Source organism: Cupressus sempervirens, chromosome 7 (genome assembly GCF_028749045.1).
Source record: "Cupressus sempervirens isolate cs-2001-9-10 chromosome 7, ASM2874904v1, whole genome shotgun sequence".
NCBI lineage: Eukaryota > Viridiplantae > Streptophyta > Pinopsida > Cupressales > Cupressaceae > Cupressus > Cupressus sempervirens.
Window position 1 is genome coordinate 845,198,564 of NC_143124.1, and position 144,179 is coordinate 845,342,742.

The 144,179-nt window shown below is 33.5% G+C and overlaps 1 protein-coding gene across 1 annotated transcript; it reads left to right on the forward strand.

Annotated features, from left to right (window-relative positions):
* Positions 1-74,526: 74,526 nt before the first annotated feature.
* On the forward strand, positions 74,527-76,530 carry LOC149550055 (uncharacterized). Its single transcript, XM_089793205.1, has 4 exons — positions 74,527-74,721; positions 75,345-75,487; positions 75,692-75,899; positions 75,990-76,530. Exons 1-4 carry the CDS (start codon positions 74,649-74,651, stop codon positions 76,115-76,117), a joined length of 552 nt encoding a protein of 183 aa, XP_089649331.1. The 5' UTR covers positions 74,527-74,648; the 3' UTR covers positions 76,118-76,530.
* Positions 76,531-144,179: the final 67,649 nt, after the last annotated feature.

Below are 144,179 nucleotides of genomic sequence, written 5' to 3' on the forward strand. Positions count from 1 at the left end.
CAAGATAATTGTCTTAAAACAAGATAAAAAGGATCTCAAAATAATGGCCTTTTAGAGGCTCATCACTTATCATCTAGAATCGTAAAATAATCCTTATGTCAGCTCAAAAATAGTTTACATAGTAGTTTATGCCATTACAAACCACCATGTCCAACATTGTATACTCAACACTTGGAGTGTCTGATGCTTGACATTCACTGACTCTTTAATGTTGTAACTTGGCCTCTAAATGACTCAAGATCTACTAATCACTCAACATCTAAATGACTCATCACTTGAGTGAATCAACACTTACTAGTCACTTGGCATGTACTATATATCTCTTGCTTGGCATATACTATTTGACAACTTATGCTTGACATACATTGTTTGGCATGAACTAAGTAAATGATTTAAGTATATTGTCACTCATATGTCAAAACCAATCTAAGATTAACAAATCCAATGACTTCTTTGTTCATAATATTGTTCTTCTCTAGTAGGCCTACTATTGTTGCATTAATTTCACTGAAATTCCCATTGTCAAGCAGTCCTTTGGTATCTTCTTCTTGGTAATGTGTATTACTTTGTTGAATGGCCATATCTTTCCCTATCTTTAAGGATTTCCTTATCTCTTCTCATGTTGCTTCAAGTGACTATAGTATGATCTAGATGTCAATCACCCGATTCTTAATAGTCTTTCTCAATTTGTAAGCCTCCATTTCCAAGATTTGAACTCTCAAGTTGTTGAACTTCTTTTCAGAGAATTAGTGCTCTAATACCAATTGTTGGAAATCTTATTGGGAAGAAAGATAATGAGAGGGGGTGAATTGGGATCTATGAAAATTTTAATTCTTGAACAAAAAATTTATTAAGTGCATTCACTCCTAATCCATCGCATATCTTAAATCATAGACCATATAATAATGTACTATAAAATTGAAATAAATCTAACCATACATCACATCCATCAATATGAAAATGTAAACACATATGAAAAAGATTTTGGCTACCCAGAAACCCTCCAAGGTGAAGGCAAGGTGAAGGTAAAACTGGGGTGGGGATGACACCCATAAATCTCCACTATTGTAGTAATATATTTCACCTGTCAAGGCTACAATGTTGATCACTTCTAATGATCTACCTTGTGAGAGTTATACTCATTTAAAAGTATTACAAAATTTTTAAGTCTACCTTGATTAAAGTATTTAAGCTAATAATGAAGCAAGCACTATGTCAGGAGATTTTACTAGGTATGTTAAAACCACTATGTTAAACAGCTTTCTTTGATACGTTGTTTATAATGTCTAAATACCTAATCCTTTGGTCTTCTCTTATGAAGTCGATTACAAGTCTTCTCTGTACTTTGTCTGAATTTGATCTCCTTATCTAATTTTCTCTATTCTTCCTTTCACTGCTAGGTTTCTCTATCTAGTCACTTTATCAAACTTATCCTTCATCTCTCTATCCTTCATCATTTGGTGCATTCACAATTTTTCTTCACACAATGATTTAGGGTTTGGTCCCTTCTTAAATTGACAATCCTTGAGGGGTCAAAATTATAATAAATGATCCATAATTAACCCATTTTGTCTCTTAGTCCTAATTTTTAAATTGGTTACTCTTCCTTTCTATGGGCTGATATCCTTCAAAAAATGTGTCATTAGCTCCTCAGTTGTCTCTATAACCCATAAATATCACATAGAAGTCAGCAAAACTGATTTACATAAGTGTTTGTGCCATTACAAACATATATGCCAAAACTAGTTTACTTGGCAATTGAATGTCCTGACACTTGGTCATAACTAACATTCATGTTGGCTCTTAGCTTCTATATGCATGATAGATAATGACTCACATGTCATAAACTAACTTCCCATTTCTTGCCTTCCTTATCTTTTACTCAGCATGTATTGTGACTCCATCTATATTCGGGTGCTTGACAACCTTTGACTTGCTTGACATGTAGTGAAAATATAAATAATTTGATGTAGATCATCCTTCATTATATTTTTCAATGGTAGTAATGAGTTACCAACATTTCCTTGAAAATGACTAAGTTGGACACTAATAGGAAACAAGGCTTAGAGATCAACAATTACACCAACAAAAAAAAACTAGAACCAACTAAAAATAACTAAAAATTGAAGATAATAAACTAAGAACTATGAACAAGGTTGGGAGAAAATTTTATTCCTTCCTTCATAGATAGAGAAAAATTAATTTGGGATAAAAATACTTGGGGAAATTTTAGTGTGAGGTCAGCCTACTATAACATTACTGGCATGGAATGTTCCTCTAAACACTGGATGTATGTTTGAAATTATCACTTTCTCGTTATGATTAAATTTTTTTTGGTGGTTAGTGATACAAAATAATATCCTCTTAGTTAATAACATCCAAAGATGTGGTTTTTAGTTAGTTAAATGGTGTATTCTATGTAATTGTGAGGAAAAAACTATCCCTAACCTTTTAATCCACTCCTCCTATAAATGTGATGATTGGTCAAATCTCTTGAACTAGATGGGGATAACTTGGGTCTTTAACATTGATACCCAATAATTTATTTTCAACTATAACTGCCCCTCCCACCATCCTCTTAATAAAATGCTATGGAAATCCACCCCCAACATAATTAGTTGGAAAATATGGAAAGAACATAATAATTTATTTTTTAGAGAGAAATTTTCCCCTTTGAGGTTGTCACCCACGTAACTATGGCTCTTCTTATAGAATGCAATCTCAACTTGAAGTGGAAACCTTCCCCCTACCTTTTTTGCCTCTTGAAAAGAGATGGCTAGAGGTTTGGAATATGTCTCATTTAGTTGAGAAAATGAATAATATTAAGGCTCTTCAAAGGAAGGGTATGAAATGGTAGTCACCCTCCCCAACGTCAATTGGTGTAAACTTAATTTTGATTCATTTGAGATGAAGGATATTATGACTATTAAGTGTTTCATTTGGGATGATTGTGGAAAATGTATTAAAAGATATGTTGATAAATGTAGTAATATTTCAAGCAATGAGGCAGAGGCTATGGGCCTCCTTTGGGGTTTCGAGACCACTATTAACTTGGGCATTCCAAAATTGGCAAGTTAGGCCATCTCTCTTCTTTCCATTGAGGCTATTAAAGGAGAATGAAGGATGAGTTGGAATATACCATGATGATAATTAGAGATGCTCAGATTTCTCTAAATAGATTTATTGACACCATTATCCAACATGTGTACTGTGAGGCTAACCAAGTGGCTAATATTTTGACTATGTACATGCATGGTGTCATAAATAAGTATGTTTAGGAAAGGGATAATTATCTTTATATGTTTATTTTATCACTTATGTGAAAAGAAAAATACTTACTTCCATGACCGCCTTTCAAAATTGTGGTATTTGGATGACAAGGTTGAGTTGGCACATTTCATGGAAGATGGTTATATTATGATGATCTTAAAATGGGGTATCTTTTTAATAAGTACTTTAACTATACTTCATTATGATAAGTACATGCCCAAAATCAAATACAACATATAGAGTCATTTTTTACAATTCCAAAGGATGAGACTTTCTTTTCAATACCTTTTAGCATCATTTATTGTACAACTACAAAAGGGATATCAAGTGGAATTTGGAGGATATAATTTATTTCCTTTTCAATCATGATAAAATTAAGTGTTACCATAGTATTAAGGCCTTTAATATCATTGCAATCCATTGTCTATTGAGAAAAGGTGATCTTCTTGAAGTGTTTATTTCCCTTTCCTCTAGTGTTTTTGGTCGTTTAGTTGTGGTATGTCAGTAATTTTGGAAGATTTGGTGGTTGAGCTTGGAGACAACAAAACAATGGATTTTAAAATGATGTATCTTTTCAATAAGTACTTTAACTATACTTCATTGTGATAAGCGCATGTCCAAAATTGAAGGCAAGATACACATTCATGTTTTACCATCCCAAAGGATGAGACTTTCTTTTCAATACCTTTAAGCATCATTTATTGTACAACTACAGAAGGGATATCAAGTGGAATTTGGAGAATATAATTTATTACTTTTTCAGTCGTGATAAAATTAAGTGTTACCATAGTATTAAGGCCTTTAATATTGTTGTGATTCATTTTCTATTGAGAAAAGGTTATCTTCTCAAAGTGTTTTTTCCATTTCATCTAGTTTTTCTAGTTTTTTAGTTGTGGTATGTCATAAGTTTTGAAAGATTTGTGGTTGATCTTGGAGACAACACAACCATGAATTTTTAAATGGGGTATCTTTTCAATAAGTACTTTAGCTATACTTCATTGTGATAAGCGCATGTCCAAAATCAAAGGCAAGATACACAGTCATGTTTTACAATCCCATAGGATAAGACTTTCTTTTCAGTACCTTTAAGCATCATTTATTGTATAACTGTAGAAGGGATATCAAGTGGAATTTGGAGAATATAATTTATTGCTTTTCCAGTTGTGATAAAACTAAATGTTACCACAGTATTAAGGCCTTTAATATCATTGTGATTCATCGTCTATTCAGAAAAGGTTATCTTCTCAAAGTGTTTTTTCCATTTCCTCTAGTTTTTCTAGTTGTTTAGTTGTGGTATATCAAAAATTTTGGAAGATTTGTGGTTGAGCTTGGAGACAACACAACCATGAATTTTAAAATGGGGTATTTTTTCAATAAGTACTTTAACTATACTTCATTGTGATAAGCACATGTCCAAAATCAAAGGCAAGATGAAAAATCATTTTTTACAATCCCAAAGGATGATACTTTCTTTTCAATACCTTTAAGCATAATTTATTGTACAACTACGGAAGGGATAGGAAAGGAAAGGAAAGGTGGTTTTATAGTCCATGACACTATGCCATAGTTTTTTGGGTTTACATATGGTGATAGTGATATGGGGTCTTACCTCGTACTCTTTTTTGAGAGGTGCTTGGCACTACAAACGAGGCATACATACCCTACCCCCCAGTGGGATTTGAACTTGTGACCTCTCTTTCAAGAGTACAAGTTCTCCACCACTAGGCCAACAAGTGGAATTTGGAGAATACAATTTATTCCTTTTCTTAGTCATGATAAAATTAAATGTTACCATGTAGTATTAATGCCTTTAATATCATTCTGATTCATTGTCTATTGAGAAAAGGTGATCTTATTGAAGTGTTTTTTCCATTTCCTCTAGTTTTTCTAGTTGTTTAGTTGTGGGTATGTTAGAAATTTTGGAAGATTTTGTGGTTGAGCTTGGAGACAACACAACCATGGAGAGAAACAATGGTCATATTGAGCCACCAATAATTAATAAATCCATTACAAAGGATAAAAAATCATTGACTTATATGCTTGAAGGGGGTTTGGTTCCTTTAATGGAAGCATAGAGGGTCATGATGAATGGGTCTCTAAGCATTTCATTGATTTTTTGGAGGACCAATGGGTGACTATTAATGCACTCTCATTTGAATTCAATGAGAAATCCATTATGAGTTCCATTGGTCATTTTGTAGAAGGAGAATAATGGGAGAAAACAAGTGAGGGTCACAAATGAAGCAATCTTGAGGAAATTTGTTTGACTAGATGAGGCACCTAAATGCTTCTATAATGGTTTTTCACATGAAAAACTTCTAGAGACTTGGGACATGATCTTCTTTGTTATTAGGAGGTAATTATATAAAATTATCACTTTCTCATCCCCAATCACTTTAGGAATAGGGTTATTCTATCTTTTTCTTACCTATTGTTACACTTCATGGAAGATTATGTATGGAAAGTGCATAAGAAAAGATATGATCGAAAGACCTATACCATTTGCCACCAATTCCTAATGTTTTGCCTCTTTAAATTGTATAAGGGCCTTAACCTTCAAGTGTAAATCCTAGCCCCCTCCCATCTTAATAATTTATCTATTGTCCAAAATTCTTCCCTTTTAGGTTAAATACCATGGATGATAAAGGTCTCACTTCCATAGTTAAGAAGATTAAGTTGGAAAATATTGAGGTCCTTGATGTGGATAGTGCTTGAGCTACAAGTAAGAATAAAATCCCTAGGGCTACCAAGAGACTAAGAGAAAAGAATCCCTCTACCCCTTCAAGCTATGAGAGGTCAATTAGCTCAAACTCTACTAAGGATAATGAGAAGGAAAGTCATACTATACCTAAAAGAAAAGAGACTAGGCAAAATTATGGGGAACAACGGGATGAGGAGATGGCTAGTGAAGACAAAGTTCAAGACACCCTTGCTAGTTTTTAGGATAGCCCTATGTCATCCCATGTGTCAAAAAAAATTTAAACTAAAGATAATACCCTTGAGTCTAAGGTGGTGGGATGCTACTAGGGATCATGCGATGGTCACCTCTCTAATTAGAAACCTGAACATGGACACTCAAAATTTGTGGACAATGAAAAATGTGGAGACTCAGCTTAAGGAACCGATGGGAGGAGAAATCAAGAACAAGGATAATATTTCCACCAATGAAGGATGATCTTTCCTTGTTGGAGGAAATTATCATTTCCTTAATCAAGAAGAATGAGTATGTAGAGAACAAATTAGATAAGGTGGAAACTTTATCAGTTTATTTCATGCACTTTGTAGCCACTACCCTCCATCTTCTTCAAGATGGTGAGGAGGAACTTGATGATTCTTATGACAAGGAAACTGCTCACTTTCTCTATACCTTCCTAGTGGGTGACTGGGTATGGCTCTTTCTCAAGAACCTAAATAAACATAAGAAGGAAAGTTAGCTCCTAGTTCCTTGTCTTTTTTTTTTTTTGTGTTTATCTTTATAGTTTACAATTTTCCCCATGGGTCTATTTTTATTAAAAATTAATGAACTTCATTTATGCCTAAAAACTTGAATTGAGCTAGGTTTATATGTAATAATGAGAATCTATTAACTTCAAATTGTAGTAGTTTTAGATATATAGAAATATATTAGATTGGGAATTTTTTTATATTAAGGAAGGGGGTAGGTTAATCTTATGGTAATGACTTACAACTGAGCTTCAGGTGAGTTTTTTAAAAATATTTGGGTTAGCCTCCATTTTGGGTTATTTTTAATATAAAAAACTAATACCCTGCACCATGAACAAAATAAATTTGTGTGTTTCTCAATGTTTGTATATGTATTTATGTATGTCTATGTGTATATGATTATATATGTATATAGATCTATGTATACATATAAATGTGTATGTGTGTGTATGAACACACACACACACATATATACACATATGTAAATGTATACATGTATGAATATATGTATGTATGTATGTACACATACATACGCGTGCGTGCACACACACACACACACACGCACGCATGCACGCACACGCACACGCACACGCACACACACACGTACGCACGCACGCGCGCGCACACACACACACACACACACACACACACACACACACACACACACACACACACACACACACACACACACACACACACACACAGAGAGAGAGAGAGAGAGAGAGAGAGAGAGAGAGAACTCAAATTAATAAAATTGTAACATACATATATAATAATATCATTCTACAATTATGCACCAAAAAATATATATAATAGATCCATAGAACATAAAATCATATAAAATGTACAATTTAATAAATCCTTTGGGTTCCTACAAATACAATATTTTAGTGCTACAAAGTTTAAACAATCCATTTTACATTCTATAAAGATTATTTTCGCTTATTATTAATTAAAATAATCCATGACATCAAAACGAAGGGAGACAAAATTGCCAAATCTTGAGATTTTTAACATTGTTCTCATTAATTTTATCTTTTCTTGAAACATATATTCAATAACTTATCATATTAGATTTGTATATATACAATTCTCCATTTAGGCTCTCAAAAAAACTACATTGCTAAGTCTTATGTGGCATGCTTTTGGGTTAAAATGGCTAAAGATAGGGGGTTTAGAAAACATTGGCTAGTGAGTGATTCTCTCAAAATTATCAACTATCTTATAGGAATATTGAACCATATTTGGGAACTTAAAAATATTAGTAAAGATAACATATAATTAATGGTAGACAATTTCAATTAGAATTAGGTCAGCCATGTGTACCATGAGGGTAATGATGTTTTAGACAATGTGGAAAATATTTGGGTTCATTATAACAATATTATCAATTCAAGAATTAATGGCTAATAACTTTCACAAATGATTATGGTGATTTCTAAACTAAATAGTGATTTCTAAATTGTAATGGAGATTTGATGTGGCTCTCTTTTATTACCCTATGTCATCCTATCCTAATGATTTTGTGACTAGTTTTGAGTATGAGGTGTTATTTTTCTATCATTTTGGGACATTCACATAGAAATTGTAGAATAGGAGTGATAAAAATAGGCTTGAGCCCATTTTTATGATAACTAGTTGAACAACCACTTAGATTGGAGGGAGATCTATAGTATAGGTTTTAATGGTTATGTGGAAAGGCTCCATGCCACATATTTTTGAGGTGACTAAGACTTTGTTGAAGATGAAAATGAAGATTTTTTAAGATCTATAGTTTAGAGCTCAAAATTAATGAGGACTTAATTTACACAGTTGTCAATATGTTTCTAGACAGAAGATAAACTTATACAGATGGCGAATTTGTGAATGTAGTGGAAATTTTATTCCATCCTTGAGGGAGGGAAAGTTTAAAGGAAAAAATATGGGGGATAGGATATATCATTCCTTAAATATCTATTGGCTAATGTAAACAAGGTGATTATGCATTATGTAATCCCTAATGGAAAGTTTTGAAGTTTCTTTAGTTGTCAATTTTTTTATTCTTAATCACTTCAAGCATAATAAACGCATCTTTATTCCCTTGTATGTTCTTTTTTCTTTCTATTATAGTATTCAAGACCATGCTAAAAGTGTTGTTTCACTATAAATTCACGAGGGACTGAATTTACTAATGAGGGAAAGTGGTAATCCTATGTGTATTGAGAGAATACTTCTCCAAATGATCATTAAAATAATAATAATAATAGGGTTCATTTTAGGGATTCCTCTTTGAACCAAGAAGAAGATTATTATAATGATGGGGTGTTTCAATTGTATAATTGAAAGAACCCTTCAGCTACCTCCTCTACACATAAAAAAAATATTCTCACTGATTATGAGGACTCAAACTATATGTCATAAGATACTTTTGTACCTAATGCTTCAGATTTTAATGTTGGTGACGAAGAGAAAAGTAAAGAAAAAATATTTGTGGCTTCTACAAATAAAGGAAATTTTTATTTTGGATCCCCTTTTGCAAGGGGTACGAGGAAACCTTCTAATACTAAAAAATATAAATTGAATCCCTAACATTACCTGACCCTCATTTCTCATATATCCCAACTTTTGAGTAAGGTTGGTTTATATGAGGATCCATGTTGATATTCAAATTGATGTAGGGGAGGATATGTTGATTGAGAAAGATTCAATTTTTCAAGAGTTATTAAACATAAATAAAACTGTTAAAGATATTATTGATATCTAGAAATCTCTATTCTTGTTGATTGGTGTACAAATTAATGAATTGAAAGATAAAGCTACTTTGTGTCTCTCAAGACAAAGTTTGGCTAATATCATAGGTAGTACTTAGGATCTATCTAAAAAAGTCAAAGATCTTAAGGAAGATGGTGTGATTTGCATTAATATATTAGTGGATATCATGAACTTGATTTAGGACAAGTTGAGAGCTATTATTGTTGTGAGTAAATTGACCATGAACAATAATTATAACGGCCTCAAGAAGCTATATGAATAAAAAACAATTACATGTTATATCAAAGAGTACCTTGACATTTTGTTCTATATGCATCAAATCAACCATTAAAGCTTAAGTTGAGGATAAAGATGTAGAAAATAAGGAAAAACCTCTTAGTACAAAGGGAGGTACAACTGTGAAGGAGAAAGTGATGATTTCTATGCCTAGACTTATGACTAGATTAAAGAGTAAACATAAGGGGGTCACCTTAATGGACAATATGGTAAATAAGGTCCATAAAATTAATGAATAAATAATACAAAAAAAAAAAAAAAATTCTATTAATGGGTCTATAATTTTTCGGAGATTTTGTTTCTCTATACTTTTTGGTTTTTTATTAATTGTTGTTTAGTGAGTATTAGTGTCTAGATGTTTTAGGTATTTTTAAAATTGTGTGATTGGGTTTTTGGTCCCTTGAAAACCATTTTTCCTTTAACAAAAAACATCTCATCAACAATATCTAAATTATAAATACACTACAACTATTAGGTAATAGATTTTAATTTACTAGAATAGGAAATTTATTATAAAATTATCTATAACTTATTCCACGTAAGGGGGATACACTAGAATTTTGGAAAGAGAAATAAAACTTGATACTATCTATCATAGTAGGCATTATAAACTTATTATAATCAATGAAATATATATGTTTTACTTTGTCTTTATTCTTAACAATAAGAATAGAAAACCAATTTTAGATAAAAAAAATATTATAATTATTTTCTAAAATTAATCCTTTTAAGTATCGCCAATGTCAATTAATGAAATATTTAAATTTTATATTTTTAAAAGATAAATAAATTTAAAAAATATTCATGCTTTTCAATTCCATTTTTTCTTTTTTCTTTTTTATCAATAAGAGGCCGAAGCCAAGATTAGTTATTATTAGTTATTAAGTTCAAGTAGATTCGAACCCAAGACCTCCCGCATAAGAGGCTCGCAATTTACCATTGTGTTGTAGGCTCTTGCCTTAATTCCATTTAATTTTATTTCATATTGTAACTACCTTTTTCTTCTAATTTTATTAATAAAATTTAATATATTCATTTAAACAAAGTATTATAGTTGATCAATAATCAAAGTGCTAAATTATTCTTAAAGTAAATTTTGAAATAATATATCATTCAACATTATTTTGAACAAAAACAACCTACTCTTATAAAACAATAAGAATCCTTACTTAAAAGAAAAATTAACTAGTTTTGTGTGTGTGTGTGTGTGTGTTTGTTATTCATCTTTATGCATATGTTGTATATTAGTGTCCAAACACTTAATCATTTACTAGAAAGAATGTAAGGTAATCACTATGACTGAGTCATCTGGTAAAGGTAGAGTACATGAGGACTTGTTTATTTTGCATTACATGTTGAGCAAGTCAAAGATTTTTGAGCACTCTAGCTGAGACTAAGTAAACTATAAGATGGTTTTTATTGAGTAAACATAAAACATCAAGTATGAAAAAGTCAAGTTCTAGCATAAATGTTAGTAATGACTGAGCCTCAAAACATTTAGATGCCTAGAAAACCATTTTTATAATATGAGTTTGCAATCACACAAACACCTATGTAAACTATTTTTGACTGACTTCTATATAATATTTAATGATTATAGAGATAGTTAAGATGGAATTTACACATATTTATAGGAGGTATTAATCCTAAGGAAAGAAAATCAACCAATCAAAATATTCAAAGGGAAATGGAAAAAGATATGAATTGTGAACTGCTAATTATGCTCAAGAGCTTTCAAAGATTGTCTATTTAAAGAGGGTTCTAACCTTAGGATCATGAAAGTGTGAATGCATGTATGAATGAATGTGTAAATACATGATTAAAAGAGAGAACATGGATAGAACAAATCAAGAAAGGTTAAGTCTGAAAGGAGATCACGCAGAGAAATCCAATTTGTGAAGGATAGAATAGAGATATTAGATTAAGACATCATATTGAGACATTGAATAGAGGAGATCCAAAATTAGTTTATAAAGAAAATTGAGGGTCAAGTACATAATTAGTTCTAATAGATTGAGTCAAGGAAAAGCTCTTAACCAAGTGATCTTAATAGGTCTATGTAAATCTCCTAATAGAGTCCTTACTTGATTGTAAGTGTAAAATCATTTAATATGGTAAAACCTAGTAGTCTTAAAGCTTTTAACATGGAAGTCCCCTCATAGGTTAGATCATATATTATGATGAAACATTGTAACCCTAACATGTTAACTTTACTATTGTAATAGTAAAGATTTCTGGATTTCATCCCCACCCCATTTTTACCTTCATATTGAAGTGTTTCTAGGTAACCAAATCATTTGTGTTATGTGTTGAATTTTTTTATGGATCTGATGTTTTAATTTATAATTCAACATTATAGTTTTGATGTTAGATCTAAGATATGAGACGAATTAGGTGTGAAATTAGTAGTTTGGTTTTGTAAGTAAAATTTTAAGATCCTAAATTCTAATTCACACCACCCCCGCCCCCCTCTTCCCCCTCAACCCACCAGTATCTTGTTTCCCATTAAATCCATTCAAAAATTGGTATCAGAGCTTCAATTATCTTGGAAGAAGTCTAACAACATTAGAAGATCATATTTTGGAGATGGAAGAATACCTAATGGGAAAACTAATTGAAAACCAAATGTTTGAAATCCATAACATATTGCGACAACTTGAAGGAGCAAGAGAAGAGTAAAGAAAATCCTTTACAAAAAGGAAAGAGTTGGAAATTCAATGAAATGACACACAATACCAGGAAGTTGACACAAAAGGAATATTTGACAATGTAAAGACTAGTGATAGAAATGCAACAATAGAAAAATTACTAGAGAGGAAGAACATTATGAGAAAAGAAGTAAAATAATTCAAGAGAGAACAAGAAACCCAATTAGTAAGATTATGTGAAGAGATAGAACAAAAGTAGAGAGATGAAGAAGAAAAAATCATGGTTAATGAAGATATAAGATAGATAGCAACTAGACTTGAAGAAAGATCATTTCAACTAAAATAGCTTACAAATAATTAGTTAGATATGATGAATCAGTTCATAATTGCTGCATAGGAAGAAAATTGAAAGGACTTGGAGATCAAAAATTTAAAGTCACGGAATTAGTAGTTAAGAAATGAATTGAGGACTAAAAAGGAATGTTTGGAAAGAATGAACAAACCAACTAAAGTTATCAAATACTTTGAAGAACTAATGAGATCACCTAGATAAACTAGATATACTTTTGGACTAGGAAACAAAAAACACATTTCATCAATTAAAGAAGGAGAATCGTCAAAGAGTGGAGAACAAGGAAATACAAAATCTAAAGGTAAACCTACATGTTAACATTGTGGTAAACTTGGACACACAACAAAAATTTGCAAAAGTGAGAATGGTATGCAAACTTTTGAACCGAAGTTTATTGGTAGTTGTTTTAATTGCAAGGTAGGACACCAAGATTATGAATGCATATCTAAGAAAAGTGTTTCATTCACTACATCTATATTTGACGAACATTATTATAACTATCAAAAATATGGACATAGAACTCATGAGTTTAGAAATAAGACACGATCTAATTGTACATTTGAAAAAAAAGCACCAAGAAAATTCAATAATAGCAATTGGGACTACAATACATGGTACAATTTTCATTATTGTGGAGAATATTGCATTAAGACACATTTAAGGGGAAACCAAAAAATTTGATTAAATGGAGAACTAGTTTGTTTCAATTGTCTCAAAGTTGGACATGTTAGTAGAAACTACATAACTAGAGTACCAATGCTAAACAATGCAAAGGAAAAAGGTAAAGAAAAGGTTGAAGTAAAGAAGACATGGAAAGAAATAGTTGAAGCTAGAAGTAGTGGATCAATAAAAGTTCAGATCACCCAATCCAATGGATAAGGTGATCACACAACAACTAACTAAGAGTATAAGGTATGTAGGAACTATATATTCAATGATATATCTTATGTCAGTTCCTAACATAGCTGTGCTAAAATTTAATATGTTCATAAGAAAAGATGCATCATGAATAGATCCATATAGAAGAAAGTGAAGGAGAATCATTTACTATATAAAGTACTGAGCACCAATGTTATAGGATATATTGACCCATCATTGTGGTATAGACTAAGTTATTTACTTAAGTGGTGTGTTGATTGAATGCATTAGTATTGGTCAAGTAAGGTAATGACAATCGAGTGTTTTAAGGTGAGTATGAAGAACAAGCCAGCTATCATACACCTACCAAGTACAAAGACATTTATTGTAGAACTAAAATGGAAAATTGATGGTATTTATCAAATTTAGACATACATTTCTATTTACCAAGTGATTTTAGAGCTCACAACTAATTCAAAGGAGATTAAGGAGAATTTAGCAAAAAAGCAAGTAAGTCATACTGAAGCATTGGCAAATTTGATAAAGTCAATAAGTGTTACTTTCACTATTGAGTTAATTATTTTCTAGAGTTATCATAGAAGAATTTTTTTCCAGAACCCTAGATAGTAATGGCATCACCAAGTGATATATTTCAAGTAAGAAACACTCAAACCATGAGGAACGACTAGGGTCCCCCAAAAATTTTTAGTAATAGTATAAATTTTGAGGAGACTGAAGGTGATATTGGCTCCCAATTGTCAATTCCACCTAGAGTTTTGAGTGTATAGGATGTATGATCTTATTATATGTGTAAACTAGGAGAAATTGGAGATTTTGACATAAGAGAAGCTATACAAAAATGGCATTCTAAAACATGAATGTTGGTAATAGATTGAAGAAGCTAATCAAAGAGGGAGATTGTAAGGGAGATTGTTGAGAAGATACAAGAATGACCAATATACTTCAATCATTTTTTGTCATTAATGGCAAACCTACTATTTTCTAGTAAGAAAACTACTTATATGAATTAAGTACAATCACTTATTTGATTGATGAAGAGGATTTGATCAAAAGATGTAATAGTAACACCTAGAGGAAAGGTCAAGTTATGATTATGTAAAGGATTACAAGAATCAGTTAAGTCACTGATAACATGATGTATTAATAATCTACTTAAGTTTAGAAAGGCTGGTTACACTAAGGAAGTTTAGAAGAACAAGTTATACAAAGTTTGTTTTCCAAGCTTGATTGAGTGGATAGTAGGTGCCGAGCAAAGTAAGTGCAAGCCAAGTAGAAAATCAGTTAGAGCTAAGTAAATGTTCATTTTAGTGTATGCTAGGAAGAAAAATGGATGTTGAGTAAATTTTAGATGATGTTGATTACCAATAAAATTTAGTTCATGCTAAGTAATTTCATATAGTATGTCGAGCAATGTAGTATGTGCCATGTCTCAAAAGCTTGACAATGACAATTATTTAAAAGATCGTTAATTCAATAGATATGATCCAAAATGTTTATTTTATTAGATTGTGTGAGCTAGGTTGAACATAAGATTGATGAGTTCGTGGCATAGAATTTAAGGTAAATCATTTTTAGGTGAATCCAAAGAGATTTCAAGGAGAAGTTTCTAGAAGAGATATGAAATGTGGGATAGATTCATTATATCCTACCTAATCCATCCTAACCCTAAATTGGATGATGGAGAATGATTGGAAAATGATCTTAATTTCCTATTTATAGTAATGGTAGGTCAAAACCAAAGGTAGTTATGTACAAGAACCCAAGGAAGACAATGAGTCAAGGGTTTTGCTTCATCAAGTGACCTGAGAGATGAGTCGGCAATGACATGTTAGGCAAGAAAGCTTAAGGATATGAGTTCTTGAAGGGTGGACAAGCTACTAGAGATAGAATGTATGAAGGCCAAGAAGAATAGGGGACTAAATAGTGATCTATAATCTACAAATGAGGTTGCAAGTTGTTATCAGATCAAGCCTTATTGTTACTCTCTAACAATGTATCAATCTAGGGTAAATGCTTTGGATCAAGGTTGACCTAACAATCATTTGTAAATCCTTTAACTAGGTGACATTCCATGTGAATTGTATAAAGTCCTCTAACAAGGCTCACTCATAATAGGGTGATTGAAATCCTTGAACAGGGTCACATTTAATAGTGTCTATTGTAACCTTTAACAAGGGTGGCCTTTCATAAGGCATCACTTCAAAAGAGTGAAAATAGTATCATATTACTAGTGGTTTTTTGCCAAATTTGGTTTCTATGCAATCATTATGGAAAATTTATTGATGAATATGTTACATTTCATGTTTTATATTTTTACAAGTTGATTTGATAGTAACCTACAATTTTTAAGTGATTGCATAATCTTATAGATGCATACATGATGAATAGTGTTTTATGGGTTCACTAAGCTATGAAAAGTTTTATTTATACATTTGGACCTTGGATAACTAATTCACCCCACTCTTAATTATTCTAAAGTATTCCAACAATTGGTATCAAAGCTGTCTTCTTAAGAGGACTAGTTTGAAGGTACTAGAAGCACAAAGATAAAGATGTCAAAAAGAGAAGTACCCAAGCTTAATAGAGATAACTTTCCTGTATGGAAATTTTTGATGAAGCTACACCTTGGAGGACTTGGAGATCATGCACAATCTACCATTTATGTTGATCATGTTGATCTTGCTAGAGCCCCAACTAGTGAGGATATGAAAAAGAAGAAAGAACATAACCAGGAAATGTTGGAGATTGCCACTACCCTAAGCTATGTTGAATTTGATGCTATCAAAAGTCTTGAATTTTTTTTTAAAATGTGGGATTCCCTAACTAGTATCTATGGAGGAGATGCAAATTTTCTAAGAGCCAAATTTTAAAGTCTCAGAGGTAAGTTTGATGATATGAGAATGGAAGTAGGTGAAAATATTGCTTAATATGTTGAAAGGATAAGAGAAGTTGTTAATGTAATAAGAGGAGCTATGTGTAATATAGATGATGATAATTGTTGGAAATATTCAAGATATGATATGTTACTGAGAGGGGAGGGGTGAATCAATAAGTTCAAAACTTTTAAAACAATTGAACACTTTAACCATATATATTATTACCAATTCATTCATCTAATCTACTACATATATGAGAGAGAAAACATTTATAACACATGTACACAGTGATTTGGTGACCTAGAAACCTTCCAAATAGAAAGTAAAACTGGGGTGGGGATGATACCCAAAAAAATTTGTTACTACAGTATGAAGTTGGCTTGTTAAGGCTTACATTGACCACTTTTGGTGATCTTCCCTGTTAGGAGCAAAAAGGACTACTAGGTCCACCTTGTTAGAGGATTTACAAACAAACACTAAAGTATGCACTCTGTTAGGAGATTTATACAAAGACTGTTAAGTCTACCTTGTTAAAGGATTTATAGAACTGATTCACCTGTTAGGATCAAATAGTGGATCTACTTACAAACTTGATTTTCTGATTAGATCCTTGAAGTATAGATCACATCTTGTGATTGATGAATCTTTACTTCTCCTTCTAGACCTTGCTGAATATTATGCTCTTCTGATGATTCGTATTTACACTTCAAAACATTGCATGCCTCTCTTAGTATTCTCATCCATATACCATACATCTTGCAAATGATATAATACATTACATTTATACCATTCCAATAATTAGAATTGTAAGGTAAGCCATAACACAAGTGAACAAAACATTACTGAGTCAGCCCAATAGTAAATAACTTGGGTTCACTGAACTAACTCGGTGACCTTCTGATACTCGATGTCCACTACATTACTTGGCATCGTCATGCGCTTGGTAGAAGTGAAGGGTTAGTCCATACTAATCACTTGACATAGTTCTGAACTCGATAACCGCAGGTGACTCGGTAGATGTAGTGTCACTCGGTAAAAATGGGATCCTTTGTTTACCTTGATTTCACTTGGTAAACACTACACTTTCATTACTCGGTAAATGTTGCACTTCCATCACTCGATAAACATTACACTTTCATCACTCAGTAAACATTGCACTTCCATCACTCGATAAATGTTACACTTCCATGACATAGTCAGACTGCTCGGTAGATACTGAGATGCCCGGTGTAAACTGTGAAGCTCGATAGATACTACTAGGCTGCACACCCACTCTGTAGCTTCACGAATGCTCGGTATGAACTACTTATGTGATGAACCTACAAGGTAACCACTGAATGCTAGGCATGCATTGTAGACTGTGTGATGCACTCGGTAATCATTCAAAATTGAGTAAGTGTTGTTACTAATGGCAATAATAACTTAATGCCAACAATCTCCCCCTTTGGAATTAGTGACAAAACAATTATGAGCCAAAACATATGTACATTACCTGACTCAATGAATTTTGGTTTTTCAAAATTGATCTTTGTAGAATTGCTACATATACATTTCTATATACCTTCTTGATGACTAATAATGTATATGCAAAGATACTTATGTACACATGCTAACTCTAATGAGTGCTAACTCTCCCTATCACTTATAGTGATAACTCTCCTCATTTATTATGCTGAATCTTAGAATCTCTGAATTTCTCCCTCTTTTTGACAATAATGCCAAAGGACTGCATATATACAATTTATATGGCTACACCAAAGTGAGATAGAAATTCTTGATGTACCTTAAGGATGGTTGCAAAAGTACTATCCCAAGTCTGCTACAAAATTTGACAGGTGGAGAGAGCAATTTGAACTTCTACTGATAATTGGATCAAGTGATCAACCACTAAGAAGTTCTGATCTTGGACCAATGTTTTGCAATGAACAAGATGTTTTTGAATTGTGTCCATGATAGGAAGGATCATGTTCTAGATGTCTATGAGTGTAGACTGGATCCTAGCTTCCTCTCTCAACAGTTCTGCTTGTGCATCTGCCAAATATTTGATCTTGGTGTGATGGGAGGTTGTGGAGGAGGAGTCCACCTTCAACTTGGATGCACTTGATTGCATACCAATGTCAATCTTATTTAACTTATCCTTTATTTCTTTGGTAAAACTAGAAACATCACAAAGTTTAGCAAAAATTGATGCTGCATTATTAAAAGAATTTTCAAAATTTCCCAAAAATGTTGACAATTCAACTTGCTTTATTGCTATCTTTTGAGCAATATGCTCTAGCACCTTATTATCAAATTTCTTTTCAGCTTTTTCAATAAGTTTTTCTTGTTCGAAAGAATCTTCATTAAATTTTTGTACAACCTCTTCTAACTGAATCAAAATGTGTTAAGCAGAATCTACTTTAACACCTATGGCATCTATAATTATATTCTTGGCATTTTTAGTTATTCTATATTCCTTATCCCTTTCTGATATTAATTATTTTTTCATAGCTTTCATCTCTATGAGTTGACTAGCTAACCTCATCTCTTCAATGGTAGCATTGTCATAATCAATCTTTGGAATCACTATCTCTATGTCTAAGTCAATATCTTCTGCAATTTCCTTTCCACTAATCAAAAGTTTTAATGGACACTTTTGTTTGACTTCTATGATGACTAGTTTGACCTTAGGAACAAACACAATAGTGGAGATAGAAGGGCTAGCAGTGAGAACTAGGATAGGACTTGAGGATTGAATTCTAATAGAAGTATTAACCAGATCAAAAACACTTCCCAAAAATGGTATCATACTCAGTAAAGTACCCATAGTAGTATCTAAACTGATTGGAATCGAGGTGGACGCAAATGATACTAACAAAAACAAAACTATAGAACTTACTGGAATTGATGGAGACAAAATTGTAGAACTTAGTGTTACTCTCACTGATGATGAAAGAACTTAGGAGGTTGACTCAATGGCTGAAGAAGTGATAGATAGCTTAGTAGATGAAGTGCTTGGCACCTCTATTTCAGATACTTGGAGCTAGGAGGAGGTTGGTGAAGATTGAGCAATTGATGTAACTATTGTGCTCACAATTTCACTTGCAGAAGCTATCTCCATAGTGGATGTAATAGTCTTTGGTGAAGAGTGAGGAAAGGATGCAATCACTTCTACTACAATTTTAACTGGATCCTCTTCATCTTTATCTTCCTCATGTGCTTCCTCCTCCTTGTCTTCTTCTTCTTTTTCTTCCATTAGTGTATGCAACTCTCCTAAAGTAACTATGATGGGTGGAGTGCTATCAAAACCATCATCACTACTACCATCATCCTTGATTTCAACTGGATCTTCACTGGGCTTTTGTAGATGATAGATGTTCTTCCACATATTTGTTGCATCATTTACGACATGCTCAATGTCCTTAATTAAAATCAAACATGTGTGAAATCTAATCATCATTTTACCTTCATGTTTCTTCATAGCTTCCTTACTGTCTGGTCTAGTGAGACTCAATAGAAGATTCCTTAGGGATTGCTCATATATGTCTTTAGCCATTTGCGTGGCTGACTCCCATCTCGGTTGCAATCTCTCCAACAGTTCTTTGGAGATTTGAGAGGTGAGCTGGTCTGGGGAGTATTTCCATTTACCCATCTTATTGAGTACTAGTTCCTCAATCTGCATTTTCTCAACATCAGTTCTTGTTTCAAATTTCAATGCCTTGAAATTTGTGATGCCAGCTCCCTCTTCCAATTTTTTAAGTTTTTTCTCGAATGTGAGTGGAGGCCTAACCAATATAGGTTCCTGCTTGCCTTTTCTAGTTCTTCTAGAGAATACTGCAGTAGGCTTCTTCTTAGGTTTGGTAATAATTGCCTTACCTTTCTCCTTTGGCGGTTCCTCCTTAGATTCATGTTCTTCTCTTTCTTCACCTCCTTCTTCTTCATCAACTTCTTCATCCTCATATTTTCCTTCTGTAAGCATAAGAGGGTCAGTAGCAGTTTTCAACTTAGCTATCTTTCTCTTGCCTTTGTTTATGGCCTAGGGTAGCTTGATTTCAAGCTCAATTATAGCCTTTACATCATCATATGTTTCAAAAATTGGTTGCTTTGGGTCTACTGGCTCATTCACCAGTGCTTCAATAATATCCCTAGCCTCATCAGTATTAACCTCATAAGGAAAAGTTTTCACCCATGCAACTCAGGGTCTGACTGCCTGAATGTATACTTTATCACAATCAACCATAAAGCACACATCATCTTTGTAATCTTAACCAATTTTGGTGGAATTTAGAACATATGATTCATCCTTTCCTTGAAACCTTCAAAATAATTATCCATGATGCTATCAAAATTTTCACCCATTTCTGCTACAAACTCATTTATTTGATAAATAATGGGAATATCTTTTCTCCATACTACAGTTCCTTTTGATGTAAAGAATTTTTGAACATAGAAGAATAAAAAATTCAACAGAGAACCAAATTTATAGGGATTATTCTTTGAAGTCCTTATACTATCCATGTTCTTGTTTAATTGTTTCAATAGTAATTTCAATAGGTCAAATTCAAGGTTCTTCTTTACAATTTTGAAGGCCAAATCCATAGCCTCACAAGGTACACTATTTAGTTGACTAGAGCTATAGATTTTGTTGACAATGACATGAGTGCCAAATCTTAGTTCGACATCAAATACAGTGCTAACCTTCAAAACTCTACCATTCCACTCAACTAGGGTTATGTTTTGCAACTCACCCTGTCCTAGGGTTTTGGTAACCTTCACTTTGTTGAGCATAGGGAGACCTGTGATTTTGTGAATCATCTTCTTTGTGATTAACACTGGCTTCTCTAAACATAGTTGCCCATTGTGCACATGACTCAGAATATACCTAATCCATTTGGTTTGGAAGCTTCTTGGCATATGCAAGATATGATTCAAGCCTTTGGTTTCAAGATGCTTATGTTCAGGTTTCAAAGAGCCATCAACACTCATTTCTCCTAGGGCATTATCCATCTCTTGGTTTCCAATCTCTTGAATAGAAAATTTAAAATGTGTACAAATATCATTTATAAGGAGTACCTTTGCTAGAATTTGAGATTGAGCACCATTAGGGTCAAGTGATTCTACAACGGCTAGAACAATTTTGAAGTTGGGTGCTTTCCATTCTGTACCCTTTACCAGCATCTTTGAACCTCATTTTTCCTTGGTGCTATTGCTACTCCTGAATGTCATTGATGCTCGATAAAAGATAGAAATTTTTCAAAAAAAATCTTTTTCTAGAAAATCTCTTGGAATCACTCAGAAATGCTTGAATTTCACCTGAAAATTTCTTAGCTCTGAAATCACGATGAAGAATGAAATTGAATTCTACCCTTTTGATGAAAATTTTGTCATTAATGCTTGGTATGAAGGTAGTTGAGATGACATAGTGCTTGATAGCCTATCATTGACTTGCTTGGTAGAAGCTTGGAACTCCATGATTGAACAAAACTTTTGTTACTCCTGACCTAGCTCAGTAAGCTCTTCAACTGACTTTCCTTGGTAGATGCAACTCGGAAAAAGATATACTTTCTTTGATCTTTGTGTATTTGGAATATTGATTTGATCATTTTCCTTTCTTTTATTTTGGAACTGCTTGAGATATTACTAGAAGATGCAATTCCATATCCTCCTTTATGAATCTATTTTGAAATGGTGGAGTCATCCACTTCTTGAGTGACATTGCCATCATTTGAACTATCTTGCTTGGTAGATTTTGGAATCCACTATTGCCTCATTTGCTTTCGAATTTTTTCAACTTTAGCTTTCTTTTCATCTTCAACTCTTCCTATATTCATGTAGTTTTTAGCTATATGATTGAGTTTTGTACATGTATAACATCTTACTATTGTATCTCTTTTTCTCAAGTGATGCCTTAAGTAGTCTTTGCCAATGTGTCCATATTCTCCACAATAATGACATCTGCACCAAGTATTGTAGTCCCATCCAAAGATTACCTTAACAAGTTGTTCAACTGGATTGAATGATTTAGATTTGCATTGGAATGCCTTGTGACCAAGCTTCTTGCATTTGTGACAATTGCCTTCAAATTTTGGTTTCTCCTTGCATTCATTAGCTTTATGACCATGCTCACTACAATTTTAACATTTACCATTGAATTTACCTTTTCTATTGCTCCAAAACTTGTTTAATGTGTGTCCTAGCTTACCACAGTGATTGCAAGTAGTTCTTTGATTCCTTTGGGCACCTTGTTTGGAGGTTTCACCTTCTTCCTTGTAACCAAGTCTAGCTTTACCCTTTTTTCTATGAAGATTCTACTCACTTTGTTGATTTAATTGAGTCATGTCTGTTTGAGATTTCATCATTCTCTCATTGATTTGCTTTTCAGTGATCAAGTCATTTTCCAAAATTTCATTGATTTTTCTTTTAGATCTCAAGTCATTTTTTAAGCTTTCATTGATTTGTCTTTTAGTGATTAAATCATTCCTCAGGCTTTCATTCTCAGATCTCAGATTCATAATTTCTTCATTTGCATTAGATAGTTGATCTACAAGATCTTCATGCTAAAGGGATTGATTATTTCTTACCTCTAAGTCTTCGTTTTCCTTGTCTCTCTGTTCCAAAACTTCACATAGCTTGATTGATTGGATTTCTTGTTCTCTTTTAAGCTTTCTTACTTCTTCCTGTAGAGAACCATTCTTTGTTAGGAGTTCCTTGATAGCCTCATTAGCTTCATCTGAACTACTTGATGGTAAAAGGTCTTCTATCTATTCTTCAAAATACTAATGATCATCCATTTGTCCTGCAAGTTCCTTCCTTCTCTTTAGGGATTGAGAAAGATGCTCCTTTGCTTCTTTGAGTTGAGCCATGGCCATTTCTAGATCTATCTTTTCATTTTCAATAGCTTTGTCAAGTCTCAATATCTCCATTTTCCTTGATCTTTTCTCAAGCTATCAAACTTTATCCTGAGAACCACAAAGCTCTGATACCAATTGTTGGAAATATTCAAGATATGATATGTTACTAAGATGGGAGGGGTGAATCAGTAACTTCAAAACTTTTAAAACAATTCAACACTTTAACCATATATACTATTCTCAATTCATTCATCTAATCTACTGCATATATGAGAGAACAAACATTTATAAGACATGTACATAGTGATTTGGTGACCTAGAAACCTTCCAAATAGAAAGTAAAATTGCGTGGGGATGATACCCACAAAACTTTTTTACTGCAATATGAAGTTGGCCTATTAAGGCTTACATTGACCACTTCTAGTGATTTTCCCTATTAGGAGCAAAATGGACTACTAGGTCCACCTTGTTAGAGGATTTACAAACATACATTGAAGTATGCACTTTGTTAGGAGATTCCTACAAAGATTATAAAGTCTGCCATGTTAAAGGATTTACAAAACTAATTCACCTGTTAGGATGAAATAATGGATCTAATTACAAACTTGATTTACTGATTAGATCCTTGAAGTATAGATCACCTCTTGTGACTGATGAATCTTTACTACTCCTTCTAGACCTTGCTAAATATTCTGCTCTTCTGCTGATTCATATTTACACTTCAAAACATTACATGCCTCTCTTAGTATTCTCATCCATATACCATACATCTTTCAAATGATATAATACATTACCTATATACCGTTCCAATAATTACAATTGCAAGGTCAGCCATAACACAAGTGAACAAAACATTACTGAGTCGGCCCAATAGTAAATAACTCGAGTCCACTGAATTGACTCAATGACCTTCCGATACTCGGCATCCATGGCAATTACTCGACATCATCATGCACTTGGTAGAAGTGAAGGCTTGGTCCATACTAATCACTCAACATAGTTCTGAACTCAGTAACCACAGGTGACTCGGTAGATGTAGTGTCACTCGATAAAAATTGGATCCTTCATTTACCTTGATTTCACTTGATAAACACTACACTTCCATTACTTGGTAAATGTTGCACTTCCATCACTTGGTCAACATTACACTTCCATCACTCGATAAACATTGCACTACCATCACTCGATAAACATTACACTTCCATGACATAGTCAAACTACTCGGTAGATATTGAGATGCTTAGTCTAAATTGTGAAGCTCGGTAGATACTGTTGGGCTGCACACCCACTCGGTAGCTTCATGAATGCTCAGTATGAACTACTTAAGTGATGAACCTACAAGGTAACCACTAAATGCTTGGTATACACTATAGACTGTGTGATGCACTTGGTAATCATTCAAAATTAAGTGTTGTCACTAATGGCAATAATAACTTAATGCCAACAAATAATGTACTAAGAAAAGTTTTAAGGACATTTTAACCTATATATGTTATTAGACTCACTGCTTTTGAGCTATCTAACTTTGATAATTACAAACTTGAGAAGATTGAATCTACTTTCAAAGATAAGGTATCATTGAGGGAAATTTATGAAAAGAAAAGAAGAAGTATGTGTCTAGTGATAGTAATACAGATGAGGAGGATGTAGAACAGCTTGAAGCACTATTGGCAAGAAGATTCCACAAAAGTTAAGTCAAGTTCAAAGGTAAGGTACCTATCATTTGTTTTAATTGTAATGAAGTTGGTCATATTGTTGCTAGATATCTAAAGAAGAAGAACTACAAAGGTGGTGACAAATACAAAATTAGAAGAAATGAAGAAAACAAGGACTACAAAGAAAAAGGAAAAAAGTCATGCTACATTGTTGAAGAGGAAACAAAGGATGATTCTAATGAACATAATGATGAAGTGGTGTATGTTGCAATGAAGGACAAATCTGATAAAGATGAGGCAACTACACTTGTAATTTTTGTGAACAAGAATGACACATGGATCATTAATATTGGGTGTTCACATGACATGTTTGGAAACAAAATTAAATTCATTACTCTAAAGTGTTATGATGGAAATAGTGTAAGATTTGGTAATGATGCACCATGTTTGATAAAAGGAAAAGGTTCTATCAAACTCATATATAAGATTTTGTGTGACAATGCTTACTATGTTGAAGGACTTAACTATAATTTTTTTGAGTGTGTCACAATTGAATAATTTAGGATGCAAGATTGAGTTTGAAAACAAGATTGCTAATATATATGATATAGACGGAAAACTAATTGGAAAGGGTGATCAAAGTCAAACTAATCTATTATATCTTGATATATAGGATGCAAATTTTCTTATTGTAAAATTTAATGATGTATGGATATGTCACAAGAGGTTATGTCATTTTAATTTTGATAGCTTGGTTAGTATCAGTAACATGAAGAAAGATAGAGGTTTTCCTAAGTTGAAGAAGCCTAATAATGTAATATGCAAACGATGTGTGTTAGCCAAAATGATAATGTCAAGTTTTAAGAGTAAAACTCATTCCTCTAAAGGAATACTAGAGATTGTTCATACTAAATTGTGTGGACCAATTAATGTTCAAAGCTACAAAGGAGATAAGTACATTATACTATTTGTTGATGACTATTCTAGGATGATGACAGTTATATTTTTGGAAAAAAAAAAATCTAATGCTATCCAAATGTTTAACTGGTACTACGCAAGAGTTGAGAAGAAATAGGTAAAAGTCTGAAGTACTTGAGATCTAATAGAGGAGAATAATTCACATCAAATAATTTTGAGATGTTTGCAATGATAAAGGAATCAAAAGATAGACATCTACCCCTAGAACACCTCCACAAAATGAAATTTCTGAAAGGAGGAATAGATCTATAATGGATTATACTAGAACACTCATGATGGAGAAGAATGTTGCTTTGAAATATTGGAGAGAAGCTATAAGTACAACTATCTATACCTTGAATTATGTACAAGTCAAGAAAGGTATTCATTCAACAAATTTTGAACTATGGTATGGATACTCATCCAATGTAAAATACTTTAAGGTATTTGGAAGAAAATGTTACATTCTTAAAGATTTTCAGAATGGTAAACTTGATGCAAAAATTGAAGAAGATATATTCTTAGAATATTCCACAATAAGTAAAGCTTATAATTGTTTGAATACTAACACTCACAAAGTTGTTAAAAGTATAAATGTGAATTTTGATGAATATATAGAAGTGAAAGAGGACGAACCTATGAAAGAAATAGAAGAATACAAATCATTTGTATAATTTTATGGAGGTATGCCTACTAAAGAAGATGTTGCAAATCAAGCTACAAATCAACAAGTTTCAATAGCTATAGAGTCACACACTATGAATGTTGAGTTGCACTCAAGAACTAAGCTACATTCAGATGCCAAGTTATAGAATGCAGTTGAAAAAATTCTAATTCTAAGATTAGTGTACATGAATGAGATTTTGAGTTACCTGATAGAGATGCACACAATTATTCAGAAGCTAAAAGAAAGAATGAAGAAGAAAAGTTGAATCAAGATTGTTTGAATGTGTTAAAAGACATCATCTTGCTACAAAAATCATTGGAGACAAAGATGCATGACCGATGAAAAGAAATAGATTGAGAAATGACACATGTTTTTTGAGCATGAAGGAACCCAAATCAGTGAGAGATGCTTTAGAAGATGTGGAGTGGAGGAAAGCCATACAAGAAGAGATTGAATAAATAGAGAAAAGAAAAACATGGACTCTAGTTCCTAAACTAGAAGACAAAAATGTGATTGGTAGCAAGTGGGTATTCAAAATCAACCTAGATGAATATGGTGAAGTCACAAGGAATAATGCAAGATTATTATACAAAGGATATGCACAAGAAGAAGAAATTGACTATGGAGAGACATTTTCTCCTATTGCTAGACTGGAAGGAGTAAAAACTTTACTTTCTTATTTTGCATATAAAGGTTTTAGAGTTTATCAAATGTTTTGGAATTACAAGGGGAAAGAGAGTAAACTTATAAGGGGGGTGAATTAGGAGTTTAAATTTGGACCCATAAAACTTCCACCATTCATTCATCGCATTTATTAATATACTAAAATAACATGTAAAGCATATGAATCAAAACCATGTAAACATGTAATCAATCACACACATAACACCATATATGATTACCCAAAAACCCTCCAAGTTAGTAGCTAAAACTAGGGTAGGGATGACACCCACAAATTTTCACTACTACAATAATAAAGTGTATCTAATAAAGGATACAATGATTTGACCTTGAATCATTGTCTACCATGCGAAAGGTCTACCCTATTAAAGGTTTACAAAGATAGTTAGGTCTCACCTTGTTAGAAGATTTCAACGCCCTATTAGAAGTGTGCCTAGTTAGAGGACTTCAACTTACAATTAAGTAAGAACCTTTTTAAAGGATTTTTAGAAACTTGTTAGGACTACTTTGTTAAGATATTTAACTGAAATCACTTGTTAAAATGTCTTAGCATCGATCCTACGATTAGCACTTGCTTGCCTGATGATAGATTACCTCTACACAATGTCTAATTGATCCTTCATGATATGATGTATCAATGTTGTATCCTTCTCTCTATCATTTTTTCTTCTCTAACTAATTATGTAATTCACTCTTTGTCCTAAGTCACCTTAAATGCTCTACATGCAAACTATCTTGTTCACTCCTCGAATTTGATCACTCACCCATCAATCGTTAAGAGTTTAGGGCTTTTTCCTCCTTAAGAAGAATTAGGTGGCTTAGGGTTAGGTATGAATCTATGGATGAGATTCATCAATTTTAATGCTTAAACATTCTCATTTTATGATTGGATGAATGTAATTGCATAGGGAATCCAAATACAAATTTGTCCTTATCTCCAAAAGATCATAATCTATCCTTAACTTGGCTTATAAAAGGTTTACATAGTTTTTTGTGTCATTACAAAAATATATATCAAAATTGTATCACTCGACATATGAAGTCACTTATGCTTACGATGCACTATATTTTTATCTCTGAATCGACACCTATAGTACTTGGCATCCACTATTTACTTAAGTCCTAAATCACTTGGCATGGTCTATCTTCTCAGCACTTAGGTGACTATGGGCTCATTATAACTTGGCATGGTCTAATATTTTTGTGTTTTGCTTGGCATGTATTACTAGTTTGACATGAATTGAGTAAATGGCTTAAGTGTGTTGACACTCAGTTGTCAAAACCAATCTAGATCAACAATCTCCTCCTTTGACATGAGTGTCAAAAACATTTGACTATACACAACCAACCTTATTTTTCTCAAGCATTACATATCCATGAGTCAGCTTATATACAAAACTTTCAAATTTTAAAAATTCTGCAATAACTTATATAATTCGAAATTGATAACTCCCCCATGAGTTATTGTGTCTATTTTGTATCCAAAATATGTGTTCTCCTCTAACTTCAATACGTTGTATCTAATACTCTTTCATCTAATATGCTCTATCTTTGCTAGATATCTATATTTGTTTGTTGCTTTCATAAAAAATGAATCTCCCCCATTCTTCCTCTGTTTCTATCTCCTCTTTATTCTCCCCCATTTATTGTTATATCTCCCCCTTTCTTTATTCTTATGTCAAATGGGCTATACATGTATAGTGTTTTTTTCCAAAAAAATATTTATGGACATCCACTATGATCTTGAGGGCTGCATCCTAGTTATCACATGCAACATCCAATGACTTGATTTGGATTGAAAGCTCTATAGCAATGTGCACTAGGTCATGTAGAGTAGAAAGATTGGGGTCTTTCTTCAATAGAGTCTCAACATAACCCAGATCCTTACACAATATCTCCATGTGTGGGGTAAGGGATGCCTATATATTTGCTAGTTTGGCTCTTATGCTAGCCTCATCTATTGTTAGTGCAACTAATTAACTTTGTGTTTGAAGCAATGTTCTAAAATGCTTCTCACTTTGAGTTGGTTTTTGAGGTAGCTTAGTACTTGATATGTTTAGTTTCTCTCCAGACTCAAAATATGACTCTTGGTCTCTTGTGTGAAGAGTGTAGGATCACATAGCTTTGTGTACAATGAGAATTTCTATTCTCAAGTACCTCCTTCACCTCTTCAACCTTAGTTGCCAATGCAACTTGAGTTAGTTCTATTTCACTTGATATTTTCTCATTAACCTTTCCTTGAAACTTTTTCTCAAACCACTTTAAATTTTTTGGAGTTGTATCAAGGTCTTCATTACTAACCTTTTCTACTATATTTTTCAGTTTTTCTATTAGTGGCTTGGTCTCTTCAAGAGTTGGCTGGCTGAATGCATCCAAAAAGATGTCTTTGATATCTTTGAGTCCTTGTTTCTGCCTATGTTCTCTCCTGAGCATTTCTTGATGCTTTTTCTTCTCTAAGGCTTGTTGTAATATGTCTATTTTCTCTATTGTCATAGTGTCATAGTCAATTTTTTGAATCACAATTTCTTCATCAAGGCTTATGTCTCCATAGTGAATTACCTTATCAACCTTTGATGAATTGGGGCTTGACACTGAGATTTACAATGGAATAGCTTCTATGCTTGGCTTCTGAAGAACTTGTGTAGGAGTGCCAAATTTTGGTAGAGTTACTAGTGTTTGAATGTGATCTGATTAGGATCTAGGACTATTACAGAGGAATGTTTAACATTATTTCATAAAGTAAAATTTCAAACCGTTAATTAGCAAATGAACACAACTTAAATGCTGAAATGAACAAAGCATAAAAAGGTAATGACTAAAAGAAAGAGAGTAAAGAGACATAAGACAAAACACGATTGATAATAGAGTTCATTCGCGAGTTAGACTACATCTCCGGGTCCTGCTCCAATAGAGGGACCGATCCGATTTTCTCCAAAATCAATTACAAGTGTTCAAGATCTTCCCTTCAAGCACAATTCTAGCATTACTCTCCAATGTGCAAGAATAATCATCAAGTCTCCAAGATCATAATCTCCTTCTCATCACCTGGATGCTTTTCCAAAGCCTACTACCCCCATTTTATACATCAAATTTAGCCAAAAATGGGCTAAAACAATTAACCAACATAATCTCCCATTTTGATTACATATTTCGAATTTTCCCCTTTTACCATTATTTTTTTATGATCTCACAACAAAATTAAGGGTTTGTTTTCAACAAATGCCCTTATTTAAATAAGATTGGGTGGATTTGTTATGGATAGATAACAACTCTTCTCTTAATAGTCTATATACCATAAATAGCCCATTGGTTGGCCTTAATTTTAGGAGGCCAATGGTTAGGAGTTCAACTCTCATTATCTCATTACTTTAATTCGAATTAAATAGCTATTTTAATTCAAATTTGAATGTTTTCCCTCTCTTTATGATTTTGTGATGTCATGCTGACATCATCAAAATCCATACTTTTGGTTGAATTTGAAACCATCATAACTTTTATATCCAATCTTTGTTCTTGATGAAATGAACACCATTGGAAAGATTTTGACGAGCTCTTTCATTTGGAATCCATTGTCAAATACTTTTGAGATGATTATTTTTTCACCCTTTTATGACCTTTGGTTCCAGTTTGACCATTTTGACCAGTCATAATTTTTGCACTTGAACTCCAATTTTGATCATTTGAGTTATGTTGGAGTCAAAATTGTGAACACTTGTAATGATGTTGATTCTTGAAGCATTGGGGACATTTTACTTTTCAGTAATTTTTATCCCCTGGATCAGAATGGCTTCTTGTTCCTTAACCTTAGGTGTTAACTCATGCTCTTTAGGCTTTCTCTAATCTATCAGTATGACTTGAATAGCACCTTATTCTTGTGCTTTAGGTACAAATAAGTATATCTATCCTATTTTATGTTGTCCTGCAATATTTGTTTCTTCTACTTGCTTCTTCTCAATATTATCATTTTTAACACTTGTATTAACTTTGGTAGATGCATCTACAAATTTTTGAACTTAACTAAAGGGATGATAGAAAGTGGTTCTTGTGTATTCACCTTTTCCCTTTTGACCTCAGTTACTTCTGTTTGCAATTCTTCTTCATAGAGTTTAGCATGGAGTGTAGATTCATCTAGAATCTTCTTTAGGTCTTCTGTAGTAAGTGGATTGATGTTCTGAGCTGAAGCATCAAAAACATCCTTAATAGTTATGGTCTCAATTTTCACACTTGTGTCATGAGGGGGATTGACACTTGGCACTTATGTGTCCTACACACTCTATTCATCTTGCTATTTTTTAGTTGTTATCTTGTCATCATCTTGCTTTTCTATTTCCTCCCCAATTGTATTATCTTTATCATCATCTTTGTTGTTATCATGTTTACCCTTTGAAGGGTTAGCTTCTCCTTGTTTCATAGTGGTCAACCAATAGAAAATTTTCCATATTTAGGTTGATTTCCTAACCACATATTTAATGTTATTTTGAAGAATGCTAAAGGCAACCTTAGAAATTTGTCACTATGTTAGCTCTAGCATCACTTGAGCTAATGTTGTTTCTCTGATCTATTTTTCCAAATTTAGATAGTAATGCCATTTTTTCTCAACAATATTATATAAACCTTTTGGTATTGTGTTGGAAAATTCTAGTGGACTGTTCTTAAACTTTGACATCATGGCATATAATGCCTCTTCCACTTGATTTTTCTCTTCTTTTCCAAGTTTATCAAAATCAATATGCTTTAAACCAAATAAATTTGCATTGCTTTTGATATTTTCATTTAAATTTTCAAGGCCAGATAGGGGATTGTGACTTACCACTTCAAATTGGTTATTTTCATCTGATTATGTCCTTTCTTCATCTAAATCTAGCTATGCCACATATTTTCTTCTCTATCTTTTTTGTATTGGCCACCTTGCTTTGTTTTCTTAGTCTATTTCTTGGCCTTCTAAGTTGTAGCATGTGTACTTGCTCTAGTGGTAGGAGCTATGGGCTTGGCTAGGCTAGATTTGACAAATTTCTTTGCTTTTGCCACTAGTTGTGCTTTATCCTTCCTCTTCTTCCTCACCATCTTCAAATTCCTCCTCTTCCTTGTCTTCTCCCATGCCTTGGATCAATGCTAGACATTCTTGTGTTTTATCTTCCTCTTCTTCTTCTTCATCTTCTTCATCTACACATTCTCCAAATTTTGCTTTCAACTTCTTAACTAGCAGATCTTTCTTCTTGAGTGTGGAGGCAATTTTCAACTCCATGGCAATCTTTCATTTCCCCATCTCATAATTGCTAAATATCTTTTCACTTTTATCTATTTCCTCTTCCAGTAGTGTTGTGATGACTTCTGAGGCTTCATCAACATTAATTTCATATCCGAGTGGCCTTAACCATCTTACCCTTAGTGTGGCAACTTGTACGAAATTATAATCAGTGTCGAAAAGAAAACATATATCATTATAATTTTGTTCAACCAAGGAAACTAGTATCCTCATTCTTTCTTTCATTGATTTCTTAAAATCTTCAAAGTAACTTGTCATCAAGGTTTCAAAATTTTCTCCCATCTGCTCAATGAACTCATTGATTTGCACTACAATTGATCTATTGGTCTTCCATCTTATAGTACCAAAAGAGGAAATGTATTTTGTACATAAAAGAATATGCAAAGTAGAATTGAATCAAATTTTCATTGTACACTCTTTGTTTTCATGATAGCTCCAAGATTTTCCATCCTTTTTTGTAGTTGTAGCTTTGCCAAATCATATGTATGATCTTTCTTTATAATCTTGTAGCCAACATCCATAGCTATGTAGAGTACACTATTCAATCTACTAGATTGATAGAATTTATGAGAGATTACCCTTACAGTAAAGTTTAGCAGTGGATCAGTGATGGTATCTATAGTCATAACTCTATTATTCCATCTATTATTCCAAACTACTCCAGTGTTCTTCTCAATTACTTCCTTGGAGTAACTTATGAGTTTCTTTAGCTAATCTAGGGTTGGGTAGCTAATTACCCTATAAATTATTTTCTTGGTGATCTTGATAGGTCCTCCCTCTAGCCATAAAGAACCATCATGAATTCAACTTAGTACAATTCTTAACCACTCAATTTTAAACACATTTGGAAAATCTAGGGCTCGTGTCAAACCCTTTTTCTCAACAATTTTGTATTCCTCTTTCAAAAAACCATTCTCACACAATCTGTTATATGCATCTCTAATTTGCATGTCTCCTATACATCCTATTTTGCAATTGTAACACTTCCTCACATCTTGCACCATAATTACATTTGGTGGAATCATTGACAATGTGCCAGAAGGATCTTATTTATAGGAAATGTCAGGAATAGGTTTAAATATGGGTTGTTTAACTTCATTACTGACAAGCTAGACATTCAAAATCTCCTACCCTTCTACATTTTTTGAACTAGATGTCATTCTATCAAACTAGGGTTTAAGAAAAATTAAACTGTGTAGCTTGGCTTATGATAAATACCTTGTGAAATCTGATAAACTAATCTGAGATCACTGCTAGATTCTTTGCAAATGCTTTGGAAAGGTTTCTAAACTGACCTTTACTTTTCTTACTCTTGCTTGAATTCAAAATGATGAATAATGAGCATAAATCAATCATATACCCTTTGAAAAAAACTTGGATTTAATGCTTAGTGCTTACATAGTTGTAAGCTTGGCATCAACCAATTTTTTGGTTCACTTGTCATCTATTGCTATTTCCATTACTCTATAGCTACTATGAGTTTGATATCAACTAGATAGTCTAATAGCTTGACATCAACTAGCATTCCACTCGACATACATTAGAAAATTTTCATATTTGACAACAACATGAAAATCTTAAAGTTTTAACTTAAATTTTAAACATCTTGTATCTTTATTTATGCTAATGTAGTTTTTTTAGTACTATCTTATTTGGAATTGATGTATGATAGAACACTTGAATATTAGTCCCACACACCTCTTGATTGTCTAGTTTGATGAGGTGTGATCACCTGACCAATTGGGTGAATTGATCTCTTCTCCATTTGATGTGTTGCAATTATCCTTCCTTTTCCATGTCTTGTTCATCTCATTTTTGATGTGTTCAATATACATCTTGTCTTTTCCTTTATCAAATTCACAACTTGGTGCCTTTGACCTAATTGGAAAATGCTTACTAGTGTGACCAGTCTTCAAATAGCTAAAACATGTAGTTTGACTCAACCACCTTTTGTAGTTACCACTGAAGTGTGTCCTAATAAAATTCTTAGGAATACGTCCATATTCTTGACAATAGTGATAGCTATATCTTGTATTATAATCCCAATAACAAAAATTTCCATTGTTTCTTACCTTTGTTGGCTTGTTTGATGACCACATGAATTTGGATCTACATTCAAAGGCTTTGTGTCCATACTTCAAATAGTTGTAGAAATATCTTTCAAATATTTTTTTAGGCATGGTCCTAGTTCGACATTGATCTGCCTAATGACCTTGCATGTTACACTTATGACAATGAGTCATGTTCGTAGGCTTGACATTCTAATTTTTATTTTTGCTCCTACACATATTAGTAGTATGCCCTTTCTTACCACAAGTATGATAAGTAGGTTTTGAGTTCATACCTTAAATGTGCTTTTCTTCAGTAAATTTGGATGATTCTCCTTCTTCACTGCTTGTGTAGCCTAGCCTTGATGTATCATTGTTGTATCTAGCGAATCTCTGTAATTCCTCAAAGTACTTAATGGCTTCATTTGTCTTGTTGAGACTTTTAGCAAATTCCTTTTCTCTTTTTAGGTCACTTTGCACTTATTCACTCTGTAACTTCAATGTAGCTATCTCAATATCCTTGAAATTCAATTTATAGTTGGTATTCATCATTTTACTTAAAGTATCCAATTGCATGTTGGAGATCTTGGTTAACTTTTTTGACTTCTCTTCCAATCTGTTTGCCATAATTCTTTTGCCTTCTTCAATCATGACTTTATCTTCCATGGCTTTCTTCTTTTGTTTAGTCACCTCACATAGTAGTATAGCTTGTGATTCTTACTTTACCTTGAGATTTCTAATTTCCTCAGCTTGGATCTTATTCTTTTCCATTAGATCTACAACTATTGCATCAAATTCATTGGATTCACCATCTATAAATAGCTTGGTAGTGTCTACCTCTTTGTATAGTGTGTCATTCTCTGCAATAGCAATCTCTTTCCATCTCTTCAAGGATTTCTTTACTTCCTCTCTTGCCTCATTTAGTTGATGTAGGATGAGATGTATTTCAATATCCTAGTTTTTGATATTCCTTTCCAACTTGTAGACTTTCATTTCAAGAACTTTTCTCAAAGTTGCAAAGCCTCTCTTTCAAAGAACAAGGCTCTAATGCTAATTGTTGGAATTAAAAGGGGAAAGAAAGTAAACTTTTGGGGGGGGGGGGGGTGAATTAGGAGTTTAAACTTGGACCCATAAAAATTTCACCATTCATTCATCACATGCATTAATATACTGAAATAACATGTAAAATATATGAATCTAGATCATGTAAACATGTAATCAATCACACACATAACACCAACTATGATTATCCAGAAACCCTCCAAGTGAGAAGGTAAATTGGGGGTGGGGATGGCATGAAAAAATATTCACTACTATAGTAATAAAGTGTATCCAATGAAGGTTACAATAATTTGACCATGAATCGCGGTCTACCCTGTGAAAAGTTTTCCTTGTTAAAGGCTTACAAAGACTACTAGGTCTCACCTTTTTAGAGAATTTCAACACCCTGTTAGAAAAGTACTTGGTTAAAGGAATTCAACTTAAAATTAAGTAAGAACCCTTTTAAAGGATTTTATATAGCCTATTAGGACTACTCTGTTAAGAGATTTAACTAAAATCACCTATTAAAATGTCTCAGCATGGATTCTATGATTGTCACTTGCTTTCCTAATGACAGATCACCTCTACAAAATGTCTAATTGATCATTCATTAGCTAATGTCCCAATGTTGTATCCTTCTCTCTATCCTTTGTTCTTCCCTAACAAATTCTATAATTCACTTTTTTTTCTAAGTCACCTTGAATGCTTTGCATGCAAATTATCTTGTTCACTCCTCCAATTCAATGACTCGCCCATTCATCATTAAGAGTTTAGGGCTTCATTTCCCTTAAGAAGATTTAGGTTGCTTAGGGTTAGGTATGAATCTACTACTGAGATTCATCCATTTTTCTACTTAAAACTTCTCATTTTTTGATTGTGTGCATGTAATTGCATAGGGAATCCCAATACAGATTTGTTCTTATATCCAAAATATCATAATTTATCCTTAAGTTGGCTTTAAAATTGTTTACATAGTTACTTGTGCCATTACAAATTTTTTTATCAAAACTATGTCACTCATCATATGAATTCATTGATGCTTGGCATGCACTATATTTCTACTTCTGATGCAACATCTACATTACTTAGCATCCACTATTTACTCAGCTCATGAAACACTTAGCATGGTCTATTTTCTCAATACTTGAGTGACTCAACACTCATTGTAACTTGGCATGGTCTAATATTTATGTGTTGTACTCAACATGTATTACTAGTTTGGCATGAATTGAGTAAATAGCTTAAGTGTGTTGACACTCACTTGTCAAAACCAATCTCAGATCAACAAGATGGATATTAAATCTGCATTTTTGAATGGCATATTAGAGGAAGAAGTTTACATAGAACAGCCATAAGGTTTTATTGATGTTAACAATAAGAACATGGTATGTAGACTAGAAAAATCTCTATATGGTTTGAAACAAGCAACAAGAGCATGGTATGAGAGACTTTATAATTATCTTGTGAAGAATGGTTCTGAAATAACTGATGATAACAACAATTTGTACATGAAGATAGAGAAAGGGAAAGGTATTTTGTTATTTTAAATATTTGTTGATGATATCATATTTGGAGGTCAAGATGCTTTATGTAAAGATTTTGCAAATCAAATGAAGCAATAATTTGAAATGTCTATGTTTGAAGGGATCAAATTCTTTAAGGATTTGCAAGTATATTAGATGAAATATAGTCTATACATTACTCAGTCAAAGTATGTCAAAGAAATATTGAAGACTTTTAGATTGAAGGATTCCAAACTAGTAAGTACACCTATGGTGATAGGACACAAGTTCTCAAATAATGATGATTCAGTTGAGGTGAATTAGGCATTGTATAGGTCTATGATTGAAAAATTGCAATATGTAGTACATAGCAGACTTGATATTGCATTGTTTGTAGGGATAGTTGCAAGATTCTCTACTAATCCTAGGGAGAATCATTTGATGTCTATAAAGAGAATTATGAGATATCTAAAAGGAATAGAATATTTTGGTCTATACTATAAGAAAAATGAATAATTTGAATTAAGATCCTATATTGATGCTGATTGGGGTAAAAACATTGATGATAGAAAAAACACTAGTGGAGGAGCAATTTTCTTAGGCAAGAGGCTGGTTACATGGAGTAAAAAGAAACAAAACTGCACCTTATGATCGACTACTAAAGTTGAATATGTTGCTACTATTATAAATTGTAAAAACATTGTATGGGTCAAATAGCTACTCAAAGGTATGGAGGAAGAGATTGCAGAAATAGTGATACTTTATTGTGATAATACAAGTGGTATCAATATACCAAAGAATCCAGTGATGTGCACAAAGACTATGCACATTGCAATCAAGTATCATTACTTGAGAGAGTTAGTTCAAGATAAAGAGGTGAAAATGGAATATGTCAACATAAAAGAGAAAATTGTTGATATCATCACAAAAGCATTACCTAAGGATGCTCATGAGTATCTAAGACGTAAACTAGTGGTGATACCCATATCAAATATTAGCTAAGTAACATGAGGAATGCCCTACATCAAACAACCTAAATTTCATATGTTAAAAATTGGTGCAGTAGATCTTACTTTAGTAGATGCCTAAAGTAATCAAAGAGCTAAAACTTTAAATCAATCACAAGAAAGGTGATAGAGAAAGAAATTGAAGAAATTGAAAAAACTTATATCTGCATGTTAGAGATGACAAGTCTTTGGCATTGTTGTTAAAGAGGGAGATAATTATTGATCAATCTAGTATAATTAATGAGAGAAACTTACTAATCAAAGGTAGATAAGATGGATCTTAGAGGGAGAAAATTGCTAATGACAATTGATAATCCAAGGAAAATATAAGTACAATACAAGGAATTTTTTTTGTTATTTTGTTGGTCTTACTATTTCAACCTAGTCAGTTTGGTTGAACAAGATGCTTACCATTTGGTTGATTAGTTTAGTTTTCCATCAATACCAAAGAGGGAGATTGGTGATAATATATTGAAGAAGCTAATCAAAGAGGCAGATTGTAAAGGGATATTGTTGAGAATATACAAGTATGACCAATATACTTCAATCATTATTTTCTCACTGATGTCAAACCTACTATTTGTTGGTAAGACAACTACTTATGATTTAAGTACTATCACTTATTTGATTGATAAGGAGGATTTGATCAAAAGATGTAACAATAGAACCTAGAGGAAAGGTTGAGTTATGATTATGTAAAGGAGTACAAGAATCAATTAAGATAGTGATAACATAATGTATTGATAATCTACTTAAGATTACAAAGGTTTGTTACACTAACAAAGTTTAGAAGAACAAGTTATACAAAGATTGTCTATCAAGCTTGACTGAGTGGATAGTAGGTGGGTAGAAGCACAAACCTGTGTCACCCTTTTGTAAATGAAAAGACTAACAAATGTATGACAATTTACCTTCAATAATATAAAACTAGCATTATTATATTGAAGTTGAAAATGAAGTAAATGAATGAATGTGTAGAAATGGATGAAGTTTATGATTATAATTTTTAATAATTATATGGAGTAAGAATTGATATATTTTCTTAATTTTTATAGATAAATTTTTAGCCACTGAAAAATATTGAAAATTAAGGGTCTAGTTCCCACCAGAAAATTATATGGAAATAAACTTACTTCCCTTTGATTTCAGACTATGTTATAGATAACATATATACCTAGAACAATCAAGAATAAAAAATTTCTTTAGACCTATATTTTCTCTTTTATAATGATTCAAATTTTAACTCACCTAAAATCGATAGTTTTCATCCACCAACACATTTTTCAAAACAAATCTATGCTAATGAGAAGAAAAATACTATATTTTGGAAGAGGATTCTCTCCTCTAGAATGCTATATAATTTTTAATTTATTTTTATATGATTTAATATTTTTTTCTTTCTCAAAATTGCCATATTTTTTAGTGTTAAAATACAAGCTTGTAGAATTTATTAATTAAATAATACTATATGTAATTAAAACACTATAAACTCTATGAAGAATATTCTTGACTTTGTACTCTATAAAAGGGTGTTTACATGTTTTTGATAAGAAAAATAGGCTTTGAAGGGACCCTGAAACCTTTTACAAAATAAAAATTTTCAATGAAGCCCAAACCAAACAAAACTACAGTCCTAAGGAAGAATAGGGCACAAAATAGAAGTGATCAGAGTGGCATCACAAATAAAATAGTACAAATCATCCACACAACCAGGTTTCGAAGGGTGCCTGAAACCCTATATGAGTCAACAAAGGAGAAATAAGTCACCAAACAAAAGGTGACCATAGTGGAAAAACATAAAACAAGACAATAAAAGCCACAAAAATATTTTTTTATCGAGCTCCTAAAACCCCAAAAAGAAACACACTGCCAAGAGCAAAAGGCCAAAAGAGCCAAGGGACAATTGGCCAAAAGCTAGGAGAGTTAGACTTTCCCTTCTGAGCCCTTCTTGTTAGACCTCAGTGCCATGTCAAAAGAGGTAGTGGCTGGCTTTACCTTTTTTCCTTTTACCGTAGTCCATCTGTCCTCCACCAAACCAGTAGCTTTTACCACTAAAAATTAGCACCATTATAGCCATAACCTAAAACCCCATAGGTCAGGGAAAAGGATGAAGAAGAGGAAGTGACAGCAGAGACCTGAGATAAAATAGTGGCACCCAGCAAAGGTACCATAGGAGGAACTACCTTGGAAACACTAGAAGAAAGACCAACAACCACAACTGAAATAAAATAAAGGGTGTTTATATGTTAGTAAAATAATATCATAAAAAATAGTAAGAGTTATTCAAATGCTCCTTTTTTGAAATAATTTGATTTTTTTAGTAATTAAGCATGAAACATGAATTTAACTAGCATTTCCAACTAGAAAAGTGTGAGACCATATATTTTTTTAGCTACAATGAATTTACCTAGATCATATCTTTGAACAAAATAGATTTTTAGATAGAAATACTTAAATTCACTCATTTTAATAAGTTACCCTAAAAAGTGACACAATTTTGTACTTTTACCTAGGTGCTAAGGAAAGTTAGTGTGGGCCAAGAAAAAAATTAGTTAGATCCAAGTAAAAAATTATTCTAGTGTATATCGAGTAGAATAGTGGATGTCGAGTAAAGTTTAGTTGATGCCGAGCACTAGTATACTTTAGTTCATGCCGATTAATTTCATATAGGATGTTGAGCAATGTAGTATGTGCCAAACATCAAAAGCTTGATAATTTCAAGCTACTTCATTATTTAAAAGATCATGAATTCGATGGATCTAAGCTGACAAGTTTTTTTCTTGGATTGTGTGAAGCAGGAGAAAGATAAGGTTGATGAGTTGGTGGCATAGAATTCAAGGTAAACTATTTTTAGGTGAATCCAAAATGGATTCAAGGAAAATTTTGTAGAAGAGATATAGAATGTGGGATAGATTCATTGTATCCTACCTCATCCATCCTAACCCTAAATTGGATGATGGAGAATGAGTGGTAAAAGATCTTAATTTCCTATTTTATAAGAATGGTTGGTTTTTATGTGCAAGAACCCAAGGAAGACAAAGAGTTAAGGGTTTTTCTTCATCAAGTTACCTAAGAGAAGAGTTTGCAATGGCATGTTAAGCAAGAAGGCTTAAGGATATGAATTCTTGAAGGGTGAACAAGCTATCACAGTTGCAATGTATGAAGGCCAAGTAGAATGGAGGACTGAATAGTGATCTATAATCTACAAAAGATCAAACCTTACTATTACTCTCTAACAATTGTATCAGTCTAGGATAAATCCTTTGGATTAAGGTTGACCCAACAGTCATTTGTAAATCCTTTGACTGGGTGACATTCCAAGTGAATAGTTTGACCTAATAGTCATTTGTAAATCCTTTAACTGGGTGACATTCCAAGTGAATAGTCTAAAGTCATTTAGCAAGGCTCACTCCTAATAGGGTGATTGAAACCCTTTAATAGGGTTACATTCAATAGTGTGTGTTGTAATCTTTCATAGTGTGAGCCTTTTATAGGGCATCACTTCAAAGGAGTGAAAAGAGTAGCATGTTACTGATGGTTTTTTCCAAATTGGGTTTCCACATAAATCATTGTGTCAAATGTGTTGATGAATCTGCTATGTTTTATGTTTTACATTTCTGCAAGTTGATTTGATAGTAACTTACAAGTTTTAAGTGATTGCATAATCTTATGAATGCATGCATGATGAATAATATTTTATGGGTTCACTAAGCTATGAAAAGTTTTATTTATACATTTGGACCTTGGATAAATGATTCATCCCCCATCTCAATTATTCTAAAATATTCTAACAATCAATACAAGATCATAGTTGAGAAAGGTTTTACCCATGCCCTAGGCTTTCCTAAAGTTTTTAAGTTTGAGTGGATAAATATTGTCCTAAGTCATATTCGTGATATGAAGATATGGTTGGAAGAAGGACCCATCAAAATTAACAAGGCCATAATATGTCAAGTTACTAGATACCTTACCTTCGATAGTCCAAAAGCATAAGAATCATAGCATGGAATGAAATTTGAAAATATACCAAGGCAAAGTGGAATAGTTGAGGGATGTCAATTGATGGGATTGATGATCTTGTGATTGAATTTGTAGTACATGTGGTAGCAAACAAATTTTACCAATCCAATAGATTGAACAATGTTCCCTACATTTTAGTGGACCTAGGATACAAATTTATAAAAAGCGATCATACATATGATCTTGTCAAGCTACAAATAGAACAAGTGAAGGAGAATTTGGGAGCAATTAGAAAAGAAAAGAGTACATCTTGTAAGTTTGGATCTTTTTTAGTCTATTTTTATGTACATTATTCTTTTCCTATTATTGGTACTATAGTGTGGTATAGGAACAAGACAGAAATGGAACAGATAAATTACTTGATAAGTTAGCTCAAAGAGAATTTTGAAGCAATCATGGATAACTACTTTGAGGAAGTCAAAAGAAAAATGAAAAATTGAATGAGGATTCCTTAATCTATTGTAGATAGATATTTTGATGAGATATGTTTTATGGTAGACACATCTTTTGTTTATGCATGGGAAGTGTTACCGAGAATTTCATTGTTAAGGCCTATGTCTTATGAAGTAAATTTTGTTGAAGTCACAAGAGTAGTAACTTCACTCTTATTAGAAGATGTTAATGCAAATGTTGAGCCATTCAGAATATATGATATAGTAAACAATTGAATAGATGTGGAGGAAAGTGAGACCAAGACAGAAAAGAAAAGGAAGAAGAAAAGTCTTGAGGACAAGGATGAAGATGAAGAAGGATCATAACACATAGCTGAAGTTGAGGAAGGAAAAGGAAAAGAGATAGATGTTGTCAAGCCTATGGCAAGTGAGCAATAGAAAGTGATAATTGTTGATCCTAAAATTAAAGATGATCTTAGGAAAGGTATTGAGAAGGTTTCTACACCTTAGGAGCCTAAAGAAAAAAATATAACAAGATAAAAGAAAGCCCATAACCCAAATATCAAAACTAAAGCAAGTCAAGAAAAGAGGAAACAAGCTAGTTCACCCAAGAAAAAAATTCCTAAGAGGCCAAAGAGAAAATTAATTCTAGCTAAGAAGGAGCAAGATGATAAAGAGGCTGAGTCTCATGACCTAAATAAATTGCAAAATTGGTCAAGACCACCTCCCTCAAATTTTGATAAGGTATATCAAGAAATCATTGAACTTGTCATCTTGATAGGAATCAAAGATATTGATTTTGATTCCTTGAATAAAGATCAGGAAAAAATATAATAATCCTTGATAGAGATGATGATACAATTTAAGACTACACCTATAGAGATGGGAGAATGAATTATAGAAAATTTATAAGATAAGGTTGATGTTAAGTGGAAGTTGTCATTATCAACTAAGAGATAGATTAGGGAGACTGCCTTAGCATAGATAATGTTAGATTTAGAAAAGAAACACATGTCTATCACCCTAAAAGATTTTATAAATAAATTCATGCCAAAGGAAAGGCCATATAAAATTTTGATGAATAAATCTTGTGAAGTTAAACAAGAGAGTATCAATGTATGGAGAGAAGCATTTGAATTGCTTAATCCATTAGTAAATAAAGTAAATGAATAGGTAAAGAAAGAAGGTGAAGAAGTTAGAGATGAAGAGGATGATGTAGAAGAGGTTGCAAAACTTGTAGAAGAAATCAGCCAACTTGTGCAAGAGTGTGAACAAAAAGAAGTTGTCACTATTGAAGACATTCCTTATTCATCGATGCATAATCATAATGTGTTAATAGAAGAAGACTTGAAAAATATTGAAGCTGATACATCTCTACCTAGCACCAATATGCTATTGTTACAAGTGATAGATTATCCAAGGATAATGCAAAGATTGATAGTTTTGAGGTTACATTAGCTACTAAGGATACAAGTGCCAAGCAGTAAGGCAAGGAAATAATTGTGTTTCCACAATTCACTTGTATTCCTATACTTCAAACTAAAGTTAAAAATGTATAGGTTAAGTACACAAAGTCATCAAAAGAGGATAAGACATCAAAAGAGAAAGAAACCACATGAGCTCTCATATAGTTTCTAAGTGCAAATTCATCCAAAACATTAAATGGAACAACTAAGCAGTAGGTGAAACCTACTCAATAGGAGCAACAACAGGTATCTAGATTGATTGACAATGGTAAACAATTATAGTGATCACTTCCAAGTGATACAACACCATGATCTTAGATTATGACTCATTCAAAAGAGATGATAGATGAGTTAGTAAGTCTAGATGAGGTAATTACATTACTATGTATGACTTAAACAATTTGACATTGGACCACATATAGGAGTTATAAAATTTGTTGAGCCACAAGGAAAATCAAGAATAGCTAAGAAGAGAGCACAAAAAGAAACAAGTATTATATACTATTAAAGATGTTTTTGCAGATGTTTTTAGCATTAATGCCTTGAACAATCAGCTTAAAATTTTGGATTAGTTAGTATACATAATTGACAAGGTTTAATTAGAAGATATAGAGCACAATGATAAATTGATGCAATGGTTTGAAAAGAAAGTTTGAGCACAAAGGTTTGGAGAAAGTCTCTCAAAAACTTGTAAATATGTGAGCAAAGCTTTTTAATTTAGTCACACAACTAGAAGCAATTTTGAAGAATATTCATACCTTTTATATAAAGCTTTGTGATGTTGATTTCTTCACATTGGAGAATCAATAGTGTATTGATTTAATAAATGCTGATATGAGAGCATGTATAGATTCATTGAGAAAGAATGAAAGTTCAAGCTCACCTTCATATAACAAGTTAACATTGGACAATGGAAGTTAGCCAAGCTCATAGCTCAAATTAGTGAGATAAGAACTAAACTAATATTAATCTAATTCTAGTTGCTACCACATTTGGAAATTATTCAAAAGGAAGTGTCTATAGCACAGGATATCATGAAGAAAGACACCCATTTCTTAAATATTGAATATCTAATTGATCTAGCTAGTGAGCTAGAAATTTATATTCAAGTTTTGAAGAAAGTAAAGGAGCAATGGAATATAGGCTTTCCCAAAGTTTTACCAAGTCATAAATCATTTTTTGAGAAATATAAGATAGTCCCAGTAAACCCTAATCCATAAGTATCAAAAACAAGGGGGAAATTAGTCATATTAACAAAAATAGGGAAATGAAAGTCTAATAAAGGGAAAGTATCATAAGGGGAAAATAAGAAGAAATCAGAGTCAAAGGCATTAGATGGAATAGTATCAAAAAATCAAGATTGTAGATCCAAATTATAGTCTCAGGGGGTTTAGTTTTGAATAAAATGATAATTCATGACAAAATGTTTTTGCCACTAATTTCAAAGGGGGAGATTGTTGATCTCTATGCCTTTGTTTTCTATTAGTGTCCAAACACTTAGTAATTTACTAGGATATGATGGAAATTCATTAGTGTGACTAAGTCATTTGGTAAAGGTTGAGTACACGAGGACTTGTTCATTTTGCATTACATGCCGAGAAAGTCAAAAATTGTCAAGCACCCTAGTTGAGATCGAGTACATATATAAGTCAAGGTATTATAGTTTAGACCAAGTAAACTGTAAGATGGTTTTGCTAAGTAAACAAAAAAAATCAAGCATATAGAAGTTGTGTGCTAGCATGAATGTAAGGAATAACTAAGTGTCACAACATTCAAATGCCAAACAAACCAGTTTTGTCATATGAATTTGTAATTGCACAAACACATATGTAAACCATTTTTTGTTGACTTATATATAATATTTAATAATTGTAGAGACAGTTAAGATGGATTTTACGCATCTATAAAGGAGGTATTAATCTTCAGGAAAGAAAATCAAATAATCATAAAATTAGAAGGGAAATGACAAAAGATATGAATTGTGAACCACTGATTATGATCTAGAACTTTTAAAGATTGTCGAAATAAAGAGGGTTCTAACCCTAGGATCATGAAAATGTGCATGTGTGTGTGTGAATGAATTTTTGAATGTGCAAGTTAAGTAGTGAACAAGGATAGAACAAAGCAAGAAAGGCTAAGTTTGAAAGGAGATCATATAGAGAAATCCAAGTAGTAAAGGATAGAATAGAGATATAAGATTAAGAGATCATATTGAGAAATTGAAAAGAGGAGATCTGAAATCATCTTCTAGAGAAAATTGAGGGTCAGGTAGTGAATTAGTTCTAATAGATTGACTTAGGGAAAATGTCTTAACTAAGTGATCCTAACAAGTCTATGTAAATCTCCTAATAGATTGCTTACTTGATTGTATGTGTAAAATCCCTTAACAGGGTAAGACCTAGCAGTCTTATAGCTTTTAATGTGGTAGACCCCTCATAGGGTAGATCATATATTATGGTCAAACATTGTAAGAAAAATATAAATTCCTATCTAGGAGTCTAGGTGTGTTAAGAAAGAAAAGAAATGGAGCATCAATTGGTGTAATAGGTCATGTAGAAGGGGATATTTGTGAGAGATCCTCTTGGAAATAGGGTCAAGTGGTAATCCTATAGGTTTGGAAGAATCCTTCAAGATTTTGGGTATTGAGACCTAAACTAGGAGCTTTGGATCTAGCTACATCAAATTGGTATTAGAGCATTAGAAAGGTCCAGGATAAGGCATTGTATATGTCTAGGAGAAACCATCATGGTGATAAATGTTGAGTTGGAAAAAGAAGTGATAGAAAAAAAAGGATAAGAATAGACTCCTAGCGGAAGCCTTAGAGGCTATGAAGGGTAGACTTTATGAAGTGGTAGAAATAGTTGACAAGATGAAGGAAAATTTTGAAATTGGTGAAGACAAGGGAAAAGAAGTTGTCGAAGAAGATGTAGGACCTTCACCCAACCCTCCAATCCAAGAAGAACCTTATCTTAAAGCCATTAAATCTTTAAGTGTCAAGTCTCTTGAAGGAGTATCCTTGTTCATGGGTAAGATGGATCCTAATCTAGTGATGGAATGGATAAAGGGCTTGGAGAATCACTTTCATTGTGAAGGGGTTATTGAAGGACACAAGGTGAAGGATGAAAAATCTAGGTTAAGGGGACCATCCCTAACCTGGTGGAAGTTTCTACAAGATGAAAGGGAGAAAGAAAACAATAAACATATAACTAATTGGAAAGAAATGGTGAGAAATTTCAAGGAGAGCTATCTATTAGAGGATTATGAAATCTAAGTGCACAAGAAGAGGCAAAGCCTAAAACAAAAGGATGTGGATATGACCCCTTATACTGAGGAATTTCAAAAACTATGCCTAAGATCCAAGATCCAAAATGATGAGGCACTAAAAGTGGCTAGGTATATAAGAGGATTGAGATGGGGTATCCAAGAAGAGAATTATCTATAGACCCCCACTACTATACAAAGTTGCTTCCAACTAGGTCTCACGGTGGAAGAGAGGAATAAAAAGAAACAAGATTCTCACACTAAAGTCAAAGGCAAAGGTACAGATGCTAGAAGCACTTATAGATGTTGATATAGAGGCAGAACAAGTGATAGTAGATCAAATGGGGATACAAAATCTATTGAACCAAGTAATGATAGTAGTAATTGGGGTACTTATGGGAAAGGAGGAAGTTATGATGACAGAGGTAGAGGTATATCAAGTACTTGCAATTAAGGTTCACATTTTTCTAGCATGAAATGTTATAACTATAGGAAAGTAGGGAATCCTACTTATAGATAAATTGAGAGAGAATTGTATTCAAAAGGTGAAAGGAAGGTCAACTATGTTCAAGAGGACCACAATAGTAGCATTAATCAATAAGTTATTGTTACCTCTGGTTTTACTGCCAAAAGATTTAAATTCAAATCCGCGACCTATTCAATAGTTAGCCAAAAAATTGTTATTTTAATGCCCCGACTTGCCAAGGTTCTGTGACCATCAGATTTTAGACAGATCAACGGTCGGCGCGATCTCATCATCAAAAGTTGCACGGGAGATAGTATCGACGACATCGCGCTCGAACGACACGTGTTTGGTGGGCCCTGCGGGTGGGTCACAACGGAGGGCGGTCGAAAAGTTTTCTGGCACTGCAGGCGCTATGGTGCTATCGCACGCCAACCGAAAAATCTCCATGGTGACATAGCGCCCAGCGGAGATGCTCACGACAGCGGATGGGTCACGTTGCCAAAAAAATGTTGCGACGATCGGGTAAAGTTTGGAGGGCTGGAGAAAATAAACGGTGAGAACTTCAGACAAATATTGGGCCCCATTGCGTACCTCATCTGCCCAATTGGCGGAGCCCGTGTCACGACAGTGAATCAAAAAGAACCATGCACAGATAGGGACACGTCATCGGTTGGGCGCTATGGCGCTATGGAAATTTAACCTCAATTTTCCCATAGCGACATGGCGCCTGGTCGACACGTGGTCACCCTGTGAGGCCAAGTCGTAAGATTTCCTAGTGATGTTTCGATGGGCCAGTGAGGAACCGCCGCGTGTAACCAGGCTGGAGTCTCTATCAGTACGATTCGCACAGTCAAGGTTTGCGATCTCCACCGTCAGATTTGATTGCATCAACGGATGGCGCCATCTCGCTATGGCGGAGATGCGCAGATATTATCATGGCGACATAGCGCCCATCCGTCGCGTGGCCATTCTATGGATCAAGTCTCGGGTTCACCAACCGGATGATGCCATGCATATATGTCAGGACACGACAACCATGGGCCCAGTAGTTTTCAGGAGGGATGGCGAGTGAAGTACAAGGTCGCTCTGATCATCAGATCTGTAAGATCTTCGGCTGGCGCTATTTCACCATCAGGAGCTGCCCGGACTTTAGCATCAGCGACATAGCGCCCGTGCGCCAGGTGTCCTGGCGGGGCTGCGTTTCATTCTGTCAGAAGCAGATAGGGTGGGGTGACTGATGAACCAACAGGGGGATGCCACATGTTGGCGGGCCTAGCGAGTCAATAGGAACAGAGGGTTACAGAAGGTTAGGTTCTCCGCTGTCAGATTTGAAGAGATCAACGGTAGGCGCCATGTCGCCTTAGTGAAGCTGCGAGATTTTTACCATGGCGACATCGCGCCCGACTGACACGTGTCGGTGGGGTCAGGTCTTGTCCGATGCATCATTGAGGTGGCACCAATTCAGATGGGGCCCAGTCACAGGAAAGAGAGTCCACGGTGAATCAAAAACAACCACGTGTGCTGAGTCAGAACACAGATATGTCGAGAGGCCAAATTTCTTGATACGACCAGCGCATTAAGGGGTGGATTCTCCACCATCAGATCTGCAGGAATCTAGGGTTGACGCTATCTCGCCATGGAGGAACTACGTGGATTTTACAATAGCAAGTTAGCACTCAAAAGACACGTGTCCTCGCATTTCGATTTTTGACGTGGCAATTAGCTGAAGGCTAGCGGTTAGGTGATAAGGTGATGCAGTTAGTTCGATGAAGGCAGTCAACTGCGGAAGGGGCTCTCCAAGTGGCAAAACAAAGGATTACGATTGGCCCACGTGGCCCAGTCGGCATATAAAAAATCGGGTCAGCTAATAGGCCAGTTTGATTCATGAACCAAGATGCAGAGGCGATCGACGTATCTTGCGATCTGATTTTTGCGATCATTTCAGACCTACCAGGAATGAATGTAGGACATAAGGACACTCCACCCATCTGGTCGATCCATCTACCATGTCAGGGAATGTTGTGGCACCGTTTCTATCTTCTCCAGGCTCTTCTCAGAAGAAATGAGATTTCTCGATATGCAGGCTAGGATTTCAATCCAGATTCCCGATTGGATTCTCAAGACAGGAAGTTAATGCCAGTAGGTAAGAAGTGAATGTAACGCGGAAATCTTCAGTTGTGCCCGATCTATAAGGGAAATTTCATGATCTATTTTGAGGGTCGATTCTTCCTAATTTTCTCTGCTACTGCTTGCAGACTTATAGTGTAAAACCCCCTTTATCTTTGAGCCATGTAATAGCCTGTATCATCTCTTTTGGCCACCAGTGTGAATGTGCATCACTTTGCCTCCCATTGGTGTATTGTTGAGATCAACGATCTGCATACTGTATCTATCTTTGGCCTATCGAATAATACATAAGTGAAATCTCCTTTTCCTAGTGTCATTCGGTTGGTTTCTTCTGATCTGTATGTGATTACTGATTGATATAAGTCTGGATGTATATGACTTTTGTATTTTATTCTGGTTTTGTAGTATATATATGGGCAAGAATGAATCTGCACACTCTGTCTTGGTGCATCACCGCCTTAGATTAGACTAGGTAGATTTTCTTTGACGCTCTCTCTCTCCCTTTCCCTTTTGAGAATAGATAGGTGCGCCCTGATAGTAAGAGGAAGCCGGCCTTCTCCGGAGACTCAACCTCATAGTTCAAGTCCCACAACTTGGAGGTTGTTTCCATGTTTCACTAGGTTGTCCTCGTGCATAGGCCTTGGACAAGGGTGCAAACCTAAGTGACAATAGTTATTCTTGATTCAAAGAAAGGGGAAAACTTTCTGTTCAAGAGAGTTTTTCTTAAAGAGCCAAGCAAAGAAGAGCCCAAACAAAGGAGATCACTTTTCTAAGTTACATTCAAGATGCAAGGAAATTTTTGTAAAGTCATTGTGGATTCAAGGTCAATTGATCATTAATATCATATCAAAGGAAGATACTAAAAAACTTTAATTGGTAACAATTCCACATGCTCATCCTTATAGAGTTACATTTTTGAATAAAGGCCATAATGTTTTGGTATATGAACAAGTTTGGGTAGACTTTTCAATAGGAGGATATCAAGACAAAATACTTTGTGATGTGTTACCCATGGATTCTTTTCATCTACTTCTAGGTAGACCATAGAAATATGACAAGGATACGATCTATCATGGGATAAAGATTTTTTATACCTTCAAGAAGGATGGAGTGACATATAAGATTCAATCACTTGTTGAAGAAGGTATGGATATAACCACTAATCAAAACCTCCTACTTATGAGAGGGAAAGTTGTTTTAAATGATTTCAAAGAGGAACAAGAAGATGGAATTTCTATTTTACTGAAACCTATGGAGGAAGAGGTGAAGAAACAAGCCTCCTTACCAAGGGAAGTGTGAGCATTGTTAGATAAGTTCAAGGACATCATTGGTGATGGTACTGTTAGTTTGTGGTGACAAATTAGGGAAGTATTGTACATACTTCATAAATTCTTTTGGGTTCAAGGCATTGCCCCAAAAAAAAAATTGGGTCGTGGCCAATGTATGGCCGACATATGGGTGACATGTTGTAACCATAAAGTGGCATAAAATTAGTTGTATAAAAGGGCTTATGGTTAGGCATTTTCATTAAGTTGTGATGTGAAAATTGGTTCTTGTGGTGGTATTGACTTGTAAGGGATTACGGATTTTAATCAAGTTTTAATCACTAGATCTTAATAATATTGAACTTTATGTTTAGTGGATGTAGCCTATGGATTGGGTGAACCACGTTAAATATTGGTGTCTTGTGCTCTTTTCTATGTGATCTATTATTTTATATTATTGGTTATATTTGCATGTAATTGTTATTTCTGTCTATGGTTTAATCCTAACAAGTGGTATTAGAGTGAGGTTCTTTTTCAATTATCCTCTATAAGAAAGTCTCACAGTTGAGTGGGAGTTTCACGGTTGAGTGGGAGTGATGGCATATGAGGGTAAGCCAAGGGTTGATAAGATTAATGGGAAAAACTTTCAGTTATGGAAGATGCAAATGGAAAACTATCTTTATTAAAAGGATTTATGGAAGTTGTTGGAAGGCAAAACCAAGAATTAGGGATCTTTATCAAATGATGAATGGGATCTTTTAGAAAGAAAGGCACTTGGACGCATTTGATTATGCTTGGCAACATCATTGGCATTTAATATTACAAAAATGAGGATGATGGAAGAGTTGATGCAAACCCTAGAGAAACTATATGAAAGTCCCTCCACTTCAAACAAGGTATTTCTCATGAAGCATTTATTTAACATGAAAATGGTAGAAGGTGGATCTATTACAGATCATTTAAATGAGTTTAATACTATTACTAGTCAGTTATCTTCTATGGGTATCAATTTTGATGAAGAAATTAGGGCTCTCTTAATTTTGTGTTCTTTTCCTAAAAGCTAGAATGGCTTGGTAATGGCTATAAGTAATTATGTTCCTGGATCTAGTACTCTAAAATATGATGATGTGGTCAGTGCTATTTTGAGTGAGAAAAGTCATAGGAAATCCTCAGGTGGATCTACATCAAGAAGTGCTTTGAATGCACAAAGTAGAGGCAGAATGACTGAGAGAGGAAATAATTCCAAAAATTGTGAAAAATCAAGAGGAAAGTCAAAGAGGAGGAGGTCTCAATCGAGAGGACTAAACAACTGCTAGTGTTGTGGGAAACCAAGGCATAAAAAGAAAGATTGTTGGACTTGAAATAAAAATGAAGGAGATAAACTAGATGGAGACAAGGAGGCAAATGTGGTAAGTAACAAATCTAAAGAGGATGCTTTACTTCTATCTTTAGAAAGTGTTGATGATTCATGGGTTTTAGATTTTGGTGCTTCATTTCATTCTACACCTCACAGAGGCTATTTTATTGATTATGTCCAAGGGGATTTTGGGCTTGTTTATTTGGGGGATAATGAACCTTGATAGAATCTTGAAAAGGGAAAAAATAAGATTAAGTTGTAGAATGGGAATCATTGGCTACTACATGAGGTAAGACATGTTTCAAGGCTAAGTAAGAAATTAATTTTAGCAAGGAAACTCAGTGACGAGGGTTGTGTAGTTACTTTTAATGATAAAAATTGGAAGGTTTTAAAAAGTTCCTTTTTAGTAGAAAAAGGTGTGAAAGTATGCACCTTATATCTTTGTGCAGGTCATATTGTTCCTTCTACTTTAATTGTTTCAAAGAAAAATGAATGTTTAGGAACAATTGTTGTAGTTGAGGAAGGAGGAAAAATAGCTATTGTAAATTCTAATACAGCGATGTGGCACAGTAGACATGGGCACATGAGTGAGAAAGGTATGAAAGTACTTCATTCAAAGAATGTTTTACTATGTCTGAAATATGTTAATATGAATTTCTATGAAAATTGTGTGTATGGAAAAGAGAGAGAGAGAGAGTTTTGTAAAGACTAGGACAAAAAATAAAAGGGAAAAATTAGAGTTTGTGCATACTAATGTGTGGGACTACCTCAGGTATCTTCAATTGGTGGCTCTCATTATTATGTTGCATTCATTAATGATGCAACTAGAAGACTATGGGTTTATTTCCTTAGATAGAAATCTGATGTATTTTAAACTTTTATGAAATGGAAATGCTTTGTTGAAAATGAAACTGGTAAGAAATTAAAATATCTCAAATCTGATAATGGTGGTGATTATTGTAGTCATGAATTTGAAGATTATTGCTCCACTAATGGTATTCATGGATAGAAAACTATTCCATGGACTCCATAGGAAAATGGAGCAGTTGAATGCATGAACATGTCTATAATGGAGTGTGCAAGGAGCATGAGGTTGCATGTTAGGTTACCCTTACACATGTGGGTAGAGATTGTCAATACTATTGTATATTTGATTAATAGAGGTCCTCTTACTATTTTGGGTTGTAGTATTTCAAAGGAAGCATGGACTGGTAAGAAGGTGTGTTATTATTTTCTCAAAACCTTCAGTTGTGAAGCATTTGCTTATATAAATTCTAAAAATAGAACCAAGCTAGAAGCTAAGTCAAAGAAATATGTATTTTTTGGATATAGAATTAATGAATTTGGTTATAGGCTTTAGGATTTTGAAAATCATAAAATTGTAAGAATTAGGGATGTCATATTCAATGACAAAGTGTTGTACAAAGATCTGTTGCAGCAACATGAGAAGAAAGCAGATTATTATGTAGCACTAGCTAATACTCCAAAAGATGATGTTCCATCCATTCCTCAAGATCTGCAACAACCACAATTACAAATAGCACACACACACCAATGAATGTTAGAAGGTCACTAAGGTAAGTTAGACCTCTAGAAATATTTCCTCCCTCATTGTATTCTATTTTACTTACTAATGCTAGTGAACCTAAATGTTATGATGAAGCTATGTAGGTGGATACTAGGATTCAGTGGGAGTCTGCAATGAAAGAAGAAATTGACTCCTTCCTGAAACATAAGACATGGGATTTATGCAAATTGCCTACAGGTAAAAGGACTCTACAAAATAAGTGGGTTTACAAGTCAAAAGGAGAAGATGGAGGTAAGAAAAGAATTAAAGCCAGATTAGTTGTAAAAGGATTTGTATAGAAAAAAGGAATTTCTTTTGATGAGATATTTTCTCCTATAGTTAAAATGAATTCTATCTATACTATTTTAAGTATTGTGGCTACTGAAGATTTGCATTTAGAGCATCTTGATATTAAAATATCCTTCCTTCATGATGATTTGGATGAAGAGATATATATGGCTTAGCCACAGGGATTTGAGGTCAAAGGTAAGGAGAACCTAGTGTGCAAATTGAAGAAAAGTTTATACACCAATGGTATCTGAAATTTGATAGTTTTATGCTCGAGCATGGATACAATAGTTGTCATTCAAATCACTATGTTTATTTTAAGAGGTTCGATGATGATGGCTACATTATTTTATGTTTATATGTTGCTACTATGCTTGTAGCAAGGGCTAACATGGATTATATTAAGGGGCTAAAACACTAATTAGCACATGCATTCGCTATGAAGGATTTGGGGGAAAAAAAATAAATCCTTGGTATGAAGATTTGCAGAGATAGGAAGAATAGGAAATTGATGCTATCTTAGGCTGATTATGTTGAGAAGGTGTTGCAACATTTCTCAATGGAGAATGCTAAAGCTATCAGCACACCTTTACCTAGTCATTTGAAGTTAACTAAGGAGATGTGTCCCAAGACACAAGAAGAGGAGGATAAGATGTCAAAGGTACCCTATGCTTCAGTTGTAGGAAGCTTGATGTATGCTACGGTATGTGTTGGAGTTGAGGAAAGCCAACTCCGAAGACGCCAAGATCACCTACATGCGAACCTGTCAAAGAGAAGCCAAGAAGGGGAAAAGCATGGAGCATGGGAAAAACCCTAAACGGACATGAGAGCCATCATAATGCAAACACAAGAAGAAATGTATTTACAATAAGAAATGATGTTGTTCAATATTTTACAATGAGAGAGAGCCCGAATATAAAGAGCTCCAAGAAGCTTGTAGAACAAGCTGGAAGGAGGTAGAGGACAAAAATGACAACTCAGCACATATCCACAAAAAATGGAATATGCTAAAAAAGGAGAAAACTCCCGAGTTTTCAACAACTAACCACTACATGCATTAAATATGAAATATTAAATAAATGCATGACCTAAGTAAGCTTAAGCAATAGAATAAATAATTAAATATTAATTATTTACTCTAACAGTATGTACAAGGCTAGATATTGCACATGTAGTGGGATTCGTTAGCAGGTATATGAGTTATCCAAGAATTGAGCATTAGAATGTAGTCAAATGGATTCTTAGATATTTGAGAGGAACATCTAATAAGTGTTTACACTTTGGGGGCTCTAGTACTGATTTACAAGGCTATGTTGACTCAGATTTGGTAGAAGATATTGATACCAAGTAGAGTACTACAAGTTATGTCTTTACTATTGGTGGAGCAACTATGAGTTGGGTTTATAGGTTACAGAAGGTTAATACTTTATCCATTACAAAGGTAGAGTATGTTGCTACTATAGAGGTAGCAAAGGAGATGATATGGCTTTAGTTCTTCTTGGAAGAATTAGGACACACTCAAAAGGATAATTATTTGTTTATAGATAGTCAGAGTGTCATTGATCTTGCAAAGAATTAAGCTCTACATTCCATGACAAAACACATTTAGTTGTACCATTTTATTAAGTCAGTTTTGGAGGATGGACACTTAAAGCTAGACAAGATACATGCAGATGAAAATCTAGCAGATATGTTTACAAAGGTAGTAACAAGGGAGAAGTTGAAATCCTCTTTAGCTTCAATTGGTCTTCTAGACTAAACATGAATAAAAGAATAGCAAATTCCAAGGTGGTTTGATCTAATGAGCACCCCATGTGATAGTGGTATTGTTATATGATCAATCTCCAAGTGGGATATTGTTGTCTAGTGTAGAGTTTAAATAGTCCCCAAGTGGGAGATTGTTAGTTTGTGGTGACTAATTAGGGGAGTACTATACATACTTCATAAATTCTATAGGGTTTAGGGCATAGCCCTGGAATTTTTTTTGGGTTGTGGCAGGCATTGTGGCTGATGCATGGATGACATGTTGTAACCATAAAGTAGCATAAAATTACTTGTATAAAAGGGCTTATGATTAGGCATTTTCTTTAAGTTGTCATGCAAAAATTGGTTCTTGTGGTAGTATTGAGCTGTAAAGGATTACAAATTGTAATCAGGTTATAATCACTCGATCGTAATAATATTGGACTTGCTTTTTGGTGGACATAACCAAGCATTGGGTGAACCATGTTAAATTTGGTGTCTTGTGTTCTTTTTTGTGTGATCTATTATTTTTTGTTATTGGTTATATTTGCATGTAATTGTTATTTCTATCCATCATTTAATCCTAATAGGTACACCTTCTACACTTTCCTATTTCTTAGATTCCTCCTCATCCTCACCTTTTCCCTTAGTTAACATGAGAGGTGCACTAGATTTTAGTTTGGCTATCCTCGTCTTCCCTTTGTTAACTTCCTATGGGGGCTTTATCTCTAGCTCTATTCTTGCCTTAACCTCTTCATAGGTTCCAAAGTAAGAGGCCTTGGGATCAACAGGTTCATTGACAAGGGCTTCAATGATATCCTTGGTCTCATCAATATTCACCTCATAGCTAAGAATTTTTACCCATACAACTCTAGGCTTGACTACCTGGATATATACCTTGTCATAGTCAACCATGACACACACATCATCCTTGTACTCTTCAACTAACTTCTTTAGAATTGTGAACCTATTGTTCATTTTGTCTTTGAACACATTGAAATAGTTTTCCATGATGTTGCCATAACTCTCACCCATTTGTGCACTATATTCATTTATTTTGTACAGTACATGCACATCTTTTCTCTAGACTATAGTGCCTTTGGAAGGGAAGAACTTCTAGATATAAAAGAATAAAAAGGTTAACAAAGAACCAAATTTTCATAGGTTATTCTTGGAAGTTCTAATACTTTCCATATTCTTATTGAATTGCCTCAATGATAGCTTGGCAAGGTCATAAGATAAGTCGTTCTTCACCACTTTATACACCAAATCTACCACTTCACATGATACACTATTAAGATGGCTTGAACTATATATCTTATGAGCTATAAAATGAATTCTAAACTTCAACTCTGTATCTATAACATTGCTTATTTTCATACCTCTGTCATCCCACTTGGCTAGGGTTTTCTTCTTCAACTCTACTCAGCCTAGTGTTTTAGTTGTTTTGGCTTTGGAAAGCATGGGAAGGCCATAGATTCGATGAATCATTTTCTTTGTTTTCAAAATTGGCTACTCTAACCACAGTTGTCTATTATGCATCTAGCTAAGGATATACCTAATCCATTTTATTTGAAACTTTCAAGGAATATGGGGAATATGTGTTAATCCTTTTTCTTCCAAATGTTGATGCTTAGGTTTTAGGGCTCCATCAACACATAACTGACCTAGGGCATCATCCATCTCTAGAGTACCAATTTCTTGAATTGTTCATGCAAGGAAAAGTTTCTAAAGTCATTGTGGATTTAGGTTCAACTAATAATTGTAGAAACCTAAAAACCTTTAGAAAATAAAGTATTTTTATTTTCTGAAAAAATCTCTGATCACATCATCATTTATTAATTAATTATTTAATTAATTATTTAATTAATTTTTATGCCATTAAATCCCTTTATCTTAATTAAAAATATTTAATTAAGGAATCCCTCCCAAAAATGTTTAAATCTTATTTAAACATTATTTCCTTATTTATTAATTATTTGATTAATAAATTGACCAAAAATCCTAAAATAAATAAAAAAAATTTTTTTTGCCCAAAACTTGGCCAATTTCCTTATGACCAATAACCTCTTCCAAAATCTTGTAATCCTTCTTTAATTTTGATTAAAGGCTAATCCCATCATTTCCTAACCCTAATCCCAACTCCAAATATTTAATTAAGATTAAATATTAATCCTCATGTTTATTAAAAAAGTTTTAATAAATATCTCCTCAACCCAAACCCTTGAAATAAATAAAACTTTATTTATTTCTTAAAAATCTAATTTATCCTCATCCTAAGAAGTTCTAGACTCTTCTAGAAAGTCTTCATCCTCATCCTAGGAAATTCTAGACTATTCTAGAAAGTCTTTATCCTCATCCAAAGTCTAGACTCTTCTAGAAGATGTCTTTAAACCTAATTCTAATCCCCTCCTAACCTTGTCACATTCCCTAAACATGGGTTAAGACTTACTAACCCAAGCCAAAGTTAACAAATATCTCCTCCTTCACCCACCCTCATTAAATGCCATCCACTTGCCTATCCCTAAGCTAATCCTAAACCAACCTAATCCATCCTCTAATCACTTGCACAAGCCTAAACAAGCTTAAAACCTTCCTAATCAAATCCAAGTCAAAATTGCTCTCATCACCCTCAAAATATCTCAACCATAAAACTTTATGAAGTCCACTAGGTCATAAATGACTCTTACAAGCCCTTTTATTTCTCTTACAATTCATTATGAGGGTCTTTATGAAGATTTTATCCCTTGAGCCTCCTTTGTTGAATCATATTTCCCCTTTCCTCCATCCTCTCACCATGTGACATGTGTCACTCCTTGATTGGCTATAAGGAAGCACAATCCATGTGCTCTCCTCTCATGCAATCTGAGCCCTCCATAAGCTTTTTCCCATCCTTGCATCTTAGCCCTCAATCCCTCAAGCCTCTTGCCTATAAATTGGATCCTTCCCCTTTGCAAAATAACACAATCCATGAAGTAAAGTCATAATGCCATTTTGAGAAGCCATTTTACATCAAAACCAGACACTCACACCCAAATTCTAACTCCATTTGAAGCCCTTTTTGAAGAATAAGCTTGAGCATACATCCTATCTATTTAGACAAAGCTACTCAACAAGAGACCTTCTCATTGAGAGAGCCCATTAATGGCTCATATTCTCAATTGAGAGTTCATCTTAGTCTATCTTGAAGTTTATGAATTTTATTTAGTTTGTAGAAGCTTTATTTAAATTTGGTTTCTATTAGCATACTAACATTGCTCATATACATTTTGGCACGCCCAGTGGGACCCCGCATGGGTCATCTTCATTAGCTTTTTTAGTCAAGTTTTGTATGTCATTTGCTGATTTTGGCTAATTTTACTTGTTTTTGTGATTGGTAGGATTGTATAAATTGGTTTTGTAGGTCCACATGAGCATGAAGAAGACAAAGGAACTCATAATCTATCTCATAGTGTTTGCAGATTTTTCAAGCTTACAGCTGGACATGAAATTTTGTCCCTCATGGATGGATTTTCTAGGTATAATCAAATCAAGATTGCAGAAGAGGATCAGCATAAGACAGAATTCACTACCCCTTGGGGAACCTTTTGCTACAACATGATGCCTTTTGGCCTAAAGAATGCTGGGGCTACCTATCAAAGAGCTATGACAGCCATTTTTCATGATCTCATCCATAGCATTTTGGAGGATTATGTGGATGATATCTTGGTCAAGTCTCATACCTTCATGGATCATCTTGCTGACCTGGAGAAAGTCTGTGATAGGTTAGCCAAATATCATCTCATGTTGAATCCCAAGAAATGTGTCTTTGGGGTCACATCAAGCAAGCTTCTAGGCTTCATAGTTTCTAAACGAGGTATAGAGATTGACCCCAAGAAGGTCAAGGCTATCTTAGACATGCCTCCTCCCCAGACACTACAACAGCTTCTCTCTCTTCAAGGAAAGCTCCAATCTGTTCGGCGCTTCATCTCCCAGCTTGCAGATAAGTGTACACCATTTTCACATTTACTAAAGAAGGATGAGAACTTCAAGTGGGATCCTTTATGTCAGCGCAGCTTTGACCATCTCAAGAAGTATCTCATCAATCCCCCTATCTTGGTTCCACCAGTTCCTGGTCGTCCCCTGATTTTGTACATATCAGCAACACCTACTGCTCTAGGGGCACTTCTAGCATAGCTTGATAAATACAACAGAGAAAGAGCCATCTACTACATCAGTAGAACCCTAGTTGGTTATGAACTCAATTACACTCCTATGGAAAAAGCTTGTTTCGCAGTTGTTTTCAAAACTCAAAAGCTTCGCCATTACGTGCTAAGTCATACCATCCAACTAGTCTCCAAGATTGACACTCTCAAGTATATGCTCTCTAGAAAAGCACTTACAGGCCATTTGGCCAAATGGGTTATGCTCCTTAGTGAATTTGACATCCAGTATGTGGATAGAAAGGCAATCAAAGGGCAAGCTATAGCAGATCACCTAGCTGATGCACCTCTAATAGATTCTTATCCATTGATCACAGAATTTCTAGATGAGCATATCTGTCTAATTGAAGAACAACCCCCATGGAAACTTTATTTTGATGGCTCATACACATCTCATGGATCAGGGGCAGGAATATTGTTGGTCACACCTCAAGGAGATTACATTCCAAAAGCCTTCAAGCTACAATTCCCTAGCACCAACAATATTGCTGAATATGAGGCCCTCATAGCAGGATTAAAGATAGCTGCAGAATGGAACATTGTTGAGCTACAAACCTTTGGCGATTCTCAACTCATCATCAAGCAAGCCCTAAATGAATATCAAACCAAAGATTAAAATCTATTACCCTACAAAGAGCTAGTTGATCAGCTAACCCAACATTTTACAAAGCTTCAGTTTACACAAGTGCCTCGAATATAGAACAAAGCAGCAGATGCTATGGCTACTATAGGCTCGCTCTTGGAAATTGCCCAAGTAGCTACACAGTATGAGTTTTTAGTGGAGCAGCTCCTCACACCCGCCTATGCGAATGAGGATTCAAACCGTGTTTGTATCTTGGTTGGTCCCCAATCCCCTTGGTACCATGAGATTCACGCTTACCTTAACGATGGTATCATATCCCCTCACCTCACACGTACCCAACGCCAGAGCCTCATTCAAAAATCATCCCGCTATGTTATCATAGCCAATACCCTATATCGTCGAGGTTATCATGATACTCTCTCTCGATGTTTAGACCAAAATGAGGCCGCGATGGTGTTAAAGGAAGTACACTCTAGACTTTGCGGTGTCCACACAAGTGGTATTGTCCTAGTGCGACAAATCCTTAGAGCAGGCTACTATTGGCCTACCATTGAAGAAGATTCCTATGACTTTGTTAGAAAGTGTCTCCCATGTCAGTAGCATGCAAATCTTGTGCACGCTCTAGCACAAGATCTACAGCCTATTGCACCACCTTGGCCTTTCGCTTGTTGGGGCCTTGATCTAGTTGGAACTATCACACCCCTCTCATCTGATGGACATAAATGGATAATAACAACTACAGACTATTTCACTAAATGGGTGGAAGCAGTCCCCCTAGTCTCAACTACAAGAGTTCAGGTCTCCAAGTTCATCTTGTACCACATTGTTTGCTGCTTCGGCATCCCATCCACCATCTTCACCGACCACGGAGGTAACTTTGAAAATCTCAACATGGAAGAATTATGCACTTCCCTCCGCATCTGTCATCGCTTTTCTAGCCCATATTTCCCACAAGGTAACGGCCAGGCCGAGGCAACTAACAAAACCCTTCTCAAAATTCTAAAGAAAGTTGTCAATGATTTCGGCCGCGATTGGCACCTACAAATAAATCTAGCCCTATGGGCCTATCGAACTTCCTTTCGTACATCCATAGGCACAACTCCATACTCCCTAGTCTATGGTGCCGAAGCGGTACTACCTATAGAGGTTGAACTTCCCTCCTTGCGCATATCTTTGCAAGGGCAAATATCAGATGAAGAATATAGAGTAGGTCGACTCACCCAGCTAGATCTCTTAGATGAGAAGCGACAACAAGCCTATGATCATCTCACAGTCTATCAAACTCGTCTCAAAAGGAATTTCAACAAGAAGGTGCTTCCATGACACTTTCAGCCAGGTGACATGGTCCTCAAAGAGAACATGAAAGTCCAAGTAGATCGAGAAAAGAAAGGCAAGTTTGAACCTACATGGCTTGGTCCTTATGTTGTCACTGCTTCCTTTGGCTCCAGAGCTTATCAGCTATCTACACCAGAAGGAGAACTCTTGAATGATCCTACTAACATCATTCATCTCAAGAAGTTCTATGCTTGAAGATCCTTGGTATACCCAGCTTTTGAAAAATACAAAAGAAAAAAATAGTAAAGAGAAATAAGCGTCCAATGGTGAAAACTTGGCAATTCAAGCACCTTGGATAGGTACCTTGGTGAAAAATTGGTAATTCAGGCGCCTTGTGTACTAAAGACTAATCCATTATCTATCACTATCCTATCCCTCATCCATTCACCCACCATCCCATAAGACACACTTGCTTGTTCCCTTGGTGTTCCAACCAAATATCCAAAATATGATGAAGCTTGTAAATACCTCCTGTACAGCTTGTAAATCTTGTACCAAAGATTGTATTATACCTTGTAAATCTTGTACCATACCTTGTCTATCCGAATCTTGTCCAAGGTTTGTACCATATTCCAGCCCATAAATAATCTTGTATCCTAGCTTGTATACTATCACGTGCACACACAAAACCCAATTTTCACTTAATCTTTTCGCAAACCATCTACCTATCCACCTATCACCTATTATAGACATCCCATCCTTCACAAACATTTCCATCTCACAAAAACCAAAACATGAAAAAACTTGTACATTTGTAACATATCTTGGTCCATCAGCTTGTAAATCCTCTTTAGCTTAGTACCATTGTATCTATCCAGCATTCGTGTCAGTTCGTCCTTGATCAGCATCTTGCACCCATCACACATCTTGGTTAGCTATTCCAACGCATCCTTTAGCTAGATTTCCTGTCACCAAAGTGTTATCTTTCTTAGTTCAGCTTGCCAGACGCATGACTCATCCAAATCCACCAGCTTCAGTGCTCTCCGATAGGTCCTTGCAGGATATAGCTTTCCTCATGTTTGATCTTAGTCCATTAGTACCTTGTCCTACCCATCTCATTGGCAAACGGCTCTCTTTTGGATTTTCACTTTCTTTTGATTTGGGATCTTCCCTTTTGGGTCTTGAAGTATCTTTTCCAAGCAATCTCCTTGTTCCCTCCTCAAGGTTGCCACGATCTTCCATATCATCATATGCTGGGAATGGGGAAATTAGAGCGTAAGGTCTTGATCAGGTCTTTCATTTGTTTTTCTTTTCTTCTTGTGGGTTCTTCAATGTCGTTTCCACGCTACTTCCTCTAGGATTCATGTGTGGTGCTGGGGCAATCCTTGCGTGTTTGTTTTGAGTTAGTTTGTCAGTCCTTTGGACGGTTGGTGAAAAGGCCTTGATGTTCTTGGTAACCTTGGAAATTAACCAATAGTCCTATAGCAAATCTAGTGCTCAACTACATGGTGGTACTTCTCTTTGAAGTATCCCCCTGCTCAAAAAGCTTCAATGGTTTTCCTTCATCTCCATTATCCCCCATCCATATCCAGCATCCGTCTCTCCAACCCCTGCTTATGCATCAGTATCTCTTTGAATCACTCATCACTCTTAGCTTTAGGGATCCACAATCCTAGTCTTAGGGATCCACCAATCCAAATCAATCCACCAAGCCTCATCTTTCGAGATCCACAATCCTAGTCCTAGGGATCTCCGAAACCCATCTTCCACCAATCTGACTCTTTGAAATCCTGTTGCATCAGCTTTTTAATCCCTTCATCCATCTCCCTATCCTGGACTCCTTTTTATAGCGCTCCGCTCCTTCATCCTCCACCTTCCCTAAAGTCTTAAGCTTGCTTCCTATTGTGCATCTGATTCTCCTTTATCATTCTCCCATAGTGAGAGTTTGAGCTAATTCAGCCCCTTCTCTTTGCCAATCTGAGTTTCCTTGCTCATCCGAGATTTTTGTACTTTTCAAGAAGCCATCGAGCCTCGCTTTCTCTCCCCGCTGCCTTCTTGAGGGGGCATCTCACAATCCGTTCTCTCCTCTTCTGCTCTAGCCTTGGGCATCTTATTTTCTTATCTTTGATGCCATGGCACTTGCGGCATCACATCAAAGAGGGGCAAAATGTAGACACCTAAAAACCTTTAGAAAATAAAGTATTTTTATTTTCTGAAAAAATCTCTGATGACATCATCATTTATTAATTAATTATTTAATTAATTAATTAATTAATTTTTATGCCATTAAATCCCTTTATCTTAATTAAAAATATTTAATTAAGGAATCCCTCCCAAAAATGTTTAAATCTTATTTAAACATTATTTCCTTATTTATTAATTATTTAATTAATAAATTGACCAAAAATCCTAAAATAAATAAAAAATTTATTTTTTACCCAAAACTTGGCCAATTTCCTTATGACCAATAACCTCTTCCAAAATCTTCTAATCCTTCTTTAATTTCGATTAAAGGCTAATCCCATCATTTCCTACCCCTAATCCCAACTCCAAATATTTAATTAAGATTAAATATTAATCCTCATGTTTATTAAAAAAGTTTTAATAAATATCTCCTCAACCCAAACCCTTGAAATAAATAAAACTTTATTTATTTCTTAAAAATCTAATTTATCCTCATCCTAAGAAGTTCTAGACTCTTCTAGAAAGTCTTCATCCTCATCCTAGGAAATTCTAGACTATTCTAGAAAGTCTTTATCCTCATCCAAAGTCTAGACTCTTCTAGAAGATGTCTTTAAACCTAATCCTAATCCCCTCCTAACCTTGTCACATTCCCTAAACATGGGTTAAGACTTACTAACCCAAGCCAAAGTTAACAAATATCTCCTCCTTCACCCACCCTCATTAAATGCCATCCACTTGCCTATCCCTAAGCTAATCCTAAACCATCCTAATCCATCCTCTAATCATTTGCACAAGCCTAAACAAGCTTAAAACCTTCCTAATCAAGTCCAAGTCAAAATTTCTCTCATCACCCTCAAAATATCTCAACCATAAAATTTTATGAAGTCCACTAGGTCATAAATGACTCTTACAAGCCCTTTTATTGCTCTTACAATTCATTATGAGGGTCTTTATGAAGATTTTATCCCTTGAGCCTCTTTTGTTGACTCATCTTTCCCCTTTCCTCCATCCTCTCACCATGTGACATGTGTCACTCTTTGATTGGCTATAAGGAAGCACAATCCATGTGCTCTCCTCTCATGCAATCTGAGCCCTCCATAAGCTTTTTCCCATCCTTGCATCTTAGCCCTCAATCCCTCAAGCCTCTTGCCTATAAATTGGATCCTTCCTCTTTGCAAAATAACACAATCCATGAAGTAAAGTCATAATGCCATTTCGAGAAGCCATTTTACATCAAAACCATACACTCACACCCAAATTCCAACTCCATTTGAAGCCCTTTTTGAAGAATAAGCTTGAGCATACATCCTATCTATTTAGACAAAGCTACTCAACAAGAGAGCTTCTCATTGAGAGAGCCCATTAATGGCTCATATTCTCAATTGAGAGTTCATCTTAGTCTATCTTGAAGTTTATGAATTTTGTTTAGTTTGTAGAAGCTTTATTTAAATTTGGTTTCTATTAGCATACTAACATTGCTCATATACAATAATATCATATCAAAGGAAGCTACTTTAAAAAATTAATTTGTAATAATTCCACATGCTCATCCTTATAGAGTTAGATTGTTGAATAAAGGCAATAATGTTTTGGTACATGAACAAGTTTGGGTAGACTTTTCAATAGAAGGATATCAAGAAAAAATAATTTTTGATGTGTTACTCATGGATTCTTTTCATCTACTTCTAAGTAGACCACAACAATATGACAAGGATATGATCTATCATGGGAAGAATAATTTTTATACCTTCGAGAAGGATGAAGTGACGTATGAGATTCAGCCACTTGTTGGAGAAGGAATGGTTATAACCACTAATCAAAACCTCCTACTTATGAGAGGGAAAGAGTTTTTGAATGATTTCAAAGAGGAACAAGAAGATGGACTTTCTATTTTACTAAAACCTAAGGAGGATGAGGTGAAGAAACAAACCTTGTTACCGAGGGAAGTGTGAGCATTGTTTGATCAGTTCAAGGACAGCATTAGTGATGGTACACCTTCTACACTTCCCTGACAAAGGGAAGTGAGTTATCAAATAGACTTTGTGCCAGGGGCTTCACTACCAAACAAAGTTTCTTACAACTCCCAAATCGAACAAGGAGATTTCTAGGCAAGTCCACTAGTTGTTAGATCAAGGTTTGATTAAAAAGAGCATTACCCCATGTGTTGTTCTAGTAATTTTGGCATTAAAAAATAGAGGTAAATGGAGGTTATTTATAGATTCTAGAGCCATCAATAGGATAACCTTAAGGTATAGATTTCCTATCTCTAGAAAAGAGGATTTGATGGATTGTCTAAGGGGTGCTAAGTATTTTTCCAAGATTGATCTTAAAAGCGGTTACCACCAAATCAAAATAAAAGAAGGTGATGAGTGGAAGACAACCTTCAAAACCACTAAAGGATTGTATGAATGGTTGTTCATGTCATTTGGCCTCACCAATGCACCTAGTATATTCATGAGGCTTATGAATAAATTGTTCAATAACTACATAGATAACTTTGTAGAGATATATCTTGATGATATAATGATTTACAGTGATGATAAAGAAGAACATTTGAAACAATTGGAAATTTTTTTGAGAAGTTTGAAAGAGAAGAAATTACCCATCAATTTAGAAAAGAGTGAGTTTTTGAAGCAAGAACTAGCTTACTTTAGATTTGGTGTCTCACAAGGTAACTTGAAGATGCATGAGGATAAAGTTGAATCCATACTCCATTGGCCTACACTAAGGATAGGTACAACTGTAAGGAGTTTTCATGATTTGGCACATTTTCATAGAAAATTCATAAGGACCTTTAGTGAGATATGTGCTCCAATCTTGGACACTATCAAAGGTGGATTTAAAACTAAGTTTGTGTAGAACAAAGAGGCAACTAAGGGATTTTAAAGGTTGAAAAAATAGGTAGCTATAAAACCTATACTTGTGTTACCTAGTTTTTAAAAGTTGTTCATTGTGGAATGTGATGCAAGAAATATTGTTGGGGAAGGTTTGAGTCAAGAAGGGAGACTAGTAGACTTTGTTAGTGAGAGGTTAAATGAGGCTAAGTCGAGGTACTCTTCTTATGATTTAGAATTTTGTGCTTTATTACAAGCACTGAAGAAATAGAGGTATTACCTTTTACCAAAGGACTTTTTTGTTTATATAGATAATTAAGCATTGAGTTACATCAACTCTCAAGAGAATTTGAATTTAAGGCACATCAAATTGGTGGAGTGGATAGTTCTAAGTACCTATACACTAAGGATGGAGACTTTTCAATCATTGACAAGGTATGCCTAGAATTTAATAATCATTTTGATAGAAAATATTCTTATTTTACTTTACAAAATGGGTTATTGTTTAGGTAAATTAGTTGTGTGTGTCTAGAGGGTCCATGAGAGAAAATGTGATTCAACAGAAGCATAATGAAATTCTTAGTGGATATTTTGGTGTAAATAAGACACTAGAGATAGTGGAGAGATTAGAACTATTAGCCACAAATGTAGAAAGATGTTAAGAAGAATGTTGATTAGTGTATGGTATGTCAAAAATCCAAGGGCACTTCTACAAATGTAGGATTGTATCAACCCTTACCAATACCAAACAGGCCATGGTAGTGCATTAATATGGATTTTATTGTTGGCTTTTGAAGGAAAAGATGAAGTTGGGATAGAATTTTTGTTGTTGTTGATAGGTTCAATAAGCTAAACCACTTTATTCCTTGAGAAACCATACCTGATGCCACTTATATAGACCATCTCTTTTTCAAGGAGATTGTGAGAATATACGGGTTACCCATTTAAGTTTATGGGACACTTTTGGAAAACTTTATGGAAGAGATTGGGCACAAATTTAGCTCATAGTTCAACTTACCATCCACAAAAAAATGGTCAAATTGAAGTGATTAATAGGGTACTTGGAAATCTATTAAGATGTCTAACAAAGGAGTATGGTCAAACTTGGGATCAAGTCCTATTACAAGAAGAGTTTTCTTATATTGATTGTATCAACAAAAATATAGAGAAAAGTCTTTTCCAAATACTATATGGTTACCATCCAAGAGGCATATGTGAACTCAGGGAACTAAAGCTACATGAAGAAATGAGTGGACATGCAGATGACTTTGCACAATCCATGAGGGAGGTACATGAATAGGTCAAGAGAATGTTGAGTGAAGCTACTCAAAAGTTGAAGTTAAAGATGGATACAAACATGAAAGATGTGCAATTTGAGGTAGGAGATTGGGTGTTAGTGTATTTGAAAAAAGCTAGACTTACTAAAGGTATTCCTACAAATTTACAGATGAGAAGGATAGGGCCTTTTAAAGTACTTGAAAAATATGGTTCTAATGCTTACACTTGATATATCTACCACAAGACTTGGCAATTTCTCCTATCTTTAATGTGAAAGATTTAGCTCAATATAAGGAACCTAACATTAATGAAGGATACTAAGAAATAAAGGTCAAGGAGGACACTAAGAAGGTCATCATTCCAACCAAGTCCAAGCCTCAAGCTAAAAGAGTTCTAGATTGTAGAGTGAACAAGAAGACTAGATATGGCATCTATATGGAACATCTCATAAACTGGAGGAATCAATTAGATTATATGGAAACATGGATAGTTGAGAGTGAGTTTAGGAATAAATGTATCTCTACTTAACTTCTTAATGTTGATCCACCATGAGTTCTTCATTACAGGGAAAGAATGGTACAAGAGCACCTAGGATCTAGGCTTAAGGTCCTATAACATTTTGGTTTGTAGATGGTTCTCACCAACCATAAATGAATAATTGATAATCATAAATCCCCAAGGGTGTGACTAGAGGTAGATAGATAGGTGAGTTAGTGTGAAGTGTCTAGAGGTGTTCTTAGATTGCTTATATTTCTTGTAATGGTTTGCATAGGTCAAAGGTTGACCAAGAGTTGACCAAAAACTCTAATATTAGGAAATGGAATTAAAATTTGGTTTTAGACCATATAGGACTCATGTCTAAGGTTTCTAGGTTTATACTTCGTTAGAATGCAAAGTTGCAAAAAGTTGCTCAAGCAATTTTGCATTTTTGTAAAAGTTGCACTTGACAACTTTAACAACTTCTTGCAAAACTAAACCACCTTGCATTTTTTGGTTATTGGTCCATATAAAAGGTTTCCATACTTTAAAAAACACTATATAACACCATCTCACACATAAGAGAAGAATTGGTGTTCCAGTTATATGAATTCAAATTGAGGGAATTGTAATTTCTTGAGCATTTTCCATTATAATCATCTTGTTTGGCCAAACATCCAATGTAAATCAATTGATTGGACTGAATTTTCTTATGATTAGTTAGAGTATTGAATATAGGTTGTTTAGTATCAATTTGGATTCTTTAAGTATTGTGTAGATAAGTGTTTGAAACACATTTTGTTTGTGTACAATTATTGACCTGTTTTGAGCTGCTACAAGAGAAATGGCTCTTTCTTGAATTCCATCAGTCAAATCACAATGGCCCTTTGGAATCAAGAAGAGAACTTTGTATATAGTGTACATATTCAATTTGTGGTGCTAAGTATCGGCTTTCTTTTTTCCAAACATGTCCTAAGCGAGTCGTGTGTACCCAACTAGGAGTCACACATTATTGTAGAGCTTTGGCTAGAAAAGTGTGAATTGGTATGTATTAGTCCAAGTGATGGAGATGAAGAATAAGGTGTGATGATACCTTCTATATATTTTGGTAATTATGAAAGATTAGTTGGTAGGCCATTGATGTCAAAATATTTGATGATCTAAGAAAACACTTTAAAATAGGGAATCTATGCTTAAGCCATGTATGGACATGTGGAAAGCTTGAAACCTACAAAATCTTAAAGCTCTTCAAAAAGGGTATCTTGTTCACTAGATAGTTTGGTAGCTTTTTTTCAAGATTTAAGGTTTATTGCTTGTAAACCTTGATAGGAGGCCTAATTGGGAGATCTTAGGGCTACTAGGCCTAATAAGAGAAATGTGAAGTTTGGTGAAGTGGGTTTGTGAGACAAAATCCAAGATTACTAGGGAAGCTTATGTCAAGCATGTGGAAGACCCATTGATGATTATATGATGCTACATTGGAGTTTGTATCTTACCTTGCAAGAAAGCAAGAAATGCCTAGCTAGAAGTCTATATGAGTTAGGAGAGAAAAGAAATGGAGTATTAATTGGTATAATAGGTCTTGTAGAAGGGGATAGTTGTGAGAGATCCTCTTGGGAATAGAGTCAAGTAGTAACCTTACAGGCTTGTAAGAATCCTTGGAGAGTTTGGTTATTAAGACCTACACTAGGAGTTTTAGATCTAGTTACATCAGTGGGTTTCATCCCCACCCTAGTTTTACCTTCATATTGAAGTCTTTTTGGGTGATCGAATAATTTTGTTATTTGTCAAAATCTTTCATGGATGTGATGTTTTCATTTACAATTCACCATTATAGTTTTGATGTTAGACCTAAGATATGAGATGAGTTAGGTTTGAAATGAGTAGTTTGATTTTTTAAGTAAAATTTTAAGATCCCAATTCACCCCCGTCTCAGTATCTTGTTTCCCATTAAATCCTTCCAACACACACACACACACACACACACACACATGTGTGTGTGTGTTTGTGTATAAATAAGTCACTATTAATGCTAGGGTTCCATTTGGATTGAATGCATGATTCAAATAAGCAAAACATAGTAACTATCATGCTCTCTCACCATCTCTTTCCCTCTCACTCTACCTCATTCACCCTATTTCTTTCTCTACCTCATATTCTTCCTTGTCATCTCTCTCACTCTCTACCTCATCTGTCCCCTTCCCCTTCTCTTCTTCACGTACTCTCCTCCCATCAAATCATATCTTCAACTAAATACTATCAATTTCTACCTCTTAACCTATATTTAGATTTTATATATTAAAAAATCAAGATAATGCACTTGAGTTAAATAGCTAAATGAAAAAAAAATTCATACTTTTTAATTTAATTTAATTTAGCCAATAGGCTATTTGTGGGAACTTTGTTCCCAAAAATTAAATTTTTAACAGCAAATTTACAAGAGTTTAACAGGGAAATTGAAAATCCTTCCCATTGATTATTTACCTGTCAGTTTTTATCTCCCTCCACTTTTAACTCTTTTTTTGATATTTATTAGTTGTTATCTCCACTTGTAACTATTGTTTTTTCTTTTTTATTTACTAATTGTGATCTCTACATTAGCCCATGTTGTGATCTATTCAGTTTACTTTTAATGTTTAAAATTGATTTAGATTTTAGTTTTTAAATTTTAAAAAAAAAATTTATTAGTTTTATTTTTTTGTAAATATTACTTTTCAGTTATTATAATTTATTTAGTCAATAGAATATTTATTAGACATTATCATTTTATTTCTCTTAGTAATTTTTCATAATAGAGTTTTTGATGGTTTTTTTTAAATGATTTTTTTTTTCATATTTGATAAATTTAATTTAAATAAATGATATTTATTAATCTATTTAAAATATTTTAGTAAATATTATGTTATTTAAGTTTAAAATTGTTAATAATCTAATTTGTTCATATAAGATTATAATTTAAATATCCACTTTTAGCTATTGCTTTTCTTTTCTTATTTATTTATAAAATAATTAATTGTGATCTCTATTTATTAAACTTTTAATTTTTTAAATTGATTTAGGTTTTAATTTTTAAATTACTTTAAATTTTATTTTTTTATATTAGTTTAGTTTTTTCTTTAAACATTATTTTTTCAATTTCTATAATTTATTTAGCCAATAGAATATTTGTTAGAGATGTTATTTTTCATATTATTTTTTTCTATTTCTCTTATTAATTTTTCATAATAAATTTTTTTGATAGATTTTTTTTTTAATAATTTTTTTTCCATATTTGATAAATTTAATTTAATTGTAAAATATTGAAATTATTACCACATTTCTTAAGCAATATTCAAATTTCCTAAATATTGTTAATTTTATATCTATGTTCTAATCTTCAACTTTTTTATTTTTGTATTTTTATTTTTAAAAAACTTATATTTACATTATTTACTATTCATTCTACATTTTTCTCTTAAATCTCATCCCCTATCGGCACACTTGTTACATGTACAAAAGCATGCTACTACTAGTTTTGTTCTATATTGTAGCTACTTATTTCTTCTAATTTATCAGCAACATTTAAAATATTCTTCTAACCAAAGTCTTATAGTTGATGATTAAACAAAGTACTGAATTATTCTATAACAAATTCTATAATAATATCTCATTTGACATTGTTTTGAATAGAAACAACCTACTCATATAAAACAATAAGAATCCTTCCTAAAAAGGAAAAATACAAAAACTATTTTGTCTATGCATTTTCTTTTTTCCTTATATATGATATGTTGTTAACATGGCTATAGGATAGAAGCATATATTGCTATGGTTTAAATTCAATCCTCTGTCAAGAAAATGCTGTCATCGATTTGACCAAGGGTAGAGGAAATTGTTGACCAAGTGTAGAGGAAATTGTTGTCAAGTCATGGTCGTTGTGTAAGATATATACAACACTGTTTTGGATATTTCTTCTGTACGTTCAAGAAAAATCATGATTTCTTCTGTTCAGTTGAACTATAAATTCAAAGGCACTGTCTACTTTTAATGTGGGGACCCTACACTATGCTATTAATGAGAAAAACCATGCTAGTTGTGTAACGTTCATGCTCTGGCATGCAACTCAGGCAACGACTACCTAGGTAGGAGGATCGACTACCTGCGTATGCCTCTTTTTTATGCTCATACATAACCATCTGAATGCTTGTCTTGTACTCCACTATTTCTTATTATCCCATCGCTGACAGTCTTTTTAGTCCATCAAAACAACATCAAATCAGCAGACATCACTAATTCACTATTAAATTAATTAAAATCAAAATGCTACACAGCAAAATCTAAATGTTAAAAAGTAGAGTGTATGGAAAGATATGCACTCTAGTTTGGTGTTTCTTATAAATTTTTAAAGAACTGTTTTAACAAGTAGCTAGTAAATAAATTATTTTATAAAATATTTAAAATAAACATATGAATAGGGAGAACAAAGAAGTAACAAAAAAATTGAAGTAATTATTGTTATGTAGATTTAATTTGTATTATTTAAATAAGACTTTCAAAATAAGGAGAACAAAGAAGTAATTAAAAAATTGAAGTAATTATTACTGTATAGATTTCGATTTGTGTTAATTATATAAGACTTTCAAATAAATACAGAAGAATATAATTTTAATAGCTTTTCATTTGAAGTTTAATGGATGATAATTTTAAATTAAAATTTTCTTATGAATATTGTTATGAACTATAATTTTAATTATTATTAAAATTAAAAATTAATCTAAATATTCATATTTTATATAAAGAATAAGAAGGAAAATATTATAATATATTTTTAATGGATTAAAAATTTTAAATATAAATTTAAAATTAGAATACATTAAAAATATAAATCTAAATAATTATGTTTTAAATAAAAATAAAAATAAAATATGAATATTTTTACTGATAAAAGAATTGGTCCCTTTTTATTATATCATCTTTACTTATTTTATAAGAAAGTTTTAAATTACTATTGCTATTAATTGAAATTTTACTTATAAGTTAAACTGTAATTGTGTAAATTTTAATTGTACTAGTAAATTAAATATATTATTATTTAAATTATATTTTAAAATAGTTATAAGATAATATAGAGTACAATAATAACAATAATAATTATAATATTTCTCTTCTATAATTTTATTAAAATATTACTATTTTAATATAAAATTTAATTAAATTTTTTTTTTTTTCATTTTTGATTATATTGCCTTAAACTATTTTATAGAAGCAATAGTAATTACAATTGTACACAAATTCTATATATAATATATAGTAATATAGTAATATATAGAATGTATGTACAATTGTAATTACTATTGCTTCTATAAAATAGTTTAAGGCAATATAACCAAAATTGAGAAAAAAATTATTTCGAGAGAAGTCTAGAAAAAAGAGAACCCCCACAGCGGCAATCACGGAGTCTTGTAAGTCCACGCGTCATTTAGGTGACCGTTGCTATTTGCCGTAATCTACCGGCCCCGTTAGAAGTACGCATACACGGAAACTTTCAAGCGACAGAGTTTCCTTTAGTCTCGCTTGTGTCGAGCAATATGCGTCTATAAATAGAGCACCTTACTTGCTTTGTTCTTCACAACTCATCATTAGCATAACTGCAATTCTTGTGCCCTAAGTTTTTTGCCCTTTTATTTGGCTTATAATCAAGGGGAGAAGTTGGCGTATTGTAGTAGACAACATAATGGCTTTTGATATGAGAGTTGTGTTTGCTTTTGTTTTTGCAGTGTTTGGACTGCAGAGCCTTCTGGTTATGGGTACGTTAGTTTGTTTTTCAAAGAATCCTTGTATGAGATCATGATTTCTTTGATTGTCTGTTTATGTTTGTAGAGAAAAACTTGGATTATATTCTATATAGATTCTATTGTATTAGGAGTTGTGATATTGTTATCATGATTCAATTCATTAATTCTGTTGTAGAAAATAATTTTCGAAGTTTTACAAAGCGTTAATTCGACTACTCAAACAAAGACTTTAAATCTATCTATTAGTTTTCGAGCCTGTCATAAATCATTCTGTTTTTATAAATTATATATATATACACACACACATATATAGACATACATACATATATATATATATATATATATATATATATATATACATACATACATAACATACATATATATACATATACATATACATATACACATACATACATACATACATACATACATACATATATATATATATATATAACAAAGTAGGAGTACTTCTCAGAATCACAAAGACATGAAAAACAACATAACAAAAATGTGAATAAATCTTCTAAATAGTGAGCTAAATCAGTAGGAGAAGGTTTTCCTATTGTAGGTTGAAGTTTTGATTATCATGTTTAAGAGGCATACATTCAAAATGTGTTAATGGTGATTGTGTGCAGGTGAAGGAGGCATAGAATGCGAGAAGCTTCCAGTAGAGATGTGTGCTTTCTCTGTGTCGTCCTCTGGAGCTCGCTGTGTGCTTGAGAAGAAATACTCTTTCATCCCTTCTACACAGATGGCATCAGTAGAATACCAATGTCAGGTAAATACATTTTCTTATAATTTTCCAATTTTTTTAGGACCAGGGGTGTGCAATTGAATATTAGAGTTATTATGTTGGATTTTCTTGAGGTATCATTCTTAGATTAAAAATGTTAAATAGTCAAAATTAACTTACTTTTTCTAAACTTATTTGTCTTGAATGATCCTCTAATGAATGAGTGGTATATGTGCAATTATATTTCAGTCATCAGACGTAATGGCAGAAAAGATGGTGGAATGGATTGAGAGCGAGGAGTGCCTACAAAGCTGTGGTTTGCAGAGAATGAGCGTGGGAATGTCAACTGATGGTCTTACTCAAAATTCTCACTTTGCCTCCAAGTTGTGCTCAGACAAGTGCCAAAACAGTTGCCCTAACATTGTCAATCTCTACTTCAATTTGGCTGCAGGAGAAGGTATATGACCCATTTTCCATTATCAATTTCTTATAAGGAAATATATATGGTTTTTTTAGAGAGAGATGGTAACAAGAATAAGGTTTGCAGGAGTATATTTGCCACATCTCTGTGAAGCCCACAAAATGCGAAGCAGGAGAATGATATTCGAGACTGTTGCAGAAGGGCCAGCCCCGAAGATTGTTTCTCTTGGCGCAGCTGCCCCTGCACCCTACTAGAACCTATGGCCACTTTTAAACATCACATACTAATGGAAAAATTAAGCTTGAAAAAATAAGCAAACTTTGACTATTTAACACTTTTAATCCGAGAATTAAAACTTAATAAGTGATGTTTAAGCCATCGGCTTATTAGCCAGTAATACTGTATTTAATCAATGCTGTGTTTTGCATCACTCCTAGGTTAAGTATCGATCTAGAATATACTCGTAAAAGATACTTCTTTGTCAGTAGTAATACTGTAGTCAGCCAGTGCTATCTTCATGGATTAAGTAGCCCATGGAGTTAAAGAATTTCTCATGTTGGAAATGTAAAGTTGTTAATGAATCTCGCTAGAAAGCAGTTTCTGTGCAACATAATAAAGTTTAGGTAGAGTTATGAATAAAAAAGTACTACTTTACGATTTGCAGAAACGTTGTCGGCTTTTAATCTGTTTGTTTCTATCAAAGTTTGGTTCCCATATTAAAATTTATTGTTCATATAAATTTCCCCATGTAAAAGCTGTGTAAAGTCTTTGACCATGATGTTATAGTATTTGATTTCACACTACCGTGACCAACGGCTTGAATGAAGTCGTACGGCACACATTGCATAAAGGACGTCGATTTTGTCTATTCTGAGTTAACATAAAATTACAAAATAGATAACATGTGCTCTTAAATTAATCAGTAAAATAGATGATGGTAATGGCCGATAGAATTTTTATCTATTTGATTATTTTTAATTAAAATAAAATTACAAATTAGCTGTGATGTAAATCTCTTTAATAAAATAGATATATCTGTCTAATCTCTAGCATTCTGATGGTTGCTGACTGAGGACATCGAAAGATTGTACAGACATGCAAAGATTCAACTTTTTAAGAAATCAAAAGAGATGTAATATAAGAAAGAGAGGGAGACACGGGAAAAAGTTTTTAATAAAATTTTAATTATGATGAACCAGATAATTTATAATACATTTATGTAACAATTCTAATATTTAAGATTAGAAAAGAGTCTATGTTTCGTATGAAATTACTATTAATTAATCTTTTTATTTCTTATAAGTTTTAAATACAAATTTCTGTTTGACAATAATAGAAATAATAATAATAAAGCTTGAAAAAAGTCATAAAGTACAAGTACATAAGACAACATTTTAATCATAAATAATGGGACACAAAAAAAAAAATATTAATAAAAATTTAACTATGATGAAATAGATAATTTATAATAGATTTAAGTAACAATTCTAATATTTAAGATTACTAAATAGTCCATGTTTCATATGAAATTAGGAATAATTAATTTTTTAATTTCTAATAAGTTTGTAATATAAATTTCTATTTGACAATAATAGAAATAACAAAAATAATAAAGCTTGAAAAAATTCATAAAGTACAAGTACATAAGATAACATTTTAAACATAAATAATGGGACAATTGATCTCTTTTTCAAACTTTATGTTAATGTGATTGCACACATTATATTAAATCCGGACTATACGATGAAAGGTATAAAATAAAGCGGACACAAATTTAATAATATTTGACTTATTACCATAACAAATGAGTTGATTGAAGTCATATGATAGATAAAGATAGCATCAACTAATCTTTTATTAAATTAAATTCATATATTGGTGTTTATAGAATACACATTATGAAATAGTGAAGGAAACTATGGTTGAAGCTCTCCCTCATGGTTAAATTTCCATCTTTTAGACATTTAGTTGACCATGTTCAAATGTGGGTCCCCTCCCAATGAAAAGTTAAAGGTATCTAATATTGAGTTGGTAGATTCAGAGGATGATGAGGGAGACCTAGATGGCTTGCAGGTCTGGGGCTTTGTTTTCTATAGGTTGTGTGGTTGTGTGGGCTTGTCTCTTGGCTCTCTCTTTTGGGGACATAGTTTGGTTCTTTTCTATAGTACAAGGGAGCCCTATGGCTATTGGTTGCAGGCCTTTGTTCTCTTGCTCATTTCTTTAAGGCTGCCCTTTTTCGGTGTTGTTTGAGAGCTTCTTTCTTATGGAAGCATTGCTTTTGGAACTTGTTGCAGAATAAAGTGGTTCTAGGTTTTTTGGTTCTCTGATGCTCAGCCTCTTTCTAGTTTTTTGGTTCTTCCAATTTATAGTGAGTCCTCTGCCATTGAGGATTCATTATTTTAGATGTGGTTGCTAAGTACCCAGGGTTCTTCTCATTTATGTGAGGGTTGGTCCTCTTCTCTTAGAAATTTTTTGGCCATCGGGTGCTTTTGCATTTTCCTGCTAAAGACTATGGTGGCTTTGTGTGGTTTTTTCTTTGTGATAATGCTTTTGGTTCCTTGCCTGATCATTTTCTTCTCCTCTATTCTACTATCACTCCCTATGTTCTCTACTTAGTTTGGTGGTTTTGAGCAAGTTTTGCTATACTTATTTCTCTTTTGTGCCCTTAGTTTTTGGAGGATGGTTTTGATTGAGGGGCTTTCTCTTTACCCCTTCTCTTCCTTTATCTTTTGGAAGGTCTACCCTAGTTGGTTATCTCCTTATGAGCCTCTTATTAAGTGAGATCCTTTCTCTATGGTGGTAAGGTCTCACCTAATTTTGTTGTGGTGGATCTCGTATTCTCTAGATATTTTTCTCCTTTTTAAAGTTTTGTTTTGAGGTAGGAACTCTTATTGAGGTGGAATCACATCCTTAGGAGGTGGATTGTTGTTGGAAATAAGAGTTATGTGGTTGTGGGTGCCATTCCTCATAGATGTTCGGTGGCAAGTTTCTTTTTCATTGGATGCCTTCCTTTGGCTACCTATTCACTCTCACTCCTCTTTGGAGTGGCCTCCCTCTCTCTACTATTGTTGGACTCTATAGGAATTCTTCATTTTGATCTTTGTCTTTTCCATTCAAATTTGGATGTTTTATGTTTCCTTGTGGTGATGTTGGAGTGTTAGTTTCTTCTCTTAGTTTCCTTCTTTATTGTTCTTCCTTGCCCCTTCTTTCTCAGGTGCAAGGGGTTTTCTTTGGTCTTTGATTTGAGGTTCCTCCCTAAACCCCTATATTTTTCAAATTATAGCTTTTAAGTTGTGGTTGCAATCAAAAGCCTTTTGAATTCACCTCTTATAAAGTGCTTTTCGCCCACCTTTAAGGCTTTATTTTTTTCTTGCAATATACTAATTCTTTTAGTTGTATGAATTCAGGCCCTATCCCACTTTAATCAATTAAAAAAAGGAAGACATGCTATATATATTTTACTAATGTATCATATTCATTACGTACTAACCAAAGAGACATTCTCTCATTATACAAATGGAAACCTCTAGAACTTTCAATCCTAGGAAAGATTTAGGCACTGTCACTCCAACATGGATCTAACTTCCTAGGTTTCCCATGTATTTCTATAACTATAAAGTCTAGTGAGGGATTGTCATTTTCTTCGGTTCCCTCATGCAAGTGGATATTATTACTCAACAAATGTCCAAATTTATTTGTTTGTATTTTGGCATTAATGTTAGAGTCAACCCATTTAGAAGATAAAAATAGTCCAATAAAATTGGCTAGATTTGCAGCCACTCCTCAAGTCACTTGGAGGATTCCCTCAAATTTGGAAATAATAAGAGTATTGATAATTGTAGAACTTTGACCTTAAATTCCTAGCCAAAGTTCTTAACTAAATCAAATTTTGGAATTGTTTCTTCTGATCTCACAATAAGAACTTATCAAAACAAGAAAGATAATGGTGATGCAGTTAATAATATTATCATTGAAGATGATTCTAATGGAAAAATAGGGAGAATGAAGGATGTCTATATCCTTAAGCTAAAGAATCTTAGAGTCAATCACAAGGTAGAAGAATAAGATAATTATTTTGGACCTTAATATTGTAGATCAAGTTTCCAAGAATCTTATTGATGCCTCCTCTTTAGATCCTCATCCTAATGACTTTTTCGATTAAAAGTGATATAGGAGGATCTATAATAATGGGAAAAAAAATTAGGAAAACAAGGAAAGTCATGACCCTTTCCCTAGCTCAAGATCGGTTTGCAATATGCTAGGATTTTTTAGTCTTAAGCCTAATTTGTTACTACTTAGTATTTTTATCCTCTTCTCCTTGAGCTCCTTTTGTGGGATTTGCAGAATATATTAGAGATTCAGAATGGCCAATCGTTTGAGAAGAAAGCAAGTGGAAAAATAAGCTATATACATTGGGTTCAACTCTAAACTTGGAAGAAAGCATAGAAAGGAAGTAGACAAAAGTAGATAGTGAAAGATGTCACAATTAGAAAATTAGAGAAAAATTCATGGGTTCTTTGATTTTAAGAGAAAAAAAGAAATCAAAGGACCACTCATACCCAGTATTCAAATAATGCTCAAGGTTCAATTGTGCAGAATTTTTAGTTTATTTATGAAGATCCTCTTTTAGAACCTAAGAGGCTTAATAAAGAATATTAAATAGCATGTGTTGGAATTTGTTATGTTGGAAACTAAAGGTCATGTCAGAAAACTAAGATGAAGAAGGAAGAATTATAAAATATTATAAACCTTATTTGTCCCACTACAAAATGGGACTCTAGTGATACAAAGAGAACCTTAGATGTTTTGACTCCCCTTTAAAATCTTAATAAATTAACTGGTATCTTGTTTTACTCTTCTAAAAGTAATGTGGTCGCTACATGCAAGGAACTTAAATGAGCTCTCTTCGAGAAGCTAATAAATGTTTACGCTCTAACGTCAAATCTATAAGGAAATAGTTACAGGACTCTATTGCGGCAACGTCTATACAGCCACGAAAATGCACTTCCTTACGAAGGAGAGGACTTAGAATTTTTTTTGAAAAGTTAGAAAAAGCAATGTAAAAAAAGTGCTCTATTGCTATTACCCATTAGATAAATATATGCGAGTACGAAAGACCCTAGTGAGATTGTGCTTGATTTATCTGTGTTTATATCATCTTCAGGGTTGATTGATATTTAGCTCCATGGATCCGCCTTCACCTAGTCCAATAGAAGACAAGGAAAATAACCGTCTCAAGTCGATTTCCCGTCAATTCCCAAATTGTCTTAACATTGATGACTTCTTCCTTTCATCCCAACCCAAGATAAGCTCAGATAATTATTTCATTATGTTTTATTGGTCAGATTAGTCGCGAAGGACCCCACCCTTTTAGATTCAAGATCATGTGGACCCTTCATCTTGACTCAATAGGTTTAATGGACATATAGTAAAATAATCGATATAAGGGATCTCCGAAGGTGTAATTGAGTCAAAACCTTAAAATTATCAAAGATAGATTGAAGCGGTAAAATAGTTGGAAATGTTTTTAAAGAGGAAGAATTTTTCACTAATGACTGCATGGATATTCAAAGAAGAAATGAGAAAGGGGACCGTGACGAGAATATCTTCTAAGAAGAAAGAGCTCTCGAAGAAAAATATTGACCAAAATAAAAAAATTGAAGTTATTTAAAAGCACAAGTCAAGAATTTAATGGTACACTAAAGGAGTTAAGAACAAAAGTTATTACTTATGTCTACTCTCAAGCACATAAGCAGCAATTTTTTTAAAAAGATGCAATTACCTAATGAAACATTCATAAGGAGGAATGAAAATTTTCTAATATGGTTGTTCGCTCCTTTACTAGCCCCCTAATTAATAGTAATGTTCATTTATATAATATAAATGGTATTATTGATGCTATCCCCAACATGATAACTAAATATGAAAATGAAAGTCTTGCTAAACATGTCAATTTCAGGAAGATTAATTTTTTTTTTTCATCTTTTAGAGCCTTTAAAGGAATTGGGCATGATGATTTCCCCCTAGACCTTTTCTAGATGTATTGTGACATTGTGGTGTTGATATCTTTAATGTTTCCTGAGATATTTTTTTTAAAAATGAAGGTTACTAAAAGAAAGATGTTGAAAAGAGATTGTTTGAAGTGTGGAACCTATCATGGAATAATCATAATTTTGTCAATGATGTCTAACCTACTACTTGCCGATGATACAACTAATTTTTGGTATGAATGCTATCATTTGTTTGATTGATGAAGAGGATTTGAAAAGATATGACAATAAGAGTACCTATAGAAAGGTTTAGTTATTTGGTGTATAAAAGGAGCATTAAGACCAAGTATGACATTGATGACAATATGTACCAATGATCTACCTAAGGCTAAAGTAAATGGTTACTTAAGCTAAGCCAAGAAGAAGTATTTTCATAAAAAGTCTATACCAAGCCTCGCCGAGCAAATAGTGTAAGCTAAGCAAACCTAGTTCAAGCCAAGTAGAAAGTTAGTATGTGTCGAGCATCAGTAAAATGTAGTAAACTTGTCTCGAGCATCAAAGAAATAATAGTGGTGACAGAGATGAGAAGATTTAGTTGATGTCAAGCAGCCCAGTGTTGGCCAAGCATCAGAATATTTTTATTGTCATGTGAACAGTGTAGATGTTGAGTGACAACAAAAAGTGTTAAATAAGAGATTTGATGAATCTAAGATGACTAATTTGATTTCTTGAATTGTGTAAAGCATGTGGAAGATAAGTATGATGAGCTAGTGGCACAAAATTCAAGATAAACCATTTTGAGGAGAATTCAATGAAGATTGTAGAAGAAGTTTCAAGAAGGGACTAAAACGGAAAAGTGGGTAGATTCATTGAATCTTACCTAACCCTAAAATGGATGATTGAGGTTAAATCATAGAAGATCTAAATTCTCTATTTATAGATATAGCAGGCCAGAAGCAAAGGTTGTCATGTGTGAGAGCCTAAGGAAGACAAGAAGTCTTCCACACTTTCCATACAAAGAAAGAAGGGTTAAGAGGATAAATCATTGTAGGGTGAACAAGCTGTTACATATGAAAAGTGTGAGTTCCAAGCAGAATGGACAACTAAACTAGAGATCTTTAATTTCCAAGTTTGTTGTATTTTATTATCAGATCAATTCCTGTTGTTACTCTCTAACAACTATATCAGTCTACATAAATTCTTTTGATTAAGGTTGACCTAATAGTCATTTGTAAATCTTTTAATTGGGTGACATTCAATGGAATGTTCTAAAGTCCTCTAACAAGGCTTACTCCTAATAAAGTGATTGAAATCCTTTAACCAGGTTACATTTTGTTAGATTAGGTGAAAAACTAATCTCCCAAGAACACCTGCATGCATAAACCTGTCACATGGATGAAGCAAAGAACAGAAGCAAGGAAAAATCAAGGAGGCCAAAAAGCCAGATCCATCTTATGGACATGCAAAGAGCAATATCACATATAATCCAATAAGTGAATGTTTAAAATACAAAGAGGTGAATTCTTATAAAGGAATCACGAAACCCAAAAAGGGAAACTAAAGCCTAAAAAAGCTAGGGTTGCACAATATAATTAATAAAATATTAATTATATGCACCTACAAGATAGCTTAAGAAAACTAGAGTAATAGGCAACTTAATTAATTAAATCAAAGTGATTTAATTAATAAGTTAGAACAAATAATTACTCTAACACATTTAAGAGTGTGTATTATTAGCTTTAACAAGGCATCACTTCAGAAGAGAGAAAAACTAGTAGCATGTTACTGGTGGTTTTTCCGAAATTGGGTTTCCATGTAAAATTCTTGTGTCGAATTGTGTGAATGAGTTTGTTGTATTTGATGCTGGCATTTCTATAAAGTTATTTTGACCTAGGATAGTTGCCTACTAAGTTAAGGTATTGTATGTTTGAATGGATGCATGCATTAAATGGTTGTATGGATATGAATCCGTTAAGAGTTAAAAAGTTTTATTAGTACACTTGGACCTTGGATAACTAATTCACCCCCCCTCTCAATTACATTGAAGAATTCCAATAATTGGTATCAGAGAATTGATGCTTGTAAGGAAATAGTTTGAAGGTACTAAAAACTAAAGATCAAGATGTACAGAAAGGAGGTGCGCAAACTAAACAAGGAAAACTTTCTTTTATGGAAAATTTTGACGAAGCCAAAACTAGGAGGACTTGGAGATTATGCACAATCTACCATTAACACTGAGCATGTTGATCCCACTTGAATCCCTATTGCTAATAATTTGAAAAAGAAGAAAGAACTCAATCAGACAATATTAGAGCTTGTATCTTCCCTAAGCTACTCAAAGTTTGATGACATCAAAGGATTTAATTCTACTAAGAAGATGTGGGATGCTATAGATACAATCTATGGAGGAGAAAAGAATCTTTTGAGAGCCAAATTTGAAAGTTTGATGACATGAGAATGCAAAAAGTTGAGACTATAGTCTAGTATTGTACAATAATCAATGATGTTATTGAAGATGATATTATGATCAACAAAGTAATAAGAACCCTGCTATCTATTGATGCTATTAAAGTCTCTTCCATAAAAGAACTAAGGTGTGCTCTAGCTAGTAATCTAACCCTTGAAGGACTGATGGGTAGAATCACTACTTTTGAACTTTCTAACTTTGATAATTTCAAAACTAAAAATGTTCAATATACTTTCAAAGATAAACTAAAACTAAAAGAACCTAAAGATAAGAAGAAAAAGGTCAAGCATATTTCTAGTGATAGTGATATAAATGATGATGATGTAAAAGAGCTTGAAGAATTGCTAGCTAGGAGATTTCATAGAGGCAAAGGGAAATACAAAGTTAAGTTACCTATCATGTGTTTCAATTATAATGAGGTTGGTCATATTGTTGCAACATGTCCAAAGAAGAAGAACAATAGAAGTAGAGATAAATTCGGAGGTAAAAGAGATAAGAACAACAAAGACTTTAAAGACAAAGGAATTAAGTCTTGCTACATTGCTCAAGAGGAATCAAAAGATGGATCTGATGACCATGATGATGAAGTTGTGTATGTTGCTATGAAAGATGATTTTGATGAAGATTAGACAACCACATTGGTATCTTATGTGAATAAAAGTGATAGATGGATCATTAACAGTGGTTGTTCACATCACACGACTGGACACAAAACTAAGTTCATTACATTTGAGTATTACAATGGAAAAAGTATTAGATTTGGTAATAATGCACCTTGTATGATAAATGGTAAAGGATCAATAAAAATGATAGAAAAGATCATGTGTGACAATGCTTACCATGTAGAAGACTTAACTATAACTTGTTGAGTGTGTCACAATTGAATAGTTCACATTGTAAAGTTGAATTTGATAACAAGAAGGCTAAGATCTATGACATTGATGGAAAACTAATTGGAAATGGAGATCAGACTAGAAGTAACCTATTTTATCTTGACATGTATGATACTACTTGCCTTGTCATAGCATTTGATGATGTGTGGCTATGACACAAGAGTTTATGTCATGTTAACTTTGATAACTAAGTCAGTATCAACAACATGAAAAGAGTCAGAGGCTTGCCAAAACTAAAGAAACCTGATAATGTGATTTGCAAACAATGTCAGTTAGACAAGATGATAAAATCTAATTTTAAAAGTAAGACTCACTCCTCAAAAGAAATTATGGAATTAGTCCATACTAATTTATGTGGACCAATACATGTACAAATCTACAAAGGAAAAATGTACATATCATATTTGTTGATGATTATTCTTGGATGATGACAATTATGTTTTTGAAACAAAAGTCTAATGCTTTTCAAATGTTTAAGTGGTATCTAGCAAGAGTTTAAAAGGAGACTGGTAAAAGTTTGAAATGTCTGAGATCTAAAAAAGGTGGATAATATACATCAAATAAGTTTGAAATATTGGGTCATCCCACACAACTCGTTCCCATTTTTCATCATGAATGGATTGGATGAAAAATGGGGACAATTTTTTGGGGTGCTTTGAGCGAAGCCTTGGCTTCCATCAAAGCCACCACATGGCTTCACTCAAAGCCATGTGGAGAGGGCTTTGATGGAAGCCAACTGCTTCTCTTGAAGCCCTTGCCACCCCTGGGTCTGCTTGGGCTTTGAGCGTTTGAGCGAAGACCCAATGGCTTCTTTTGAAGCCCTTAAAAACCCCAACCATGACAACTTTTAAGTCAATTTACAACTTTAGAATGCCATTTTCATGACGACTATTTTGGACCAATGGTTAGAGCAAAGTTTGTGACGTCTACAATTAGACCATCATTTTGGATTAGCATATTCAACCTCCTTCAAGCATTCAATGTACCAAGTACGTTATTCATTATATTTTTAATGAATATTTAGTTATTCTTAATGATTGTTTAGTTATTTTGATGAATTATTAGTATTTATTAAAAAAATTAGTTAGTTTTATGAATTTATTTATCTTTTTCATGGGTATTTTGTTATTTTTAGTTTATAGTAATTAATTTTATATTTATATGTTATATTTTAGTTTAAATGTTAGAAAATATTGTTAAAATTGTAGTTAATGGAAGAAATATTATATGTTTAGTTTATTCAAAATGCTAGGTAGAGAAAGAATGAAAACAAAAAATATGATTAGATTTAGAAAAGCAAAAATAGGATTCAATGTAGAAAACTAAAAATATGATCTAAGATGTAGAAAAACAACAATAGGATTACATTTAGAAAACAAAAAATAATTTAAAACTTAGAGATGAATAAAAATTAATAAAATATTACCTTCAATATCTAGAAAACCTCTCTCTCATCACTTTCTCTCTCTTCTCACTTTCTCTCTCCTCACACTTTCCCTCTCCTCATACTCTCTCTCTCTCTCTCTCTCCCCTCACTTTCTCTAGCCTTAGAGCTTATCTCTCTTCTCACTTCCTCTCTCTTCACTTTCTCTCTCTTCTCACTTCTCTCTCCTTACTTTCTCTCTCATCAATTTCTCTCTCCTCACACTCTCTCTCTCCCTCTTCTTACTTTCTCTCTCATCACTTTCTCTCTCCTCTCACTTCTCTCTCATTACTTTCTCTTTCTTCAATTTCTCTCTCTTCTCACTTTCTCTCTACTCACACTTTTTCTCCTTCCTCACTTTCTCTTTCCTCACACTTTCTCTCTCTTCTCACTTTCTCTCTACTCACTTTTTCTCCTTACTCACTTTCTCTCTCCTCACACTTTCTCTCTCTTCTCACTTTCTCTCTCTTCACTTTCTCTGTCTTCTCACTTTTTTCTCCTTTCTCACACACTCTCTCCTCACACTTTCTCTCTCATCACTCTTCTCCCTCCTCACACTCTTCCTCTTCTTACTTTCCCTCTCATCACTTTTGTTGGCCCTCCTAATTTAACAGTTTTGAAAATGACCAAGAAACCAGAAAAATGCATCTAAGGCTAGCAATTTCCTATGACGAATACACCTGACTACAGTCTTGGGCCAACTATAAGGCATAACCCCTTCTTCACTTTAGGCTCTGCAAGACCTAGGTGGGTTAACCTTCAGGTTCTAAGATATGGTACCACTGCATTTAAAACATAAATCTAAACCTATTAATAGTAGATGAAAACCCTTATTTCTCCTAATAACTTATGCAATGACATAGATCTATAGTAGCTGAAAGCAAATCTACAACATTCATAAGCTGAGTGAGGGTTAATTCCTTTCAGCCCACTACAAGACATGAAAAACTAAATTTATTTGAATAAAATATTTTGAATTCAACAAAAACCCCTAATATGTAGCAGCATGAACAAGTGATCCTATAAACGATTAGTGCCTTATCTATTGGGCAATCCCATGAATTAATCACATACATATAGATATCTAAGACTTATTTGTGTCTTTAGATATACGATCTATCCATTCACCTTGTAAATAGACATCCATGTTCAATCTGAATCTCATTCTTACATGATATCCCCATCAGTAAACTAGCAACCCTGTTGATTCCCTTGAAGCATTTAAATAGCTACATGAGTTATAAGCAACAATGAAATAACATACATCCTTAAGGGACTGCAACTACAACCTAGCTCTTTGTTCAAAGATTGTAAAACATTGAAGATCATTGATAAAGGAGACGAGAATCAAAATGAAACTAATAACATTTCTACTCCTTTGTATTAATTTCCTTAAAACAATACATTTATATGAATTCAATCAAAACATATAAACAATTAAAATACCTGAACTATTTGTGTTCTCTTCATTACTATTGTTCATATAAGAAGAATTTGCTGAAAGAAAATGTGGTATCATAGTATGGGAACACATCAAAACTGGATCCAAAACATGGTATCACGACAGTGAGTAGTTTTTCTCCAAAGATTGGAACCAACTAGTTTCTTAGTGACAAAACTAGAACCCCCTACAATAAGAAAGAATGAGAGAGATATAGGTTGAAAGAATTCTTGGATTGAATCTATAATCAACATGTGTCCCTTCAGAATTCCTTCCCATGAAGAACCAAAGTTTCTCTCTAACTTCTCTCTCTAACTGAAAATCAAATCCTCATCATTCTGGCTCTTCCATGCATAAAGAATCTCAGATATTTGATGATGAGAGAAAGTAACTGATTTTGGATGTTAAAGAAAATGCATAAGGTAAAAGTAAAAAATCAGTTGAAAATGGCATGTAGAATGCAAGAAAATAGATTAAGCTTGATTTTCTTCATATTTAGACTTTACCAAGCCTTCAAAACTGCCCTGTAACAAACTCTGATGCTTCATGATGAATTAAGCCCATTGCGCTGAGAATGCCCTAGAAATCAAAAAACTACTTATAGCGTGAACCAGTAAAAATTTCTTCACAATCTGACTTCAAATATGAAAAATTTAGGTTCTCTCGGTTCCGACGGTATATGATAAGGCATATTTTGGGGAAAAAAATGCCCCTGTTATGGCCATTTGAAAATCTGGTCTAAACTGTGTCTTTCCATAATTTTAAAAAGGTATATAGTCTAAACTATATAAAAATTTGAATTCATGTAAATTTTTCATTTCATGCATTTATCCTCTTTGAACTTTCATTTTGTTTTCAATATCTTCTTATTCCTCCTTTTCTCCATTTGCCACTTGTCGAGATTTGAGTGACTGTGCAAGATTTGAGACTTTTATTAATTAATCAATTAATCCATCCATTAATCTTCCTCTTACATAGCCCCGGAAGGCTTTCATTTTATCTCTTCGCTCACATGGGCTTTTGAGAATTCAAACCCCTTTACATTCTTACGGTTAATCATGTAAATCTGGAGCCCTTAACATCTTCATTTACGTTCATCCACTAAATGTTTCCTTTACATCTTTACGTTCATGCACATAGCACCGGAGACGCTCAAATTTTTTTTCTCGGGCCTACGGGGTCCTCAACTCATGTACTGTCAGAGAACTTTGGAAATTACTTTACACCTACATAGGGAGCTTCTTTCGTAAGTGCGTGAGCCTTTGAAAATTGCCTCACATTCCTACGGTTGAAAATTTGCCTTACGTTCCTACAGGGTAATCGTAGCAGCGTAAGATCTTTGAAAATAACTCTCGATCATACGCTAAGCACCTTCGAATTACTCCATGTGGCAATCCTCTTGGTGTTGAAACTCAAAACACATGCTCGATACTTGCCAAGCTAGCCGCAAGCGGGCCCCAATATGTTAGCAATGACTTCCTTAAGCATTACATGCCTTAAGACAAATTACATTTGAGCTTTGGATCTTTTAAATATTCTATTAAACTGCCACATCCCCAATGTGGAATAAAGCAACAAAACCCAACCAAACTTGCTCTCCGTTGCTACCCTGCAACATCTTCTCTCATCATGGGCACTCCCTATTGGCGTGGATGCCTTCTTGGTTGGCGTAGACTTCTAATGCGTGAGTCTCCTCTTCTAATTGACTGCGGCATGCTTTATATAAAGCAACATCTCCTTTTTTTTTGTAGCCTTTGCTGATGGACACCTCCTTCATTACCTGCGAGTAGTCTTCAACATGAACTATGTGTTATTGAATTTTGTGTGGGACTACTTTGATGGCGTCCTCAAACTTTGACACCTTCCTCTATTTTAGACGATGGTCTACTTTGTCTCAAGTCGTGGGCTCTTGTATGGATGGCTTTGCTCACTATACCTGCATCTTTTGCCTACGTTTCTTTATTTTCTTGGCCCCTTCTTCATTTATGACATCTTTTATAGTTGAGATGGATTATATCTGAGAACCAATGTGAAAATGAAGCAATTACAAGAGTTGCAATATGTTTTCTTTTCTGAGCTTGTGCACAACTTGAACAAGTTTATTGATGTTTAGTCCAAATTTCCCACTATCACCAGGAGTTCTAGACTAGTGACCATTATGCTTGGTGCTAAACTTGGCTCTTGGTCCAATTACTAACTGAGCCTTCACTGCTCTATTGGTTTTATCACCAGATTCAACTCCTCTATCTATTCAAGAACTAGTACAACTTTAATACCCAATCACATTTATAATAGAGTAGTTTCAGTATAACTCTTGCCGCAAAATCTTATCAACACCATTTACATCATCATTTGACTATGACATTTTAATCCCTTTTTACATTATCTAAAAAATCTCCCAATGCCTTATTGATCTAATGGAATTAGTCACGCCCCAAAGTGGGTTTGGCTAAAAAAAAATTTTTTTTAGAACAACTAATACTTCAAACTGACCAATTGAACATCTTAGACTAATGAAAACCAAGTTCAACCACTGATTAATCAACTAGAACCCATTTTACCATTGATCTACAAACTATGAATTTCATGTTAGGAGGTTAGTTGACTAGCCTTAAAAACTGATCTGAACAACTGACCAGGCCTTGAAAATTGGTACACTAAATCTTTGCTCTACATACTTTCACCCTGTCAGATCTTGTCTTATGAAAAATTCGGAGTCAAAAGATATTTGCTATTAAAGTTGCTCACTCAAAATTTCCTGCAAGAAAACATGTCAGAAAACAATAAATTGGGTTTGGAATTGGCTTCAAAAATTGGGTAAACTGACACTTGGGAAGACAAAAATTGGGGCATTGGTTCTCTGTCATGAGGAAAATACGGATCTATGATTTGGTCTTATGATGAATGATAGGATGCAAATGGAAAATGGTCAAATTGAGCTACTTGGAATCTATAAACTTGAAACACTAACAGAAAACATTTCTTGTGAATGGAATTGACCTAGAAAAGTGTGCATATGGATTCATCAAGACTTAAAAACTGACACACTTGGAAGATTTTTGTAGGAAAACATAGTGGTGCAATCTATTCGATCTAGACAATCACAGATCTCAAGTTATAACGTCTCAAATAGGGGTCCTGACAAATTTGCAAATGTTGACACCAGTAAAAAGATAGAAATTACATTTGGAATCGCATTTGAAAACTAATCGAACAGATTCTTCATAAGCTGAAACTTGAAACATAACAAGCTTCTGACATCTACAATGCAATGCAAAATAAATTTTAGCATTTGGGTCAACTAGTCAAAAGTTATAGGACGTCAAATAGGGCTTCCCAGAATTCAGAATTAATTGCAAAAGCATGAAAATAGTAAATAACCAACTTTGAGGGATTCAAAACCTAATCAAACAAACTCGAAATGACTCAAAATTTGAAACATAGGTTCTCGAGTATGGACACTAGACACTCCCAATGAAAAAAGTCACAAGACATTTCTAGGTGGGAGATATTCAATGGAAAACATAACCTCCTATCGCTATTTAACACTGGTGAAAAATGTAGATTTGACATTTGCTCAAAATAGGACTTCCTGAAATGACTCGAAATCTAAATTTAACTTCATGGAACACACTGATAGGCTGAATGGATGGTGTTAGAAACATTAAACACCTCATGGGGCTCTCAAGTACAATCGAGTACATAAGCATGAAAATGCATTTATAGAGCTCATTTTCTTCAATGGTGCTCAAAATTTGGGCTACAATCTTGAGCACCAACAATGGCTTTGTCTAGGGATGCATTCCCCCTATAGGCATGGCAAGATTTCAGATTTCTAGGAGAATTAGACCACACACTTGACATCAAAAACTTCTTGAACAACTTTATTGAAAATAAGGAAACTACTCTAACTATATACAAGTGATGGCCCCGAGCCACCAAAAAGTTTTAGAACTCCTTAGATCTGTCATACACTTGATTTACATTTACATTCTCTTAAGGCAAAGTGAAATTCTAACTTACATTAGTTTCACCACATATATCAGATTTTCTCATCAACAGATTAGGTGAAACAAAACTATTATCATTATTTCCATACTGCATATAAAAATCAGCCATACTTTCTTCATCTTGCTCACTATGAAAAAATGAATCAACGTGATCATAACAAATGACTCGAACTAAAACTGATCACTTGTTCAACCCATGGATTCCTTCAATCAGAAACACAAAATTTTGGTATTCTACTACATTCAACGAGTTACACTGATTAGATTGTAACTCACCTTGTGCCTCCATATATGAAGAGTATGGAAAATCTAATTTCTCTTCACTTGCAACATCAGTACACCATAAAGTAGACTAAACAAACACTGCATTTTCTTCATATTTCAGAAAATGATTAGATCTCAAACCACAAGAATTATCATGAAATTGCATTCTAACAATGTGCTGATCTGTATCAATTTCTTCCTCAAATAACTCACTAGGATAAACCATTTCATTACTATTTCTTTCCTCATCACATGAGCCATCTGAATTTATCTCATCTTCATGAAAACAAGAAAACAATGAATCAGCAATAGATCTAGTCTCTACATTTTCATTTTCAACATAGAAGTCGTCATGTGTATTGATCCATGAATTACCATCACATACACCTCCGAAACTTGATAGAGCATATTCTAAAACTACATCTTCTTCAACATCAAATTTAGGGAAAATGACTTCAGCATATGAATTTGCATAACATGTCAAAACGAAAGCATCCTTAGATTGGTTAGCATACCTTTCGAAATCATGAGCCAACAAGTTGGAAATCTCATTAATACTTAACAAGATTTCACTGCTAGTCTCTTCTCCTTGGCTGAAATCATTATCTTGATGGCTTGGCATATTTGTAACAGCAGATTTGTTAGTATCAAAATTATGATCATCACATACATCTTCCTTTTTAGACAATACCTCAACAACCGGCATTGTAACGCATTCACATTCATGACTAGAAGAAGAACTATTACTACTGTCACATTCTTCCTCTTCTTGACAATTATCATCATAAAAAGATAAATCCACATAATGCCTATTATGAAATTGTTGATTATTGTCCTCTGATTCTTAAAACTGAGACTCCTCATATTCATTATCACTTTCAACAGATTCATTACATCTGTTAACATTAGACTCATTAGCCTTTAAAGCACTTTCAACCTCCATGATAAAATCTTATCTAATCTTATATTGGCTAGCCAATCAACCGAACGTGGCATAAAAACTTCTAAGAGTACCATTGGCCATGAAGGCTCCTCAGGTCTGGAAAATTCGTCAAGATTCATAACTAGTAATTTGAACTTCATATAAATTTGAAATCCACTAAGACCCTTAATGTCACCAATTGTACTTCTTAACATTAAGACAGTCTTATCATGAATCTTTCTTTTCAATCTAGCAATATGTGCATGAACACTTTCAAGAGTTGGTACATCACTTTTAGACCTAGACACAGAATCCGTCTTAGAAACTTTCAAAACTCCTACCTTTTTTTCCTAGTGTTGAAACCACTAGATGGAGGCATCCATTTTTATAGCTTAACTTCCATGAAAAGAAAACATGAAAATCAAAATACCTTAAGTGCTGATGCTAAACATTGATCTGCTGATTTGGCACAGGTGCAAGACTAAAAATCCTTTACACCACTGATCAAACTTTGTAGAGCCATCACCTTCATTAAAGAGGATAAAGAGATCAGTGTTGTGATTCACTTTTTACACTTCAATTCCTTATAACAACAAATTGCAAACAACACTTAAAAAATTATCAAGAATTTAAAATATATTTTGTCACTTGAAAAATCTAAACCAGACCTTCAATGTAAGAGAAACTTGCAGATCATTATCATCTTGAAAAGAATTTACACTTTATAAATCGATTCTTGACTCTGAAACTTTCTCAACAACATTTGCAAAGACTGAACTGATTGAAGATAGACTTATAACAGTCATAGAACATAATTTTCATTCAATTCTCACAACATACTACTGCAAATGGATAAAACCTTATTGGGAGACATTAATCTTCAACAAAGAAATGGAAAAAACATCATGACTTTGCTATTTATACCAGAGATTCTAGTATTTCTAACAATGAATTTCTTCATAGACTCCCCAGTAGAGTCGCCATTTTTTTGGCTCCTGATTTAACAATTTTGAAAATGACCAAGAAACCAAACAAATGCATCTAAGGCTAGCAATTTCCTATGACGAATACACCTAACTATAGTCTTGGGCCAACTATAAGGCATAACTCCTTCACTTCAGGCTCTGTAAGACCTAGGTGGGTTAACCTTGAGGTTCTGAGATATGGTACCAGTGCATTTAAAACATAAATTTGAACCTATTAATAGCAGATGAAAATCCTTATTTCTCCTAATAACTTATGCAATGACATGGATCTACAGTAGCTGAATGCAAATCTAAAACATTCATAAGCTGAGTGAGGGTTAATTCCTTTCAGCCCACTACAAGACATGAAAAATTGAATTTATTTGAATAAAAGATTTTGAATTCAACAAAAACCCCTAATATGTAGCAGCATGAACAAGTGATCCTGTAAACGATTAGTGCCTTATCTATTGGGAAATCCCATGAATTAATCACATACATATAGATATTTGACACTTATTTGTATCTTTATATATATGATCTATCCATTCACCTTGTAAATAGACATCCATGTTCAATTTGAATTTCATTCTTACATGATATCCCCATTAGTAAACTTGCAACCCTATTGATTCCCCTGAAGCATTTACATAACTACTTGAGTTATAGGCAACAATGAAACAACATACATCCTTAAGGGACTGCAACTAAAAACCTAAACTCTTTGTTTAGAGATTGTAAAACATTGAAGATCACTGATAAAGGAGATGAGAATCAGAATGAAACTAATGAAATTTTTACTCTTTTTTATTAATTTCCTTGAAATAATACATTTATATGAATGCAATCAAAACATATAAACACCTAAAAGACCTTAATTATCTGTGCTCTCTTCATTACTACAATTCATATAAGAAGAATCCATTGAAAGAAAATGTGGTATCACAGTATGGGAACACATCAAAATTGGATCCAAAACATGGTATCACAACAGTGACTGGTTTTTCTCCAAAGATTGGAACCAACTAGTTTCTCTGTGACAAAACTGGAACCCCCTATAATTAAAAAGAATGAGAGAGATATAGGTTGAAAGAATTCTCGGATTGAATCTGTAATCGACATGTCTCCGTTAAGAATTCCTTCCCAGGAAGAACAAAGTTTCTCTCTAACTTCTCTCTATAACTAAAAATCAAATCTTCATAATTCTAGCTCTTCCATGCATAAAGAATCTTATATATTTGATGATGAGAGAAAGTAACTAATTTTGGATGTTAAAGAAAATGCACAAAGTAAAAGTAACAAATCAGTTGAAAATGGCCTGTAGAATGCAAGAAAATTGATTAAGCTTGATTTTATTCATATTCAGACTTTACCAAGCCTTCAAAACTGCCCTATAACAAACTCGGATGCTTCATGATGAATTAAGCCCATTGCACTGAGAATGCCCCGAAAATCACAAAACTACTTACAGTACGAACCAATGAAAACTTGTGCATGAAAAATTCAGGTTCTCTCGATTCCAATGGTATATGATAAGGCATATTTTGGACAAAAAACATCCCTATTATGGCCATTTTAAAATCTGGCTTGAACCGTGTCTTTGCATTAAAAATGAAAAATTTAAAAAGGTATATAGTCTAGACTATATAAAAATTCAAATTCATTTAAATTTTTAATTTCATTCATTTATCCTCTTTGAACTTTCATTTTGTTTTCAATATCTTCTTATTCCTCCTTTTCTCCATTTGCCACTTGTCAAAATTTGACTAATTGTGCAAGATTTGAGATATTTATTAATTAATCAATTAATCCATCTATTAATAATCCTCTTATGTAGCCCCATAAGGCTTTCATTTTATCTCTTCGCTCATATGGGCTTTTGAGAATTCAAAACCCTTTAGGTTCTTACTATTAATCACGTAAATTTGGAGTCCTTAACATCTTCATTTACACTCATCCGCTGAATGTTGCCTTTACATATTTACATTCATGTGCGTAGCACCGGAGAAGCTCAAATTTTGTTTCTCAAGCCTATGATGTCCTCAACTCACATACCGTCAGAGAGCTTTGGAAATTAGTTTACGCCCACATGGGGAGATTCTTTCATAAGTGTGTGAGGCTTTGAAAATTGCCTCATCTTCCTATGGTTGAAAATTTTCCTTATGTTCCTACGGGGTAATTGTAGTATCATAAGGTCTTTGAAAATAGCTCCCGATCATACGATGAACACCTTCAAATTACTCCACATGGAAATCCTCTTGGCGTTGAAACTCAAAACACATGCCTGGTACTCGCCAGGCTGGACGCAAGTGGGCCCCAATACGTTAGTAATGGCTTCCTTAAGCATTACGTGCCTTAAGACACATTATATTTGAGCTTTGGATCTTTTAAATATTCTATTAAACTGCCACATCCCCAATGTGGGATAAAGCAACAAAACCCCATCGGACTTGATCTTCATCGCTGCCCTACAATCTCTTCTCTCATCATGGGCACTCCTTGTTGGCGTGGATGCCTTCTTGGTTGGTTTAGACTTCTAATGCATGAGTCTCCTCTTCTAATTGACTGTGACATGCTTTATATAAAGCGGAATCTCCTCTTTTTTTTTGTAGCCTCTGCTGAAGTACACCTCCTTCATTACCTGCAAGTAGTCTTCAAAATGAACTATGTGTTATTGACTTTTGCATGGGAATGCTCTAATGGCATCCTCAAACTCTAACGGCTTCCTTTTTCTTAGACGGTGGTTTGCTTTGTCTCAAGTTGTGGGCTCTTGTATGGACAACTTTGCTCTCTTTACCTGCATCTTTTGCTTGCGTTTCTTTATTCACTTGGCCTATTCTTCATTTATGACATCTTTTATAGTTGAGATGGATTATATCTAAGAACTAATGTGAAAATGAAGAAATTGCAAGTGTTGCAATATGTTTTCTTTTCTGAGCTTGTGCACAACTTGAACAAGTTTATTGATGCTAAGTCCAAATTTCCCACTATCACTAGGAGTTCTAGATCAGAGACCATTATGCTTGGTGCTAAACTTGGACTATTTTTGTAGGAAAACATAGTGGTACAATCCATTCGATCTAGACAAACACAGATCTCAAGTTATAACATCTCGAACAGGGGTCCTGACAAATTTGGAAATGCTGACACTAATAAAAAGATAGAAATTGCATTTGGAATCGCATTCAAAAACCCATCAAATGGATTCTTCATAAGCTGAAACTTGAAACATAACAAGTCTCTGACATCTACAATGCAATGCAAAATGAATTTTAGCATTTGGGTCAACTGGTCAAAAGTTATAGCACATCAAACAAGGCCTCCCTGAATTTAGAATTAATTGCAGTAACTAACCAACTTTGAGGGATTCAAAACCTAATTAAACAAACTCAAAATGACTCAAAATATGAAACATAGGTTCTTGGGTATGGAAACTAGACTCTCCCAAAGTATAAAGTCCCAAAACATTTCTTGGTGCAAGATACTCAATGGCAAACATAGCCTCCTGTCACTGTTTAACACTTTGGTGAAAAATGCAGATTTGACATTTACTCAAAACAAGACTTCCTGAAATGACTCAAAATCTCAATTTAACTTCATTCAACATATGAACAAGCTAAATGGATGGTGTTAGAAACATTAAACACCTCATGGGGCTCTCAAGTACATCTGGGTACATAAGCATCAAAATGCATTTATAAGGCTCAATTTCTTCAATGGTGCTCAAAATTTGGGCTACAATTTTGAGTGCCAACAACTTTCTCTCTCCTCAAATTTTCTCTCTTCTCACTTTATCTCTCTTTGCTCTCTCTCTCTCTCTTCTCATTTCTCTCTCGTCTCAAACACACTCTCTCTCCTAACACTTTCTCTCTCATCACATGTTCTCTCCTCAAACTCTGTCCCTCTTCTTTCTTTCTCCTCATTTTTATCCTTACTTTCTCTCTCCTCACACACACTCTCTCTCCTCACTCTTTCTCTCTCATCACATGTTCACTCTTCTCACACTCTCTCCCTCTTCTTACTTTATCTCTCCTCACACATTCTCAAGCTCTCCTCACACTTTCTCTCTCCTTGAACTCTCTTTCACATAAGTTCTTTGTCTCATCACACTCTATCCCTCTTCTTATTTTCTCTCCTTGCATTTTCTTTCTCACACAAGTTCTTTGTCTCATGACACTCTGTCCCTCTTCTTACTTTCTCTCTCATATGTAAGTTTCTCTCTCCTCTCACTTCTCTCTCCTTACTTTCTCTCTTATTAATCTCTCCCTCCTCATGCACTCTCTCTCCTCTCTCTCTCTCTCATCACTTCCTCTCTCCTCACACACTCTCTCTCCCTCTTCTTACTTTCTCTCTCGTCACTTTCTCTCTCCTCTCACTTCTCTCTCCTTACTTTCCCTCTCATCAATTTCTCTCTCCTTGCACTCTCTCTCACTCTCATCTCTTTCTCTCTCATCACTTTCTCTCTTCACATTTTCTCGAGATCTTCTCACAATTTCTCTCCTTGAACTCTCTCTCACTTTCTCTCTCCTCTAACTTCTCTCTCCTTAAAATTTCTCTCTCCTCACACTCTCTCTCCTTGCTCTTCCTCTCTCTTTCTCTCACCAATTCTATCTCCTTACTTTCTCTCTCATCATTTTCTCTCTCATCACACACTCTCTCTCCTCACTCTTTCTGTCTCATCATTTCTCTCTCCTTACTTTCTCTCTTATCATTTTCTCTTATTTACTTCACCCTCCTCACACTTTCTCTCTCCTCACACTTTATCTCTCCTTTCAAATCTCTCTTTGACCTCACTTGTCTCTCCTTTGTTTCTCTCTCATCACTTTCTCTAGATCCTTGTGCACTCTCTCTCTCTCTCTCTAATCACTTTTGTAATATAAGTTAACATTAAGTTGCCCTTAGGTTCTTCTGATATTAAGTTAACATTTAGTTTGCATGTTATACCCATAGATGGCAACCCATGATCAGCCTTAGGATTAGGAATAGGGAGAGGGTCATGGACATGATCAGGGACATGGACAAGATTAAGGACATGGACATGATTAGGCACAGGGATAGGGATTGGAATAATAACAAGCTTGCATTCCTTATATGTAGATTATATTCTAGTTTTCAACTATAGAGACTACTAGACTGAGATCAACTATTGACCAATCTAAGGATCATCTATATAGAGGAATATCTCAATAGATTTTGACTAGTCTTGAGGGGCTTACTGATAGACTTAGATCAAAATCTGCATTTGCACCATAGTCTGTACATACTATTTTTGATGAGCTTAGAGCAGAGATCTCAATTGGTATATCCTTAGAAGAGGTTTAGAGCCTAGTTTGTATGGAGATTATCAAACAAGAGGTCTTCCCATTTTATGAGGGGAAGACCATGGTTAGGGCATATCAGGTTACCTGATGTGTTGTGCCACAGATTGCTTGTATGATATATCCTCAATTCCTAGTAGCACATGATCATTATCCTAATAATGAATAAATTCCATCATATTTTTCCCAGTAGTCGTATGTGGAGTTTTGTTTGGGGCACTACATCAAATATTTAGATATTCAAGGACAACTATTTAAATATTTAGATATGCATACTATGAGGCAACTCATGTTATTTTTCATCATCATGCATTAGTGGGATCTAGGACCCTAGTAGTGACTCTAGTGATGGTTGCAATTGCTGATAGATTTGTCATGACTACTCAAAGGGAAGAAATTGATAAAATAGGGCACATTGCATCTAACACTCTAGGAAAATAACTTTTGAGTAGACCTAGTCAATGCAGATCATCTTCTAAGGCATCATCAAGTACTACACTTCCCACTGATGAGATTCTTAGAATTGCATGTATTCCTATCCTAGAAAATATATGTGGCCGAATTGGAGAGCACAAACATATGGAGATGGCCTTGTATCTTCTAGATGATCTTTTACATGCATATTCATGTACCTTGTATACACAAGGGATGCCTTTACAAAGTGTCACAGAGACGATTTCATAGAGGCCTATATTTTGAGCTTTCTATGACATCTCATTAGTTCGTGTACACTAGAGTACAAAGCACTCTATATATGAATTTGGTGTTGAGCACTCTACATAGCACTCTAGCACACAACAGTCTAGGGCTCAACACTTAGCTTAGCACTCAGCGCAACAATTTTTTGTAGCTCCACCTAAGGGGACCTTAGAAGTGAGTCGAGGTATATCTATTTCTACTGATGGAGTTGACCTACTTGATTATAAGTTACGAGATTTGAATCAAATTCATGTTCCCAATGACATAGGATCATACATGGACATGCTGCTATTTTAGTCTACTGACTCTACACCACTTCCATCCCATCTTTTTAGTCCTTTGCACTCATCATTATTCCAAAGGATTGAGACTATTAGAGATGTAGTTTTCATTTATGACACCTTAGTATGTGGCACTAATGACCCTCTTCCTCCTTAGACCTAGGTACACCTCTTTTAAGTTTCATTTTTACATTAACAAATTTCCATGTACAAACTTATAATTACGTACTCATATTTCCAAATGAATTATATTTTTGTAGGCATAGGTAGCAAAGCATGCTTCTTCCAATGTGGGCTCTGATCATAGTGGGAGGAGAGATGTTGTTGATGTGACACCTACTACTCAGGGGGTTACAAATATGATGGATGTGACACCCACTAGTGCTCAGATAATTTTTAAATTATAGAAATTTAAATTAATTTGAAATGTACTAGAGACATGTGCACTTTTATCAATGCATTTAAATTTAAATATATACATGTAAATATTTGAAACTCTAGAACCCATGTGTATATATACAGGTCCCTCTACATGTCTAATACATTGTTATATTTTAATTTGTAGGGATTTGTTGATACTCCACAGACACATGATCCTCACAATTCTCAGTCAGAGGGTTGCCCTATTCGTATGTGTGTTGATGACTCTCTATTTTAGGGCACATGCACATGTTTACTTTATCATTGATGTGATCAAGACATGTAACATTTATGATTTGACACACACACACACACATTTTGATATGATCTATATGTATGTATTTCATTTATGGTTAGACATGTGTACATGACAATGTTCAGTTTATGATTAGAAATATGATATATACATACACTTCTAGTTTATACCATTCAATATACATGTATTTAATTTATGGTTAGACATGTGTACATAATTGGTTCAATTTATAATTAGAAATATAATATATACATGTTTTCTAGTTTAAGGTCCATGTGAACATGTAAACTCAAATAAACTCCTAAAAAGTTTCATTTTAGTAAGTACACAAATAAACTCCTAAACTTCTATGATCAAATGAACATGTAAGTATTCAATATAAGTATGCAAGTTACATTTGTAGGTATTCAATGTATGTACATGTAGGAAATTTATTAAATTAACTATGGAATATTAAATATCTAAGCAAGTGATCTAGAAATATGAAGTATTAAATGTATTAAGTCCAATAAATATGAAATATCTATAGAAAGTTCTACAAATATGAAATATGTTGAGTGGTTCCAAGTGGTTCCACATGCTCTAGACACATATAATGAACATATAAATGTATGTATGCAATGGATTAAATTAAATATGAAATATGAAATATCTTTAAGCAAGTGATAGAAGAAATATGATTATTAAATGTAGTAAGTTTTGGAAATATGAAATATCTTTAGCAAGTTCTACAAATATGAAATAGATGTCAAGTGGTTCAAAGTGGTTCCACATGCTCGCAGAAAACATTTAATATTCTCTCTTGGTCCTCAATATCTAATATCCACTTGCGAAATACACCTTTATGTTTAATTGGATGTAGAGAAATGGATGCAAAAAAGTGAATTCCATGTTTCACTATTTTTTGTTGCCTGAGATATGTTCCCTCCAAAAAAATTGAACCTACAGACAATGCATTTCAAATTCAATATTTATAACACATGTACATAGGTATATAATAAATAAATTTTCATCATTTAAATATAAACACACTTATAATTTAAATTAGTTAAATTAATGCACACATACCTGTACAGAATAACATTCCATCACTTTTTTTGGGTTTAGTTAACTTTGATCCTTTCAATAGTTCAATGCAATAAATAGTAACTCACTCCTACATTCCATCACTTTTTTTGGGTTCAGTTAACTTTGATCCTATATATATATATATATATATATATATATATATATATATATATATATATATATAAATTTTCAAATTTTACTTACCAATTCAAACTAGTCTAGATATATGGTCATAATCAATAGAAATCAAAGGAATGTCATCAAAATTTTCATCTTCATCTTGATTGTCTATATTAGTAACAACAAGTGGCACCGAAGTCCATAGACCTACATATACACGATCCTGATCGATGCACTCATTATAATTCTCAGCAATGCAATAACAACAAAAACATGAATAGTCTCTCATGTACAATGCCTAATTGTGATGATTGGTAGTCATAACAGAATGTAAGAATCATGTTTTTCCTATCCTCTTGCAACCATGCATAATTTTTCTATCCACACCCGAAGACACATTATATATATATATATATATACAAAAACAAATTGTAGACAAATATATATATATATATATATATATATATATATATATTCACATGTGTCATGTGTGTATAACTTAAATTAAATTTAAGAGGAAATATATATACACACGCATGTACATTTACCTGGTATCTCCCAAAAGACTCTACATGGTACTATTCGACTCACTCTTGATGATGCACCAACCTTATTTGATGCAAAATATGCCCTGCACCATTCAACAATGTCTTGTGCATTATTTATACGAACTCGGGTTATAATTCATTTTAAACTTTCATAGAGAATATTTGATATAAGCTTGATGACCATCATGTTTACCTTTTCCATGTCCACTTTCAAAGAAACTCCATACATGAAGTATGTTTTCATCACAATGATGTTGGCAAAGTACATAAAATGGTTGAGATGATTTGCAGTGTGCAATACACCCATCTAACCAAACATAATTTTTATCAATACTTATGCCTCTTTCTTTGATATATGCAAAAATATTTTTGAAACAATGTTCTACATAATGAATATCATGTTCTTTATCATCACTTATGTAGAAGTGATATTCTTTTTTATGACTTGTGCTTCAACTATGCTTTGAATACCATCCAAATCTAACTATGCATGATAATAGCACACTTGTACCATAATAGTAACCTGATCTAAAAAATAGTAATTTGATTGAATAGCCTTTTGATGAACAAAGGAATAGTATTTTGCAAAGTCAACAACTAATAAAATGGTTCCAAGTGGGAAGTTATCTCTAAGTGTTTGAAATTTTTCTGCTTTCCACTTTGCAAAATATGCATGATGAATATATGGTTGTATCAAATTTTTAAAGTTTTCCATAAATGCTTCAATAGTCATCCCCTCTTCAACATATTCTAATCTTTTTTATTCTTTTCTAGATTTAGTTTGATTCATTACATACTTGTAATCCTTGCAATTTATCATTTTTGTGACATCAATATCTTCATTATTCAAAGGAAAAAGACCCAAATTAGAACACGCATCACATATTCCTCTAATTCAATTGATTTGACCAACAAGATCATCTATTTTCCACACAAAATATATGAGATGAAATCACTTCATCTACTAGGAGGGGCATTTTCATAACCAAAAGTTTCTTTTATAAATTCGCAATAAACTTAATAGTGGAGATCAAATTCAATATGATAAAGACAACAAAAAGTTTCAAACACTTTGTTTCTCCTAAATATGACTTCAATCTTTCAAATAATGACTGCCCAATCTTTATATCTAGATTTCAACTAAATGAGACATACATTTAATGTGATGTTATGTCCAACCAATGTTTTGTATCATGTTCATAAAGGTTAGATCTAACCCTATGTCTGAGAACATCTCTAGTATTTGATGAAGGAAGAGTATTATCATTCCAAAATGATATTACGAAACTTTTGATTCTATCATCAATCATATCACAACGAGAAGCTCTACACATAATTGTCCAATTTCCTCCCAAAGTGCTACCATCCAAAATCATTACTCTCTTAATATATTTTAATATGGTTTTTCTACTAAAACCAATATGTGATGAAATTGAAGATATTTGTCTATTTTTTGGTATAATACTACCAAAAATAGATTGCAACATAAATCTTCTTGTAGCACTCTTATCTTTACTTCGAGTTTTCTTCCCTATAGAGCTCAAATCTTTCTTAACATTTTTAACAATATCACTTTGCATGTTAGAAAAATTTCTCTTTTTTGATGTTGTGTCTACACCTAACAATTCTAATTACTCTTTCAATTTTTTTCATAAAAGATCATGAGCAAGTACTTGAGTTTTTTCAAGCATTTCCAAAACATCAAATTTATTTGCTATATATTTTACTATCTTATTCATACCTCTTTTTTTGGAAAGAGTTAATGATCTAATATCAGTAAATGATTTCAATTTATCCACATCAATTGCAAGTAAATGATCTAAATTTCTATTACTGATATTTTTCTTTACACTTGTGGCCCTAATCTTAATCCTTCATCCATACCAATTTGAGAAACTAATCCTAACCCTTTTCTAAGTTCCATTGGTTCATGTCTTGAATTATCATGTCCTAGATTGTTATGTCCTTGATTGTCATGTCCCAGATTGTTATGTCTTGGACTATCATATCCTAGATTGTCATGTCTCAAATCTTCTTCAACATATATTTGCTCATCTTGTGATTATTTGTTAAGACCTACATCCATATAAATGAATAAATTTATAAAATTAATTATAAAATTAGAAATAGACACATCCATATGAATTTTCACATATACATACATTCTCTTCTTTTGTAATAATTTGCTAATTTTTTCTCATGATTTCTCTATTCTGCATTAGTTGATGTATTTCTTGCAGATTTACTTTGTCTTCCTTGCTTTCATCTCATCTTCTATTTTCAAAATATTTTGAATTGTCAAGTTAGTCTCCAAAAAACTAACAAAATCTTTCAAATTTTCTTGAGTCTTCTTCCTTTTTCTTCAAAACAATAAATTCCTTCTAAAATTTTTCTGTAATGATTAAAATATGAGCCTACAATTGTTATTTATACCAAACAAAATAATTATAAGTATTCTAGTTTTCACCAATTAAGGGCTTTAGATGAAGCCCATAACACTAATTTGGGTCGACTAGGGGCTTAAAAATAAGCCCATAGCACCGAAAAATAGTTCCCAAGGGCTTCTCTCAAATCCCCTTGACAACCAAACATGTGCCTCAAGGGCTTCCCATGAAGCCCCTAGGCATCCAACACAAGGGCTTCAGTTGAAGTTTCGTGGCTATGAAAAGGTTGGCCAAATAAGTTTAAACTCTGAAACTAAGTTTAGAAATGTGTTCTCCTTTCAATAAGCTTTCCAATTATTACATTTTTAGCATATATTGTGTTATTGTGATCTTTTATTTTTAATTTTATTAAATATAGGTTCTTTTATCATTTTAGAAACCTCCATTTCAATCTTTGGGAAAAATATAAAAGTAAAGAATAATTTTTTTAAAGATATGATCATCAAAGCTATGTGTATTAGCTTTCTAGCAAGTCAAGAAAAGTTGCATTTCAATATATACAAATCAAGTTATATTAATCAAAAGCAACCTATGTATAAATTATCATTAGTGTCACTTTGACACTAAATAAAACATATAATTTTGGATGAAATTGAACAAAACCAAAAAAAAATGGTAGTTATTGATGTCACTATTCTAGCCCAAAAAGAAGTTCATAATTATCCCATTTTTATAAAATAGCTATGTTGATCAAAACACCCATCACTTTTTGAAAATATCAATTTTCATATAAAGCACTTCTCAAGGGAGATTTAAAAAAGGAATTGAAATGAAATTATTAAAAAGCTAAAAAATATTGTTAGAAACTAGACAGAAAAAGCTAAAAATTACTATTTTACATTATCATCAAATTATTTATAGTTTTGTCTTAATATGCATTTGAAAATCAAGTTTTTATTAAAAATATATACTTTAGTGTCAAACTTGGCCAAAAAGTGGGAACCACTACCATGTCCTTACAAATGTAATGACAGAGGAATTAAAAGAAAAAATTCTACACCTAGGACCCCTCCACAAAATGGGATTTCTAAAAGGAGGGAAAAAATCTATAATGGATTGTGTTAGAACACTAATGATGGAGAAGAATGTTTCTTTGAAATACTGGAGAGAAGCTATAAGCACAATCGTCTATACTCTGAACTAAGTACAAGTCAGGGAATGTACAAATTTCACACCTTTTGAACTATGGTATGGATACTCACCCAATGTGAAATATTTTAAGGTATTTGGAAGCAAGTGTTACATTCTTAAGGACAATAGGAGTGGTAAACTTGATGCTAAAAGTGAAGAAGGTATATTTCTAGGTTGTTCCACAAGAAGTAAAGATTATAAGTGTTTAAATACTACCACTAACAAAGTTGTAGAAAGTGAAAATGTGAAATTTGATGAATATACAGAGGTACATGAAGTTGAACCTGAGCAGGAACTTAAAGAATATAAAACCTTCATATACTACTATGAAGACATGAATGCTGGTGAAGTTGTGAACCAAGTTGTAAATCAACATGAACAAGTATTAGTGACTAGTGAGTCACATACAATGAATATCGAGTTGCATTTAAGAGCCAAGTTGTAGACAAAAGCCTAAGTACATTTTGATACTTAGATTAGTGTACATGAAAGGAATGCTGACTTGCTTGACAGAGAAGTGCACAGTGACTCTGACGTTGATAGATCCATTGAAGAAAGAAGAGCAAAACCAAGATTGTTAATGTATGTCAGAGGACATCACCCTACTAAACAAATTATTGGACATAAGGAAGCAAAACCAATGACAAGGAATAGGTTGAGAAGTGATACATGTTTGTTAAGGCATGAGCCTAATTCAATGAAGGATGGATTAGATAATGAAGACTAGAGTAAAGCCATGATTGATTAGATTGAGAACAAAAAAATATGGACTATGGTACTTAGACTAGAGAATAAGAATGTGATTGGAACCAAGTGGGTATACAGAAAAAAATTGGATGAGAATGGTAAAGTCACAAGGAATAAGGTAAGATTAGTTTGCAAGGGTTACACAAAAGAAGAGGGAATTTACTATGGAGAGACATTTTCCCCACTTGCAAGATTGGAAGGAGTAAGAACTGTGCATACAAAGGTTTCAAAATTTATCAAATGGATGTGAATTCATCATTTCTAAATGGTATACTAGAAGAGGAGGCTAACATAGAACAACTAGAAGGATTTGTTGATCCAAACAACAAGAATATGGTATGTAAATTACACAAAGATTTATATGGTTTAAAGAAAGCTTCAAGAACATGGTATGAGAGGCTTTGCAACTATCTTGTGAAGATTCATTTTGAGAAGACCAATGATAAAAGCAATCTATACTTGAAGATAGAAGGAGGTAAAGAGATTTTACTAGCTGAAATATTTGTTGATGATGTCACATTTGGAGGACAAAATGCATTGTGTAGGACATTTACAAATAAAATGAAGAAAGAATTTGAGACGTCAATGCTTGGAGAGATAAAATTATTTGTTGGTTTGCAATTATATTAGATGAAATATGGTATTTACATCACTCAATCCATGTATGTGAAAGAAATATTGAAATGTTTTGGTACAAAGGATTCCAAAACTGTTAGTACTCCTATGGTAATAGGACACAAACTATCCAAAATTAATTATTCTAAGTAAATCAAACATTGTATAGGTCTATGATTGGAAAACTACAATATGTAGTACATAGTAGTCCTGATATTGCATTAGCTATTGGGATTGTTACAAGGTTTTTTGCAAATCGTAAGAAGAATCATTTGATGGTTGTTAAAAGGATCATGAGATACTTGAAAGGAACATAAGACTATGGTCTTTACTACAAGAAGAATGATAAGTTTGAATTAAGAGCCTATATAGATGTTGATTGGGTTGGAGACATTGATGACATAAAGAGTACAAGTGGTGGAGAATTTTTCTTAGGAAAGAGATTGGTCACCTCAACTAGTAAGAAAGAAAATTGTATATCTCAATCTACTACTAAAGCTAAATATGTGGCTATTGTAGTGAATTGCACAAATGTGGTATGGAACAAAAACCTACTCAAAGGAATGAAGGAATAAATTGCTGAAATTTTGGTACTTTATTGTGATAGTTCAAGTGTTATAAACATATCAAAAAACCCTGTGATGCACACAAAGAAAAAGCACATTGCAATAAAGCATCATTACTTGAAAGAGTTGGTTCAAGAAAAAGAAGTCAGAATAGAATATGTGAATAAAAAAGAATAGATAGCTGATATATTCACAAAATCTTTACCTAAGGATGCACATGAATATCTTAGAGGTAAACTAGGGATGATACCTCTATCAAAATCTACTTAAGAAGCATGAGTAGTTCCCTACATCAACTAAGTTGATTATCATATTTTAAAATTGGTGCAATGGATCTTATTTTAAGAGCTACCTAAAGTAATGAAGGAGCTAAATTAGAAGATTTATAGTCACATGTAAAGTGACAGAGGGAGAACCTGAATTGATTATATCTACATGAATAGATGACAAGTCTTTGACATTGTTGTCAAAGATAGAGAGATAACCTAAAAGAGGGAGATAAATATATATGGAACATCTTAAGAGGTGAAGATACACTGCTAAGGAAGAGTGATAAGGAAGATATTGTTGATAGAAATCAAAGGGAGAATATACATTGAAGGAGATTGACAAATATTAGATTACCTTATACAGAGGAATTATACATATTAATAGAGAGATATTTCAAAGGTATTAATGGTATTGTTGTTGGTATTGGTTTGCCATCAATGCCAAAGAGGGGGATTGTAGAAAAGAGATTGTTTGAAATGTGGAACCTATCATGGAACATTAATTATTTTTTCAATGATGTCAAACCTGTTACTTATTGGTGAGACAACTTCTTTTTGGTTTAAATGCTATCATTTTTTTGATTGATGAAGAGGATTTGAAAATATATTATAACAAGAGTCCATAGAGAAAGGTTGAGTTATTTGGTGTATAAAAGGAGCACTAAGACCAAGTTAGAGATTGATGATATTATGTATTATTAATCTACTTAAACCTAAAGTAAATGGTTACTTAAGCTAAGCCAAGAAGATGTGTTTTCATAAAAAGTGTCTACCAATCCTGGCCAAGCAAACACTGTAAGTTGAGAAAACCTATTTTAAGATGAGCAAAAAGTTAGTATGTGCTAAGCATCAATAAATTTTAGCAAGTGTCAAGCATCAAGGAAATAATAGTGGTGACTGAGCTAGTAATATTTAGTTGATGCTGAGCAACCCAATGTTGGCAGAGCATCAAAAGATGTTTATTTCTAAATGAATAGTGTAGATGTCAAGTGACAATAGAAAGTATTAAATCAAAGATTTGATGATTCTGAGCTGACTAATTTCTTTTCTTAAATTGTGTGAAGTGTCTGGAAGATAAGTATGATGAGATTCTGGTACAAAATTCAAGATAAGCCATTACAAGGTGAATTCATGGAAGATTGTAGAAGAAGTTTTTAGAAGGGACTAAAATGAAAAAGTGGGTAGATTTATTGAATCTTACCTAACTCTAAAATGGATGATTGTGGTTAAACTATAAAATATCTAAACTCTCTATTTATAGAGATAACATGCCAAAAGAAAAGGTTTTCATGTGTGAGAACCTAAGGAAGACAAGAAGTCTAGGGTGTTGCTTCATATGATGACCGAATAGAAGAGTCTATAATTAGTATACAAAGCAAGAAGGCTTAAGAGGATGAATTATTGAAGGGTGAACAAGCTATTAGATGTGAAAACTGTGAATGCCTAGAAGAATGGAGAACTAAACCAAAGATCTATAATTTATAAGTGAGCTATATTTTGTTATCAGATCAAGTCTTGTTGTTACTTTCTAACAACTATATCATTCTAGATAAATATTTTGGATGAAGGTTAACCTAACAATCATTTTTAAATCCTTTAATTAGGTGACATTCTAATTGACTTTCCTAAAGTCCTCTAAAAAGGGTCACTCCTAATAGGGTGATTGAAATCCTTTAACTAGGTCACATTTAATAGTCTGTATCGTGACATTTAACAAGGTTGGCCTTTAACAGGGAATCACTTTAGAAGAGTGAAAAATTGGTAGGATGTTACTAGTAGTTTTTCCCAAATTGCATTTCCATGTAAAATCCTTGTGTCAAATTGTGTGAATGAGTTTGTTGTGTTTCATGCTTACATTTCTTCAAAGTTATTTTTACCTAAGACAATGACCTACTAAGTTAAGGTATGTACTGGATGCATGCATGATATGGTTTTATGGATATGAATATGTTAAGCACTAGAATTTTTTATTATTACATTTGGACCTTGTATAACTGAATTCACCCCCTCTTTCATTAATTATAGAGAATTCCAACAATTATTTTTTGACTTTGATGGCTCTAATTCACAAATTAGTTGAAGCTAAAATGGTGTCTAATTACAGGCTTATAAATCTATGTAATTACATCTATAAAATATTCGCTTGAGTGTGGTTAATAGGCTTAAGCACATCTTTGATAAGCTCATATCCCAAAATCATAAGAGGTTTGTCAAGGGAAGAATGTTTTTTAATGTCATCATTATCACTCATGAAATTATTCACTTGACGAAGACAAAAGCAAAAATGAATGTATGATTTTTATAATTAGACATCTCTAAGGCTTATGATAAAGTAAAATGAGATTTTCTATTTATTATTATCAAGAAGTACTGATTTAATTATAGATTATTAAATATTATCATTGCATGAGTGACCTTCACTCTTTATTTGTTCCTTGTAAATGTGTTTGTCATGGATTTTTTTCAATGGGGAAAGGCTTAAGAAAATTTGACCCATTGTACAATTATTTTATGATTCTCATAAAATAAAATGAATTGAAGCTTCTTCCTAGCTCCAATTTATCTCTCGCCAAATATTTGTGTATGGTACAATTATTTTTGATAATTATTTCATGTTTGAAGAAAATAAATAGAAGAAAATTATTGAGAGCTATGCTAAACATTCAAGGAAACAAGTAAAATATTACAAATAAAAACTCTACTTCTTAAATTTTAATGAATACCTTCAAGCTATATTAAAGAATGGTTTAGGTTACAATACTTCTTCCTTAACTAAACCATGGTTTTCCTCTTACTATATTATTTTCTTCATTAATGTATTGTAAGAACCTTATTAAATATTTAACATATATTTTCTAGGTTGGAAAGGAAAAATTATTAAATCAGAAAAGGAAAATCAGACTTTGAAAATTTTAATTTCTCTCCTCAAAATTCCTTCCCCAAAGGTCAATAAATTAAAAAAATAGCTCTAGTCAAATAGGAAAAATTTTGCACTTCAAAGAAATATAGAGTTTTATGAAAAATGAAAATAAGATATTTTAATAGAGATATTATTTAAGAGTGGGATGGTTTCTTATGGATCACTAGTAAAGATTGGATAAACCTCATGAAGGATAGGTACTTTGAGAACAGATTTCCTAATTCCTTCTCGAGCCTACTTCCACCCCACACTCTCCTCTTTCAAGCAACATTATCAAAACTAAACAAATGCTAAGACAATAAAGAAGAAAAGAATTTCATAAGAACATGATCCTCTAGCTCTATTCTTTGAAGATATATGATATATCAATATACATCTAGGTTATGATAGGGTGATCCCACAATAATGGGTTCCACTTTTTGACCAATTTTGACACTGAAATCAATATTTTTGCAACAAACATCACGTTCAAGTGACTATATCTCCAAAAATATAAATAATTTCTAGATGACATAAACTAGTGATTTTGAGTATTTTGTTCCTGATTTGTAACCACATTTTTTAATCTAAAAAAAAATAAAAAATTATGTCAATTTTTTTTATCTCTTCCAAAAAGTGGTACATAATAAAATTCAATATTTTAAAAAGTGACAGTCTGTTTGACACACATAACTTTTTTTCTAGAAATGATAATGAAGTAATTCTTTTGGTGTTGGATTTGTAACATCAATATCCAGTGTTTGCATTTGGTTTTATTTATTTTTGTTGAATATTGTATAGTTTATGAAGCTTTGAAGTGACATGAACTGTAATTCAGACATATGTTCCGTTTGACACAGATAATTTGAAGTCAATTTATCATAAACCATTTTTTTTTTTTCAATAGAAAAGTATCTCAATAAGCCAGTGCCTCCATATTTTTCAAAAAATTTTTGACCTAATTTACTAATTTTCCCAAGGTGTCAAAGTCAGTTGATGTTCCATCGGTAATGAACCTATAATGAGTTAAACTCATATTTGAAAGTCTTAATGATTAAATTATGTAATAAAATTATAGTCATTGGAAAGCTTGCTCTGAGTAGCACATTTTGATATTTTTTATTTTATAGTAGGAGATCATTCTTCTACAATTATGGTAGTCAAAAGAGCAAAAAAAAAAAGAAAAAGTAAAAAAGGTTAAAATTTTTGTGATTTTGCATGTTCGTGCGAACAAGTTTACCATGTTCGCGCGAACATGCAAATCATGTTTGCATGAACATATATTGCAATTTCTCATTTTACAATTTTTTTCATTTTTGTTCGTGCCACTAAAGTGGAACCCATTATTGTGGGTTCACCCGATAATATATTAAACTATATAAAATGGTGGCTTATGCTTATCTATGGAAATGAATTTAGCATTTATATTAAATATGAAAATTATAAGGCCCACAGGAAAGACTTTAAATTAGTTGTAAGAATATATTGGTATTCCTCTATAGGTTAGTAATAGTTTAAAGGAATATATAAAATCTAATCTTCCCCTCCTTCCTCATAGTTTTCTTTTCTCTTAGATAAGTTGAGATGAATGGATTCGAAGTAATCTAGCAAATTATCTATTAAATTATCTTACAAAGATTTGTAAATTCATTAAATCCAAAACTAGATCTTGAATCGAGTTTGCATTCCCAACCTAACCCAAAAATCTAACCTCTTCTGGCTTATTATTACCAATGTGGTAAATCCCAAGTTGTTTATTATCTCAATAAAATAGGATTCTTCTTGGATAAAAAGCACATTTCTTGCTACTCCAATTAAAAAAGAATGGGTTTTCTCTTGTTAATTTCCCCCCATCATGGGGAGGTGTGGGAATGTGTATTTTCCTTAAGTAATGTGGACTAGTTTATGCAATATTATATGAGTTTGTAACTTATTGACCAATGAATTTTTATTTTGTTCAACAACAATATCTTGTGAACACTTTGGGATTAAAGCCCTCTATTGCTTAATTAGAATATCAAAATGAAACATAATAACAAATGATGGAGAGACCAATCAAGAATGGACACTTTCCTATTCAAAATAAAAGACAATAGACAAAGGAGAACATTAATATTATTTTATTTTTAAAAAGAAAGTTCATCTCCACTTTCAAAGGGATTCAAATTAAATAGACTTGTGGGATTCAACAAAACCTCTTAAATACAAATTGGTAGAGTAGAAGAAGGATACTCACCATATGGATCCCTAAGCATGAGGGCTATATTAAATGCAACATTGTTCAGCTATCTAAAAGAAATCCTAGGCAATCTATTGCTAGTAGAGTTTGTAGAAATTCAAATGGAATTATCATCTAAGGCTTTTGCAAGAATCTATGTATTAACTCTAATAACGGGGTGAAATAAATTGTTGCTTGCAACTCATAATACATATGAAATAGATTAACCTTTTTTCTATCATCGAAAAGGGAGACTTTAAGCTTAAAATTAATTATTGAAAGGGACTTCTAGATGTGCTTCATACTTTTTAAGTATCTTACAAAATTTTATGAGAACTATTTCCAACTTTAGGTAGTCTAAGAATAACCACACCTTAAGAGGTTACATTATTGTAGATATCATCATTAATCAAGACCTTAATGATCAAGATAGATAGTTTCTAAAGTTTAAGAAATGTAAAAATAAAAATTAAAGATGTATAAATGGTAGAAATGTATGTCAACTTATAGTGTTATTCTTTGGAGTATTTAAATATTACATTTCAAAAAATAATTGAATAAGAGGAGTGATAAGTAATGTAAAGTATAAGAGAATGAACGATCATTTGAATATCCTTAACAGAAAATGAATTACTATTTTCACTATGTGTTTTACTTTAAATATAAAGGAATTTTTAATCCCACATATTGTAAAGGTATTCATGTATATGATGAAGCTTGTTGGCTACAAACTTGGTATTTTAGGTTGAAATATATTTGTGTTTAAAATGATATTTATTTCAATAATAATTGGGAGATGGGGGTTTTAATCATTACATGTTTTAGATTCATGCGAAGGGAGCTATAGTTTCAATAGTTCAGTAAATTATTCTCAAATAATTTTATAAATTCAAATTTTTCATGTCATAATTGTAGGTTATGATACCTAGCCATTCCAATCCATCCATTTGAAAGAGTGTCAAGTGTTTGAGAACAATCACTATAATATTATTTAGAAGAAGGAAAGTTTTGTTTTTTCTTTCAATTATTCTATAATGGGTGGGCGTCTTATTACTATGAATTAGTACTTGAATCTCTTTAAGGTTAGAAGAGGTGGGGGAGGGGGGATGGAGCAAAACAACTATCAACAACAATTAAAAAAATAGTGAGCTATGCAATATTTTTCTTAGAGTGGGTCTTACACCTTCTTTCAATGCAATAAAGTTTTATTTAATACTACATCACCAATGAAGTTTTTTAATTCCTTGCACCAAGGCAATATTACGAGTTGGAGCATAAAATTATGTGTGACCCCTAAGCTGATAGCTAAAGTTGAGGGCTTAAAATATAGAGGTGACGTAGTTGAGAGGATGAACGTATCCTTCCCTTGATGATGGCAACCATCAGAGTAACCTTGTTCCTCTTTATCCTTGTGAATGATTATATTATTCTCTCATGGATTTGTTATGTAAAACAAAGATGGACCAAAATATTTGATCATTTATAGTTTGATGTTCTATTAGAAACATGAATAAATAAGTTTACTAGATGCTCAATAATTGTTTTAATATTTTGAACTCCACCTTCCCAAGCACTCATATTAAAAATATAGACTACTTTATTATCACATATCAGAGAAGGTATGTCACTTATTGCATTAATAAATCTATACTCCCAAACTTATGTTAGAAAAATAAAATTATCATAACTAATATCCATGGCAACCAAAAGTAGATACTCTTGAGTATCAATTCAATACAAATAATGTGTGTTGTCATAATAGAAAACTATTAACAACAAGTCATGGATTATGAAGAATCTAACATTAAGTAGTGGCACTTAATATCTTTAGAGAAACTATGTTCCCCTTCTTGTGTGGTGATAAATATATCTTTTCACTAAATTATTTTCATCAACCAACAACAATGATGAATATATATGAATGCTTCCTAACAACCCACTGGTTAACTTCTTAAGCAAAAATCTCTCCAGCAAAATATTCAAACTTAAGCCCCTGAACTTAATATTTATTGCCCATGTCTCAAAGACAAAAATAAGCATTGAGAGCACTTCACGTTGCCCTGAAATTCCTTAATATCGATGGTAGTAAAAGAAAATAGAAAAGTGGCCAATGGAATAGGAGGAATCAAATAAGACCAATCATCTTAGTTATTGTAGGAAGTGTGCAATATGATCGATTACTAATAACTATATTCAAAATATTCAACTCAAAAATAGTATCTATTGAATATATGTTCAAATATCGTGTACCTAAGCACACCAATGAGGTAATGGAATCTGCTCTTGCAATAGTGAGAATGAACTAACATAGATGTCTGACATATTCCTCATTTGAAAATATCAAACTGATGATAACTTGGAAAGCTAGAGTAAAAGATCCAAAAAGAATAACTAATTAAGCGCCTTCTACAAGATGGTGCAGGGGAAAGATAGTGTAAAACATAAGACTATACAAGCCTACTTTCATTCTAGAATTCCAACAACATCGTAGTCACCCTTAAACATCACACACTAAGGAATAATTAAGCTTGAGGAAAAAAATTAACTTTAACTATTTAACACTTTTGGTCTAAAAATTAAGCTTAATGTGTGATGTTCAAGCCATTCCCATCCTAGATATAGTAAAGTTTTGACTTTAACTATCCCAACAAATGATTGTGATGATTCATGCCATTCAATACTTCCATTCACATCATATAAATTTTAACTCTTTTTCAATTTTGACTTAATCGTTCCCATGCCCAACCAAAAATAAGGAATGGATACAAATTCTCTTCAATGCATTTTCCTTATAATGTTGTATAAGTGGCACTCAAAATCTACCACTTAACGTTGCATATCCCAACCACCGCATTCCTTGAGATAGCCTTTCTAGTTGCATGTTGTGTCAAATAGTTTGTAAACCATTCATGATTTTTTTTGGCTGGCATTTGGTCGGGTGTGGTCCTCCAATAGCATAGGAATTTCACAGAGATCAATCAGCTCCACATGGCTGCAACTATTCACAAGCTCTGGTACCACAATGATAGAAATATTTATAAACATTTAATCATTTTTCCATTGTATCAAGGAGGATCTATACAAAATATTATATTTTAGAAAGTTCTACAATTACATAATAATTATTCAAATAAACAATGCAATATGGTTACTCCAACAGAATATTCCTAACAAAGCTACACTATTCTTCCTTCAAGCCTAGACTAGGAGAAAAAAATGTGTTGAATAGTGTTGGATTTTTATTGTAGGGGTCTACCTAGGCTAGGTTCATGTTTTGGTATTTCAACCTTCACAAATGGATATAATATTAATTATTATAAGATAATAATCTAATAAATAAGAGTAGTTAATGAATTAAGAGAGAAAATATTTAAGATACTCTGATATGAATATTAAACAAGAGTAAATGGATTCGAGGTTAGTTTTCATTAGAATCATGAAGATGGTGATTGTTGGATTGGAGGTGAAAGAAAATGTGCATGATAGAAGATGTGGAGAAGTGATGTGATACTATCAAGTTTTTAATTAAGGAGAATTAGTTCTAAAGGGACTAGAGACTTTGAAACAACAACAAAAAAATTGTTAAAAGGAGATTGTGAAAGCTATTTAAATGATCTAGAGAGAGTTGACGAAGTTCAATAGATTGAGAATTATAGAACAATGAGATAATGACCAAGATAGGATGAATACCATTGCCAATGGTCTATTGAAAGAGGTGCTACACTACTAGAAATATTAGGTGTAATGTCTCAAAAATGACATTCACCTTACAAATTTGTAGGACAAATCCAAATAATGCAGACATTACATGGCATGATGTAGCTTGAACTAGATGGGCCACATCATCAAGGATTCAAACAAAAGGAGTTGACAGGTCAAGTGTGATTAGATGTAAGCATAGGCAGAAAATTATGTTAAAAGGAGATTGTGAAAGCTATTTAAATGATCCAGAGAGAGTTGATGAAGTTTAATAGATTGACAATTACATAACAATGAGACAATGGACAAGATAGGATGAATACCATTGCCAATGGTCTATTGAAAGAGGTGCTACACTACTAGAAATATTAGGTGTAATGTCTCAAAAATGACATTCACCTTACAAATTTGTAGGACAAATCCAAATAATGCATACATTACATGGCATGATGCAACTTGAACTAGATGGGCCACATCATCAAGGATTCAAACAAAAAGGAGTTGACAGGTCAAGTGTGATTAGATGTAGGCATAGGTGGAAAATTATGTTCTGCTAAAGTTGAGACACTCTGTAGTGAGGAATTATGCAAGGTGCAATTTTAGACATTACACTTCATATAATAAAGATTGACAATCATATGGTAAATATTGACTAATATCAATATTGAAATGAAAAAACATTGCAACATTAGTTTGGATAGAAATAATATAATGACAAAAATGATTTAAGATTTCGATATTCATATTCAATGGACCCTTAGTCTATTGTGAAGTTCAATGATTCCTAATAAGGCCAATAACCACCATCTTGCTCAGTATGCAAGCAAGGCTCTCACACCATAAGCAAAGTTAAAATCAAGCTATAGAAAAATATTGTGAAATGAACCAAAGTATTTTAATCTCATGGTGTTGTATTAAATAGCTAAAATTACTTGTGTACATAAAAATATCACCCAAATTCAAAAAGACTTTGATATCTAATCAAATTATTTAAGTATAACTAATACTTTAAATAGTGGGCCCAAGGGGTCTGCAAGCTACTACTGTTACTTTTAGCATATAACAAGTTGCCCCGTATCCATTAACATACTTTTACATACTTTTATGCTAGCTTCTACAAAACTATTTTAATCAAATGATTGTTCGGTGCCGTGAAGCCACATTCTAGCATTTCGAATGAATTTTATGCAGAAGCATTTTTAAAAATTGAAACAAATGATTGTTAAATACGGGGAAGCACGATTTAATGCATGAGTTGCATAAAATGGGTTTGCCCATGAGTTTTCAGAAAAGTAAAAGCGGGTATTATTGGTGGCTACAAGCCTTTTCACTGTTCCTTGATTACAATCGTAGCTTACCTTTGCAATCGACCTACCTTATCCCTCAGTATTATCCAGAAGTAATGATCTGGAAAAGATGACGTGCATTCTACAAGCAGCAAGCCAACTTTGACAAAACATACCCTCTACGCTAGAACATTGATAATACATAATCTCTACGCTAGAGCATTCATTTAAACGTCTTGCATTGCAACTGAATTCGTTAACAAAGGGTTAAAACCGGCAAAGCATGGCAAAGGAGTGGCTTTTGAACAACATTTAGATGTCATCATTGTTCAGGTAAACATAATCACAAACTATGGAAGCAAAGAAGAAAAACTTCGTAACTGTTACAAAAGAATTTGTTTAATCTCATTTAGTGTAAGCTGTGCACGATATGTCCCTACTTGGTTCGTTGGATAATGCCTTCTGGATTTTCTGACTTAAGTAGTACACCCATCAGCTTTGGCTATTTAGATTGACCATGTGGGCCCTTGATCTGTCTCTTTTTCCATGGCCATTTTTATTTTGGAAGTGCCACTTTCCATTCTACCAAACTTCTTCGTTTTATTTTCGATAAGGTGTTTCATCACACGAAATGTGCACTTTATTTAATGGGTTCTAAAATATGTTTGATCAAATAAAATTCTCCACAAACTCATTTTTTCACAAAGCTGAATCACCTCCTATGATCACTTTGTCGTGACTCCAACTCCTCTTTCTAAGTTTGTATGGTAGTTAAGGGTCCATTTGGTTCGTGGAAGATGACAGGAATTGGCTTTTTCAAAACCCGGATTTGAAAATTTGTGCATTTGTTTCAAAATTTGCAAAATGGAATTAGCATTCGCAACTTCCAATTTTGCCTCAAAACCAAGTTCTCCAAATACCTACTAGCAAGCAGGAATTGAAAATCAAAACTTGGTTTTGTTTTTTAAGGATTGTAAAAACAATATAGTGGACTACTTTTTGAAATTTGCCTTCAACTCCAAGCTTACACACTTCACAGGTATCTTCTGAGTGAAACAAACAGTTTTAGTAAAATCCCAAAAATCGGAATGAAGATATGCAAAACCTTGATTTGGCTAAACCAAGGTTTGTAGAAATCCGAGTTTTTAAAATTCCATGAACCAAACGGACCCTAAGGGTCTGTTTCGTTGCTGGAATACAATTGAAATAGGAAGTGAAAATGAGAATATGTTTTGTATTTTCTATTTAGTGCACCAAATCGAAATTGTGAACTGAAAGACATATTGCATTTTTACCCATAAAATGAGCATATGTCCATGCCAAAAAATACCTATTACTGGAATAGGCCATTCCTATTCCCAATATGATTTTTCCAAATTACATAATTTTTTTGGATCCATGGCTATGCTTGTGTGTAGTTTTTGTTGGAGTCAACGACGATGTGATGCCAAGACATAGAGAGTGACAGAGCTCTAGCTGGAGCCACTCACCAGATTAACATCAGAGAGCAAGAGCATTAGAGTCTGGACATACCCAATGCTCAACAAAGAAAGTCACATACTCAATTGTTCTTTTGTGTATTCCTTTTTTCTCAATACTAGAAACCCAACAACTCCCATGAGAGTGGTATTGACAAGGAAAAATAGTATGACCCGCTTAGTAAACTTGGCATCAACGCATTTGGAGAAAAGGGTATTGTAAATGAATTTTAGTTCCAAATCTACAATTCTGAATACCTCCTCTACCGATTCAAGTCAGGGAACGAGCGAGTGAAGGCAATTTGGGTGTCATTTCTTCTCTTGCATATGATGCGGCTAAGAATGTGTGATCAAGTGCATGAAAATTATTGCTACACATGATGAGGCCATAATTTTGACTTTGCCATCTTCTTCATTGATCAATTGTAGAAGGATGTGTGTATGTTTCTTTAAGTTTCTTCTTGTATCCATTTATACATAGTCAAATGATATGGAATTCAAATAAATGAAGGGAAGAAACAAAAATAAAATTATGTTCTTTCCATTTGTGAATTTGATTTGTTTATAAATGAGATCTACCTTCAAGAAGATGAATGGGTTTGATTTCCAAGCCATGGCAAGTTTGAATTTCTCAAATTTTCTAAATAATATGAACCAAACAAAGTATTGTCATATTCCCAATCAATTCAAGGTGAACCAAATAGAGTTGGAATTGTTATTTTCCATTCCCATTACCATTCCCCATTCTTGTTCCCATTTCCATTTTCTTTTCTAATTTTCAATTCCTATGCTAGCAACCAAACAGGCCCAAAAGGATCCTATAGGATCATCACCAACTAGTAGCCTATTGGAAAAGTCTCATTAGGTTTTAAATGGTGCACCTTTACTAGTTGAAGGTAAGGAGAGCTTTTCTTCTCCATTTCTTCCAATAGGTAAAGTAGATATGGAGAAGGTGTTACCTCAATCTACCTAGGAGGTCTTGGACTCCCCCTCCTAGGGTGTCAGTGGTCCTACACTAGCCTTCTCCTATTATTGTTGAGTTGGTGCTATTAATAGAAGTTGATTCGATGGATTTTGTCAACAATAAGGGTAAGGTGACCACTCCAGGTGTTAAGGGTGTTGAAGCTAAGTTGGTTGAAGAGCTAGAAGATGGTGAGTTTAGGAAGATCTTGGAACCTAATGGAGAAAGATCACTCCAAGATGTGTTGCCAAGTTTGATGTACCTTTTTTAGGGAGGTAAATGTAAGCCGTCTGTAAAGATTGGGTTAATGCTCAAAGTGGGTAGTTACGTCCATTTGAGTTATGTTTCTTGTATTTCTATAACTCTTTTCTTGCAATATTTTTCAAGGTTTGGGGTTGTGAAGGAGTTGAAGGATAGAGCGGACAACTAGTGAGTGGAGGTTAATTGTAGGAAGAATAATAAGAAAGCTAGAGAGAGAAATAATAATCTAAACCTACCATCTAGGAGAGAAATAATTAAAGTTTGAAATGAAGATTATGTCATGGAATATTAGATTAACAAATGGTCCTTATAAAAAATATATTTTATGGAATGTAATTCAAAATCATAAAATGGATGTTCTTTTGGTGCAAACAACTAAGATACCTAAAGTGTTGTGATGTGGAGCCTAATCAGACTTGGAGGTTTATTCAGTGTAGTTTTTTCCCCATATTATTTCTGTGGGGGTTTAGGGACACCCTTGCAGGGTCTTGGGGCCACTAGATAATAATAATATTAGACTTTCTATTGGTGGATGTAGCCCAAGGATTGCATGAACCACATCAAATCTTGGTATCTTGTGTTCTCTTATGTGCGATTTATTATTTTTTGATATTGGTTATATTTGCATGTAACTATTATTTCTATTTGAGGTTAATCCTAACAAGTGGTATCAGAGCTAGATAGTCATCATTTTTTTAGCTAGACCATCATCATTTTTTTTAACAATCTTCTGCAAAAAGGTCTCATATTTGAGTGGGACTGATGACAGATGAGGGTAAGTTGAGGGTTGACAAGTTAAATGGGTAGGAATTTCAGTTGTGGAAGATGCAAATGGAGAATTATCTCTATTAGAATGATTTGTGGAAGCTATTCGAATAAAAAACTAAAAGCCAGGGAACTATGACAAATGAGGAATTGGAGATTTTAGATAGAAATGAACTTGGAAGCATTTAGTTATGCTTGGCACCATCAGTGCTATTACACATTACAAAACTCAAGACAAAAAAAGAGTTGATGGAAACCCTTGTGAAATTATATGAAAAACCCTCTATTTCAAATAAGGTATTTTTCATGAAGCATTTATTTAATATGAAGATGACAGAAGGTGGATCTATTGCAGATCATTTAAATGAGTTTAATACTATTACTAGTTAGTTATCTTTTATGGATATTAATTTTGATGAAGAAATTAGGGCTCTCTTGATTTTTTGTTCTTTTTCTAAAAGCTAGAATGGCTTGGTAATGGTAGTGTGGAATTCTATTTCTGGATGTAATACCATAAAATATGATGATGTGCTCAGTATCATTTTGAGTGAGAAAACTCATAGGAAAACCTCAAGTGGATCTACATCAAGAAGTGCTTTGAGTGCACAAAGAAAAGATAGAATGACTAAGAGAGGAAGTAATTCCATAAATCATGAAAAATATAGAGGAATGTCAAAGGGGAAGAGGTCTCAATCCAAAGGACCAAGAGATTGCCAGTACTATGGGAAACTAGGGCATAAGAAAAATTATTGTTAGACTTGAAAGAACAATAAAGGAGATAAACTTGAAAGGAAAAAGGAGGAAAATGTGGCAAGTAACAAATCCAAAGAGGATGCTTTGCTTTTTTCTTTAGAAAGTATTGATGATTCATAAGTTTTAGATTATAGTGCTTCATTTCATGCTACACCTTATAGAGGTTATTTTATTGATTATGTCTGGGGAGATTTTATGCTTTTATATTTGGGGAATAATGAACCATGCTAGATTGTTAGAAAATAAAAAGTTAAGATTACGTTGCAGAATGAAAATCATTAGCTACTACATGAGGTAAAACATGTTCTAAGGCTAAGTAGGAATTTAATTTCAGAAGGGAAACTTGATGATGAGGGTCAAGTGTAGTTACTTTTAATGATAAAAATTGGAAGGTTTCAAAAGTTTCCCTTGTAGTAGAAAAAGGTATGACAGTAGGAACCTTATATCTTTGTAGAGGTCATATTGTTCCTTCTACTTTGATTGTTTGAGAGAAAAATGAATGTTCAAGAATAGTTACCATAGTTGAATAGGGAGAACAAAAAGCTACTATAGATTTTGATATAGCACTATGGTACATTAGACTTGGGCATATGAGTGAGAAAGGTATGGAAGTACTTCATTCAAAGATAGTTTTACTAGGTCTCAAATGTGTCATTATAGATTTCTACAAAAGTTGTCTGTATGAAAAATGATAGATAATGAGTTTTCTAAAGACTTAGAAGGAAAAGAAAAGTGAAAGATTAGAGCTTGTGCATACATATGTATGGGGACTGGCTCAGGTATCTTCCCTTGGTGACTTTCATTACTATGATACATTTATTGATGAGTCAACTAGAAAAGCATGGAACTTTATTTTCTTAGATAGAAATTTTATGTATTTCAAACTTTGAAGAAATGGAAATGCTTGGTTGAAAATGAGACTGGAAAGAAATTAAAATGTCTCAAATTTGATAATGGTGGTGAGTATTGCAGTCATGAGTTTGAAGATTATGGCTCTGCTACTGGTATTCATAGATAGAAAACTCTTCCAAGGACTCCATAGGAAAATGGAGTGGCTGAGCGCATGAACATGACTATAATGGAGTGTGCAAGAAGCGTGAGGTTTAATGTATGGTTACCCTTAAACATGTTCTTGGAGACTATCAATACTATTGTACATTTGATTAATAGAGGTCCCTCTACTCCTTTGGGTTGTGATATTTTAGATGAAATATGGACTGATAAAAGGGTGAGTTATTATTTTCTCAAAACCTTTGGTTGTGAAGTATTTGCTCATATAGATTCTGAAAATAAAACCAAGCTAGAAGCTAAGTCAAAGAAATGTTTATTTGTTGGATATGACATTAATGAATTTGGTTATAGGCCTTGGGATTTTGAAAATCATAAAATTGTAAGAAGCATGGATGTCATATTCAATGAGAAAGTATTTTATAATGATCTAGTGTAGCAACATGAGAAGAAAGAGGATGATTATGTAGTGTTGGATGATACTCCAAAAGATGATCTGCAACAACAACAAGAAAAAATATCACACGCCCTAGTAAATGTTAAATGTTCAACAAAGCTAAGTTGACTCCAAAAAGATTGTCTCATTCCTTGTATTCTATTTTACTTATTGATGCTAGTGAATCTGAATGTTATGATGAAGTTGTGTAGGTGGATACAAAGATACAATAGGAGTCTACAATGAAAGAAGGAATCAACTCTTTGCTGAAAAATAAGACATGCAATTTATGCAAATTTCTTGTAGATAAAAGGGCTTTACAAAGTAAATGGGTTTATAGGTTAAAAGAAGAGGATGGGGGTAAGAAAAGATTTAACACATGGTTACATGTAAAAGGATTTGCACAAAAAAAAAGGCATTGATTTAAATGAGGTATTCTCTCCCATTGTTAAAACGACTTCTATTTGCACAAATTTAAGTATTGGGGCTACTGAAGATTTGCATTTGGAGCAGCTTGATGTTAAAGCAACCTTATTTCAATAATAATTTGGATGAAGAGATATCTATGACAAAACCTAAGGGATTTGAGGTCAAAGGTAAGGAGAACTTAGTGTGCAGATTGAAGAAAAGTTTATATGGCTTGAAGCAAGCACCTCAGCAATGGTATCTAAAATTTGACAAGTTTATGCACAAGCATGTATAAAATATGTGTCATTCAAATCATTGTGCTTAGTTTAAGAGGTTGGATGATTTTTATATGTTGATGATATGCTTGTAGCTAGGTCTAACACGAATCACATTAAGGTGTTAAAGGAATAGATATCACATTCTTTTGCTATGAAGGAATTGGGGGAAGCAAAACAAATCCTTGGTATGAAAATTTGTAGACATAAGAAGAACATGAAGTTGACATTATCTCATGTTGATTATATTTTGAATGTGTTGCAATGTTTCTCTATGGAGAATGTTAAAGCTATCAGCACACCTTTAATTAGTCATTTGAAGTTGACGAAGGAGATGTGTCCCAAGACACAAGAATATGAGGATAAGATGTCTAAGGCACCTTATGCTTCCACTGTAGGAAGCTTGATGTATGCTATGGTATGTAATAAGCTAGATATTGCACATGTAGTGGGAGTTGTTAGCAAGTATATGAGTTATCTAGGAATTGAGCATTGGAATGCATATAAATGGATTCTCAGATATTTGAGAGGAACATCTAGTGAGTGTTTACATTTTGGGGGCTCTACTACTAATTTATAGGAATACGTTGACTTAGATTTGATAGGGGATATTGATACTAGATGAATTACTATAGGTTATGTATTTAGTGTTGGTGGGATAGTTGTGAGCTAGGTTTCTAGGTTATAGAAGGTTAATCCTTTACCTACTACAGAGGCAAAGTATTTTTTTGTAGAGGTAGCCGAGGAGATGATATGGATTCAGTTCTTCATGCAAGAGTTGGACATCCATAGAGGGATAACTATTTGTTCACAAATTGCTAGAGTGTCATTCATCTTGTAAAGAATTCAGATCTACATTCAAAGACTAAGTACATGCAGTTGTGGTTCCATTTCATTCAGTTAATTTTGGATGACGGAAAATTAAAGATGGAGAAGATACATACAAATTATAATCCAATAGATAGGTAATAACAAGGGAGAAGTTGAACTCCTCTTCAACTTTGATTCGTCTTCTAGACTAAACAAAATAAAAGAACAATAGAGTCTAGGGTGGTTTGATATTCCAGTGAGAGCTACATGTGAAGGAGTGTTATGATCAATCTCCAAGTGGGAGGTTATTATTGTGTAGCCTGATTAATCGCCAAGTGGGAGATTGGATTGATGGCTAGCCTAATTAGATTTGGAGGTTTATTCAGTGCAGTTTCTCTCCATATTATTTCTATAGGGGTTTGGGGCTAGCACCCCCACGACGAGGTCAAGGGGAAGCACACCTATGAGGTCCTAGGGTAGTGCCCTAGGTGTGCTCCCTATCATAGTATAAGGTGGGGTCAAGGGGCAATGCCCCCACGAGATTTTTCTGGGGTAGTGCCCCTGTAGCCAAAAAAGACCTTATATTGTAAAAATCATTAGCTATTATTTTCTTATTGGACAACTTATTCTCACCCTAATTGTGTAAGAAATAAAAAGATTGTATAAAAGGGCTTAGGGTTAGGGATTTCATAATGTAATGGTGATATTGTAGCTTCTTTCAGTAGTATTGGGCTATAAGGGATTGCAAATTATAATTACTAGATAATAATAATATTGGACTTGTTATTGGTGGATGTAGCCCAGGGATTGGGTGAACCATGTTAAATCTTGGTGTCTTGTGTTCTCTTATGTGTGATCTATTATTTTTTGATATTGGTTGTATTTGCATGTAACTATTATTTCTGTCAAAGGTTAAACCTAACATAAAGAAAAAGTTGAATTGATGTCATTTTTAAAGAATGATGAAGTGTTGGTTATTAACTCACAATGGGCCTTGGGAGGTGTAACTTTTTAATAGAATGAGTTGATAGTGCAAGGTAAGTTGCTTCTTTTGAGAATAATTTGCTCTGCATCTATTCTAATCATATAGAGATATATTTTCTAGGACCCTTTCAAATATTTATATTGCCAATTTAAATGTCAAGAGACTAGATTTTTGGAAGAAAATTTCTAATTTTGGCAATCTTGTAGGTTAGATTCTAGGTTATTTATGGGTGATTTCAATTCTTTTCTTAATGAGTGTGAGAAAGTTGGTAGTGTGTCCTCCTAGCTCCATCTGGAAAGTAGACTAGGTTTGATGTAGTTTATTAACATCCAAGACATTTTGGTTGTTGAGCTTTAAGGTTTGAGATATACTTGGTTAGATCATATATTGAGTTAAGACTTGATTCAAGTCAAATTAGACATATCCCCAATTTCCTATGATTGGATTAACCTCTTTAATTGTTCTGTTGTTGTTTTATCCAAAGTTGGCTCTAATGAATTCATGGTCTCTTTGGTTTCAGGGTTGAAAGCTATAAAAGTAATTCACATTTTAGATTTGAGAGGATGTGGTTGGAACATCTAGATCTCCAATTTAAGATTCAAGAGGGTGCAATATAAAAATGAAGGGTTTGCTATTTTTAGATTGGCAAAAAAATTGAGCTTATATAAATGAATGTTCAAATTTTGGAATAAGGAGATATATAAGGATATATTCTTGTGAAAGAATGCCATAAAATCTAGGTTGGATGATATCTAGTAAGACATCTGAGTTTATAAAGACACTCAAGGTTTAAGACTAAAATTGAAGGAACCTTTTTTGAAATATCACAATATCTATTGGTTTCTCTAACCATTATTGTCTATTAGTGTCAACCACTTAGTCATTTACAAGGTAGAGTCAGACGGTCATCACTGCAACTAGGGTACTCTATATAGGTTGAGACATGCATATAAAAAACTATATAGCATTCTTTATAGGAGCCGAGTAAGTGTATGGTCATCCATTATTTCAATATGATCCTCAAAAGGGTATTGGGAGGCTTAAAAAACCTCAAAGAGGATCCATTCATGAGAAATACAACACAAGAGGTCAAAATGAGCTAAAACATAGCTTGAACAAAATAATCACAAAGCCCAAAAAATTTTAGAATATTGAGTAGAAAATCCTAGTTCATACAGCCATACACCTTAGAAAGACCTAGTTTAAGAAAGAAACAAGGAGTTTTGTAACAATTAGTAGAATGGAGAACCTCATGAACTTCGACAATAGAATCCATGTTTTGATACCATTATTTTTTAGAGATTTAGTGAGGATGAAAATATGAAAATAATTGATGTCAGTACTTTAGAGAACACTTTATAAATAGAGTTGCACAAAATAATAGTTCTAAAGTCATTGACCAAAGAGTCTCCAACATTTTTTGGAATCAAGGCAATAAAAGTAGAATTTATTTCCTAAAGGAGGAGTCTAAAACCAAAGAATTCCTTGACCACATTACACAGGTCTTAAAGGATTATTTGTTCTAAACTCTCTAACTGATGCTTAACCTAAGCCTACACACCCCTACTTATACTTACCAAAATGGCTTATAGGTTATTGATGAAGGGTGCTCCCCTTAATATCATAAATACATAACAAAAATAAAGAAACAATAGCAAATGCAAAAAAAAAATGGACTTCTGACTATCACCGCAAATGTAGAATTACATAATTCACAAGCACAATATGGTAACCCATACGGGTGCCTTCATTATAGAAATTTTTAAGACTAAGTTGCGAAATACCACCCAAAGTTGTCCTAGACAATGTTTGGGCCTTTCATAAATAGACAATTTAATGCCATTTGGGAAGTTTCTAGACCTTCAAACTTAATACCTATGGCTAACAGATCCTAACAATACATATAGAGTCGATCAAATACATATTTGACAATTATTTTAGAAATTTTGGGTAGCCCAAATTTGGAAGGCTATAAGCCTCAAATCATTTCTTTGATTGGCTATTATAACCACTCTTCGAAAACACTAGCTCATGGTCTATAGGCTTAGAGTAGTGCAAGCATTCTTCCATCAAGCTTTTGGGCCTCATCTGGGCAATTTAAGGCCTCCAATGGTAAGCCTGAAGATTTTCTCCAATTTTTTCCACCAAAAATCCATAATAACTTCTCTGATACTTTAGTTGGAGCAATGAGATTTTTATGGTAGGCTTATAACTCTAAAATGGACCTTCATGTAGAAAATGAGAATATTATGATCTTGTATGACAAACTTACTAAAAATATCAAGTTCCGAGAAATATCAACCCTCCTGTCTACTAGTCCTTATTAAAATAGAAAAGGTTGAAAGGAAAATATTTTTGAGTGATGCAAGGTTTCTCTTACACCTACAATGCTCTTGCATTAGATATTCTAAATCATTACATAATAGAAGGAAAACCTTAGAATGGTCTACACACATGTCAATACAAGATCCTTACATTAAATTCATAGCCCAAATTAAATACATATGTTGGCTAACACTAGGAACCAATCAATGACAAACTTAGTCAAAGAAGGAGCTGAGTATCAACAACCATCAGGTTCAGTTGACACACAACTAAATAATTTTCCAACACTATAAATATTAGCCCATATCAGAACACTTAGCCAACACTAGAAATCTCAATGCATACATAAATAGTTAACTGACACTAGGCAGTAATTGCAACTTGACAACCATTAGAGCTCGACAATGACTACAACTCAACAATTACTAGTAGAATGAACAAAGATGAACAAGATAGAAAGGCAACCTAGGATGCTCCTAAATTAGATAACTGAGGTTGAAAGAAATGATTCTCCTAAATAAATTGAGATGTCACAACCTAAGCTCAATCCCATTCATATTGAGACATGCATGAAGCATCTTTGATAGGTATTTTCTTTTGCTTCACCAAATATTCATAGCAATCTTTTACTCTTTTACTTTTACCAACTCTCTAATCCAATATATATTCAACCTCTTCAATTTTCTTCTTAGAATAATCATGTGATACAATGACCTCGTCATCTAACACATGATACTTATTCAAATTAGCAAAATTGAATATAGGAGATATATCCCTGTCATCAAGTAACTCAACCTCATAAGCATTACTACTATCAATCTTCCTAAAAATATACAAGGACCAAACTTCTTTAGTTTTATTTTACTGTATGTTCCAACGAGAAATCTACCTTTCCTCAAATGAACCATCACCTCATCAACAACTTAAAAATAGTGATATGTACTAGACTTATCAAAATTCTCCTTATATTTCTGATTACATTTTTCTAACCTCAACTTCACTTCCTCATGTAAAGACTTCATAAAATCAGTAAATACTTCCCCTTCAACTCTTCTCTTCTCTTCACTAGCATCATCCCTCAAAATTGATATTCTTCTAGGTTGTATTCTAGTAACAATCTCAAAAGGTATTTTCCTATTACTCTTATTGAAAGAATTATCATATGCATACACAATTTGTGCCAATACCATATTCCAATTACTTAGTTTATCTCCAACTAAACACCTCAATAAATTATCCAATATTTTTTCTACAACCTTTGTGTGTCCATCTAGTTGTGAAGTGAGTAGACAAAATCTCTTTAAAAAATCTTGAAAAATGTCAAAGATATTGGTTTGTAAAAAAATCTTTGAATAGGGCATATGTTCATGAAAATTTCATATTAGAATAATTCCTTATCAATATGATTTTCATCTTAAAAACAAAATAGTTAATTATAGTTTTAAATTCCTTATCAATTTGATTGATATAGCTGCCGCAATGATTTTGGAATCAAATTATAATGCTAGTAATCTTTGACATTTTTGTTTCACTTGATCATTCAAGTTTTTCTCCTTTAATTCATGTCATATGATATGATATATCTATTATATCTATTTATCATTTCTTATAATCAACTATTGATGACACATGTTGGTAGTAGATGGTTATTTCAAACAACATTGAAGTTGTTATTTTTGAATGTAATTTTTATGTTCAATATGAAGAAATGCGAGATGATCTTATGTGTCCATAATAAGTCATGTTAGTAGTCAATATTTTTAATGCAAATGATCTTTCATTTCTTTATTTACTTGATCATGTGATCTTGGTATATCTCATCATTCAAGACTTTTTCTTCAATTCATATGAAATGTTGTAATATATATGGTGCATGGGCACATAGGAATGAAAAGAAAATTATGAAGACTATGAAAGAGGTCAACATAGGTAATGGCTATTAGAGGACTAGGGAGGTCAAAGGGATCCTAAATGATTAAAATCATATCAACTATGATGTATTGGCTTCTATAATGGTTTCATACCATGAAATGACATTTGAGTGACATAATATCCTTGAGAGGATTAAATGAATGTAACTTGGACCATTAGTGTCCCAATGTGTCTAGGAGGTTATAGGAGGGTAGTTGGGTTTAAGTAAGTTTAAATAATTCTCCTAAGTGTTGGAAGAACCTTAGTGAGAACATTCAATTTGTTTTAGTTCATTTTCATGACTCAGGTATTGAAATATGCACTTGGTAAGGGCTAGTAGTCTTTTAGGAGGGATTTGGAGTTTTGATAGTTCAAACAATTAAATAATCTCTCAAATCAATTGGAAGAGGTCTGGGAAGTTAATATTGATTTTTATTTGTATTTGGAACTCCATTGTATGAGCAAGGAAGCCTGGACTAAACGAACAAATAAATTTAATGAAAAATCAATTTTGGATTAGCATTTTCATGTTTTGCATTGATCTATCTTGTTTTGTTTAGGAGATCTAACATAGACTAGATTAGGTAGTTTTAATAGGTTATTGGATAGTATTGTTACATTTTTAGTGGGTTTGAGTGTCATTTTACATGACTGTACTTTCATGATTAGTTGATTAGTTCGATTTGACTAAGTTTTCTTTCGTTGTTTTGAAGCTTTCTTGGTAACTAAACCATATCCCATGGACTTAAAGGCCTCAAATCCATGTAATGATGTATACTAACCTTTTATCATGTGAATCTAACTTTATATTTGTAGAAAATTGATTAGAAAGTGTGATCACTGGCTAGAACTACAAGTGTTCCTTTGGAAAATGATGTCACGAGTAGAGCAGAAGGACTTTGGGTTGAATAGCATGGAAATTTTATGGTTGGAATATTCCATATTATGGATTGAATGGTGAATCTACCACTGATTGATCTTGGAAATTTTTTGAAAGGTGAGATTGGAGAAACCCTCAAATCAAGGGTTTGAAGCAACCAAATTGGGACTTTTGGTGTTCCTGATGCTTTGGGTCTATTTCCTCTTATAATTATAAGTTTTATGAAATTTATTGAGATTTTCCAAGAGTTGAGACCTTGGGGATATTTATGGGTAGTAGTTTCTTTGTTAAATCACCTAGTTTTGAGTGTATTTGTAGGGGTACAAGATGAGTTGTCCCATTCGTCCAAAAGAATAGTATCTAAATTTAAGATATTTTATATAATCGACAAAAGGGTATCTGAATGTAGTTATATTTTTCCATGTTTTTTGTGAAAAGTTTGGAGTTTGAAGACCATAAAAGGTCATTGCTAGGCTAATTGTTGATTTCTAGGCCTTTGGGCTAATTTTTAGTCTTTTTATCATTGTAAGAAAGAGATAGGTCCAATTAAATTTAAATCACTTTTAGCTACCCTCATATACCTCAAATACATCAAACTTATCATGGGTTTTCATTTATAGGAACCTTAGTTGAGTTAAGCCTATTAAAGCCATTTGAGCTCTTTGGGAAGTAGTGGGTGTGTAAGCCATATTTGTATAATTTATCTTGTGAAAAAGGTCTATCACCCTTTCCTCTACATCAATATCCATTTTAATTTTTTCCCTTTCCCTTTAATGGTCTCTCTTTTCAAAAATGATGACATGTTAGTGGTCATTATTTTCAATCAAGTTGTGATGCAAATAACCTTTACTTTCTACTTTCTTTGACTTACTTATGAAATGGATGTGTTTCATATTTTTCTTCTATTGACATCACATGGCATGATATCATACATCTAATTTATTTTTTCTCCCTTTTCTTATAATCAACTCTTGTAAAAGAGTCAATTCAATAAAGAAAATCAATGATGCTGGCAAAGTTAGTGGTAGGGGCTTACACACACTGTGTTTTGGCTTATGGAGCTTGGTGTTGGTACAAACTTCTCCATCTCCTCTGAAAGGCATGCCATTAAGGCTTAAATATTGAGATAATAAATTGAACATGAATGCTTAAATATTGGCATAATAGATTTAACAAATTTCTATGCTGAAAAAATAAAATTACAAACATAAAAAAATATTTTTGTTGAAATAAACACAACAATGTTATTTAATAAAATATCATAACCATTAACTTTTATCACAATATTATAAATTATTCATAATACTAAAGATCCACAAGAGAAACTACTCCAAGTTGAAATTTAGTGAACACTAAAATAAAAAGACAACTAGGTAATTTTCTTAAATGAATGAATAAAAGATTTCAATATTATCTTTGCTTGTTCTTAGAAATAATACAAGAACTAAATAATAGAGGGAAAGAGATGTAACACCCTCTTGATTTCCATATACATAAGAGATAATGTAGGATACACCAATAGAATAACAACTTATCAATAAACTTTGTACCCACTAAATTGAATTATTATAGCTATTCTCCTCACATTAAAATCAACCTCCATGAATAAAAGAATATAAATGAAAAACATAGATAGTCAATATACTTTAAATGAATGAAAGGTTTCAATATCGTCCATGTGGTTGAACAAACCCATGGGACCCAAAATAGCACACACCTCCAAAACATGACAATGGAGCCTTAACAAATTTGTAACCTCCTATTTATATATGTCCTTTAATAGTGAATTTTGATCAATAGGTTTGTTTCTTTCTTTTCTCAAATAATAGCTTGCATTGCTTATTTTCAAAATGTCTTTATAACTGGTATATATGTCATTATACATTGGGCACTCCATGGCAAGATTCTAATCTATCTCGACTAATCTCATATTACAAAATATTAATTTTTCTCATTCTTACAAAGAATACAAAATTTAGAATAAACATAAGCCTAGAAATGTACGATTCTCTTGAAATCCAATAGAATAGTCAACTTATCAATTAACTTCATACCTACTAGATTGAATTAATCCCTCATATTTAAATCAACCTCCTAAGGATACAAAGACACAACCTAAGATGACCCTATATCAAAGAGGCCCAAGGCTCTAGTATCCTCTTGAATCATACATGCAAAATTCTTACGTAATCAAGTATGTGGAGTACACCAAATAGAGTAGCTTATCACTGGACATAGTAGCCACAAGATTGGATTCCCATGCACTCCTTTCCTTGAAATAAAACTCCACCCAATTATCTTCCACCATGTGTATGACACTTGGTGTCTATAAATTCAAATAATTTAGTTTCAAGTGAGCTAGGTACCTATAACATCTCCCTTATCACTTTTTTGAGTTATAATCAACTATATGTAAGACCCTACAACTCACCGTAGACAAATCAAATTTATTCTCTAATATGAACACAATATAATGATTTAGGTCCAATTCGTCTCAATCAGCCTACCTAATAATCTTAAATGTAGCATTCTTGTGGGTATTAAGAATTACATAAAATATACAATACAATATTCTAACTACCTCAAAATGAAATAAATGCAAATTTTGGTGACATTGAATGAATTTATACTATTCACACAATATAAACTTGCTCTGCAACTTTCCCACTATGCCACGTACAACTGTGACACTATCCCCCATCCCTCTTCCACGCCTTCTTAATCTTGGGAGGGATGGATCCCCTCATCACCTCCCTAGATTCGGCTCTCGACTACCCAAATTTGAAATTGGTGGAAAAATCCCTAAATAGTAGATGTCCTCTTGCAGAAGGATGTTGCTATCCTAGTAGATTCTAGCTCCATCCTTAATGAATACACTTTCTTGGGTCCCAAAACCCTAACTTTCCAATGAATGAGGACACTTCATCAGTGTGCCCTAAACCAAATTTTCTTGGGATTGTTGTTGGTTCAAAGATTCTTGTGGAATCTAATCCTAAACCCTTGTTCTCCTTAGGTCCCACTGGACTACAGATTTCACTCCCAAATTTAGTGGTGGATTCAATCTCCTTGGGTTTTACCCTTAGCCTTGTTGGAAATTTTATCTCTTTCAGACCCATGGTGGACATGGTTCTATAATGGTGCTTGAATAAATGGAAACTAATGGGTTTTATTTCCATCTCTACAATGGTGAGTGCCCATTTCCTATTCATGATCGTAGCTAAGTTGGATTGAGATTCCATCATTCCTAGGTCTTGGAGCTCTAGTAAACACCACCTAAATATGACTAAGTGGAAACTAGGATTTAATCCAGAATGCAATCTATTCAAACCCACCCTAGTCTGGATGTACACCTCCTTGAGCTTCCCTTAGAGTATAGGGATGAGTGTGTTTTTAGGTGGATTAGTAACTCCTTTGGGTTGTTCATAAAAGTAGACTCTATGACTTTCTCAACAATTAAGCTTGTCTTTTCCAGGATATGTGTTAATGTGGGAATGAATAAACCCCTTCACACCAAAATGGGACTAAGATCTAAATGTGGTACCTAGTTGCAATTGCTAGCTTATGAGAACACTACCTCCTTTTTCTAAAAGTGTAACAACTTTGGACATCTTTTTGTTGACTACTCAACAAGTGAGAAACTCAAGAATAAGGTCTCAACCCCAAGTGTTGAGGTGGTGGAAATCTCAAAAAATATCAAGAGAGAAGCAATCCTCGAAACCCTAAAAAGAACATAACCACTTGGTTTGGGGGATGCCTAGAGAAATGAAACCCATGATATTAAGGAGAAAAGTAGTACCCATGTAAAATCCTAGGTTGAGAGGCAAGGGAAGGAGAACACATGTAAGATGACTAAGGCTATGGAGATGATTATGCATGAAGAGGGGGAAATTTTGGATACCTCGACCTTGGAGATAATGCAACTAGGTGAGGGGGTGTTGGGAAATGATATGGCTTTCACTAAAAATGGGTATACTTGCATCCCACTCCCTAATGTGGGAGCTAGGTCACTATTCGACAATGGAACCCTTATGGTTTCCTTGTGAGGAATTGTTGAAGTTCTTTCACCCACTTCAGGGGAGTCAAATATTTTTAACAAGGATTTTAAATGGATGGTTCCAAAGAGGAAGCACAGAGGAGGGAATAAATTTGATGTTGGACGTGATGAGAGGATTGGTTGACCTTCAACTAGGATCATTTGCCAAAAAAAAAAAAAAAAAAGGAGATTACTTAGGAAAAATAGAGAACCTTGAAGGAAACCCAAAGCTGTAAAAGATGAAGGTCATATCCTAGAATGTGAGAGGGTTGAATCTCCCTAGGAAACATTATGTAATAAGAAAAAAAGATCATTGAACTCAAGGATGATTTGATTCTTTTGTAGGAAGTTAAAAAGACTATGCTAGTCTTCTCAAGAGTGGCTAGTTATGTCTAGCTAGGTGTTATCTATAATTATTATGAGGCTAATGGTGCTTCTAGCATGGGATCGCCATGATGTGGAATCTTCATAAGAAATTGGGAGTGTGTATCTCTGCCAACACCCATTTTTTTGTCACCAAATTCACCAACCAGTCTAGTAGTTAGTCTTTTTTCAATTTTTAGGACACTAATACTCATAATAGTAGGCTTTCTATTTGGAATGAGGCTACCTCTATGGCCAATTCCATATGACCAAGAAATATTTTTTGTATGGGGGACTTCAACACCCCTTTGTACCCCTAGGAAAAGATGGGGGGACAGGAGGATGTCTCATATAGTATGTAGGATCTAGAGGATTTCTGAGAAGAAATGATCTAATTAATAGTAGTCTCTTTTGCTTAGCCTTCACCTGGTCTAACAACCAACTTGAGAAAAACCTAATCTAGGTTAGGCTTAATAGGGCCCTCATCTAAACTAGATGGAACATTCTTCAATATACTAAATTGAAGGCTTATCCTAAGACCATCTCAAATCATTCTATACTTTTGTTCTCCTAGACAAAAAGTCTAACTAGATGATGACTTTCCAAATATGAGATTATTTGGGACTTTCATAATAATTTTAGAGATTGTATTGCTTGCTTGTGGAAAGACCTAGTGGAAGCTAAAACCATGTTCCAAATTTCCCAAAAACTAGAGAGAATCTGTAAGCAGGTTAAGGTATAGTGCAAAATGTCATTTGGGAGTTTAGCCAAAGAAAGGAAGGATACAAAAAAGAATTCGGTTGATCTCCAAAATCAAATTGCACAAAGTGGAGCCACGGAAGTGAAACAATAGGAGGAGAAGGAGTGCTAACACAAATGGAGCTCCCTCCTTAATAAGGAGGAAGTCTTTTGGAAATAGAGATCTAGTGTCCAATGGCTAGAGGAGTGAGACAAAAATACAATGTTCTTCCATAGATCAGTGTCAAGGAGAAAAAATAGAAACACCATAAACTTGTTAGAGGATGATAATAATGAGTTAACTTATTTGAACCAAATAGAAGAAAGAGTCAACACCTATTTCTAGGGAATGTATGATTCCCCATTGGCCCAAAGTTGTAAAAACTTACAAAGTGACATCCTATAGACTTTCTAACCTATGATTGATGACTAGATGAATAAGGGGATCACATGTAAGGTCAAAGAGAAAGAAGTCAGAGGAATTTTTTTTAATATGAATCAATACAATGCCTCCAACCCTAATGGGTTCCCCCTACCTTCTTCCAAGTTTTTTGAGACATTGTTAAGTATGACATTGTTGGTGTTATAAGGGACCTTTTTAGAATGAGGAAGCTACATAAAGAACTCAAACAAACCTTCATTGCTCTCATTCCTAACACTAAGGACACCCAAAGGATGGAAGACTTTAGACCCATCAACCTTTGTAATACTATCTACGCTAAAGTTATGGTGAATCACCTTAAGCCATCCTTGAAAAATTCATTAGTCCTCATTAGAATGGCATTGTGCCTAGAAGACAAATTCTTGACATAGTCATAACTATCCACGAGGTGATACACTTGATGGAAAAATCTAAAACCCTAGGTATGGCCTTTAAACTTGATATTTCTAAAGCATATGATAAGGTCAGGCATGACTTTTTGTTTGCCATTCTCGCAAAACTTGGTTTTAATGAGAGGGTCAAAAGAGTTATTAAGAATGTTATGACTTTTGTTACCTTCTCAATGATTGTTAATGGTGCCCTAGGTAACTTCTTCTCTTCCTTTCAAGGTCTTCGTCAACATGACCCTCTATCCCCTTATCTCTTTATTGTCGTAGCAGAAGTTTTAAGAAGAAAGCTTATCTCTTTATTTAACTATAACAAAATTGAGAGCATCAAGCCTACTTCTTGGTACCTCCCCCAAGTCTTACAATAGTTTTTGGAATATACTTTTCTTTTTGGCATCTCCTCCATCCATGAGGCTGGAGAGTGAAAGACACCTTGAGCATGTATGCTCTTATCTCTGACTAGTGCATTAACTACCACAATAGTAAAGTTTATTTTTTCAACATTTTTACTAGTTTATGGGAAAAGGTTACTACAATCCTTCAATGTGAGGAGGTGACCCTCACTGATAACTATCTAGGTCTATTGCTCACTGTTAAGGATATCCCAAACCATTTCTAGAATAGTCTTGTGGATTGTCTACAAAGAAAGATGACGAGCTAGAAAGGGAAAATATTGAGTAATGTTGGAAAATTTCAACACCTATTAGCCTCCCTACAAGAGATCCTAATGTATTTCCTATCTATTTTCAAACTCCTAGTTAGATTCAAAGATATCATTGAGAAAATTCAACATAATTTCCTATGGTCCAAAACTGAAGAAAATGCAAGAATGAGCCTAGTTAGTTGGGAGAAATATTGCAAACCTATAGCTCAAGGAGGACTGAATCAATGAAGAAATGGGCAACTAAATAAAACTTTATTAACCAAAATTGTCTAGAATTTGGTGAATTCTTAGGCTAGTTGGTGTAACATCATAATGGCCAAATACTTTGGCAGATTGTCTTCTCACTAATTTATAGGGGCACATGCTCTACCCTAGGGCTCAAAGGTCTAGAATAACATTGTTAGCACCTAGAAGATCCTAAGAAAGGGTTTTCATTGCATCATGGGGAATGGTAATTCAATAAACTTATGGGAAGATTAGTGGATCCACGAGGACCCCCTCAAGCAAACTAAGTTTTCCCCTCTGGGTGAGATGTGCACTAGAACGTATGGACCTCATAAACAAGAATTCATCACCCTTGAAAAGCAATGGATAAAATTTTAGAATCTCCAACTAAGGGAGTTGAGTTTAGCTCAAGAACTTCAATATCTCTTACACACCTACAAGATTCCCCTCATTTTGGTTGAGGATTCCTTGGTGTGGAAACTCACACCCTTGGTGGAGTTTACTATTAAGTCTACTTATCTTAGTGGGCTAGTAGGGGAAGGAGTATAAACCAATTGGCAAAAATCTTGGTACCCTTGGATACTACCTTAAATAAACTTCTTTTAGTGGTCAACTCTGCATGGATCGATCCTCACTATTGACAACCTCTAGTAGCGTGGTTTTCAACTTGCCAATTGTTTCATTTTATGCCTCGAAGATGTTGGCTCATCCACAATCCCTTTTCCATGAATGTATAGAGGGAGGTTCTTACTTTATGGGGAGTCAATTGGTGTATGGATAATGAGTTAAAGCAATTTTCTCGCTAGGAGGGCCCAACTACCCACCATTATCTCATAAAATATTTGTTGATTCTACCACCTTATGTCACATGGAAAATATGGAAGGAGAGGAATAATAGGATTTTTAGGGAGAAAACCCCAACTAGCTTAGGAGTGGGTCAACAAGTTCTCAAGCTCCTAGTGGAATGTAGGGAGATTTTGCAATGGAAAACCCCCCTCATCCCCTGAGAAAATCTAATAGGAACTGGGCTTTGGCCTGGGATGTCGAACTGATGGTGGCATAGTTTTACAATTCCAAAATCCAAGAAAGAAAGGAGATGATTTGACATGCCTATAATTCCTAGATAAAGTTAAATTTTGATGGCTCAGCCATGATAGGCAACACTATTATGGCGAGTATCCTCTAAAATAACATGGGAAAGTTGGTGGTCACATATTATGGTAAAAGTGGTGAAGATTCTAATTATAAAGTCAAGGCAATTGTGCTTCTCTGGGGTGTTAGAATGGCAACAAAATCGGGGAGTCACTATGTTGGTCATAGAGTGGGACTCTATGCTTATCATCATAGATGCTAAGGGTGATGGAAAATGCAATTGGTCAATTAAAATCATTATCAATGAAATACAAAGGTTGATGGAATATTATCAAGATATCCATGTGGCACATATATATCAGGAAGGAAAGAGCATGACAGATGACCTTGCCAAAACTGACCATTGTCAACCCAAATGGTGATGAAAAGGGAGTTTACCATTAATAATGACACATGAAATATCAAATTAGGTTGTAGGTCTCCTTTTCTACATGTGGCCATGAAAATGTGGTGCTTAGTAAAGGGTTTTTTGGCATGTTTGGATGTTGATTAACGTTTATGTTCCAACTACTGTGAATATTGATGACTACAGTAAAAGGACATAGAGAGGGGATTTGACAAGATTCAAAGATTGATTTTGTAATTATCACAAAGATAGGTTAGTTAATTCCAACAATTGGTATAGTTGGTGATGACTATTTGTGGAAGAAAATGATCTACCCACATGTATTGTTTTGGGAGTTTTTTTGATTTTTGGGAAACATTGTAGATTCATGATGATTATGTAGTACCTTTTCATTTTCTCCATTGTGGCTTGGCATAGTATATTTTGCAAATCCAAAACCTAGTGCAAGGATAAGGAGTTGGTTATGGACCTAGGTGACGATATGGGTACTAGAGACAATATTGAATCAGTGGATGTGGAACAATGTATCAGTAGTAGTGAAGCAAAAATGGTCTATTTGAAGGAGGGGGAATTTTACCTTATATGGAGGGCATGGTTAAACATAATGAGGTAATGTGGATGTAGTTCTATCAAACTTGGAAGGGTAGAAAAGGTATGGTTAATGGCATGAGTTTTGAGATTTTTTAAGAAAGCATTATGAGGGCTGGGGATTTTTTGCTAGATGGCAAGAAATGGTAGAGGCAAGCTAAGGTCAATGAGGAGGAAAGTTTGCACAAATTCTATCAATCCAAGTAGAAACCAATGATATTTAGTGGTGGGTTTGTGCAGGTACTATGTTATTATCATTTTCCTATCTTGAATCATTTCAAAAATCTTGACCTTATCTCCTTTCCATTTCTATTATTCCCTTTGTTGGAGGACAATATCTTTAAGGAAAGAAGGAGACATGAGGAGGGGATATCCTTCTACCTTATCCACTAGGGCCTTATGAATAAACTTTTCATCCAACACCTAGCTCAAAATCCCCCTTTCCTACTCAACCCACTAGCCTTTATCACTCCTTAGACCTCCCTGGACCCCAGCCCTAACTCTAAATTTAAAAGGCCCAAGAAACATCTGCTACTGAGGTCAAAATTAACCCTAAGGTTAAACTTATTATTATTGAGTCAGATTTGGATTACAAGAAGGGAAAGTAGTGTGCTAGGAGAACTAGTAAGCATCTCTAGATGGAGAAATTCAAGACTCCCCAAAGTATGAATCTAGCTTTGACTCCTCTGATAGTGAGGAGAAACCTGCTAAAAATAAAAGGCACCACTAGGATATCAAAACTATCCTTAGCTCTATTCTCCCTTCCAATGTCTCTGATATCCTAGAAGTTAGCTCAACTCATAGTGGGTGGGAAGACATCACTTCTCCTAAGAATGCTAACCCTAAGGTCATTGGGAAGAAAGGAAAACATAGTCACAACAAGATGTGGCTAGAGAGGCTTGAGATGGCTATGAGGACCTAGAAAATAACCATACCACTATATTTTATTGATTCAAGACCTTAGTGAAGTTTTCCACCAATGTTATGCACTGCACAACTACAACACTCTACTTCCTATAAGCTAAGAAAGAGGAACTAGAACTGGGAAAGACTACTAAGACAACCCAATTCATTTATGTGTTCTTGGCAAAGGATAGGCTGAAAACCATCCTAGATAAACTAGTGAAAGTGAAGGAGGAAAATGTAGTAGGGGAAGCTTCTAAGGAGAAGAATAATGGTAACTAGGAGAAGGAAGAGGGCATCTAGTGCATGTTATGTTGTGCTTTATTTTTTGTCTTTATGATTACATCTCTAAACTTTACACCCCACAGAGTTTTTTAGACTATGTAGATTAAGTGGACCAATAGAAATGGTGTTTTTAAATGCTATTGGTTTAGTATTCATTTTCTTATGCATAGTAGTTTAAGGACTATGGTTAATGATAATTTGGCTCTTAAACTTTTATGGTTTTTTATGTTTAAATTTGATATAGGATAGACTTCGGGGAGGTAACCTTCGGCTAGTTCTCATCCTTATTTGTACTATAGGGTTAGCCTCATGTCTTTTCGGCTGCTATCAACTACTTCAATAAAATATACACTTAATGACTCCAATTTACTAATAGGAGATACAAACATAACATCCTAGTTTTACAAGCACTTGAAATTTTTTACTTTAAGTAAATTTGATAGACTAATAATTAAATTATTAAAAGCATCAATAAGTCACTTAGCACAATTTGAGTGAGTTTTATTATTTTATTATTGTTTTAATAGCATAGTATAAGTAAATTGACTTGATTTTGGGTCATTTCGCACTATGCAAAGGAAAGTAGGTTGGTTGGTTGGCTTGAGAAATGTAAGGGAAGGGATGTTGTGTTGTTGGGGCTCTCTCAATTTGTAAAAGTAAGGAGAGTTGGACTCTCACTCATGAACAAAGGGAAGGAGGTTGGGGTAGGCTTGCCTCTCTAATTCCAATTCCTAAAGTAGTTATTCCATATCAAGATTTCCTAATGTTACAATGCTCCTGCTTTCAGTGAAAAATGTGAACTATTTGTGTGGGAAACTTTAGTTTGGAGACTCTATAGGTAGGAAAAAACATTTTTAAAATTTAAAATTTTTGAAAGAGAAACAAACTAAGTTGATTTGGGCTTTAATCTACAAATACTAATAATATCAATATCAAAATGCTTATGCAATAGATAACAAATAACAATTACAATGGACTTTTTGATAAAACAAGGGAAAAATCATAGAGGCGATGATGGGTAGAGAGGCCTACCATCATTTATTTAATTAGCATTGAGTAGACTAATTCATGGCATGATTTTCTTTATTTCAAGTTCTACAATATGATTTTTAGCTAGGGAATTTGGAGTTCTCAAATGTCCTATAAAAGTTAATGAAACTTTTACCCTTTTGTGAAGATGGCTAGGATTCCTTTCATTGCAATGCGGTGATGTTTCAATATGTTTGTGCCCATATACATAGATTGAGCTAGCCAGATCTAGAAATAAAACTTAGGGTTATTTACTATGACATTGCATATTAGACATATTAGTGGACATTAACTTCTGCAATCTTTATGAATGGACATTACTTGTGTAGTTAGGTGAAAAAAAAAAACTATGATAGCTGAATGAACATGCCACTAAATCAATGCAAATCCATTTGTATCAAATCATTCCAAAAAAGTATCCAAATTTATTCATGTATGACATGAAGGTAGAAGTTGCTCAAATATTCTCTATGTTTGATGAGGTACTAACCTAAAATGGCTTCCGCATGCATGTAGACTGCATTCAAAGAAACTCCACAAAATAAGAAAGTGATGGAAACTTTTTCCTTTTCTTTTGATTATGAACCTGATTTGGTCAAAATTTTGACCAACTCAAGCATTAAAAAAAAAAATGTATTCAAGAAGCCAATTAAGGGCTTGGTCAAAATAAAGGTAAGAAATTGACCCATAATATACTAGTGCCATTTAATCTAACAATATCTTTGAAAAAAGTCTTAGCAATATGTACAAAATCTGACATCTTTTTACCTGGTATGAAATGTACTATCTTAGAAAATCTATCCACAAAAACCAATATGAAATCATATCCTCTTGTTGTCTTAGGTAATCCAAAAAAAAAATCCATATTGATGTCACTCTAAGGTTTCTCAAGAATAAAAATAGGTGTATACAATCCATTATTATGACATAATCCCTTCGAAACTTGA

What these genes read in the sequence shown, in the direction of transcription:
- LOC149550055 (XM_089793205.1), top strand. Translation starts at nt 74,649, where the DNA reads ATGGCTTTTGATATGAGAGTTGTGTTTGCTTTTGTTTTTGCAGTGTTT. An exon ending in CAGTAGAATACCAATGTCAG is followed by an intron (nt 75,488 to 75,691) that starts GTAAATACATTT and finishes ATTATATTTCAG; the next exon opens with TCATCAGACGTAATGGCAGA. An exon ending in CAATTTGGCTGCAGGAGAAG is followed by an intron (nt 75,900 to 75,989) that starts GTATATGACCCA and finishes TAAGGTTTGCAG; the next exon opens with GAGTATATTTGCCACATCTC.